Below are 144179 nucleotides of genomic sequence, written 5' to 3' on the forward strand. Positions count from 1 at the left end.
CTAAGTCATCTTGATCATGGACCTGTTGTGGAAGGAATTCCTTTCAAGATTAAACCCCCTTGCTAAAAAGAAAGGCATTCTCATGAGAGTTTTCCCCTCATACTAGAGAGATGGGTATTCCAAGAGACCTTATGTCACCCAGTCATAGTCATCTTCTTGAAGAAGGCCTTGCAATTATCTGCATCCCTCTTACAAAAGAGAGACCTTGCTATCATGATATGCTAGAAAACTTATTGTGGATAGATCCCTATGCCATCATGATGTATAGCTTGACCTTAGGCCTCTTATGGATGATCTAACCAACCTATCATCTATGCCCATATTGTAAAATAGAGGTCTAACCCTCATTTTGTTAAAACATAGCATGTGGCGGTGCTTGTATGTTAGTGGAAGAGACCCTATTGCCTCTCGATCACATGCCTCTTATAGAAGGACTTCCTTGCAAGACGTACCCCTCTTAATAATTTCCCTCTTCCTAGGGAGATTTGTGCAATAAGAGACCTTATGGCCTTCCGGTCATAGGCCGTTCCTATGTTGAAATATACCATGTGGCCCTCTCGGACATAGGCATTGGGGTCTTATTCCAAAGATAATATTCTTATCTGATATGAACTAATCTTTTAAGAATTGAGCATTAAGAATTGAGCAGATCTTTGTTGAAAGAGACCTTATGTGCCCCAGTCATAGGCCTTTGGTGAATGGCTTTTGTAAAAACAAGTCTACACCCCTCTTGCAAAGGAAGGTCTTCCCCTTAACCTAGAGAGATGTGTGTTGAAAGAGACCCTATGGCCCCTCGGTCATATGCCTCTTGTGAAAAAACTTGTTATCATCTATAACTTGATACAAACGAGAGGTCTTATCCTTATGTTATTGAAAAACACCCTATGGCCTTTCACTTGAGAATGGAGAAAATTGGTTTTGAAGGAGACCTTATTCCCCCCGGTCCAGGTCTCTTGTAAAAAGCCTTGCTGTAAAGTTGATATTCCTTTTGCAAAAGAGATGTCTTGCCCTCATTCTATGCTAGATAAATACTTGTTAAAGAATCCTCATATACTCCTAGTGATAGGCCTCTTATTATTAAATGACTTAGCTAAAGGATGCCTTGTTGACTTTCTAGCTTTAAATAATTTTATGAGGGGACCCGATCATAGGCCTAATGCAAAGTCTTTGTTGTTGACTATAAGTTCCTTTTCTTTTAAGAGATATTGACCCCATGTCTTGCTATAAATATCCTTCTACAAGGAGACCCCTATGGCCTCTCGGTCATAGAACTATTACAAAGGCCTATTCCAAGGATGTTTTAAGAAGGAAATATATCAACTGAGGGTTTCCTAGTATTGTCTATATAATTCAAGATAATAAGAGACTATCGAGATTGACTAGTCTCATTCTTAACATACAGTTGTGCAACAAAGGTGATGTTGTGGATCGCATAGAGGTGGAAGCATCCGAAGATGAAAGAGATCAATTTCACTAAAAAGCAAATCTATGGTTAGTGTGTAAGTGATCAAATGATGGGTAGTCAGATAGTGCATTGTCTAGTTAACAAATGAAATGGTGGCAACCCAAACTAAGCTAAAAGAAATTGAGGTGATTGATCTCAACAATACAAATCTCGAAGAAGTTTGAGGTGGAAGCATCCGAAGATGAAAGAGATCAATTTCACTAAAAAGAAAATCTATGGTTAGTGTGTAAGTGATCAAATGATGGGTAGTCAGATAGTCTAGTTAACAAATGAAATGGTGGCAACCCAAACTAAGCTAAAAGAAATTGAGGTGATTGATCTCAACAATACAAATCTCGAAGAAGTTTGAGTAGAAGAAGGTGAGAGAGAAGTCAACCTAGTGATATGCCTCATTTAATAGTAGAGGATGATTTGTCTAGCATGTCCATTATGAGGCTTAACCCGGTTTCCAAAGGGGATGATAACAATGATGTCATCCAACAAATGGATCTTGAAAATAATACAAATCAAGGAAACCTAGTAGATAAAGTGTCTAATGATCATGTGCTAGTCAATTTGCCATTGGAAATCAATGACACAAAGTTGCATGGAAATGAAAGTCAACTGATGGAGAGGATAGGGGATGCCGTGGTCAATATGCGAATGGAAATTTGAAGATGATGGAGTGTCTAGAACGTGTGGAGAGTCAGAAGAGAAACAAGTGATGAAAACACCCTCAGATGATTTGTTGTTGGCAAGCGTAGTGCATGTTGAACCAGACACATGTTCTACTAATAGGCCAATGTTAACAATTATATTTAACTTGTGTGGATTACTTGTGAGGCGTTGTTGGCGAAAATCCAAAAAACTACGGAGCTTGAAGTGCGGTCGTGAGTATCTTGTTCTACGATCAGGATGTTTGGAATTCTTAAAGATATTACTGGATAGCTTTAATGTGGGAATATGGTTAGCTGCTGCAAATGACAATTCTATGGTAGATATCATAAAGGTTTAGGAAAAAAAGGCAGGTGGGAAGCTTCCATTCTTTATGGTTTGGGGACAAGGTCAATGCCAGACATGTGCGACAACAAAAATATGTCATCCAGATAATCCAGGTGCAAAAGCATTTTTTAAACCATTAGCTTATGCATCAAAGATTTTTAGCTCTGATGCAAGAAGAACGCTACTTGATGATGCACCATTAAAGAGATGTGTTAACCTTGCATCTAGTTGTATCTTTCCTCCTTCATTTAATGTGGATGAGGAAGACAATGTTCTCATGGGAGAGCTACTACCATACTTGGTTGCACTTCATCATGTTTTTGATGTTCGTACACATCGATAAGCTCTTCTCTTGGACAAACACCAGTAGTAGTCAAAGGTCATGAACTATACAATAGCATTCAAAAGATTGTGGAAGAGCGGGAGGAGGAAAATAAACGTTGGTCAGATATACAATACAACACAAAAAATCTACCGAAACATGTGCGAGGTCTTAATGGAGCCAAGGGTGCTACTTCTAGCAGTACAAGTGGCTACTCTACTTGAATTCAAGGCCACAAGGAAAAGATAGTATCAGACCATGATAAAGTGAGGTTGTTGAGGAGTGCTCCATCTATATAACAACCATGAAGGGAGTAGAAGCCATAATGCTTGTAGAGAAATTGGGACTCAAAGGCTCAGTGATCAAGCCTCATGAATCCAAGAGCTATCTAAAACAACTTCGGAGGCAATACAATCTCAACTAGAAACTCACTCCAGAGAGGATGCAGGGATATATTACTATATTGCAAGACCCATGAACAACTCTAAAATCCTATGTATAAGGCCAACTACTTGATTAACTCTTTACCCATCAACTCCATCATTTTCTCAAGATTTAATTATTTTCAATTGCTTTTTCTCTATCAACTCGATGGCTCTAGTCTTCTCATGTAATAATTTGATATGATTAAATGGCTTGTATTATGTGATATATATCTTGAATCCTTAATTCCAAAATTGTGGCTATCAATGTTATTAATATTAAATTGGTTTGTAGGATAAGAAAATTTATTTGATTGGTTTGTATTGATATTTTAATGGGAAAGCTTAATTAGTGTCTCAGTTTGCTAATAAAGGATGAGACCCCTATGGCTAGATAGACATAGGCCTCCTTGGCCTCATGCCACAATGACAACTAAAGGACACTTGCATGAGTAGACCGGCCCTATGGACACCTGGTCATAAGCCCTAAGGAAATGGTTGATTATTTTATACATGGTTTAATTTGTTTTGTATGATAGACAAAATTCTTTCCTTGGTTTGTGGGATTGGATGAAACACTTACTTGGACAATAGAGTTGCACCATGGTGATGTAATATGTGTAATCTTTATTTTGATAAATTGAGAACACTGAATTGAAGTACCTTGCTTAAGTGGACACAAGTACCTTGGCTCAAGTGGACACAAGTATCATATATTAAATTATTAGACTTTTAATAAGTGATGTTCATGTTGTTAAGATTAATTTTCTTTGAGACAAATAATTAAAGTAGGTCAAATGGTCACAACGGTTTTACATTAAATTAATAATGATTATAACATGTTGTTGAGATGGAGATTTATTGTTGTTGGTGATTTGAAGTGGTTGTACTAAAGCTTCAAAATGGTGTTTCTAAACACCAAAATCTCTTTGAGATACATATCATCTTTGATAACTTGAAGACATATACTTGAAGCACTTGAGGCCATGTGGTCGCGCAAGAGTTATACACCAAATGAATATGTTGTTGGGTATAATGAACAGTGTTGAACATATATTTTTGATTAATGGAAATTTACTATTGTTGGTGTTCTGAAATGGTTGTCACTGAAGCTTTAAAATGGTGTTTTTGAACACCAAAATCTCTTTAAGATACACATCATCTTTGATAACTTGAAGACACATACTTGAAGCACTTGAGGCCATGCGGTCGCAAGAGTTATACACCAAATGAATATGTTGTTGTGTATATTGAAAAGTGTTGAACATATATTTTTTGATTAATGGAAATTTATTGTTGTTGGTGATTTGAAGTGGTTGTCACTGAAGCTTCAAAATAGTGTTTCTAAACACCAAAATCTCTTTGAGATACACATCATCTTTGATAACTTGAAGACACATACTTAAAGCACTTGAAGCCATGTGGTCACAAGAGTTATACACCAAATGGATATTGTTTAAACGTTTTGTTGAGAGTAATGAACATTGATATCCATATGTTTGCAGAAGATGGAGGTTCATTGTGGTCAATATGTAGTGAACTTGCAAAAATGGTGTTTTTGAACACCCTCTTTCTTTGAGATACCCTCCTTTGTGTGGCATTTTTCTGTAGTTGAACACAAGGGTGCTAACCATCTACTGTGACATGATTTTAGTGGTTCTTAGAGTTATGTAATGTTGAATTTTTAAAGCATGTTCCTAAATGCCACTAGGCACAAGAAATGGTGTTTTTGAACACCCTCTTTCTATTTTGAGATACCCTCCTCTCTATGGAATTTTTCTATAGTTGAACATGAGAGTGCTGACCATCTACTAATGACATACTTTTAGTGGTTCTAAGAGTTTTGTAATGTTGAATTTTTAAAGCTTGTTCTTAAATACCACAATCCTATAGGCACAAGTATGGGATTTTTCTTAAAATGATTTTCACAATCTATAGTCACTCAAGTTTTTTTTTAATACCACTATGCTTGCAAAGATATATTTTATCCATTATACAATATGATTGTGGATATTTTTATACAATTTCATGCAATAGTACTTATGTTGAGGGTTTCCACCTTGTGCTTACATAGTGAAAAGCAACAAGGAAGGTGAAACTAGCTAAAATAAGGGTAATTAATGCCAAAAATAAGGACAATGCATGCCAAAAAACATGCAAATCAACACTTCTTTAAAAGGTCAATTTATCAAATGGGAAACGGGATTTTCCCAAATTATCTAAAATGGTGTTAGATAGAGCTTTCCTTGCTTGGAGGGAGATCAGAAGAATAGCCAACTGCTTATGTGCGGTACTGCCTTGGTGCAAGAATATCGACCTATGCCCATGCCAGGGATGCAATAGTGTGTGTTCTTAGACTTCAATCTATATATTCTTATCCCAGAGAACTAGGCACAATTTCTTAGGGGAAAGAGAGAGTGGGGAACACAAAAGACTAGGGTGGGGAGAGATTCACCCTTTGTGTGCATGCAACTTGTACACATGGTTAAATACATACTACACATGGCAACCCATTATTGAAACTTTTTTACACATGCTTCTTTACGGATGGTGTAAATGGTTGAACAACTTTGACATCCATTGTGCCACCATATATGTTGTGTAGGATTACATTAGTAATACGTTATTGGCCTCCATTGATGTCAATCATTTTGCAATCTAAGTTTAAGTTTTGTGCTAAGATCCTAAATCTTATGAGTATTATGTAGTTTTCACTTCAATTCTTTGTGAATCCATGCAATGCTTTTTCTAGCTTGTTTTACTTTATACTTTATTTCATGGTGTTTTCAAGCTTGACAATTATGTGTATGAATTATACATGATGTCTTCATATGAAGAATGTAAATACTTGATGAAAACAAGAATGTGAATCGAGTTCAGTGGTGCGTAATGTCAAATTTGTTATTTATAAGTGTCTAAAAATGTTGGCTTTTCCATTACATCTCGGATAGTAAGGAATTGGATTTCATGTGAACAATCATGTTTCCCTGATTCCTTCCTCTTAGAAGACTGGCTTTTATTTTTGATAGCTTTTACTAAGGTTCAAAGGTTTTTAATACACCTTATCATGAGAGGTCATCATTAAAAAAAAGGCCTAATCTAATCAATTGGTAGAATGGTTGGGTTCCATGATGGGGACTCGATGCCTAGGGACTACACGACGGTAGCACACTTGTTGAGCCAATGGTATATATCCACCTTCCCACAACAAGAAAAAGGCCTAATCTAATCACAAACATGCGCAAAAGATTTTTCTTCTTCGCAAAACAAGCATAGAGATTTCTTCCCTTTTTTAGCAAAAACTCTACGACAGTACTACTACGTCTATTAGCAGAAGGAAGTAAAATACAAGCGAAAACTTGCAAATGCTTTATTATTTTGGGTAGCCTAGCATCCTTGCAAAAAAGCATGAAAGGAGAAAAAACCATGTGGCATGTAAATAAAATTAAATTATCAAAATAACTCGTAGCTCAAAAATCTCAATCAGCCATGTAAATAAAATTAAATTATCAAAATAACTCTCTAAAAATAGCTCAAAAAGCTCAATCGACCATGCAAGCGAACTCCTTTATATAGCTCCCTCTATGCAGCCCCCTGTGACCAAGGTCATGGAGTCTGACCTTGTTAAGAAGCTTGTGACTGTGTAGGTGGATGTTATTTCTTAGAAGTTCATCCTGCCTGAAGAGCACCTACCTGCTTTTGCCCTCACTAGGTCTAGTGACGAGATTCCTGTTAGACATGGCCGGGTTAAAGGGTGACAAAAGGGCGGGCACTCTTACTCTCATGCACAAGCAAATACACCTCCTTGATCGTCGTCTCCTCACCACTAGTCGGTCTTAGTGCCCACACCTGGTCTCACATAGCCCTGTGCCCAAACCTAATCCTAGTGAGAACTCATCTCTTTGTTGGTGGCTATGGTGGTCACACTCTACTCTGTACTTCTATGATAGCCATTGCAATCTCCTCTCTATTTAGTTACCCTCCTGATCTTAATGATTTTGCTCTTCCCTCACTTTCTCTATAGAGTTTGGGTTAGATCGGAGAAGGAGAAGGAGAAGAATTGGGTTAGATTGGAGTTTGGGTTCGATCGGAGAAGGAGAAGAATTGACAAGGAATCAGAGATATAACTCTTCCTTCAAAGGGATAATAGCGTCAAGGGTTATGTAGTTACTTGGCACAACAGGGTGCTGCTATGGCTCACCCTAACCCTCCTTGAAACACATCCAAAAAGAGATTACCTGGTGAACCGCAATTGTCATGAGGATCTTTCCAATGGCCGAGCTCGTCTCCAAGCTCTACAACTCCTTGAGAAGCAATTCCACCGCGTCTCCCGCGAGCGTTGTCACACTATTGCATTGCACTACGGGTCCTCGTCCCTCCTCTCACCTCACTTCACTCACACACACTCACTAGTATGCATTAGGGAGAGAGATTAGCAAGAGGATTAGCAAGAGCAAGACTCAATTGCACAATGGGAGAGTATCTTGTATTATGAGAGAAATTCACTTATATACATGGCCATAAGTGTTCACACTCACTTAAACTATGGCCGGCTGGAAACTTAAGGCTCATACGAGGCCTAATGATATTACAATGACTACTCTCATAATATATTGATGAAGTACATCACTTAGGACTTCATCCTAACTTGCTACCACATGCTCTTGAAGTGGGAATCGCCATAAATACTCCGTCACACCATTACGGGCGCGCGTCCAAGTTGTAGTAGATTTGGACACTATTGCTTCATATCTTGAATGTATGACCCTTTGGTGTAGATACCGTGACTCCTTGATGTAAGATAATGACACTAGCTCTTGTTAATCCTAGAATTGGATTAGCATCCCCCCTTCCTGATGGCGATCGCGTCTGCGTGATCACGTTGAAGACCTTTATGTGGGGAGAATGAACAAGATTTGTCGATGGTGTTGATGTTGAGTGACGTTCAATGGTCTCTGTTCCTCGGAAAGGAATAAGAAAGGCTAGTTAATGAATGAATAGGTTAGTGGTGTATTGGGAACTCCTAACGGCGGCGGGGGGTGGTTTTTTTGCGAATGATTGCATTTTTATATTTGTGTGAGCTTTTTTTTTTGCTCAATTTGTTTTTGGCAATCATCGATAAGGTTACAAGTGATTTTTGTTAGTGGTGGGGATACTAGGAGATATTAATAATGGGAGAGAAGAGAGAGAAGGATCTGGAGGAACGTAAACTTAATCATCAAAATGACATGGTGATTCTTAGTTCCTCATTTGATTCATTGAAGTGACATTCATCATTTGAAGTAATTGGCTTATGATGATGTCCCTTTGTGTGGCATGATTCTTGTCAAATGTTGTTGAGTAGGACCTGATCCTGTCTTCTTCTACCCATGTGCTTTTTATGTTTTTATGTATATTTAAGTGCTCTTATGAAGCAAATTTACATGAAGTACAAGAATTGAGTCATATAGAATCTTATTGAACTACTGCTCTGTGTTGAAGTAGCCACTTGTTGGTGAGGATTGAAAGAATTATGTCAACTTACGAGGCTAATATAGAGATCTTCACTAGGGATTGAAAATCTTGAGTTGTGAAGATTGTAGCATCGTTTGGAGAGGTTTGCAAATTGAAGGAAAATTCCAGGTGATGGGTTGTACCATTGACTAGGCTTTTACCCACCATGGCCCCCCCATCCAGAGATGTACCTGGAAGTTATCGATGGTGAGGCTTTGGTGCAAATGTTCTCCAATGCATGAGTATGGATATATACTCATGGAGCAGCTGCTACATTAATTTAGCCAAAAGAATAGTAAGCAATAAGCTTAACAAATATATAGTGGCTATTGCGTGATATGGCTTAATCCGTGCTGGGGCTTAAATCGTGAAAGTGCAGGTTCTTAAGCCGTGAGATGGAACTCCATGAATTGTAATTCCGTGAGATGGAATTTCATGAATTTGCAGGTTTTGACCTCGATTGTTTTTTAAATTTTATTTTATGGGTCATTGAAGTCATGATTTTCAAGCAACAGCTTCTTGTGTGCTCATTTCTCACTTCCAGAGGGGTGATAAGAGCATTGTTATTTTGTTCTTGATGTGCTCCTAAGTCTCCGTATTGATTCTTGTTGTGCTGAAATGATGTCGAGGTAGTAGGGAAGACTGCTGATTGTTTACTTGAATAGACAAGCTCTTGTGTTAGTGCTAAATGTACAAGGGTATTTGAGTGGTTTGCTTGTTGTTGCTTGGGCCTCCATTCTTGTCGAACTTTAGGTGAAGTGGTTGGAATTGAAGTCGGTGGTGAGGTTTTCTTCACATTGTTCAATTTTGGTAACCATATGATGGAATTACCATCATAGTATCCTTGTTGTTGAAGTATATGCACAGGCACCTATCTTTGACGAACACTGTAATTTGGTGGCCGATGTGCTTGGTGTTGAGGCTTTTTTCTTTGCGCAAGCTTAGGGGACTTTGTTATGCTCTTGGGGACCCAAGCTTTGGTGTTTCTTTGGTAGTAACCTTGTGCTTGCACACAGTGTTTTTGGTACCCACACTTGTTGCATTGGTGGAGTTCTTTGAGAAACTTGCATAGGCTTTTGTGGACGGTGTTGTGGAGTACTTTTCTTTTTCCTTGGCTTTCGAGTGCTGCATTGAGGAAGAGGTTATAACTGTCGAGACACCCAAATTTGATTGGCACCTTCATAGTAGCCTTGACTCCGCTCACATTTTTATACTATTAAGATATTGTGATTGTGGGAGTCTTGGTGGAGTTTTCTTTAGGGTTGATGTGGAAGGTTTGGGGCCCTCCTTGACTCTAGTTGGCACTGAGGCTGCAGGTTTGAGACTCATGGGCATTGTTGAGATGATGATGAGGTTAGAGTCTCTTGTGGAGTGGCTGTCGATGAGGAGGCCTTTAAGCATGTGGTTGTCCCCTTTGATGAGGTTTGTTGATAAAGATGCATAGGATCTGGGGCCTTTTCTTTGAGTTCCCTGTTAGAGATAGATGGTTGGGCTCTGGGAACTTCTTCAAAAATAGCTACTACTGATTGCGAGGTTTTGGCATCAAACTTTGTAGGTGAGGATGGGGTTGAAGGACTAGAGGCTTTATCGGAGTTAGTTGTTGACATAGATGGTAGGTCATTGTGTAAAGGGGCTTTTGTGAAGAGGCTTGTATCCTTTTGCATTTAGCATCATATATATCCATTAAAGTTGGATCCTCTTCTTGGCAGTATGGTATTATCAACTTTTTGTCGTTGACCATCATGTGATGACTCTATTGCTAGCAAAGCATAATGGTGCTTGGGTAGCAACAGTCCATTTATGCCCCAAGATCAAATCTTCTTCCAACACATACTCAACCACAAAAAACTTGCAAGTGAGAGGGTTAGTTTCAATATACATTGTATGTTCAAAGTACCCCAAACATGGCATGTTCAAGTCTTGTGTAAAGGTAATCCTTTCAGGATGTGCCATGAGTGTTGGTTGACCTAACAAATCCCATAGCTCGAGAGTCATGAGACTGTGTTCTCGTGTTGGATAAAGTTGTGCTTAAGCTGTGAGTTATTGGTCTTGATCACAGCATCAATGCGATGAACCATCGACTAGCTTTTCCCTCTAAGTATAATGCATATACCTTAGTTGGGCAGTTGGGATTTCCAAAGGCTTCACATTCTGTTCAAACTGTTGGAATTAGGGTTGCAGGAAAGCACACAAAGCTTGGAGAAGAAGAAGCAAGAATGCACACAACACAAAGTATTAGATTGTGTCAATGTACAAAAGATAAGTTAGTCCTAGAGTGATGGGCATATATATAAGCCGGGGGAAAAAACCTCCTAAAGAGGGAAAAAGTGCCCCGGCGGTCCTAAGTGTGTTCACACACATCACTGTCTATGTATATGGCAACAAATCCCCCCTGGGAGTGATGGTGTGAACGAGAGCTGGCACTCATGTATAGGGGAGTGCCATGCCCGAAGTAGATCAATCCACAAAGGGGAGCAAGCCCAAAGCTTTGCGGAAAACTTCAAACTTCTCACGAGGAAGCGCCTTTGTGATGAAAAGATCGGCGAGGTTGTCCTGTGTTGGCACATAGGCCAAGCTGATCTCTCCTGCTGAGAGTCTCTCCCTGACATAGTGATAATGCGCCTCAATGTGCTTTGTGCAAGCATGAAAAACTGGGTTTCTCGCAACTGCCAATGCACTCTGACTGTCAATGTAGATAGACGTGGCAGACTCCTGTCCAACACCCAAATCAGCCATAAGCCGTCTGAGCCACACACACTCAACCGTAGCTGTGAAAGCTGCCCTGTACTCAGCTTCACAACTAGAAGTGGCCACAGTAGGTTGCTTCTTGCTCAACCAAGATATGCATGAGCTATCGAGCATGAAACAAAAACCACTTGTGGACACTCTTGTGTCATAGCAACCAGCCCAATCTGAGTCCAAAAAGGCATGTAGATCTGGCAGCAACGATCCCCCCTTGGGATAAAATAACCCAAGATGTATGGTTCCACTCAAGTAGCGAAAGATGTGTTTAACTACCTTCCAATGCTGAGACCCTGGGCTATGCATAACCCTGCTCACCTGTGAGACTGCAAACTGAATGTCCGGCCTCGTAATGCATACATAAATGAGGCAACCAACAGCTGTCTGATAGAGTGTGACATCAAAGTGATCTCCAGCATCATGAAGACTCAACTTCAAACCTGTCTCCATTGGAGTAGCAATAGGCTTACAGTCTTCAAGGCCAAATCTCCGCAACAATGTCTCAATATACTGTCTGACACAAAGCAATACCTCCATCACACTGCTTAAATTGTATCCCCAAATAATGATGCAAATGCCCCAAATCTGACATCTCAAAAGAGGCATTCAAATCAGCCTTAAAATCAGCAATATGACTCTCATTTGGTCCTGTGAGCAGTATGTCATCGACATAGAGAGCAATGATTAGATGTACATCATCCACACGTTTAACATACAAAGTGCTTTCTGTTGGACTATTCTAACCATGTGCAGTCAAATATGCATGTATCTTTTCATACCAAGCTCATGGAGCTTGCTTTAAACCATATAAAGCCTTTTTCAACTTGCACACTTTGTTTTCCTGCCCTCTTTGAACAAAACCACGAGGCTGCGATACATACACCTCCTCATGCAAATCTCCATTCAAGAATGCAGTCTTTATATCCAACTGATGTACATTCCAACCATTATGAGCTGCCAATGCACAAATGCTACGAATGGTAGTCATACGACAAGTGGGAGCAAAGGTCTCATCAAAATCAATGCCCTTTTCTTGAGCATAACCCTTTGCAACAAGCCTAGCCTAATAGCGATCAATACTGCCATCTGGCTTTCGTTTCAACTTAAAAACCCACTTACATCCAATGGCCTTTTTACCAATAGGCAAATCACACAAAGACCATGTATCATTCTTCATTATAGCATCATATTCACTTTGCATTGTAGCCAACCAATTTTTTGATTTTTGTGCCTCATCAAATGAAAGAGGTTCTTCCTCTTCACACATACTAGACACAGCCAAAGCATAACAATCTGATGCATAAGAGGCATGCTGAAAACCTGAACGAGTACGACTAGATATAGGTGCATCAATTTTACTATCACGCAAGGTTTGCACCAGCCATTTAGGCATACCTCTAGCCTGCTCATTTTTAGCCCTATCCTCAGAAATTACATCCTGTAAATCTGCATCAGAAATAGGCTAATCTATGATGTCGTTTAAAATCTGCATAGGCTAAATATTTGCCTCATTAGGACTTACATTTGAATTCCCACCTATAAATAGCGGCAACAATGTATCAAATACATCCCGTGAGCTCACACCTGTCTCTTTGGTACATGATAACAAAGGTTGCACAGCATCTTCCACAAAAACAACATCTCGACTAATCAAGATACTCTTTGACTGTGGATGATACAATCTGTAACCCTTGCTCTCAGCACTGTAGCTAACAAAAATGCATTTGACAGCCTTATCATCCAATTTTCTGCGTTGTTACACAGGCACTAAAGCATAGGCCAAACAACCAAAGACACGCAAGTGACCAATAGAAGGCTTCCTGCCATGCCAAGCTTTGTATGGAGTAATAGACTGCAAGGCCTTAGTGGGACACCTATTGAGTAAATATGCAGCACACATGACAGCCTCAAGCCAAAACGCATGTGGCAAAGCTTGGCTCTTGACCATCCACCGTGCCATCTCCATAAGTGACCTGTTTTTTCTCTCAGCAACACCATTTTGCTGAGGGGCATACGGCACTGTACATTGGTATTTTATCCCACGACTAGCCAGAAATGCATCAAATTCTTTAGACAAGTACTCCCCCCCTCGATCAGAACAGAGGGTGCCCACAGTACAATTGGATACATTTTCAACCATAAGAAAAAACTGTTTGAAGCACAAAAACACTTCGGACTTTGCCTTCAGTGGATATACCCATGCATGCCTTGAGTAATCATCAATGAAAGTCACGAAGTACAAGTGTTTACCAAATGATGGAGTTCGCATAGGCCCACATACATCACTATGTACAAGTTGCAATTTGCGAGTGGCCCGCACAGAACCATCCTTTGGAAACGTAGAACGCTGCATTTTTCCCAAAATACAGCCTTCACAAATATGTTTCAATGGTGTCTCAAGAGGGGGCAATGAAGCAACCATATCAAATTTCTGCAAACGCAGCAAACTAGCAAAGTTCAGATGACCAAAACGAGCATGCCATAGTTTTGCATCTGAAACTGCCTTTTCATCAGAAACTGCATTTGTTGAATCTTCCACACACTTGTCATAAGAATTGAGCCTATACAGCCCACGAAACAAGGTGCCAGATGCAATAATCGTATCACCAGAAGTCAAATCATGAAAGTACATCTGTCATCCACAAATTTGCCTACAAGTCCAAGTCTAGCAAGTGGGGAGACAGACAATAGATTCTTCTTTATCCCTGGCACATACAAAGCATCTGAAAGTGTGAAAGCGCTGCCATTTGTAGCAGTAAGCATAATTTTACCAACGCCCTTTACTGGGTAAGAAGCATTATTGGCACATGTGACAGTATTCCCATTAGAGACAGCCTCAAGACAAGTGAACATATCACGATACGAGGTAATGTGCTTTGTAACACCACTGTCAAAATACCATACATTAGAGTCAACAGAAACTGCCAAACATGCATCATGTACAGATGGGTCATACTGGCAATACACGCTAAACGCCCATTCTGTATCCTGCACAACATTTCCAGAATCTGCATTTGTAGAAGCATCCGCTATTGTGGCTGCATTTGACTCTTTCTTCTTTGCCTCTTTAGCCTTTAGCTTAGGGCAATTCTTAATGACATGATCATTTGCCTTACAATAGTTGCACCTGGTCTTTTTCTTGCCTTTATCAAGAGCCTTCTCAGACTTATTGTTACTACCTGTGGAAGGAGAAGAAGTTGCAGACCTACTAATAGGAGAAGAAACAGTGGAAGGGGCTGCCTTACCACTTCTTCTCTGCTGCTGGGCAGCAATAAATGCTTGATCAACTGCACGCTGCCTGGCCCTATTTTGCCTGGACTGCGCTTCTTGCAAGAGCTTGTTGACTAAAGTATCATACTTGACAGCATCAGGTCTGTCCTCAGTAAGAAGTCTCCACGTGGAAGCAAAAGTTTGATATGTCTCAGGTAAAGCATCAAGAACAGTCTGCACAAGAGAATGATCAAGAATAATCTCACCTGCAGAAATCAACTGTTCTTTGAGATCTTTAATCTCAGCAAGAAAAACATTCATGTCATCATCTTCCTACATAATCTTCAATTCTAGCTCTTTACGCAGGTAAGCGATTTTTGCCTCGTTACGACCTGCATACAAACCAGCTAGAATATCCCAAGCCTGTTTTGTTGTTTTAGCTGAACGAATATGTGGGGTGATGTTACGTTTGACAGAAAGTGCAATCAAGGCATGAGCCTGCGCATCTTTACCATCCCAACGAGCTTGTACAACAGGTATAGCAGGTAAAACAGCAGCAACAGTAGAGCTGCTAGAACCTGCAACATCCTCAACAAATCCTACATCCACAGAACCTGGACGTACATCCATACCCTGCACAATGTTCCACACTCCTTTTGCAACCAAAACATGCTGCATCATGTATGCCCAAAGTGGGTAGTTGCTGTCTCCATCCAATTTGTCATCAGCAGATAACATACGAAATATGTCATTGCTGTTATCAGCCATGGCCACTGACTGAAACTGATGCAAAAGCTACCTGTAATGAAGCAAAGACTGAACAGAGAATAACTCGTGCTATGTAGCACGGTTCACAATAGAATACGTATGCCTGTTTTGCAAAAAACTGCACTGTCGAAATTTCTGCAGAAAATGACGAAAACACCTGTGCAGAACTTGAAATGCAAAAACGGAGCTCGAAACGACCTCAGATGCAATTTCTGAGAACGCAAAGTTCTACGGCCTTATTTATAGAGTATAGGAACCTGCAAGCGCTCGTGAAAGCTCACCTCAATCGGAGAACGTGAGTCGGAGGGTGCTGGCGATGTAGCCCTGGAAGCCGATGCCTGCTCTGATACCAATTGTTGGAATTAGGGTTGCAGGAAAGCACACAAAGCTTGGAGAAGAAGAAGCAAGAATGCACACAACACAAAGTATTAGATTGTGTCAATGTACAAAAGATAAGTTAGCCCTAGAGTGATGGGCGTATGTACAAGCCGGGGGAAAAAACCTCCTAAAGAGGGAAAAAGTGCCTCGGCGGTCCTAAGTGTGTTCACACACATCACTGCCTATGTATATGGCAACACAAACATTTGAATGAATTGAACAGAGTCTGTTGTTCCGTCGTATTTGCCCATAATTTTGAAAATTTGAACGATCGTATTTCTGTATGAGTCGTTGAGGCCGGATGTGAGTGCTCTTGTTGGAAGAGACTCAGTGAGTCCTTGGGCCACCCCCCTTCCTAGACTAGTCAGTATGTCCAAGGTGTGGGCATCCATGAAAGGGTTGGTACTTATAGGATTTGCGGGAATGTTAGGCAAGGAACCAAAGCCCGGTGGGATCAAAGTCATAGGGGATGTAAAACCTGATGACACGCTTGTTATAGGCATAGCCAATGGCATTGGGAGGTGAATTTGTGGCATAGATCTCAATGGCTCGAAGATGTCAACCATTGGGTTCAGTGCTTGTGTAATCCCTGGCAATCCCTCTGTCGTGTTGGCCATGTCAGAGTGCCTAAATGCTCCTTAATAAGCAATCATAGTTTTTTTAAAGTTTTTTATTTATTTATTTTGCTTTTTATACCTTCCCACAGCCCGTTATAGCCTCAAGAGGCTTGGCGTACTCTTTGTTGGATTAAACGGTTGTCCGTTTGCCCTAACTAGCTTAGGCGCTATACGCACGTAAATGACCTCTGAGATATTTTTCCAAAAAAAGCGTATGCTAGGAACTTCCCAAATGGAAGAGGAGGTCCTAAAACCTATTTTCCATCACTGTCTCAAGTACATTTTTTAGGGTGTTCCAAAAGGAATTTTGAAAAACTCTGTATGAGGGAGTTGTAGTACTTTTGGAGTACTACAAATTTGTTTCCCTGAGTCCTCTGTGATTTTGTCGTTTAGACCCTCAAAAAGTAGCCCGAATATGGCTTGTCGTTTTCATGCTAATTTTTACGATTTTTTGTGGTTTTTGGGCTGTTTTTTGCCTTGATTTTTGGGTCAAATTTTGAGGCTACTGGTGGGAGGTCAAAATGGTCGATTTTGAATTCAAACGACTGTCCAAAGTCAAAGAGCTTGATGTCATCTTTCCGATGAGCCCTAGAGTGCCTTCATCGGATATACGGTTTAGGAGATACGGGCCTCCAAACAGGGATGGTTTTCAAAGTTTTTTTTGGGCCGACGGACCCCTTTTCACATCAACGGACTTCACAAGTTTTATAAATTTTGATTTTTTTTTTTTCGCGTGAACTCTAGTTCCGTGAAAGTGCAGAAAATGGTTCACGCCGTGAAGTGGACTCCATGGAATATTAAAATTTGATTTTTTTTCGCGTGAAACCTTAGGCTTTTACTCTGTGAAATGTTGAGTGTTTCACGCCATGAACTGGACTCCTCGGAATATTAAATTTGATATTTTTTTTTCGCGTGAAACCTTAGGCTTTCACACCGTGAAACGTTGAGTGTTTCACGTCGTAAACTAGACTCCACGGAATATTAATCCTTTTTTTTTCGCTCGTGAAACCTTAGGCTTTCATGCCGTGAAATGTTGAGTGTTTCACGCCATGAACCGGACTCCACAGAATATTAAATTTGATTTTTTTTATGCCTGCACTTTCACACCGGACCTTTTCATTGCCTGGTCTTTCACGGCCTGGACTTTCACGACGGACCTTTTCACGGCCTGGTCTTTCACGGCGTGCACTTTCACGTCGAACCTTTTCACGGCCTACACTTTCATCGCCTGGCTTTTCATGGCAGATCTTTTCACGGCCTGCACTTTTCACGATGGACCTTTTCACGGCCTGCACTTTCATGGCCGAACCTTTTCACGGCCTACACTTTCATGGCCGGACCTTTTCAAGTGTGGGAAATATGAATTTCCCTTTTTGGGGGGGGGATATTTTTTGAATTTAAAATGAAAGGAGTATGGGCATTTTTCTTAAAAAGTAAGTGGAAATCAAAAAAGTCAACCTTTTAATGACACCCCTTACATCGTTCATAAATGACCCCCAAAATGGACAATTTTGACAACACATGAGCATCTACTCATTGAATGCTCCTTAATGAGTTATGTAAAAAAGTGATTAAGAATTAATCTAAAATTAATCTTTTCATTAATCTTTTCTTCTTTTATACTAATCAAGGACTCTAATTAACCATTAATTTCTAATTAATTCACACAATTGAGCACATCATTAGATAGAGCAAGGAAATGGTAATCTTTGTGCATCGATAATTGTGTAAATTAATTTAAATTAAGAGATTAATTAGACTCTTAATTATATTCTCCTCTTTTAAGGTAAATTTAAGCAAAGAGAGTCAAATTTCTTCAATTGATGAAAAAATTGATGTGATTAGGTATTTTGATGTATCTAGATGCTCTCAAAACACTCAAAAACACCAATTTCGACTACTCATAAGATCAATTTAGACCCCAATTAATATATTTTTTAAAATTTTGGCCTCTTAAACAAGATTAATCACCCTTAATGACAAAAACCAGTCCATTAAGAGAAATTAGTCAAATTCAAGGATTTTTTGATAGTTTTAAGAAATTTTTTGATAGATTAAGCTACTCCTAATGCTTGCTGACACTCTAATCCAAACAATTTCAACAAAAAACACACAATTAAACTAGAATTAATGATCTTAGATCTATGTTTAAATTAAAGAGAGATAACATTCACTAAGAATTGCATTGTTTGATACAATGGATGCAAACTAAGCCTAATACAAACTATGTGCAAGCCCTAAAAACATGAAAAACCACAAAAACAACAAATTAATCTAAAAACTAAGCAAAAAGCATTCTTTTCAAAAAAAAAAGAGAGCTATTCTACACCAAATCTCACACAAATCACTATCAAATCCACATCTTTTTCATAGAAAACCATTAATCAAGATAATGGGTACTGGGTTATGCGTAGATTAGAGGCAAAACGATGGAAAAAGCCAAGGGATGGCTCCCCGACAGCAGCGGCGCTAAAAATGTTATGGCTCACCCTAATCCTCCTTGAAACACATCCAAAAAGAGATTACCTCTGGTGAACCTCAACTCTCATCGTTCCAATGGCCGAGCTCGTAACCCTTGAGGTCTCCAAGCTCTACAACTCCTTGAGAAGCAATTCCACCGCGTCTCCCCCGAGTGTTGTCACATCGCGTTACACTATGGGTCCTCGTCCCTCCTCGCACCTCACTTCACTCACACACACTCACTTCACTCACACACTCACTAGCATACATTAGGGAGAGAGATTAGCAAGAGCAAGAATCAATTGCACAATGGGAGAGTATCTTGTATTATGAGAGAAATTAACTTATATACATGGCCATAAGTGTTCACACTCACTTAAACTATGACCGACTGGGCACTTTAGGATCATACGAGGCCTAATGCTATTACAATGACTACTCTCATAATATATGCATGAAGTACATCACTTAGGACTTTATTCTAACTTGCTACCACACGCTTTTGAAGCGGGAATCGCCATAAATACTCCGTCACACCATTATGGGTGCCCCGTCCAAGTTGTAGCTTTGGACACTATTACTTCATATCTTGAATGTATGACCCTTTGGTGTATCTACCGTGACTCCTTGATGTAAGATAATGGCAGTAGCTCTTGTTAATCCTAGAATTAGATTAACAGGTGCCACAGTGGAGTAGATTTTCAGTGCCACCAACGGTGACAAGGCTGGTTTAGCAGTAGATATATAGCGTAAGACATTACTGAGCTGCTGCTACAATATTGTTCTGCCTAGAGTGAGGTCACTTCGTTTTTTGAAACAACTTAAAACCTCAAATCCTCTAAAACACCAGGATGGAAGCTTCTATGGACTTCAAAACATTGATCAATCCTCTTTCTAACTTTGACACCTAATTTTCTTTAGCGCTAACCCTGAAAGCTTGAAGCCTCACAATTCTCCTCGCCTTACACGCTATGGCATTTTCCCTTCCAAGACAAACCACATCTTGTCGAGATATAGGCCTATCGCGCCCAAGCACTACAACAGAATGAGGGTGTAGCACGAAAATAGCAACGTTTTTATAATTAGAAGGGTAGGCGGATGTCGGGCTATTTTCGCTCCTAGAAACGCTACTATTTTTAGTACAATGAGTTCGTTGCTTAGCAGCGAAATATCAATGTCTCGCAACGAAATTACACTGAAGAGCAATGATATTCACTGCTATTTACGCTGCTCAGTAGAGTGAAAGCTTTGCTTAGTAGAGCGAAAGCTTTGTGCATTAAAAAAAGAGCTGGGGCAAATTGGGGACTTTGCACAAGACTCTCCAGTGCCCCAGCTCTTTTTTTTATTAAAACAGAGTCACAGTTTCAGTTTTATGATGCAAACACAAACACAAACATAAGAAACACATAGATTGTGAAGAATGCAATTGAGCCAAAAATTCATTTCATTTCATGAAGTGTCAGATCTTTGGCCATATATACATAAAATGTCTATAATGAATAGGTAGCTAATTGGAATCCTCATTGGATTCCGAGTGATCATCATCATCGTCTTCGTCGTCCTCTTCACTTCCTTCCATTGCTTCATGCTCATAATCAGGATCCTCCTCTTCCTCTTCTCCATCATCCTTGATACATGCCATCAAGTGCAAGGAAAGCAAGGGCAATAAAATACAATTAGATGTAGAAAAGAGAAGGGTTTAGGCTCACTTATTGCATATGCTTGAGTTCCCAAACGGACTCATCCAAGTGTACGCCTCGTGTACACATCCACGCCCATAATTGTGGATGGGGGCTCTGTACCCATAATTGTACTCCTCCTTTGTTGGGTCACGCCCAACAACCTCACTCTATAAAAAATAATTAAGAAAATATACAATTAGTTAAAAAACAATATAGTACATAACAAAATGAAAGAGGAGATGAAATGATTACTAAAATAGATACTTACAAAATGAGTAATGAAGGAGGACTTTCCTTCCAAGCTGAAGTGTGAAGCCCCTCGCTTCCATAGTTAGGAAGCACTTGCCGCTGCTTGTTGTTGAAAAGCACGTGGGTGCTTTCTCATACGAAGCTGTGTGCGTCCCTCCACTTCTCGGTCATGCAAACGCTGGGTCCGTTTTTACCCCCCTTATGGTCGAAACTGGACTAAGGCGTGTGATAGCTCAAGAGACAAGCGTATCGTTCAAGGGGTCCTAGCGTGCTTTACAGCACAATGTTCACCTATCCGTTTCTCTCCTATTAGAGAGCAAAAGCTTGATTCGTCTCTTCATCCACTCCTTGAAGAAGCAAAGACCCGCATGTGGAAAAAGGAACTCCAACTTAAGCACATCAATGACGTATTGCTTTGAAAGCTCATTTTGTGCTTTCCACTTCTTGAAGGAGTTCATGAACTCGAGGTTTACAAGTACATACATGCGGTTCATGACGCTTCCCTCATGCATCCATCACAAGGGCACCATCAACATTCACGGTGTATGGTGGGGTTCGTGGATCAAATAGTAAAATGGGTCTCATGGGGGCTAGCTCATAATGTGTAGATTAAGAGCCTCCCTAACGTCTACTAGGCCCCCTAGACTCCCTACTACGTCGTCATCGTAGTGAAGATAGACGTGAGGAAGCGGGGGTGGGTTTAGTCGAGGAAGGTGGTGTGGGGTCATCACAACCATATCGTGTGATGGGCCAACACCACTCGGCCCTGCGCCTATCAAAGGCATGGTCTGTCCCGATTGACCAAGTGGGGTAGATTGCCCCCATGGTGTCGACTGGGCGGATTGTAAGCCCACTTGCATATAAGATTAAAAAATAAGACTTATAGTACGTATAAAAGGTTAAGTTTGTGTATGTGAAAAGGCATGGTCTGCCCGGGGGATCCCTCGATCTTCTCACTATCGTTCTCTTGTAAAAGAGGAGTTACCTTTGGCTTTAATAGTGGGGAGCGTGTAGAAAGTCCTCAAAAGCTATCATCCGAAAGTGGCGCTGTCCACCCTCCTGCTTGTCTAAGTAGTATTGTAGGAGGTCTCAACAATGTTCTAATATCACATGTTGCCTTTTTTGTCTAAGCTTTAAGCATGGTTTTTGTTAGAGCAATCTTGTTTTGTTGCCTCATGCATGTATGTATAGGCAATGTTGATTGACCCCTCACAAAACCCAGATGTGGCAAATCTTCTATCTATTATAAACGAACAATATGGGCAGTAAGCTGTCTTGGTTTACTCAGACACATGTATGGTTCCATCAAACCTTTTCACATACACAAACTTAACCTTTTATACATACTATAAGTCTTATTTTTTAATCTTATATGCAGGTGGGCTTACAATCGGCCCAGTCGACGCCATGGGGGCAATCTACCCCACTTGGTCAATCGTCCACTATAACCACCTACTCGCGGATAACCACTCCTAACTTGACATAAACAGTATTCTAGATGGCCTACAACAATGCCCCATATCTCTATGCATAAGCTTAAACCCTAAACTCGGAACCCAAGGGTGCAATAAACATGAGGTTGAATGAATAAGAGAGCTTACCTTGACAATGTCAAGCCAAACAAGAGAAAACAACAACACAAGCTTAGACAAAAAAGACAACATATGATATTAGAACATTGTTGAGACCTCCTACAATACTGCTTAGATAAGCAGGGTGGATAGTGTCCCTTTTGGATGATAGCTTATGAGGACTTTTCACATGCTCCCCACTATTAAAGCCAAGGGCACCTTATCTTTGACAAGAGAAGGATAGTGAGAAGAGCGAGGGCTCCCTCTCCACTATAACCACCTACTCCTAACCTGACATAAACAATATTCTAGATGGCCGCAAGCTTGTATATGCTTGAGAATCCCCAACTACCTCATGCGGTGCATAAACACAAGCAGATACTCTCTCTCTCTCTCTCTCTCTCTCTGTCTCTCTCTCTCTCTCTCTCTCTCTCTCACACACACACACACACACACACACACACACACACATCATCCTCATCATCATGAAAACCAGGTGCACTCCATGCTCTGAAGCTTGCAAAATAAGATTATTTTTTTAAATTCTTTTACTGTGTTTTATGTGAGTGCTTGGGTAGCATACTTCTTGTAGTGTAGAGCATATTTGAAATGCTTGAATGAACATGAATTTGAAAGCATACTTGGAAGCAATGCTAGATTGACATCCGCAATCGACGAGCTTGAAGTCTATTCTTATGTTCGATGAGGATTCAAAAGTACCTCGCAAATTAGAAAATTACAAATTCATTACCACATTTGAAAATGAGATTTGTATCATGCATGACTAATGGCCACCTTCAACATTGAAGGTGTTTTGGTTCACTTTCGATATCGAAAGTGCTATTTGGGAAAGGGGGGAAGGGCATGTTCTCCTCTGTTTATTAAATTTAGGGGAGGCCACGCCATACTTTATGTATGGTTTTTAAAAAAAAAAAACTTCACTCACACAAACTAACACGAAAATCCTATGACTTGATGAATGATTTATAACTCAAATTCAAATGTGGTAATAAATTTGAAATTATCTATCTTTCTATGTATACTTTTTAAGATAGACAAGGCTACCCAAGCATTCTAGTTATTATGAATAATTAATAATTGTAAAATTACTAGGTTTTTTTATTCGAATTGACAAGTGGAGGAACCACGAGGGAGGCCTGTATAAAAAAATAGCAACTAAACCATTTTCGTAGGAAATAATATATTGGAAGGTTTTTAAATTCGTAGAATTTGAGATTGTTAAATATTTCAAATGCGAAAAGGTGGTGGAAATGAACTTGAACTACGTGAGAAGAGAGAGAGTCTGGGGATAGTTGCATGCTCTCTCTCTCTCTCTCTCTCTCTCTCTCCAGTTCTTGGCTTTCAACGAATTAGCAACGTTTATTTGATTTTGCAGTCTGCGAAGAAGAGTGCTGCTACAACTCCTTTCTTCAACAGGTACCCTCCTACCTACTTAGATCTTTAGCGTCCCTTTTATTTTTCTTCCAATAAATAATTTCTTTTCAAATTTACCTGATCTCTACTGTCTCTCGAACCCTAATTTACACCGAAAAGTACTGTGTTCTGTGCCTGTCACAGAAACCCTAAGTTCTGTAAACCCTAATGTGTATGTCTGTAATTGAAACCCTTGTTTTCCATCATTCTTGAGCAGGTCGACCAGTAGAAGGGTGCAAAATGTGCCCTATAAATAGGCCTCTCCATGTCCCGCATTCCTCATCTTTCCTGGCTTGGGAACAATCCAGCGAATCATCACAGGAGTATCTGAGATGGCATTGAGTCCACTTCAGCGAAGGAGCAATGGCAAGCAAACAATTGTAGAACAAGGTAGTTTACATTACATATTCGGAGCAAAAAGACTGGCTATTGTTCATTCTAGGTACCAAGGTGGGAGTTTCATCAAGGAAAGGAAGGAGATATCCTAAGGTGCAGGACAAGGATCTGTATTGTACTCATCTCAACTTCATAATATAAGCAAATACACCGCAAGGTGGGGGCTCTTCAGGGGTTTTTGGGACAGAGTTGAGTGTTTGGTGTATCTCTCTCCCCTATCTTCTCTGTTTTTGCAATAATCTCATAGTTAACTGTAATATATGATCAAGGCTTCCATATATGATACTATGCAACTCACCTCTCACAATATCGCATGGAGAGCTTGTCGTAGGCGTTCTCTGGGCATTGTAACACGACAACACAAGCCATCACCTTCGAAGGCCACCCCAAAGAAACCAGACAGTTACAAAAAGACTGACTCGACATCCAAGTTGCACCTTGCTTTATTATATATAGATATCAGAAGGTTTATATCATGCACGAAGGTCCTTCCTGTGCATAGCCATACTAATCATGGCTGTGTCACTTGGTGGTGCTAGGTAACAAGTGTCTTTTGCCTCATTAGGTTCTCAAGAACGGCAACGTTCCTTAGCTTAACACTGAATCAGTGGCCTAGTATTGCAGATCATTTATAATGTATGACCCCATTTGCAAGACAATTCAAGTATTGAAATAACCCTGCATATCTTCTTATAATTTTTTTTAGTGTTTTTTAAAGAGGGGAAATTCTGCTTAGATGGCAATAAAACTCACTCATCTTATCAACTAATAATTGTTATTATAATTGCAAAGCCTAATTTAATGTGTCCTCATCTACCTTCTTCTACATGTATAGGTCTGAAAATTTGAGGCTATATTCTTGTCTAGATCAATCATTTTGATCCTTGATTTGAGGTTCTTTTTACCACTAATTAAAGGTAAACAAAAGACAGTATTGAAGGTGATGATCATATTGATTAAAACATCCATCTGCGAACCTAATTGCCTCTTTCAATCTGATGAAGGATTTGTTAGAAAAATGGATGATCAATGGCAAGAGCCCCCTGGAGCTCGCATAGCTAGTTCTAATTCCAGTGAGATGTTGAAACATGAAGATCCTCTTACAGAATGGCAGGTACTCATCAGAATTTTTGCATTCGTAAACTTGGAGAAATTGTGCAAGTGGTTAATTATGAATTTATAGAACAAAATGCAATACATTTATGAAAGATAGTAGATTAGGACTGCCATGCTGGTGGAATGCGAAGCCCAATGAAACTAGGTTTACTGAAATGATCAGAAAATAATTGTGACAATCATGCTTGCAAAGAGTAACAGAAAAAGCTTCTGATTATCAAAACCCAACTCATCATTCCGTCATCCACTCAACGTTCAAAGTCTCCAAGATTGACTGCATCCTGTATGTGGAGAGGGGTCTATAAATCAATGTTTGTCTTGCTGTCCCACAACTGCCACAACTCTCACAACTCCTCTCTCTATGGAGTAGATTGAAGTATCTGCATCCTGATTCTAATGGATTCCAATGGTCTGAAGGTGTGCACTTGTGTGTGAGAAGACACGGGTATCTTCTCTGTTCCTCTAAATGTCAAGAGGATGGTGGAATCAATTTGTGCCATTCTCCTTTCAACACCATGAAGCCCTGCAGTCAAGCTCTCTCTCTGTAACTGTGGGGAGAGGCCGTTGAAGGCCTTCCATGCACCAATAAAAGAGGCTGGCCCTCTATCCTGTTTGGACCAGTGCATATATCCTTTAACCCCCTATGTACCATGCTGTGGGGCAAGGAGCACCTGATTCACCACCACCTCCAATCTAGTTGTCTAATAGAGCTCCAATAACCAAATTCTTCCCAATACTCTTCAAGATTGCTGCAAACGGCTGAGTTGGAGTGATGTCTATACCAACCTGGCAGCCCAAGTACCTTGCAGGATACCAATCTGGCAGCCCAAGTACTGTTAGTTCCCCCTAGAAATCCATGTAAAGTATCTTCAGACTGGCTCCTCAGTTTCTGAGATTGAAAACCCAACAGCTCCAGAGGCTAAACAAAAGTGCCCAATGCAGATGTGAAGATTCCTGTGTCTGATAAATATAGTTTGTGCTTTTCCTTTTTTAAAAACTTGTTTTTACTTTTCCTACTTTTGTAAATCAATTATTTTAAACTTTTGTTTTTTTACTTGACCTCCAGTTTCAAGGATTCAGATGCTTTTCGTTTCTTAACACGCAATGACCCAGACTTCTTGCTTTCCTTTTCTTCAATCTTTTGTGTCCGCTTTGCTTGTTGGATCTATGGGTCTACAGTCATCAGAAGCAAGCGAGATTCAAAATGACATCCTGGGCGAGTTCATTGATTTGACTCCATTATCTCCAATAACTTGTGGGCTCACTGTTTTCTCTTGAGTTGTCTTGTGACATCCCCTCCAGCTTCTAAGCAGCTGTTCACGGGCGCGGCATGTGCTTTACAACCTTTCCTTTCCACACTGATAGGACCTTATGCTTTTTCCTTTAGTGCACATCAATCTTGCTCTCGTGTGAGAGGCAAGGCTTATAACGTTTGCGCTCTTACGTGACACAAGCCAATCTTGCTCTCGTACAAGAAGCAACCCTCGTAACTGCTTGCCCTGTTGTGAGGCCTGAGCCAGTCTTTCTCTTCTATGAGAAGCACGCCTTACAATTTCCTGCCCTGTTACGAGGGACAAGCCAATCTTTCTCTCCTGTGAGAGGCAAGGCTCATAACGTTTGCGCACTTACGTGACACAAGCCAATCTTGCTCTCCTACAAGAAGCAACCCTCATAACTGCTTGCCCTGTTGTGAGGCCTGAGCCAGTCTTGCTCTTCTATTAGAAGCACGCCTTACAATTTCCTGCCCTGTTACGAGGGACAAGCCAATCTTGCTCTCCTATGAGAATCAAGCTTCTTGCCCTTTTGCGAGGCACAAGCCAACCTTTCTTTCCTACTAGAAACAAGCCTCAATTTTGCTCTTTCAGCCTTTATCTTGTCTTGGATCTAACATGAGACCGTGGGCAAGGTCAAAGCTTGTTTCTCTAAATGGAGGGCATGATAAAGGATTGCATCTCTAAATTTAATGCAAGAAAAATGCTTGTATCTCTCAGTTGAGTCAAGATGAAGGCTTGTTTCTCTAGCTTCAGAGGTAGCAATAATGGGAGCTCTAATGGTCCATAATCATATCATGGGACCTCTTTCCCTGTAAGATGGCAAGTAGCTGCTGGTCTTGTTCACTGTGAGACAAATTTTTGAAACAAAACACTCTAGCAAGCGGGACTCCTTTCCTGGCTGAGTGAAGGCCACCATTGTGGGGGTCTAGACTTTCACACCAATTGCTGGTGCAAATCTAGAGGTCTTTCTTATGAGTGTAGGTTCCTTTGGTGTAACGTCATAGCCACTCTAGCCCATAGTAGCAATGGAATACATTTCAAATCCCAACCAGGGCATGAAATGTTTTGTTCGTTTAAAACCTGGATTTTTTCAAACAATTCTTTTAAAATGTCTGGGCCCTAATCTAGTAGCGATCCGTGTATAGCAGAGCAAAAAAAAAAAAGCATCTTTGTAGCCACCTTGCACAGAAACTTCCTTTGTTGCCTGCATGTTTTGTCGATTTCATCATCCAAACGTGCCTCTCTGACCCCGGTGGATCTGCTACGACTTATATTTGAGGTAGGCACAATATGCCTCCGCATGGGAATATATCATTAAGCTGTCAAAATATGATAAGTGTGGGTTTGAGAAATGGAAGTGCAAGTTTTGTGACCTGGCAGCGTCGTGCGCGTGGCATAATAACCTGTGTGAAGTGTCAGGGTATCCCAGGAGGAGCTATGGAGGGTGAAATATCATCATCATGGTGGAGTGTGTAGAAGAGAGATGAAGCAAGGATAGAGAAGAAAGTTTAAGCCATGTCAATGGTCGTACAAGATGAAGAGATAGAAAGTAAGAGGGAGAGAGAGAGGAGATACTCAAGCCAAGAGAGAGCAAGTTTGCACAACTCAAATGATACTCATGTTTATGAATAAACACCTCAAGACATGCTTTTATAGGTATCAAGCCTTATCTTTTAGACCTAAATAAGGGCTGTTCACACCAATGGACACACTGTTAGCAATCATCTCCTGTCTGTACACTATACCAGGGCCTCTGTTGTGGGTGTGCCCGCCCGTTTAACTGTTTTCCCATTTTTCTTCACTCTCCATGTATTTTCCCATTTTTCCCAAAGATATGGAGGGTTGTCGGCTGTCCTTAGAAGCTGGCCGACTGTTGCTCTGGTACTCGACTTGGTCAGGTGTCCTGGCCGACTTCAGGCACGTGGTCATTGCTTATTTGCTGGTCGGGGGCTGCCCATTGGCTGGTCGTGAGCATGGGATGCTATTGGCCTGTATTAGGCTGGCCGACCAGCAGCCTAGGGCCATATAAAATGGCCCCCTTGCCCCACACTTCTCACTTGTCATTCTGGGATTTTCTTTGGTGTATACAGCAAAGTTACACATCTTCTCTCTCTCTCTTTCATTTGCGTTTTGCTCTCTACAGCAGTTGTCTTCACTTCCGCTGTGCATTCTGACATGGTATCAGAGTCCCAGGTGGCTTGAAGCTTGGAGACAGTGGGACATTGAGGGTTTGATGATTTGAGGTGCTGATTGGAGATTGTTTGGGCTGTACGGGACTTGGAGATCGGGTAGAAGGCGGCCATCACCGTTGGACAGCCACCTTGCATATTATTTGCAGCCTCTTCTTCTTCTTCTTTTTTTTTTCCCACCGACCCTCCCTTCACAAGACCTTGTGAACCCTTGAGATGATAGACTTGCTTGAGATGGCTGAGAAGCACGTGAAGATCCCAACACTCCCCACGTTCCCAGTGGATCGACAGTTGGACGGGAACAACTACGGCATATGGAAGGTAATGATGGAGTCCATTTTGGAGTCTTATGACTTGGCTGATTTCATTGTTGTTGGGGTTCCACGGCCGGAGTTGGAAGACAGGGAGTTACCCTCTATACGGATGGAATGGGAGGCTCAAGCACAGTTATGGGATTATGTCAATGCCCGCGTCCGTTCTTTCATCTTCCTAAATTGCACACCACAGGTGATCAATCACATAAAGCATTTGACGCTGGCCAGAGGGATTTGGCAGCATTTGGCTTCTTTGTACAACAGGGTATCACCCATGAAGAGAATCTCCTTGGAAGTTCAGATGCGGATGATGAATCTTGCAAAGTTGTCGACGATGCGGGAGCACATCAACAAGTTGCGGGCTCTTCAGCAAGAGGTTCTCCAGGCAGGGAAAGAGATATTTTCAGAGGATATGGCCATCACATTGTTGTCCCATTTGCCCTCTCAGTACTCAGCATTTTACTCCTCTTTGATCACCAGTGGCAGGCTCAGCACCATCACGTGGGAGGAGCTTGTGCCAATGGTCTTGGACCAGGAAGAGCGATTTTCGAACCCTCCACAGGGCGGAGGTTCTCAGGACTCGACAGGCCAGCGGTCAAAAGGCCGTAACAATAACAACAAGGGAAAAGGGAAGTCTTCATTGGAGAAGTCTTCTGAGAAGAAGCCGGATTCAGACCGTGAGAAATTGAAGGCCGAGCAGACCTGTAACGATTGTGGCGAGAAAGGCCACTATTGGAGGAAGTGTCCCAAGGGGAATAACAAGAAGAGTGCTGATTCTTCAGCTTCAGCTGCAAAGACTCCAGCCTTTGTGCACTAGGAGATTTTGGACACAGATGCTTCATCTTCTTCGAGCGAGGAGACATTTGGCTTCACCGCCAGGCATACTTGGAAATGGATTCTTGATAGTGGTGCTTCTAGGGCCTAGGCACATGACTCCTTCCTGTGATTTCTTATAGGATCTTAAACGGCAATCAGGTCGCATTTTCATTGGCGACAATTCCACCATACCGATTCACAGTGAGGGCACGATGGAGATCATTCCCGATGGCAAAGGGGGGAAGCATTACTCTCGTGTTCTTTATGTCCCCGCACTTGGTTTTCATCTGTTGTCAGTGCATGAGGTTTGCAAGACTGGCTTCCAGGTGGAGTTTGAGGAGCATTCTGTTGCTCTACGGGACAGAGAGACATGCCAGGTTGTTTGGGAAGGCGGAGTGGAGAACGGTACATACAAACTCTCAGCACTCTCCTCTCTTACAGGCTCTCAGATTGGTGACTTGTGGTACTTTCGGTTTGGCCACTTGAATGTGGATGCGCTATGGTGAGCTTTACGGGACCAGATGGTGGTTGGCTTGCCAGATGTTGGTAGCAGGCAAGGACGCTGTAGTTCTTGCATTCGTGGTAAGCAACATAGGGAATCTTTTCCGAAGCAGGCTTCTAGGCGGGCTTCGAAACCTTTGGAGTTGGTACACACTGACTTGTATGGACCTATGCAGACACCATCCTTGGGAGGTTCTTTGTATTTTATGCTGCTTGATGATTGTAGCAGATTCACTTGGGTTTATTTCCTTTCCCAAAAGGACCAAGCTTTTGCGCGGTTCAAGGAGTGGCATGTGATGGTGGAGAAAGAGTCTGGCTTGCAGATAAAGACTCTTAGGGCTGACAAAGGAGGAGAGTTTTCTTCCAATGCATTTGTGCGGTTTTGTGCGGAACATGGCATCAAGCGAGAGTTGGCCAATACTGGTTCGCCTTCAGAGAATGGAGTAGTTGAGCGTAAGAACATGACTATGGTGGAGATGGTGAGGACGATGTTGGAGCATCGTGATGGTGGAGAAAGAGTCTGGCTTGCAGATAAAGACTCTTAGGGCTGACAAAGGAGGAGAGTTTTCTTCCAATGCATTTGTGCGGAACATGGCATCAAGCGGGAGCTGGCCAATACAGGTTCGCCTTCAGAGAATGGAGTAGTTGAGCGTAAGAACATGACTATGGTGGAGATGGCGAGGACGATGTTGGAGCATCGTGATCTTCCTTGTCCACTTTGGGGAGAGATTGTGGCTACGGCTGTCCATATCCTCAATTGTTCTCCGACGACTTTAGTACCGAACATGACTCTCTTTGAGGCGTACTTTGGCATGAAACCAGATGTCTCCCATTTCCCTGTGTTTGGGAGTGATGCATATGTTCACATTCCAAAGAAGCAGAGGGGAAAGCTTGACTCAAAGTCCCAGAAGCTTGTTTTTGTGGAATATAACTCTTTTTCCAAGGGATACAGGCTGTATGATTTGGAGAGGAACAAGGTCGTCGTCAGCAGAGATGTGGTTTTTGATGAGCATGTTCCGGCTTCCACCGTTGATGACATAGTCACAGGGGTCGGAAGGGACGGACTGTTGGAACGGAGGGACGCTGTTCAGCAATGGGGACAGCAGGGGACGGTCGGATGTCCCCCTGGAGGCGTCCCTCACAAGGGACAGTGAAGGGGATGGCTGTGGGGGACGGCAGGGAGCCGTTGCGCGCAGTCAGACTGGTTTTTTCTTGCCCGTTTCTAGCCATTTGGGGAGGCCTTGAGCCTTTGAGGCTTGGGCCTTGAGGCTTGGCCCTTGCCTCTCTCTTGCCTTGAGGCTTGGCCTTGAGCCTTTGAGGCTTGGGCCTTGAGGCTTGGCCCTTGCCTCTCTCTTGCCTTGAGGCTTGGCCTTTAGGCTTGAGCCTTGGGGCCTTCGGCCTTGGCCCTTGCCTCTCTCTTGCCTATCTAATATCTATATAAGAACAAGGCTCCAAGGCTACAAGCACACACACACCCCTTCCAACTTTTCAAAGTTCAAGCAACTCTCTCTCTCTCTCTCTCTCTCTCTCTCAACTTTCAAGCCTCTAAGCCTCAAGCTACACTCTATGAGTGTATCTACTCTCTCTAGTCTCTCTCCCTCAAGCTTCTTCTAAATAGTAACTTTCAACTTCCAAGCCTCTCACACAAGGCCCTACTCTCTACTATCTAGACTCTCTCTCTTTCTCTCACCTCTCCCTCAAGCCTCTTGAGTCTTCCAACTTCCAAGCCTCTAGGCCTCTAGGCTCTCTCTCTCTCTCTCTCTCTCTCTCTCTCTCTCATTGCTCAAGGCTCAAGCCATCTTCAACCATGGCATCCTCCTCACATTCGAGGGCTTCCCGTATAAGGACAACGGGATGGACATGTTGGGAGGAGGTTAACTACACCCCATCCGCTGATGGAGGTGGTTCTCGGCCATGGGCATGCAAGCTTTGCCCGTACCGGTGAACGGGTGGCGCCGACAAAGTGCGAGCCCACCTCTTGCATGAGGGTGGTCATGAGGTGAGGTTTTGCATGAATATCACGCCCGAGAAGAGATGGGAACTTCTTGACAAGCTTGCCGTCTACGAGGCGGTCGAAGCGGCAAGGACACGATGAGTGGCCGTGGATCCCACAACGATGGGGAGAGGAACTCAAGCCTCTACAATGGAGTCATGTGGTGGATCAGGATCATGCACGCCATCATCTTCACCATCAAGTCGGAATGTTTTTCCATCCACGACGCCGGCACCCTCCATCTCCACGGCCTCTCAACCATTACGTGGCCCACGGCGACAATCTACACTTGGGGAGAATTGGAACCCCAAGTTGAAGGAGGAGGTGGATATGGCGGTGGTCCGCTTCTTCTTCCACGATCACATTGCTTTTCAAGCAGCTAGGTAAGTGCAATCGATCATTGCCAATTCATCATTCATATTTTCATCATCCTAGTCCCCTTCTCATTAGTAAATTGCTTTCTTGAATAGGTCGAAATACTTCAAGGTCATGGTTAAGAAGATTGGGGAGTATGGCTCAACCTATACGCTCCCCTCATCCGAGAGCTTGCGCACTACATTGCTCGAGAAGGAGAAGCACATTGTAGAGCAAGCGGCCGACAACACAAAGCGGGTGGGAGAGGAACGGAGTCTCGTTGTGGATGGATGGAGTGACACCCGCAAGAGGAGTATTCATGGCGTGGTTGCATATTCCCGCGGAGAGATGTACTTCATCTCATCTCATGATGCATCTGGCACCGGGAAGAGCGCGGATGTGCTTACGGTGGAGTGGGCCTATCCTCCAAGGTATGTATTGTCACGTGCATCCCGCACTTGGATGCCACGTAGACATTTCTGTACAGAAGGTGCAGGACGACCTGGGATGGTGAACTGGTCCCATGTGAGCCCAGTTTGGGACGAATCAGCCAGGGATCCATCTCAGTTGATAGAGAAGTTGAAAGACTTCGTGCCTGACGAAGACAGATACGAGGAGATCCATGCCTTGTGTCTAGGAAGGTGGAATTCCTAGTACTCTCCATTGCATGCAGTAGCTTATGTGGTGGACCCAAAATTCCAAGGCACAAGTAGGAGAGCGATCGGGAGGTGAGTGCTGGATGGAGGATCATCTTGGACCGTCTTGTGCCTGATGCATCGGTTAGGCGCAAGATCAGGGACCAGCTTTCCTTGTACAGGTCATTTCATGGCTCCTATGGCTGTCATGATGCACATATTGACCGCTCCAAAGTTGGTGCTGCTCTATGGTGGGAGGACTTTGGTTCGGATGGCAGCCATCTGCATACTTAGCCAGGCCATTAGCTCCTCTTGCTTGGAGCAACTTTGGAGTACCTATAGCCACATTGCCTCTAGGAAGAGGAACCGAATCGGTGTAGAGTGTGAAAGAGTGCACAGAGCGGAAGCAATAGAGCACTAGAGTGTGCTGAATAGAGAGTGCAAGAGAGAGAGATATGGAGCAACTATGTTAAATATACTGAAGCAATACAGTCCCAAGCAAGAGACACAAGTAGTCTAAGTGAGGGAGCAAAAGATATACAAGACAAGATACAAAATTGAGAGGCCAGTCCACCTATTTATAGGTGGGGAGTGCTGGCCGACTGGACATCAATAGCTGGCCGATTGGGAAAAAACCATACGGGCTGGGAAAAATCCCAGAAAAATATATAAAATACGGGTGGCAAGCCCACAATCAAGGGCCATGCAAAAGGAACTAAAAGGACACCAAAAATGGGTAGAAACTAGGGATGAATGTGCTAACATCCCCTCTCAGCACCAGATGTTGAACAAACTCCGAGAAGCCGAAGAAGTCGTCCTCTATCAAAGACAAAAGAATGCAGCAACAAAAGGTACCAGGAGAGCTCCACAAGCAATCTCCACAGCAACTCAGCTACAAAAGCAAGAGAACAAGCTGCCAAGTACACTGCTCCTCTAGAAGAAAATAAACAAGTGGGCTGCGTCGTGCTGCTCCAAATATCGGTGCCAAACCCAAATGTAAACACAGTGCCACAAAAATCCCTAAAAGCCTGTAGCTCCAAGAAGATAATACCCTCAAAAGAAAGAGTCCATCCGCTCCAACTCTGAACCAAGAGTAGCCAAATGCTGTACAATAGCATCCTCCCCGAAGGTCGGCATCGCCAGATGTAAGAACTCGGGTGTTAGACATCATCCCCTACTTGCTGGCTTCCTATTTGGTGTCCTATTTTAGCCTCTAGGGCTGACCATGTTAGTCAGAGGGGCTGGTCACCCCTCACATATATTTTACCCATATTTATTCCCCATTTATGGTCTTGGGTATTTTTCCCAGTCGTGGAGGCACTTTATCTCCTGTCGGCTGCCTTCATGTAGGTGTATATATAGCCGGCATGCCTCCCTCACATATTCATTGCTTGCCTAGCTTGTCTAGCTGCAGTCCCTTACATACGAGGTTCTCCCCTCTTGCTTAGGACATGTATTCCTTTTGGTGATGATATTGAGAGCAGGTTCTCACCTGTGTTTCCTCTCCATCTCTCTCTCTCACTCTCTCTCCTGTGTTTCCACTTTCCCTTCTTCCGTTGCACATTCTATCATGGTATCAGAGCGCCGGTGATTGCAGCGTTGGATGCTCCCTCCTCTACCTCTTGATTTCTGCGGTTTTCAGCCTGTGGACAGATCTGTGTTTTTTCATGCGTTGAAGCTTGCGTTTCAGGTCAATCAAGGGCTGACTCATCCCCAATTCAGTGGGCTGCAGTCCCTCTTCATCAAGGCATCAGTTGGCAGCCTCTAGGCGGCCTAACAGGGGCGTTTTTTTCAGGGCAGCATACCTGCTCTTCTGGTGGCACCTTCCAGGGTTCTCAGGCGACTGTTTTTCAGGGGCTGGGCAGCAACATTGCTGTCCCAACACACGGACACACTTGACCACAATCCAGAATCCTCACACAGAGTAAGGGAAATAGGAACATTCATAGTAGTGGTAACTGAAGTAGTAGTAGCCTCCTCAATAGCATCACACAGCATAGAAGTAGGCTCCTCCATAGAAGGCAAAGAGACTAGCAACACATCCTCGTCACTGGTTGACGAAGAAAGAGTCGGAGGCGAAGCAATAGGAGACAAATCCCCCTCAGAAGCTGTGAGCAAAGATAGCCCACTGGGCTGCTGTCCTGAAAAAACAGGCCGCCTAGATCCAAACTCCAAGTAGAAGTAAAACGCTAATGAGAAAATTACCTTCTGGCTGCAAGCGATGAAGCCAAACTGAAGGGAAAGCAATCAGTAGAAGCTGTCCAGAAAACGCAGCAACTAGAGGGCTGCAAATCTGAGAAAAACGCAGAGGTGAAGGGGCTGTAAATAGGGCTGAATCTGGGGCAGCAAAGGGAGTCACTGAACCGGGAGCGATGATACCATGAAAGAGTGCACAGAGTGGAAGCAATAGAGCACTAGAGTGTGCTGAATAGAGAGTGCAAGAGAGAGAGAGATATGGAGCAACTATGCTGAATTTTATTAAGCAATACAGTCCCAAGCAAGAGACACAAGTAGGCTCATAAGTGAGGGAGCAAAAGATATACAAGACAAGATACAAAATAGAGAGGCCAGCCCACGTATTTATAGGTGGGGAGTGCTGGCCGACTGGGAAAAAACCATACGGGCTGGGAAAAATCCCAGAAAAATATGTAAAATATGGGTGGCCAGCCCACAATCAAGGGCCATGCAAAAGGGACCAAAAGGACACCAGAAATGGGCAAAAATTGGGGATGAATGTGCTAAGAGAGTGTGCGAATGACCTTGTCTTCGTTAGCGTGAACTCGCGAATGCTTTGCAAGAGCGTGACCAAGAAGGCAGATGCCTTCACCGAATGGGAGATGAGTCAACAAGAAGAGCAACAAGAGGATGAGGCGCAGGAGCAGCATGCCAGTGAGGATGAGAGTGAGGATGAGCTTGATGCTCCTTTGGCACAAGCTATCCATGACCATGAGGCGACACTTCACGTGGATGATCATTCATCGATCATGATTCATGGGCCTTACTACTTAGCTCTAGCCTCTAGCCTCTAGGCTTTAGCACTTTTTGTCATTGACTCATTTGAGTCCGTCTATGTATTCTGCCTCCCTAAGGCTTAGTCTTGACTCTTGAGTCATAACTCATTTTGTATCTACTTAATTATTAATACAATCAACCGTCAACGCCTTCACTCTTTGATTGGCGTATTTTGTTAATATGACTCAAAAGCTTACCATTTTAGTGCAAATTTGTGCTCATTTTGATGTACTTCCAAAGTAGAATAAGTGTAGAGTAAAAAAACTTAAAAAAAAAGTATTTTTTGAGTGCCGTTCCCTCCCCCGTCCCCGTTCCCTACTTATGGCTGTCCCCTGTCCCGTCCCCATCCCCGTCCCCCATTACCGTCCCCCGTCCCTTGTGACTATGGTTGATGAGCTGCCACTTCTTGGAGGCCCAAACGAGTCTGATGATGATTCCCAGTTGATTGTTCCAGCTGGACAGCCTCAGTCAGTTGAGGAGGTTGAGCCCAAGGCTGGAGATGAGCCGCCATAGCAGCAGGAGGCTCCGCGTTCTGTTCGAGTATCCAGGTGGTTGTTAGACACCCTTCGGGAGTCAGGTGTTATGGAGCTTCCCTCCGAATGGACCACAGAGGACGGACCTCGAAGATCGCATACAAAAGTCATTCAGTGGAGCTCTTATAGGTAAACTATGCTTTGATGTCTCGTATCATGTGGGACAAAGAGCCCACTTCCGTCAAGGAAGCCCTTGCACAGGAATCAGGATACTTGGAGGAAAGCCATGCAGGTGGAACTGGATGCCATAGAGAAGAATAAAAGTTGGGAGTTGGTTCCGAGGCTGTCAAAACGGTCAGTCATTGGTGTCAAGTGGGTCTTTAAGACCAAGTATATGTCAGATGGGTCGATGGACAAACACAAAGCCAGAGTTGTGGCTAAGGGTTATGCTTAGCGGCTTGGCATCGACTATGAGGATACCTTTGCACCGTCAGCAAGGATGACCATAATTCGGACTGTTTTTGTCCTTGCTTCTTCTCAGCAGTGGCCCGTATATCAGATGGATGTGAAATCCGCGTTCCTTAATGGTGACCTGCTGCAGGCAGGAGGTGTATGTTGAGCAGCCTCTAGGATTTGAGGTTCCAGGATTAAAGGGGATGGTTTACAGGTTGCAGAAGGCCTTGTATGGTCTTAAGCAGGCTCCAGGGCTTGGAATCAGAAGATTGATTCCTTCTTTCTACTACAGATAGAATTTAAGAGATTAGTTGCAGATCCTAGCTTGTATCTCTTATGGGAACGCGGCATGGTCACATTGATTATCCTTTATGTTGATGACCTCATTCTCATTGGCGGTCATGTGGCGCACCTTGCAGTGACGAAGGCTACCTTGTCAAAGGAGTTTGAGATGACCGATTTAGGCTTACTCCACTTCTTCTTGGGATTGGAGATCTGGCAGACCCAGAGGGGGTTCTTTGTCTCTCAGCAACGGTATGTCCATGAGTTGCTTGAGGCCTTTGGGATGGAGAAATGCAAGCCTATCACGTCACCGATGGACCCGAACACGAAGCTTACAGTCAATGATCCTTGTGAGCCCATTGATGCCTCTCTGTACCGGAAGCTGGTTGGTTCATTGATCTGGTTGCTGAACACTAGATTGGACTTGACTTTCTTGTGGGGCTGTTGAGCTTGTTTATGCAGATGCCGTTGAAGTCTCATTGGGACGTAGGATTGTGGATCTTGCGGTATCTGCAGGGTACAAAGGATCTTGGACTCTTCTATGACACTTGAGGTGAAACGAAGGACCGAGTTCGACTCCAAGGTTGGAGTGACTTAGATTGGGGAGGAGATCTACATCAGGCTACAGTCTTACCCTCGGCTCAGGAGCTGTTTCATGGAGCAGCAAGAGGCAGCCAACTATTGCCTTGTTGTCTACAGAGGCAGAGTACCGGGCTGCTTGTGGTGCTGCTTGCGAGGTTGTGTGGCTGCAGAGGTTGCTTGGCGAGATTGGGTTTCCATAGGAGGAGCCCACGGTCATCCAGTGCTATAACCAGAGTTGTATCGCTATTGCTCGGAACTCGGGTCCGAAACCAAGCACATAGAGATACAATATCACTTTGTTCGTGAGAAGATCTTGGTTGGTGACATCTTGCTTCTTTTGTTCGACGGAGGACAATGCAACGGACCTCTTCACGAAGTCTCTACCTTAGGCTATGCTCCGGCTCCAACTCATTGGGGTTGGTTCCACATCCAAGAGCTGAGAGGGGGTGTTAGCAGTCACCTCCTGTCTTTACACTATACCAGGGTCTTTGTTGTGGGTGTGCTTGCCCGTTTTAGTGTTTTTCCATTTTTCCTCACTCTCCATGTATTTTTCCATTTTTCCCTGAGATGTGGAGGGCTGTCGGCTGTCCTCAGAAGCTGGTTGACTGCTGCTCTGGTACCCGACCTGGTTAGGTGTCCTGGCCTACTTGCTTATTTGCTGGTTGGGGGCTGCCCATTGGCTGGTCGTGAGCATGGGCTGCTGTCAGCCTGTTTTAGGCTGGTCGACCAGCAGCCTAGGGCCATATAAAATGCCCCCCTTACCCCCACACTTCTCACTTGTCATTCCAGGATTTTCTTTGGTGTATATAGTAGAGTTACACAGCTTCTCTCTCTCTCTCTTTCATCTGCGTTTTGCTCTCTACAGCAATTGTCTTCATTTCCGCTGTGCATTCTGACACACACTACTAGACTCTGAAACTAATCGGGTCCACCCGTCCGTAGGATGGTGCCGTCGAGGCATTCCATCCTCCCACTTTCCACCCTATTCACGCGTCAATTTGTTTTCTAATTAATCCTACCACACTCTTTGACATAAATAAACATGTTCCTTAATTAAGGCCCTTTTTCACAAGGTTTATTAAAACAGCCTTTTTTCACAGTACAATAATGCCAAGACAAGATTTAAAAGAAAAGTTTATACATGAATCAATTCCATACAAGCCAAACCGGCTCTCTTATTCTTATACGCCGATGATCTAGAATTCGGCCTTCCAGCCTCTACATGCTGGGCAAAATCCTACGGGACCATCTTGATATAAAACATCAACTCTTAGCTAAAAAGTTGATGCAAAATATTCACTTTTAGCTAAAACGTTGTTGCTCTACATAAGGTGGTTGCAAATGTTATAGCTAAATGGTTCTTACCATGTTTAGTAGCCAATATGATTTGAACCCAAGCCCCCATGTCATATTTTACAAAAGCACTTTACAAAAGCACATTTTAGAAATGGAGATGGGCCCACAAAACATTCTGCAGATTGTCACTGATAATGGGTCCAATTGTGTCTCTACTTTGGTGGGCAGAGGTTGAGGCTCTAGTGAAGGTAAGTTTGCCCTTATATAGTGTCCTTTGCATCACAGATATGGAGGGCAGTACACATGGGCTCTTATATGAGTTCATGGACAAGATCGGTGAAGGACTTAAGTAATACATTGTCTTGTCGGCTAAGAGGTACAACTAACTATGTTATAATTGGATGTCCTTTGAAGTTAGCGTTGTGCAATCATGGGTCTTGCATTTTGGACCATGGCTGTTTTTTTCAGTTTGTGAATCATACCATGGCTTCCTTTTAGGGTCCAGGACATCCGAGAGGTGTGGAACCGTCGATGGGATTGGTTCCATAGACCAATCCATGCGCTTGTCCACACGCTGTATCCTCTATGGCGCAACGAGGAATATTATAACAATGAAGAGATTGAAGAGGGACATAGTAGAAAGGTTGGAGTTGGTGCTACTCTTTTGGAAGAACGGTCACTTGGCAAAGGATTGTTTGTCCAAGAAGAAGGACAAAGCCAAGGTCAAGGACAAGTCTTCATCAAAGAAGAAAGGCAAGGACAAAGATTAGGAAAGTGACGTCCGATTCTTCTACTACCAGTGCTCTCAGGGCCCTCCTAGCTCAGGAGGACCTGGACGGTGTGCTTGTCTAGCCATAAGGACATGTTTCCCCCCACGCGCAACTAGCCAAAGGAGGCTTGTGGGCGGGAGAGGGGGCTGTTAGCAGCTCCAACTTTTGGTGCATGGAAACCGTGAATCGGAGTTCCAAGCATGAAAAATCTGGCAAGACAAGGTCAGCTTTAGTAGCTTTGATTGAATGCATTCAAATTCATTGCTTGGTGTAGCAGAGACTATGGATTGGATGTGTTTCACGTTCATTGTCCAAGGTTTTGGGACGTGATGTGTTCAAACTTCACAGTCCGCTGTTGGGGGATAATGGGCACGGTGTGTCCACAGGCTCATGATTTTATAGTTGGAATTCACTGGACATTGGTGTGGGAATTTGGAGCCAAACAGATTTCTTTGCTGTTCGTGGTGGCATTGTGTTTCGAGGAAGCAAGTTGGCAGGTGTGCTTTCCAAGGTTGATTCCGTACGTACGTACGGATCTGTACAGTACGGTACAGCCGTACGGCACGGTACAGTACCGTACTGTACGGATCCGCACGATATATATATATATATATATATATATTTTTTTTTTTTTCCCCTGAGGCACATGACGAGGATGCATTGGAGCTTGTTGTTGCTGAGCTAGAGTTCGATGAAGAGGGCAATGGTATCAATGATGGAGGCATGCTCTCTTCAGAAGACTCATCATCTTCATCTGATGATGAGATTTGAGACTCTTGCGTCTAGACTCTAGAGTCTAGACTCTAGAGTCTAGACAACTGTAGTGTTTCATTGTTTTGCTTTTTGCACTTGTGGACCAGGACATGTGCTAGCAGCTGTAGACATGATATTTGTACTCTCTTTTATCATCTATGACTTTCATGGTTCTTACTTATATCACTATGACTGTTAACATGAGGTATTGTGTAATGGGCTTGGTAACTGATAATTGATTTAAACTTTAAGTAATGAGGTTCAGTCTCTTTATTTTAAGTATTTTGGTTGCTATGTCTACAAAATATTCAGGTTTCTAGGACTGTTTACAAATGGTACGTACTGTTTACGTACCTTAAAATTTGTTCCGTACAGAAGTACGTTCCGTACGTACTGATAGCGTACCGTACACTACGTACCTTACCACCTTGGTGCTTTCCGAGGTGATTCCGGTATCTGTAGTACTGGAGGGTCCATGGTTGCATCTTCATCGGCTTTCTTCTTCAGATATTTGCTCACTATGAGCTGCAAAGGGGGTGTTAGAATATGTGCATCTCATGTGTTGAATAGAAACTAGGCCTTATATTCGGTTGGGAATTTATCTCATGCTATATATAGATTTATGCTAGTTGTGGCTGATTTATGCTAGTCGGCCAGGTTCATGATGCCTGTTAGCCATTTCATGGCCTCCTATATATTAGTCCTCCTCTTCTCACTCTTCTATTCATCCCTCCACAAGGCATATGTCCTCACTAATCTGTTGGCTAGGATAGCTCTTGTAAACCTCGTGCTATAATACAAAGGTGATCTTGTCTGATATCTCTCTCTCTCTGCCTCTCCCTCTCTCTTGTGTTTTGCTTCTGCATTGTGCAACTTTATCAATCTATGCCATGCTCTGCAAGTAGATGATGGCACTAGCTCGTGTCACACGATCACATGCAGCAGCAGGTGGTGTTAGTACGAGTGCAGCAGCGGACACCAGCATGGCAGCAGAGGATGATCTACTTGAGGCATCCTCCGAATGTGACCGAGTTAGAGGCATCAGAGGAGCCAGATGATGACATTGGCATGTTTTCAGTTAAAATCTTGTCTTGGTCTGATGATTGATCATTGATGTGACACGTGACATTTCGATGGTTATTGAAAAGAAAGTATGAAATTTGAAGCTTGAATGATGAATGGATGTAATATGTGTCATGTATCAGACTGTAGCCTGCTGACTTGTTGGCCATGTCAGGACTCAGGATGGACACCACATCTATGCATGTTTCTAATTACATTTCATGAAGTTTTTGAATGCTCTATAATTCGTTTAATCTGTACAGCAATATATAATCAATATCCTATTTTTTTTGGACGTTGTACACCCTTTTTGAAACGTTTATGAAACTTCTCGGAAAGGTTGAAACATTTCAGAAATGCATTTCATGAAACACGTGGCTACTATGCTCTAGCTGCTTCTCGTGGCAAAGAAAAGGTCTCTTTTGTGTCTACCTTCTCATCTTCCTCATCAATGTAAATTGTCACGGCCTTTAAATATTTTATTCTCTTAGTTTTCATTTTGATTAGTTTGATTCTCATTGAAGTTTGTATCAAAAGTATCCTCTCTTTTGCTGTCAAGATTGAAAACAATCCATCAAATATATAGTTCTCTCAGTTTTCCATATGGATTGTTTGATTTTTTAGAACTTTGTATTGAAAGTATGCTCTCTTTGCTTCTTATGATTGAAAATTATTCCGACCTTTTCTTTTTGGTTTAAGACCTCTCTCTCCAAAATTAAGTGACACTAATAGTAGACAACACTTTCCCCAAAACTCACTAGTGACTTTGATTTGTATTTAATCTCTTTAGTCATGAAATAAAAACTAAAGGTAATTTTTGTCCTGGATCACATGTTAATGAAAGCAAAATTTTAAAAAAACTATACATTTCTTATTTTTATTTTTGATAATTTGCGTTTCTCCACATTCTAGGTAGAGATGCCCTGCAGTGGAACTAGGCAATTGGAAGCAATGGTGCACATTTCAGGGGGATTCGGCCCTCCAAGTAGATTGTCTTTGTCACCAGGAAAGGCAGTTCCTGGAGCCAATAAATCAGTTGCATTTAGCAGCCCGCTTGCTACAACTATGGTGAATGAAGCACAGCGACCTGGAAGCTCAGACTGCTCTCACTTATCCAGTCGAACCTTGTCAATTGACCGTATCGGCAGTCCAACAGGTCCGGCATTGGGAACCCATCACGCCTTACTTCGAGTAGGAAGTCGTTCTAAAGTTGAAGCTCTGATGACACCCCCAGCATCAGATGCCGCAACTTTGCGTCGACAAGTGGAGTCTCTACAGCTTGACCTCGAAGCACATATCGAAAGTGAACAACGGCTGCAAGCTATAAACCAACAGCTCCGAGATAGGTGTGTTGCTAGCAATAAACCTACTGTATCAAGTGGTTAAGCAGCCTGTGTGTTGAAGTTACGATCCTCATTATACCTGTTTAGGCAGTTTTTCCCTTCTTTTCCAACTGTATTTTTCTGGTGACGTAAAGGCAGATTGGAATTGTACATGAAACAAAATCATGAAAATGTGGAGCGGGCGGAATCTGAGTTCAACACACTCCACGAGGACATGGAGCAAACGCTTGAATTGCAACGCCGCTTGGCACAAAGGTATGCAAGTTTGAGATAGAAAGAACTTTACCACGTATATGCACTCGATCTAAATAATAAAAAACTGAAAGAGTCCCTTCAGCTATGCTGGGTGTTGTGTCAATCTATTTCTTGTGGTTTACTGACTTGGATATATGCAGATCAGCATCACTTGAGAAGGAGAAAAAGGAGTTGGAACAGGCTCTGAAAACAAAAATGCAAGAGTTTGAAGATGAGCGGTTGTTGCTGCAATATCAAATTGCAAAGATGTCGGAAGACCTTCACGTGCGTACAAGTGCACAAGCTCAAGTAGACACTCTCCAGGTACTCTATTTCCAAAAATTGCACTTTACAAACTACATTAATTTGTGGTATGCTTCTGTTGATAGCTCCATAAAATTGAGCGCATGTGTATAAGATATTCAAGAGAGAGAGAGAGAGAGAGAGAGAGAGAGAGAGAGAGAGATATTAACGTCTGCGAAAGGCCAAAGTGGCCTATGAGACCAAAACATAGTACACAGCTGATGGTGTCTCATCAAAAGTAAGACAAAAAGGACTAAAAAGTCCTAAAACAGTCCTAAACAGCTATGAAAAGAAAGAAAAAACTCCTACTGAGGTACAACAAAAGTGTATAATATCTACAACTAGCATAAGACTGGTGTAATCTTCTCATCTCAGTATCTCTCTCATGGGGTGTTGTAAGATAGAGAAACTAAAGTGGCAGGGCAGTTGTCTCCTGTGGCAGGTGATGATGGCTCTAATCCACTGGTGATGAAGCGTCCGTGGACGAGGTCCTGGTAAGCGTGGGCGTCTCGCTCGACAAAGTGCTATGGCTATGTCAAGGGTGACTCCTCTTGAAGGACATCTATGGGACGTCTGGCTCGACTAAGTGCTATGGCTATGTCAAGGGTGACTCCTCTTGAAGGATGTCTGTGGGACGTCTGGCTCGCTGAGGGGGTAGTGGAGGTCCTGGTCGTATCTGCCGGGGTGGTCCTGGCCCTGAAAAAATCTGTCATGGCTCACTGGCGGGGTGGATCCTGGTGTGTTGTCCTGGCTCGTAGGAGAGCCTCTCGATGGCGTCTGAGCTCCAATAAGAAAAGCCCCGAACACCTCTGATCGTCAAACTCCATCACATGTCATTATGGTCCAAAACCCTCTCGGAAGAGACACCAGTATCTCCCTCGTATCTCATAGTACACAGTACATCGGCATATGTAGTGCTCCTCTAACTCCACTTCCTGAGAGAGAGAGAGAGAGAGAGAGAGTTAGAGTTAGAGCCTGTTCAGCCCAGAATTCCGCCCATGCTTAGTTCACAGAGCTTCCAGAAGTACAGAGGCTGCCAAGAGCTTGTCTGAATCTTCTATCAAATTATTGATCCATATCTATTCATCAGCCCCCACACATGTTTTATAGTACGAAAAAACATCAACATTGCTTACACATATGGCAAGTGCACCGGCTTCATACGTACTTTTATTTGGCAAACATGACAATATGATCACTTATATTGCATTCAAAAACAGACAAGTATTCAATTGACTCACATGGTGTATAATAAATGAGGCAAACGTTATCTTACACAGTTTCTTATTATTCATGTCTTAGAATTTGAGCTGTGTGTTGTTTTTAACATGGATGTCAACTTCATGCATGTTGATGTGTAGGCAGAACTCGAAGCTACTCTAGCTGCAAAAGATAAGCTTGATAATGACCTTCAGAATAATATGGATGAGGCTGAGTTCCTTAGGCACAGGGTGGAGGAGCTGAACTCTGATCTTTGTGAACTTATAGCCAAGGTACAAGCATTATTTTTCATTCTTACATAGCTTGGATCTTTGCTAAATTTTGACCAAAGAATCACCAAATGTAGAGTTTGATTCTCCATCGGATGTTGCTAAGAGTCACTGGAACAGGAGAAAAGGGATCAAATTTTGGAAAGAAGTCATAAAAGATGCCTCTCGAGGAGATTTTTCCATGGCCTTTTGGAAGCTGTCAGGGAACAGCAAGTTTTGGATGCGCAAAGGCGCTCAGCCATTTTCTTTGCGAAATCGAGCTGTTGCAGACGTGGGTTGTACTGCTTGCAAATGGCTGCTGTGCGTTCAAAACAGCTGCGCTTAGGGTATAATCGACATGCACAGGTGGGCCTCTTTTGTTGCATTTACGAAACCTTTGTCTCATGCAGAATGCAAATTGTTGATAGGGTTATCTCAGAATGGTTGTGCTAGGAACGTTTGGGTACTTTATTGGAGAGTAATTTGTTATTTTTAATAAAAAAGAGTTCTACAGGCATGCTTGGAAAGGTGTTTTCAAGCTTGGAGACTATACCATCTTGCCAGCAAGAAATACAAGCAAGCTATTTTACGTAGACAGAAGACTCGCATTTGCCGAATGTTTGCTAATTGGCGGTACATGATAGAGGCAGGAAGAATGAGTGAAGGTGAAGAAAATCGTCTCATGATTGTATCAAGGAGATACTGGTCTACAGCTCTAAAAAGACGTGCATGGAAGCATTGGACGAGATGGATTCGATACTGGGCCAAGCCTCTAAAAGGGAAACTCAAGTCAGTAAAGATTCATTTAGAGAGATTGTTGTGTAGGCAGGCCATGGCCTTCTGGAAATGCTTGGTCCGTGTAAGAAGGATGAAGCAGCTGAGAATGGCCCAGGCATGCATGCAAGTAAGGATGTGGTGTCAAAAGCGGGCTTTTCACAGGTTCAAATGCCAGAGCAAATCATATTTCCATGTAACAAGTTTTGGTTGCAAAAGCAATTCTTTATAAAAAAATATGTATGGATAAGTGCTTATATTTTGTTGGTTTTTTATTTTTTCAATGAACTAGGTGGCAAGAGAGTGTATTATTCAAGTTAATGGAAACCTTGTTGATCATGAAAAGTTCACAGTTTCGAACTTCACAATTATGCCATAAGGTCATCAAAGGCTGGTCATGGTATATACAATGGAGACGACGGAGTCACATGTCGAAGGCTGTGGCGTTCAGGCATTACCTCCGTGTTTTGCAATCCAAGGTGCTACAGCTTTCTAGCTTGGTTATTCAATTGATCCTTTGTAGTTTTATATAAAAATTAACAGTAATTGTCATGTTAATCTACTAAATTTGAAATGCATAGCATTTTCAATCTACATTCTGATCAATTCTCAAAAATCTGGCTTGATAAGTTGTGATTAGATGAAGTTGACATTTTTCCCTGTGCTTGCAGGCTATTGCATCATGGAAAAGTGGTGTGAAACAACAGCAAGCTGAATCAAGGGCCTTGCAAGAAGTCAACCGTGCCTTGACAAGAGCAACCATGCTCCTCTGGCGTGACTACCATGCACTAATCTCCAAAAAGTATGACTTGAACTCTGTGAAGTGTTCAACAATTGGAATCTAGCTTTTGCTATGGGCATCTGCTCGCTCAATGCCATGTGATTTTTGGCTCCTAGGGGCTTGTGTCACCAAGGCTACAGCTTCAAGGATCAGCACATGAGTAAGATGATCTGGAGGTCCTCTTGAAGAGGTTGCATTTGAAGTTGTTCTCAATTAAGAAAGAATTGCTGCCATGGGAGTTCTGATAAGAAAGTCCAAAGAGGCCTGAAAACCCAGTGGAGCATTGGTGCTGTGAGATGATGTCCATGTGCTGGATTGTTATTAGTCTGTCAGGCACTCCTGGTGCCAAATGCTATACACATTCGGCACCTGGAGACCATATCATTTGGTCAAATTTGCCTACGATGATGCTGAGCATAGGACTGCTGGCGACAACTCGGTTATGTTTAGTGCAGGTTTCGATAGCCCGGGTTTCCCTAAGACTTTAGAACTTGAAGGTATAACTCTAGGAGCAGTTAACCTTAGAAAAGGCCGAAAGGTTGTAGTCATTGCATGGATTTGCATTGACAGATATTGACTTGCACTAGAGGGTTTTATCGGCGGTGTTTTGGTTTGAACACAATCTCGATGTCTTATATCAGTGGTGTTTTGGATTGAATACGGTTTTGATAGGAGCATTCTCTAAGGTTATTTATGACGTGAGTGCAGAGATACCGGATGGTATATGATTCTCGGATAGAGCACCCTTACATTCTAATAGGAGGCATTCACCGAGGGAAATTTAAGTTTTTATGTTGATATCTTTGGTGATCTTGATTCATCTATGTACATGTAAGCAAAACCTTAAACCAGAGAGCGATAAGGATTTCTCACATCGATCATGCCATGGCACATCTCTTTTCCATGTATGTGGATGGATTCCCGGAAGGTCTCCGGTGTGAGCCCACTGACATGTCAACAGCAGTTTATCTCCCTTACATGTATGTGGATGGATCCCTAGGAAGGACTCTGGTGTGAGCACACTGACATGGCAAGAAAGCATGTGTGTCTTGTGAAAATTGACATGACAAAACATGTATGGTTTGTGAGGCTTGACATGACAGGGCATGTGTGACTTGTGAAACTTGACATGACAGAATATGTATGGTTTTTTAGGCTTGACATGACAGGGCATGTGTGGCTTGTGCAAATTGACATGACAGAACATGTAAGGTTTCTGAGGCGTGACATGACAGGGCATGTGTGGCTTGTGAAACTTGACATAACAGAACATGTGTAGCTTTTGAGGCTTGACATGGTGACATGTATGGATTGTGAGGCTTGACATGACAAAACATGTGTGGCTTGTGAGGCTTGACCTGACAGAACATGTATGGCTTGTGAGGCTTGACATGATAGAACATGTGTGGCTTGTGAAGCTTGACATGACATAACATGTGTGGCTTCTTAGGCTCGACATGACAGAACATGTGTGGCTTGTGAGGCTTGACATGACAGGACATGTGTTTCTTGTGAAGCTTGACATAACAGGACATGTGTGGCTTCTGAGGCTTGACATGACGGAAACATTTATGGCTTATGAAGGTTGACATGACAGAACATGTGTGGCTTATGGAGCCTGACATGACAATACATGTATGGCAGATACAACTTGATATGATGTGCTCTTCTTACAGTACATGTATGGTAGATGTAGCTTGACATGGTGTGATCTTCTTACAGTACATGTATGGTAGATGTAGCTTGACATGGTGTGATCTTTCTTAGGACTAGCAACCCTAGTGCTCACTTCGTACTTATGTTTTGGGAAGGATTTAGCATCCTTGAACATTTAGAAAAACGGCTTATGGATTTATGGATATATGGGACACAGTTGGCTCTTGTGCATGTGTGTGGTTATTATTAGAGTTATTGACTCAAGATATGGATACAGTTTCTTGATACGGTTGGCTCTTGTGTCCGTATTTGACTTCAAATCGTGGAGCTGGAATTATGGCTTTAATGCTGGACTTATGTAATTCTATTGATGGGTAGTGGATCTGCTATTCTTGAAGGATATCTTAGTGGTATCAAGTTTATACAGTTGCGGACAACTGCTTAATAAGACACGTCTCGACTAGTGTTTTATTTACTAGTTGGAACCAAGGTGTGAACGGGGATTTTTCAATGAAAGAAAGCTGGAGCACTTACTAGCAAAGCTTGGCCTGAAAGATGGCTATACAACATGAGTAGCATGAGATTTTATTCAATAAAGTGACTTATAATGTTTATAAGTCGGTGTGTTCACACATCATTAAAGTTTGGTCGGACATATTATTATTTGGGAGTGGATTTATAGACATGCAGGACAGCTTGCAGCCCAAAAAAGTCAATAAAAAGCTAGGTGCCCACCTTTTATGAGATACTTTTATAGTCTGGACACTAAAGATGGCAAGTTTGGTCATTTATAGAGTGATTGGCTATAGAAAGCACAAATTTGGATATTTTTAGCAGGGAAGGCCACTTTTGGCAAAAAGCAAAAGCACACCTAATATGAACTGGTCGATTCTATTAAAGGAGGGCTTGGGGCATAGTCACACGGGACGGAGGGGACGGCTGCTTGGAACGCGGGAATGGCGACTCGGGACGGAACAGCGAGACAAGGACGGACGGGGACGGACGGACGTCCCCCACGGCGCGTTTCTCACAGGGGACGGCGATGGGGGCGCCGTAGGGACGGGGACGCCGGTCGGGGATGACTCTGTTAGGGGACGGCAGAGAGCCATTGCTGGCTGTTTTTTGCTGTTGCGCTCGCCGTTTTTGGTCGTTGCGCTTGCCGTTTCTAGCCGTTTATGGCTGTTGGCTTGGCCTTGGGCCTTGGGCCTTGGCCCTTGAGCCTTGAGCCTTTGAGGCTTGGCCCTCTCTCTCTCTCTTGCCCTTGAGGCTTTCCTCTCTCTCTCTTGCCTATCTATATAAGAACAAGCCTCTACAAGGCTACAAGCACACACAGCTCTCAAGGCTCAAGCTTTCAAGGCTCAAGCTTCTTCTAGCTTCCAACTTCCAAGTTCCAAGCCTCTAGGCTCTCACACAAGGCCCGCGGGCTGCCGCCGTACTATCTAGATTCTAGAATCTAGACTCTCTCTCTCTCTCTCTCTCTCTCTCTCTCTCTCTCTCTCCATGATGATTCACAGTTGTATCCAAACACATGCACACTTTTTCTTTTCTTTCTTTTCTTCCGATGACCGGAAGAACACAGTTGTATTATTTTTTGTCTCATAGGCCGACTTTGGCCTCTCGTAGACGTTAATATATCTTTCTTTCTTTCTTTCTTTCTCTCACCTCTCCCTCAAGCCTCTTGAGTCTTCCAACTTCCAAGGACCAAGCCTCTAGGCTCTAGGCCTCTCTCTCTCTCTCTCTCACCTCTCCCTCAACTTTCAAGCCTCTTGAGTCTTCCAACTTCCAAGCCTCTAGAGTCTAGGCTCTAGCCTCTAGGCCTCTAGGCTCTCTCTCTCTCTCTCTCTCTCTCTCTCTCTCTCTCTCATTCCTCAAGGCTCAAGAGTCAAGCCATCTTCAACCATGGCATCCTCCTCACGTACCGGGGCTTCTCGTAGAAGGACAACGGGATGGACATGGTGGGAGGAGGTTAACTACACCCCATCCGTTCATGGAGGCGGTTCTCGGCCATGGGTATGCAAGCTTTGCCCATACCGGCGAACGGGTGGCGCCGACAAAAGTGCGAGCCCACCTCTTGCATGAGAGTGGGCATGAGGTGAGGTTTTGCACGAATGTCACGCCCGAGAAGAGACGGGAACTTCTTGACAAGCTTAGCGTCTACGAAGCAGTCGAAGCGACAAGAAGGACACCACGAGTGGCCGTGGATCCCACGACGATGGGGAGAGGAACTCAAGCCTCTACAATGGAGTCATGTGGTGGATCAGGATCATGCACACCATCACCTTCACCATAAGTCGGAATGTTACTTCATCCACGACGCCGGCACCCTCCATCTCCACGGCCTCTCAATCATTACGTGGCCCACGGCGACAATCTACACTTGGGGAGAATTGGAACCCCAAGTTGAAGGAGGAGGTGGATATGGCGGTGGTCCGCTTCTTCTTCCACAACCACATTGCCTTTCAAGCGGCTAGGTAAGTGCAATCGATCATTGCCAATTCATCATTCATGTTTTCATCATCCTAGTCCCCTTCTCATTAGTAAATTACTTTCTTGAATAGGTCGGAATACTTCAAGGTCATGGTTAAGAAGATTGGGGAGTATGGCTCAACCTATACGCCCCCCTCATCCGAGAGCTTGCGCACTACATTGCTCGAGAAGGAGAAGCGCATTGTAGAGCAAGCGGCCGACAACACAAAGCGGCAATGGGAGAGGAACGGAGTCTCCCTCATTGTGGATGGATGGAGTGACACCCGCAAGAGGAGTATTCACGGCATGGTTGCATATTCCCGCGGAGAGATGTACTTCATCTCATCTCATGATGCATCCGGCACTGGGAAGAGCGCGGATGTGCTTGCGGCGGAGTGGGCTACCACCATGGAGATCGTTGGCCCCGAGCATGTAGTGGGCTTTGTTGCGGATGGGGAGCCTTCCAATAGGGCGGCGGGAGCTATTCTCCAAGGTATGTCTGGACATGTCACGGTGTCCTTTTGTATGGCTCATTGCCTAAACAACCTCCTCAAGGACATTGGGGCATTACCATGGATCAGCCCGCTCATTGAGGAGGCCAACACCATGGTCTCCTTTGTCCTCAACCACCAAAGACTTCGGCATGAGTTCAACAAGAGGTCCTCTCTCTCTCTCCTCAAATATTCTGACACCCGGTTTGCCTACAACTTTCTCATGTTGGGCCGGTTGAAGGATTGTAGCGGTGCTTTGAGGGGGCTTTTCCTTAGCGACGAGTTTGTCGCCATGCAAGAGTCCCATACAAACACTGGCCAAGAGTGTAGGCTACGGGCGGATGACACCTCTTGGTGGGAGCGTGTGAAGACCACAGATGCTATGGTGAGGCCCATAGTCCACCTATTGAGGATTGTAGACGCTATGCAACCATGCATAGGCAAGGTCTACGAGGCCATGGATCGCATGATAGAGAAGTTGAAAGACTTCGTGCCTGACGAAGACAGACACGAGGAGATCCATGCCTTGTGTCTAGGAAGGTGGAATTCCTACTACTCTCCATTGCATGCAGCAGCTTATGTGGTGGACCCAAAATTCCAAGGCAACAAGCAGGAGAGCGACCGGGAGGTGAGCGCTGGATGGAGGATCATCTTGGATCGTCTTGTGCCTGATGCATCGGTTAGGCGCAAGATCAGGGACCAGCTTTCGATGTACAGGTCATTTCATGGCTCCTATGGCTGTCATGATGCACAGGTTGACCGCTCCAAAGTTGGTGCTGCTCTATGGTGGGAGGACTTTGGTTCAGATGGACCAGAGCTGCAGCAGCTTGCCATCCGCATACTTAGCCAGGCCGTCAGCTCCTCTTGCTTGGAGCAACTTTGGAGTACCTACAGCCACATTGCCTCTAGGAAGAGGAACCGACTCGGGATAGAGCGTGCCAATGACCTTGTCTTCGTCAGCGCGAACTTGCGAATGCTTTGCAAGAGCGTGACCAAGAAGGCAGATTCCTTCACCGAGTGGGAGATGAGTCAACAAGAAGAGCAACAAGAGGATGAGGTGTAGGAGCAGCATGCCAGTGAAGATGAGACTGAGGATGAGCTTGATGCTTCTTTGGCACCATAGTTTCCAGAAACGGCGTTTCTGGAGCACCGAAACGTGGAAACGTTTCGGAAACGTTTCCAGAAACGGAAACGGCGTTTCCAACTTTTATTTTTTCCAGGGTTTAGAAACCCGCGTGCTCTCTTCGCCGGCATTTTTCGCCTTCTTTCCGCCGCCTGTTTGGAGCTGCTCTAGCCATCTACCTTGCCCTCTACTCCTCTACCTCCACATCAGCCCTCTACCACGCCCTCTACCTCTCTACTTGGGGCCTCCACCTTTGCCATCTAAGCTCTACCAAGCAAGAAGGAGTCACACCTTGCTCGCAGCCTGTAGGACCAGAAAAACAGCCTCCACTTCTCGAATCTCTCCGAGTCTTCCGACCTCGAACCGCACAAGTAAGTTAAGTAACATGGCTCGGACTCCGGATCCTTTTTGGCAGCATGTGGAGCAAGTGGGGGCTTATGCAGGATCTGGTGGCTCCAGGAAATGGAGATGTAAATATTGTGGGTTGGTCAAAACGGGGAGTGTCACCCGTGTGAAGGACCATCTTGCTCATGTTCCAAACAAAGATGTAGGGCCATGCCCCTCTGTTCCTCTAGATGTTCGGAAAAGCCTTGAAATGTGGAGGCAAAAGCGTTTTGCCATTCCCGAAGAGGAAGTATCTACAGCAATGGGTGGTCAAGAGCATGAAGCTGGTTCAAGTCAAGCAGCAGCAGCAAAGAGGGCCAGAGGCAGAGACACAGGATCAGATTTCTCCTCTACCTCAGTGTCGGGTGTGCATGCAAGGAGGACTCCTTTGCCAGGTGATGTATCACATTCACAAGACACCCCTCCAATAAATACTGTACAAAGGGCTAGCATCCAAGCAGGATTTCAAAAGCAAGCAATTGCAGAGGCAACTAGGGAGCTCACCCGGATGTTCATACGGTGTGCCATTCCCTTTCATGTGGCCAAGACAAATCAATGGAGGAAGACCATGAGGGCCATCAGCCGCATTGGATGCGAGTGGGATGGCCCTACATCTGAGGCTCTGCGGACACGAGAGCTAAAGCGGGAAAAATCATGCATAGAAGTGCAGCTAGAGCCCTTGAAGGAAACATGGAAAAAGTATGGCTGCACTATATTGTGTGATGGGTGGTCAGATGTACGCAGGAGAAATGTATACAATGTTTTGGTGTCATGCTGCAAAGGCACTATGTTTTTGAAAGCCATTGATGCCTCCCTCCTAGGTCTCACAGTTACAGGTGCATTTATTTGGACACATATAAGGGAGGCTATAGTGCAAGTTGGGCCTGAGAATGTTGTGCAGGTGGTGACAGATAATGGAAGTAATTGTAAGTCTATGGGCTCTATGCTAGAGGATGAATTTCCAGCCATTGTGTGGACCCCTTGTGCATCACATAGCCTCGACTTATTGATTGAGGACATAGGTCAAATACAATGGGTTGAAGCCATCTTTTGCACCGCACGAAGCATGGTGAAGTTTGTGAAGAAGAGGCCAAAAGTCTTGAGCATGTATCGGGCCTACAGCACTCTTGAGCTATTGCAGCCTGTAGCCACCAGATTTGCATACATGTTCATTGTGCTTGAGAGACTCCTGCGAGTCCGCAGAGAGTTGGTACGCACTGTCTACTCAAATGAATGGCTAGAGTGGGATGAGAGAGAGAGCCCCAAGGCAAGAGCTTTTGTGCGTGATGTCATGAGAGAGGAGTGGTGGGTAGAGGTTGAGGGGTTGATCAAAACTCTCAACCCCATCTACACAGTGTTACGCATTACAGACATGGAGGGCAGTACTCTAGGCCTTTTATACGAGTACATGGACAAGATTGGGGAGGCTCTCAACAAGCAAGACTACTTGAGAGCAGAGCAGTAAGTCTCCTCAGTCATGGCTACCCTTGCTTTACTTCTTATCTTTATTTTACTCTTGAGTCTTTACATTGGTCTCGACTCTTGACTCTTGTTTTTTGTCCTTTTTTATCTTATGGTTTGATCTCTAAAGGGTTGATGAAATCAAGGCTGTGTGGAATCGGCGATGGGATTGGTTTCACAGGCCGATTCATGCAGTAGCACATGTATTGCATCCTTTGTGGCGAGATGAGGAGCAATACGAGAACGAGGAGCTAGAAGAAGGCTTCATGACATACATGAGGAACTTGACATCTGGTAATGTGCACATGCTGAAATGTATAGAGGATGATCTCTTGGCCTTTTGCAACCAGACAGGGAGCTTTGGTCGAGAGACTGCAAAGCTTCGAGAGACTCAGCTACAGCCTGTCTCATGGTGGGAGAAGTATGGAAATTGTGCTCCCACGCTGGTAATTCACTACCCTTAACTACAGTTTACATAGTACACTGTACAATGTGCATCTTTCTTGTTTCCACTTAGTTCTAATTTCTAATTGTATGTGCATTTCAATAACAGAAACGCATCGCCATTCGAGTGCTCTCACAGGATTGCAGTTCGGGTCCATGTGAGAGGAATTGGAGCACTTGGGCCCTCTTCCATACAAAGAAGAGGAATAGGCTGAGTACCGCTCAGCTAGAGCGGTTGGTGTTTTGTCATTGCAACCTCCAGCTCCTTGAGAGGAATGCCCGACATCCGGAGCCTTCACAGGTGAATGTGGATAAGATCGACATCATGAGGGAGAGGTTCATCCCAGAGATCCCACAGAATGAGCGTGATATGTACACCTTGCTTTATGAGGAGCTGACAGTGCCGAGCCATAACACCCGCTGCACCACCCATTCTCAGAGGCAGAGGGGGGGATCCATCGCTTCCACTTCAGCAGAGGCAGAGGACCACGATCCTACCATTTCTTCATCTGAGCCTGACTCTCATGAGTCGGAGGATGACTCCTCCATGGATGATCTTGATGAGTGATTTTTGGAGCACTTAGCTCTAGGATTTTGTCATGCTAGCAGCTGCTGCCAGCCTGCCAGCCACATGGATATTTTTTGATCATGTTTTGTATTTACTATAGTCTATACATATGGATTATGGATGATGGATGATGGATGATGGATGATGGATCTTGTTTTGTATTGACTCTTTTGAGGCTTGAGCCTACAGTTGTCATTTCTGAATTTTGATCTATCATTTGAGTCTTTGACATTGAACTTAAGCAAAGATGTATTTTTCAAGCTTTTGTAATGTTTTTATTAATTATATATGTATGTATTAAACCCTAAAACCGAAACTCCGTTTCCCCGTTTCTTCCCGAAGGCCGAAACTCCGAAACTCCGTTTCCCGCCGTGCTCCGCACCCCCGTTTCCGAAACTCGTGGAAACTATGTTTGGCACAAGCTACCCATGACCATGAGGCGAGCACTTCACATGGATGATCATTCATGGATCATGATTCATGGGCCTTACTACTTAGCTCTAGCCTCTAGCCTCTAGTCTTCATCACTTTTTTGTCATTGACTCATTTGAGTCCGTCCATGTATTCTGCCTCCTTAAGGCTTAGTCCTGACTCCTGACTCTTGAGTCATGACTCATTTTGTATCTACTTATTTATTAATATGACTCAAAAGCTTACCATTTTAGTGTAAATTTGTGCTCATTTTGATGTACTTCCAAAGTAGAATAAGTGTAGAGTAGAAAAATTAAAAAAAAAAGTATTCTTTGAGTGCCGTTCCCTCCCCCATCCCCGTTCCCTACTTATGGTCGTCCCCCGTCACCGTCCCCCGTCCCTTGTGACTATGGCTTGGGGGCTGTTTTATCATCATGCGCATCCCTCTTCAGCATACTGGCCGCTTTCTCTCTCTATAGGCCGACCTACTCTGTTTCCCCCTCCTGAGTGACTGGCCGTACAGCAGCAGATCCTCTTCTATGATTTGGCCATACAGCAGGTACAGGTGCGGGCAGCTCCTTCCTCCTCTTGCACTGGTCATACTGTGGACAGCAGGCCAGGCAACTCACTCTTGCGCTGGTCTTACTGTGGACAGCAGGCCAGCCAGCTCACCTTCTCTCTCTTGCGCCGGTACAGGCCGTCTGCACGGCAAGTACAGCAGCGCAGTCCAGCACGGACAGCCACCTTCTCCCTCTTCTCCTCTTTTGGGCGACTGGAACAGAGTGATGAGACAGGACATATGGCAGCACTACATACAGGAGACATGGACAGCACCAGAGAGCCCACTACCACCGAAGATGCTGTATTACAGAGACCACTTTATGAGCATCTCAGGGGATGGGTTTATACATCGACCGTGGTACATGGATGTTGTCACGTAGGCTGTAATGCCTGTGACCGACGGCAGACCGGATGGCCATCTCCGGGGTTCAGTGGGAGAGGACGCCCATGCGGAGTCATGGGCGGCCAGGCTAGTGTGGACGGCAGGCCACACACTATATAGCCTGGGGGATGAGGGGCAATCCTCATTCTTCCTCTACGGCTGGGTGGTGAGCCAGAGGCCGTCCCCTCTCGTGGTAACGCCCGTAGTGGCGTTACGGATATCTAACAGATGTATACATGCCACATAGCTCTCGCGTTGCCATTGGCCAGCTACGAGTCTCATCACATCATCTAGAGATAGAGGCTGGGAGAGCGGCACGGGTTCCCAGAGCTTAGCGGATATGCAGATTGTGCCGCGAGGAGGTGGAGACTGAGGATCACTTTGTATGTAGATGTAGAGCCCACCAGGGGGTCAGAGATAGATATGCAGGATTGTTTGAGGAGCACTCTTCACTACATCAGTTGATGGAGGCCTCGGACCAGCGACAGCTTGGCAGACTACTACTAGAGCTTCATAGTTCTCGAGAGAGACTCCTCCAGACACCTGCTCCCACTAGGGGTGGGAGACAGTCCCAGCTCACAGATTTCTTCCAGAGAGCTATGCCAGTGCCAGTTGATGTACCACGTGGGGTGACCGCACAGAGAGCAGAGGAATTGAGAGCCAGGAGGAGACCTAGACAGACTGGACATAGAGCACCCCGACTCCGTCACCGAGAGATAGCAGCTATCCGAATGAGACACCAGATGGAGACACAGGAGAGGCTAGCTCGCTTTCATTCAGACTCAGGGTACATGCTCACGCCATTCACAGCCTCAGCATCGGCGATGTATGATATCTTATATCCCTCTTATGGCACTGGATGGAGTTAGACATAGATCTGCATAGCATGCTTGTACTACCCCTTCAGCATATAGAGATGCATCTTGCCTTAGCACTCCATCCACATCCCCACCCTCCACCGATCCATGATGATTCATAGTTGTATCCAGACACATGCACACTTTTTCTTTTCTTTCTTTTCTTCCGATGACCGGAAGAACACAGTTGTATTATTTTTTGTCTCATAGGCTGACTTTGGCCTCTCGTAGACGTTAATATATCTTTCTTTCTTTCTTTCTCTCTCTCTCTCTCTCTCGGAGTGGTGTTCTCTGGGCCCACATTTTCCATGAGGGGGGCAGCAGAGGCCAAACTGACTCGAGGATATGCAGCACTAGGAGGTCTAGAGAGGATGTGCTCACAGGTACAGTTTCAGGAGCCACGCACTAAGCTGTGGCTTTTTGAGACGCTGGTCACATCGACGATGCTATATGGAGTACAGATATGGGGGCCTAGCCTAGATCGTCACAGTCGATTAGGACGCACATACGATGGATGGAGATTGATGGAGAGACCACTTGTGTCCATGATCTCCAGGATGATTCGGGCTAAGGCCTTGGCACCCCATGAGATTATTAGAGCCGAGATGGGAGCACCACCGATCGTAGTCGAGGCTCTTGCCAGATCAGTGTCCTTTATTCATAGCACCTGGGAGCTTCCCCGACACTGGTATGCACGACTTGCTTTAGAGTCCTCTCATCAGCTGGCCATGGAGGGAGACGCTTCATGTTGGTATGCGCAGATAGCATCCTGGTTTGAGCTCCATGGGTTCATTTTAGACAGACTTCCACCCTTCCAGTACTCTCTGGAGGCACCCTCTCTCACCTTGACACATTCTGAGATTAGTAGAGTCATCAGGCAGGACCTCATTCAGTTGGACACTAGAAGGACATGGCTAGAGCCCTCACAGGAGTTGGGGACGAAGATGGCTTTCTATAGAGACCATCTTCTCCGCACCACTGAGGATGGCTTTATACTTAGACCGAGCTACATGGATACCTATCTGTCTCATGGATTGAGGTGCGCCATTGGGCAGATCCGCACCTCTTCACATCAGTTAGAGATAGAGACAGGCAGATTTAGAGGCATACCTCCAGGAGACAGGATTTGTCAGATTTGTTGGATAGAGCCAGAGACGGAGGAGCACTACATCTGTCGTTGCATAGCATATTATGAGATTCGAGGGCGCTACCATGGCCTTTTCAGAGAGGAATTTGGACCACTGGCTAGAGTCATGGACTATTGTGATCAGAGATGCTTGGGTTTTTATCTCTTGGAGATCCGCAGGCTCAGAGAGTCCATTATCAGGAGCAGACGCCCGAGTGGCTGGGAGTCCACACAGAGACAGATTACTGACTTCTTTAGAGGGACTACCCGGGAGGGGACACAGTCGATAGCCACCCCGTGGGACTCTAGTTGAGAGAGCTATCCGGTTGGGCAGATCCAGACGCCCGAGGGTTCGCGGATCCTCACATCGGAAGTGTTGTGTTCCCTTTTAGCATTGTTTATGGTTATTTCTGCTGTGTTTTCATATCTTTGCTTGGCATTTGAAGTATATGTATATTGTTCCCGGTTCCCGTTTAGTTTCAGGGGGCGCGTCAAAATGCACAACGAGTTCTACAGTTTACCAACAAAATTTCAAACTTATGTTCGCAATTGGGCATTTCTGACAAAACGTGAAAGGGAAGTTCCTTTGTGGCCTTGACACGCAAATCCAGTGGGAGGTGCGTATGTTTCGGCCAACCACCTTTGAGGACGCACTCTCACTTGCGCAGAGTGTTGAAATGAAGTACAATGGCAGAAAGCCAAGACTTCCCAGTCTTCCACTCGCAAGGCACCCGCCTCAGGGAGACAAGGCCTGAACCAAACGGGGTCTTCCTCGGGACAGAGCACGGGAGCCTCTGGCTCCAAGAATGCGACTAATGCGCCCAATGTTACTCGAGCTTAGAAAGCTCAGGCAGGCAGGAGTGGTGGGAAACTGAGTGTAGAAGAGACGCTTAGTATAAGGAGGGTAAGTGTTTCTTTTGTCACACAAAAGGACACATTGTCCAAAGAAGACTACCACTTCGCAGATTACCATCCTAGTCTCCAAGGCTTTCGTGGTGAACATCGCTTCCACACAGACCCCAGCGGTTGTGCTTAGTTCTTCCGACCCTAGTTCTTCGGTTGGTGCAATCGTTAGCTGGGAGCTCGAATATAAGCAGAAGGGCGTCCAAGACCAGGAGTATGAGCGCAACGAACCGCTCAAGACCTTTGGCTACATGTAGATTTCACATTGTGAATTTTTCGTCCGAGTTGCGGCCAGTTGATATTGTGCTTATTCTTTCCATCTTTAGTGGTGCATTTGTCCTATCAACTACTTATTTGCTGTACTAATTCCTTCTATTTGCCACATCCCTTAGCGCTACGCTTCATTATGGCTGAGTCTGCCCTACATCTCCGGAGGTTTGGTAGAAACTCAGTACGAAGGTCTTTGTGTGAATATATGCTCGTGTGTGTGTGTGTGTATGGAGTGCGTGTGTGAGAGCATATCTTGATACAGAGTTCTACACCCTCTATTGGGCATTGATGACGTTAGTGGGGATGTTGTAGTATCTAGTCCATACTATGCATAATGGAGTTGATAGTTATATAGTCTTATGCGTTGACTACCATTAGTATATAACATGCACGTTCCTAAAAGGTGAATTTGGGCATGTTCTTGGATTCATCTAGGTATATATATATATATCTATATACCTTGGCACTGTGAGCCTCAAACTTGATGCTCGTCGTCATGCATGTGCTAAAACCCTCAACCTTCTTGTCTGCCGAAGTCAATAGGAACTAGGCTCGCCGATCGACCTGTTCCATGACCACATCCTCCGTGTTGCCACTGTCAAACAAGACGACGACTCTCTGGTCACCTATGTATATATAGTGATTCACGGCATATAGTTTGTGCGAGACTTTATGGTTGCCTCTCTTGTAGGAACAGAGTAGAGTCCAGACATAATTATGGGAATTCAGTGGTTTCACAAGTTCCAGCTAGACATTGATTGAGACAGGCACACTTTTCGGATTACTCGGGATGTGTCTGGGAGACTTTCTTGTTTCTTGCACATAGTTCTTCTTTGGATCACTGTGAGGATGGTACAAAGAGGATCAGATATCTTTGGGTATATGCCCACTAAGGATAAGCTAGATGGGTCTAATTACTTTTTATTGAAGAACAACGTAGGTGGGATTCCGGGGATGCCAAGCCATGTCCAAGATCGCTCTTTCTGTGAAGCGATCTATCATCCCTCACATTTGATCTTGCAGCTCTGCTAGGGCTACATGGAAGGTCCCTGAAGCCATGTTCCAAATGTATTGATGCCAGAGTCATGTATTTGATGTGGGAGCTAGATAACCTTGATATGCAAGAAGGAGATTCTATGGCAAAGCATCTAACCAAGGTAAAGGACCGGAAAGAACGGCTGCTAAAGATCAATGAGATAGTAGGAGACAAAAAGTTGGTCACCGCTATGCTTAATTCCTTACCTCCTTCCTATTAAAGCTTTCACACTTCTTTAGATCTTTCCACGAGAGGTTGAGGCAACCCTATTTCTTTTGAAGAGCTGCTTGGATCACTCCTTTGGGAAGGGGAGACAAGGAAGAACAAATTGCAAGGAGATGCTAGTAGAGAAGACCAAGCCTACTTTTCCAAGGGCTAAGGTAAAATGGACTCATTGCAAGGTGACACCAAGAAGTAGGAAAATGTCATTACTGTTACAAGCTTGGGCACTACATAAACAAGTGTCGTAAAAGACTTGCCAAGCTGAAGACTGAAGATGAATCGATAAACTCTGTTACCTCTACCTCCGACGAGAAGTAGCAGCAAACCTAGTCCACGATGTATGGGCTTTCTAGCCACATTATCACTATTGGGGGAAACACTAAATGTTAATATTGATGAATATGGGAATAAACAAGTGCTAAGTGGTTGTGTAAATTGATACCTAATAACTTAGTATTCTAGGTTTAAATAAAGCAGTTCTAGTGTGTGATCAACTACTAGAGTGTGGGTTTTTTTTGTGTGGGAACAACCTCTTAAGAGGATCTTATGTAAGCAACGATGTATGTAGGTGACACCTCTTAGAGAGACACTTGGCATCATGGTTTGACATGTGGCATATGTGGTGGTAGCATATGTATACACCATGTAAAGGGGGGTCTCTCCTATAAAAGGACCATTAGTATAATGTTATGGGTATGCTTAATCTTCTTGTGCCCTCTTGTTTAATCACTTGTAAACTTTTGTGATTATCTCCTAACTTGAACATGTCTGGTTGTGGCCATGTGGACATGGTGTTATATATAACCAACTCATGCATAGCTCCCATCTCTACCATATGCTCTTGCATTCCGCATATCGTGATTAGCCTTCTGTAGGCCCATCTCAACCAAGGTAATCTGAGAGAGAGAAACAAAGAAAGAAAGTTATATTAAACGTCTCCAAAAGACCCAATGGGTCTATGAGACCAAAAGTGACACAACAGTGTTCATGTAATCTCATCATGGTACAAAAGAAAACAAAGGTGAGAGCTATGAGCTGGGAATGCCAAATCTGAGCCTATGGAGCTAACCCCCCAGTACTGGGGGTGGAGAGAGAGAGAGAGAGAGAGAGAGAGAGAGAGAGAGAGAGATTTCTTTCCATTGACTCTAGTTGGACTTTTTCTATTTATAGGAAACGGAAGCTGAAAATGGCGGATGTATTTAAAGAAAGGCAATTGCGTAAGGTAAGCTCTTTGAACTTTTTATCATAATGGTTTTACCAAGCTGTTACACAACTTTATCATGATGGGTATTGCTTTCAAACAATATTGGGCCTCAACTCCACAAGCCAGTCTGCAGGCAACTAAACCTGAAGTAAAATTTATTATTATGTCTTTTTCAACCTAGATATCAATGGAGTAGTAACTTCTTAGCAATCTGAATGCAGTGTAAGAACTGTACCGTATGAACCGTACGGTATGAATAGGTTCGTACCGGTACGAGAAAAAACCATGATTGCCGTGATGCTCAACAGTGATCATTGCCATTCAGTGTGGCAGAAACAAAAGGATAAGATTATCAAATAGGAGAGAGCAGTCAAATATAGATTGGCTGCCCTGCAAGGAGGCGCACCCATCTGATCCTTGATTCATGGAAGAGTTGATGATGGTAGAACAACGATATGATCGTTCAGCACAGTTTCGACTGCTTGCAAAAGTGTCGTTTCTGCTTGTTTTCTACCTGTTTTAGTATGTTTTTCTTATTGTTTTTCGACCGTTTTTTTTTTTTGGCTTGTCTTGGCTATAGGCTTGAGCTCTTGAACAATTGCTTTAAAGTGCGCCCCCCCCCCCCCCCCCCCCCCCCCCCCCCCCCCCCACAAAACCTTCCCTTACATTCAAGTTTGGAGATCCATAGTTTGTAAGTGAAAAAAAACCGTTTTTGATTGTACGGTATCCCAAAAGTTCATACCGTACCGAAAATTCCCGTACGGCATCGTATTTTGGTACAGTGACATCTCATAGGCCCATTGGGTCTTTAGTAGACGCTTAATATATCTTTCTTTCTTTCTTTTTTTTTTTTCTCTCGCTTGCTCGCTCGTCTTGTGTGTGCAGTAGCAAACGCAACCAGTAGAGGCACCAGGGCCATAGCATGTATATCGAACCTTCTTGAAGCTATTAGTTGTGTGCACAGTAGATAGCAAGCGCAACAAGCACAAGCTAGCCAAGAAGGCCACCCGACTTCGAGCTGAGGGAGCTGTGTGATAGCCTTTGACACAGCAAGTTAGCAGAGCGCAAGAGGCCCTCACACGGGCCCACGCAGAAGGCGCAGCACACCGTCCGTCACATAAGTGACGCAGGTCACAGCAGGCGAGGCCTACACTCTGAGGCTTCGGCTCAAAAATCACAATACAATTCAAAGAGAACAGAATTTGCACAAATTTTCAAGGCAAAAAGAGCACAACTCTATATATAATCAAGAAAGTTCTTACAACAATTTGATATGAAGCACTCTTGGAAGCAAGAGCTCGAACCACCCGACCACCCCCAAGCTATCTCACTCGCACTCATTCTCATGAAAAACTTGCACTCACACTCACACACGCACTCTCACTTGCACTCACAATCTTCTTCTTCTTCCGTTTTTCTCTAAGTTCCTCTTCTTTTCACGAAAAGCCAAAGCTAGTCCTTTTCTGGGCTTTCTCGAACTACGTGCCATATTTTTGGCAATGTAGTTCTTTTTTGGAAAAGCGTGTTCGGGAAACCTTCTTCACACGTGGTCATCATTCATTCCCATGAGATTACGGTTTTTTTTTTCAAAACACTAGGAAACCGGTCCTTTCTCATGATGCGCATGTAGGAAAAATGGAGGAAAGACAAAGCTAAAACTGAAACTGAAATGAGAGCAAGACTAAAAGGAAACACAAAGCTTAGACATACCTTGAGATGAGTGTAGACAAGACACAAGATTGATACTTTCATTGATGTGACACCTACAATTTATAGGTGAGAAGTACAAGATTGAGTAGACTCACTTATGGGATAAATGTAGAGGTGCCACATGGCACTAGACTCAAGACACAAAGACTGAACTGAAACTAGACTAGAGAAATAGTACACCTAGTGTGCACTTATTTCCAACACCCTCCTTAAGTGGACACTAGGAGGAAGATAAAAGACAAGACTATGACATGACAAAAGATAAGACCAAGACAGAGAGACTAGACAAGGATTGAGAGACAAGCTAGAAGACAAGATGGACAAGACTAGAAGACAGACATAAAGACTGATAGACTGAGAGACAAGACATGAGAGACAAAAGATCCTGAGACACCCCTCCTCAAGTGATATCCTCATATGGGTCCACAAGGGTAGGGACAAGAGTGGATCATAGACAGAGAGAGAGAGAGAGACAATCAGATAGACATGAGAGAGACTGACAAATAGAAGATAAATGGGGACATAGACAAAATGCCAAAGAGAATGTGGGTAGCTAATCCACAAAAGAGAGGCATATAGACTGATAGACAGAGTGTCAGAGACATATGACAGGATAGACACACAGGATAGACACATAGACAGAGAGACTGACTGATTGTAGATAGATAGAGAGATGGACCTTGAAAGATAATCCCTCCTCAAGGGCAATCCTCCTGCTAGAGTGGGTAATGCAAGGGTGCCTCTTGGATAGGAACAAGAGAAGTCCATGTAGACAAATAAACATGATATTACCCCATGATCTACATCATTGGTGATCAATGGTGGTAGATAGCATGAAAAACATAGATAATTATGAGAGAGATGGGAAGGTCTTACCAGATTTGGCAGTGTCTAATCCCGTACAAGATAGAGAAGTAAATGAAATTCAGTATTGAGATTTTTAAATTTTTTTTATTTTTAATTTTTCAAGAGATAGAGAGTAGACAGACACTTAATTTCTGCTTTAAATTTGCTGCTGTAGGTCTGGCTGGTCCAATGGACAGCTAACCCACATGTTGATGAAGAAGAGAGTGGCATGGATGCAGATGATTGCAAACCCTAACATGGCAGCAGAGATGAGAACAGATCCGACATTGACTTACCATGTAGGTTCTGATGAGGTAGGCGAAGACCCAAGCTGCAAGGAAGCCACAGAGCTTCTGTATATCGTGCAATCTGATGACATCGTGGTATACGTAGCGGCGGATCTGCAGAAGGCGGTGTGGAGGCGGCGGGTGGTTTGGAAGGCAGTGTTGGCAGATGTCCACGCTGCAATCCACGCAGAAGATATTCCTCTTATTTTTCTTCAGATGAAGGTGATCGTTAGCGCAAGCTGCAAAGAACTTCTCGGAAAGCAAAGCTTCTAGCCACTCTGGCTTCTGCGGCAAGGCGGCTGTCGTGAGCGTGTATCCCACCATGGCAACGAGGAGAGGACTGAATTGGGAAGAGTAGATTCCGCACGGTCCCAAATGAGGCGAAGGCCAGGCGAAGATGAGCTGGTTGAAGAGCGATTGATGAGGGGGAGGCCGGTGCGCAGTGCATAAGAAAGAGAATGTTCGAAACTGAGACATAAAGAGAGGGAGAGAGAGAGAGAGAGGGTTAAACAGGGCCATGGCTGAAACGACGCGCAGAGAAAGAAGAAGCAGAATATGGCGTCTGTGTAGAAACAGGGTAGGTTTTCAAGCCTGCGAAGCGAGGCAGAGAGACAGAAGAAGAACGAGACATGGGAGGTGAAGGAGATGAAGAGGAGAGAGACGGCGCAGAAGCGAGCTTCGCTGTGGCATGCATTTGGACGGCCAACAGCAAAGGCGGCGGCCTGTTCTAAACTAAGCGACTGTGGAAAGCAAGAGCAGCCAGGATAAACCTGCTCTGATACCATGTAGGAAAAATGGGGGAAAGACAAAGCTAAAACTGAAACTGAAATGAGAGCAAGACTAAAAGGAAACACAAAGCTTAGACATACCTTGAGATGAGTGTAGACAAGACACAAGATTGATACTTTCATTGATGTGACACCTACAATTTATAGGTGAGAAGTACAAGATTGAGTAGACTCACTTATGGGATAAATGTAGAGGTGCCACATGGCACTAGACTCAAGACACAAAGACTGAACTGAAACTAGACTAGAGAAATAGTACACCTAGTGTGCACTTATTTCCAACAGCGCACTCACGTCTCGGTGACCCGATGAGGATTCTCAATAGCTCATCTCGAACATTCCATCCTCTTCTTCGACTTTGTATTTGTTCGTCTGAGGCTAAATCTTTGTCCTTGACCTCCGTTTACGACTTGCAATGTCTTGACACGAAAACCTAGGCACATTTTTAGCACAAAGCCACTCAAAAACCACTTTGGAGTCACCAAATGTCGGAATACGCAGCGGATATGAGACAAACAACTGAGAGCGCACACAACAAGGCTCCACGATGAAGATGAGCAAATGCAAGAGAGCAAAAAACGTAGAACTGAGTGTGGAAGAGCAAATGCAGAAGAGAGAGAGAGAAACTGTATAAACTCTGCTATATACAATAGATCCGGTACAACAATACTGAAGTGGGGGTAGGGGTGGTATTTATACCACCCCCCTATGTTGGTTGATCAGCCATAAGACAGTCGACTGGCTACTGGGGATCTCCACGACTGCATACAGGCAGTCGGCCAGGTACAAAACAGGTGGCCAGAACTGACATCCCCCCCACGACTAGTAAAATAGGAAAAAATATATGGAAAAAATGGGAAAAACTGAGCAAAGCTCCTGGGTGGGCATACCCACAACAAAGGCCCTCTATGAGCACTATGGTACAAACAAGAGATGACTGCTAACACCCCCTCTCAGCTCTTGGATGTGGAACCAACCCTAGTGAGCTGGAGTGCTGCCGGAGCATAGCCTGAGGTAGAGACTTCGTAAAGAGGTCTGCCGCATTGTCCTCCGTTGAACAAAACTCTAGCAAGATGTCATTAGCAAAAATCTTCTCACGAACAAAGTGATTCTGGATGACCGTGGGTTCCGCCAGTGGAAACCCAATCTCGCCAAGTAACCTCCGTAGCAGCTAGCTACACAACCTCGCAAGCAGCACCACAAGTAGCCCGGTACTCTGCCTCTGTAGACGACAAGGCAATAGTTGGCTGCCTCTTGCTGCTCCATGAAAGAGCTCCTGAGCCAAGGGTAAAACTGTAGCCTGATGTAGATCTCCTCATGTCTGGATCTCCTCCCCAATCTGAGTCACTCCAACCTTGGAGTCTGACTCTATCCATCGTTCCCCCTCTAGTATCATAGAAGAGTCCAAGATCCTTCATACTCTGTAGATACCGCAAGATCCGCAATCTTGGGTCCCAATGAGTCTTCAAAGGCGTTTGCATAAATGAGCTCAACAGCCCCACCGGGAAGCTCAAGTCCAACCTAGTGTTCAACAACCAAATCAATGAACCAAACGACTTCCGAAACAAAGAGGCATCAACCTGCTCACAAGGATCATCAACTATAACTTTGGTATGCTAAGTCCCGGGAACTTGTTGAAGACCATACAAGGCCTTCCGGAACTAGACCACCCCCTCTGAACCCGGAACCTCAAAGCTTGAAGGCTGCTCAACTGACACCTCCTCCTACAAGTCACCATCTGCCACTTGCTTGGCTTTCCTACAAGTCCCCTGGGAAAGATCTTCCTCAACTGTAGGAGGCTCTTTGTCCCGGATGATACGAGACATCAAAGCATAGTTCACCTGTAAAGGCTTCTCTGACTGACGAAGGCAAGAATTGGAATGTTCCTGCCTGCTGCTATCATCTGGCAAGCCATCCATCATCTGGTCCCGGAAAGCCTGCTACAGCGTATCCACACACAAGTGGTCATGACGAAACTGCCACACATCACCTAACCGAGAACCTGTAAGAGTGCTGAGAGTTTGTAAATCCCATTCTCCACTCCACCTTCCCATACAACCTGGCTTGTCGCTTTGTCCCGGAGAGCAACAAAATGCTCCTCAAATGCCACCCGTACACCAGTCTTGCAAATCTCATGCACTGACAACAGATGAAAACCAAGAGATGGGACAAAAAGAACCTGGGAGGAATGCTTCCCTCCTCTGCCATCAAGAACGAACTTTGACTTGCCCTTACTGTGAATAGGTATAGTGGACTTGTCACCAATCAGGATGTGACCTGCGTGCCTTCGAAGATACTGTAATAACTCCCGAGAAGGAGTCATGTGCCTGGAAGCACCACTATCAAGAATCCACTCCTGAGTGTCCCCAAACGGTGAGTCCAACCGCCTCCCTGCTCGAAGAAGATGAAATGCCAGTGTCCATAATCTCCAAGTGCACAAAAGCTGGAGTCTTCACGGTTGCTACTGAGGAATCTGCACCACCCTGCTCGGTGCTCCACTTAGGACATTTTCTCCAATAATAGCTTTCTCGCCACAATTGTTACAGGTCCTCTTTGCCTTCAAGGCGTCACGATCCAAGTCGGGATCTTGCTCGGAAGACTTCTCCTGTGAAGACTTCCCTTTGCCCTTACTGCGGCCTTGCGATCACTGGTCACTCAAGGCCTCAGAACCTCTGCCCTGTGGAGGGTTCATAAAACGCTCTTCCTGGTCTTAGACCATAGGCACAAGCTCCTCCCATGTGATGGTGCTGAGCCTGCCACTAGTGATCAAAGAGGAGTAGAAAGCTGAGTATTGAGAGGTCAGATGAGACAGCAAAGTGATGGCCATGTCCTCTGAAGATATCTCCTTCCCAGCCTGAAGAACCTCCTGCTGAAGAGCTTGCAACTTGTTGATGTGCTCCTGCATCGTCGAAGACAGGATCCATCACCCACATCTGCACTTCCAAGGAAATCCACTTCATGGGTGATACCCTGTTATACAGAGAAGCCAAATGCTGCCAAATCCCTCTGGCCAACGTCATATGTTTGATATGATTAATCACCTGTGGTGTGCAATTAAGGAAGATGAAAGAACACACACGGGTATTGACACGATCCCACGACTGTGCCCAAGCCTCCCGTTCTTTCCGAGTAGAGGGTAACAGCTCCCCGTCCTCCAACTCTAGCCGTGGAACACCAACAATAATGAAATCAACCAAGTCATAAGACTCCAATACAGACTCCATCATAACCTTCCAAATGCCATAGTTGGTCCCGTCTAACTGTCGATCCACCGGGAACGTGGGGAGAGTAGGGATCTTCACGTGCTTCTCAGCCATCTCAAGCAAGTTTTCCATCTCGGGGGGGTTACTTTGGTCTTGTGAAGGGAGGGTGCGTGGGGAAAAAATGAAGAAGAGGCTGCAACCAATATGCAAGGTGGCTGTCCAACAGTGATGGCTGCCTTCTACCCAATCTCCAAGTCCCGAACAGCCCAAGAGATCTCCAATCAGCACCAAAAAACCAGCAGTCCCGCAAGCTCTTCAAATCTCCCGCAAGCTCTCCAAGGTCTGCAAGAAACAATCCCGCAAGCTCTCCAATGTCTCCAACCTTCAAGCCACTTGGGGCTCTGATACCATGTCGGAATACGCATTGGATATGAGACAAACAATTGAGAGCACACGCAACAAAATTCCACGATGAAGATGAGCAAACGCAAGAGAGAACCACCAGCCTGAAAACGCAGAACTGAGTGTGGAAGAGCAAACGCAGAAGAGAGAGAGAATCTGTATAAACTCTGCTATATACAATAGATCCGGTACAACAATACTGAAGTGGGGGTAGGGGTGGTATTTATACCACTCCTCTATGTAGGTCGGTCAACCATAAGACAGCTGATTGGCTGCTGGGGATCTCCACGACTGCATACCGGTAGTTGGCTAGGTACAAAACAGATTGAGGATATCCACACGACTGCATACAGGCAGTCAGCCAAGCACAAAACAGGCGGCCAGAACTCACAGCCCCCCCCACGACTAGTAAAATAGGAAAAAATATATGCGAAAAATGGGAAAAGCTTAGCAAAGCTCGTAGGTGGGCACACCCACAACAAAGGCCCTCTGTGAGCACTATGGTACAGACAGGAGATGACTACTAACACCAAACGGATGTGAAATAATGCGAATCACAAAATTTTCACTCCAGCAAAGTTGTTCCATGTACAAAATAGAAAACTTCTCTCATACAAAACTTCTCCTAATTCAACCTCTAACCTAATCAGAACCCACCCATGAAAATGGCATGGCAACTACCTGAAAATGACCAAAACCAAAAAAATTCTTGCAACACGAAATTTTGTCAAAACACGTTAGATGTCCTAACAAAGCATTCTATACACTTTCTACAACATGAATTTCCAAAAAATATTAATAAGAAATTATGAAGCGTCACATACACGGCCTTGCTCAAGCGCGCATGCTCGCCTGCCCACCCAAATGTTTCATTGCAGGGAAAGCATCGCACCAGGCGCGGCTGCCGCGTTCGAGAAGCAACGCCATCATCAAGCTCTATTCCCTAGACTGTAGAGAAGGTGCACAGTGTAGCAGCAAGAGCGTTTCGGCAAATAGGCAAATAGCAAACAAAGTCACCCTCTTTCAACGTGTACGCAACAGTAAGGAAGGAGAGACTTTCACCTTCACGCTTTTTGTCCCATCGTGTAGGTAGGTCACAGCCGTCAGCTATTTGGAGGAGAAGGTAGACCAGGGAAGAGAGCTTGAGGACCATTGCATCTCTCTCTCTCTCTCTCTAAAATTGCCGTAGAGCGCTAGAAATTGTCGTTGGCGCCGCAGAGCCTCCACCACTGACACATCGATTTCGACGAGACCGCGTCTCCAGCGGTCGGCACACTCTAGGACTCGGGTCGCTAGTTCCAATTTCCCTCCTGTGATTTATTTATTTATCACATTTTTGTTATTTTGTTGTTTAATAAAATAAAAAGAACAAGACTTAGAAATCCAATTCCAGCATGCCTAGGGGTAGTTCGCCGCTGGCAGGTGGTTTAGGGGGGTTATCTCGTATGTTATCCTCTGTGTCGGGCCTGTCTCATGCCAAGCTTGATCGTATACGTCAAGTAGTGACCACTCACCAGGCTGAGATGGTACGATCTTCCTCGGGCTCGCGAGAGGCTTGGGACGTTTCCATTGACGCAACTCATGATATTTCCTTGTTCGTAGATGACCCCGTAGGTCCGTCAGCAGCGATGGACAATATGGAGTTAGTGGACGAGCAGTCTCTGTAGGCTGATGACACTAGCTATGACTACTCCCTTCACAACCATTTGACATTAGTTCACTTAGGGGTGATAAAGTTCGTCGAGGGAAAACGTATAGACACTATTCCATAGACGATCAATACTTGCTCTACAAGGGTAGAGTTTGCGTACCAACTATTGGTGATTTTCGGGCCCAAATTCTTATAGAAAGTCACAATAGTCCGAGTGCTGGTCATCCTGGGATACAGAAGACCCATGCACTAGTCAAAAGACAATTTTATTGGCCTAGTTTGTTTAAGGACGTCCAAGACTTCGTATAAACATGAGCGCCTCAAGGTTGGAGGTTTGCTGCATCCATTTGATATTCCAAAAGGAAATTGGAAAAGTATTTTCATGCATTTCATCACTGGTTTACCTAGAACAAATCGAGGGAATGATTCGTTTTGGGTAGTGGTTGACCGATTGACCAAGATGGTAAATACCTACTAAAAAATCGGTGAAAACACTTGAGTTAGCTTAGTTGTTCATCAAACATCTCTACAAGCTATATGGTATGCCCGCAAATATAGTCTCTGATAGAGATAGAAAGTTCGATAGTCACTCTTGGAGGGAAGTCTTCAAAAAGTTGGGCAGTCTGATAGTTAGACCGAGAGAATCAACCAAGTATTCGAGGACATGTTTCAAGCGTATGTCAATAAAAAGCAATCCAATTGAGAGGAGTACCTACCACATTTGGAGTTTGATTGTAATAGTTTGAAACATTCCATGACTTGATTCAACCCTTTCACGTTGATGTATGGCTTCCATGCAATCTCCTATTTTGTAACGAGCGTGGGCATCCAGATAAACACTCCAATCCTAGTTTGAATACACTTACAAAGCAATGAGAAACTTTACACTAAATGAAAGCTTTCCTCACTCCACATCATTGGGTCGGGAATGGGCCGCCGCCCCCCCCCCCCCCCCCCCCCCCCCCAGGAACAACTTCATTCCAAGGACTGTTTTTTAATAGTACAAGCATGTGGGTGCTTTGCACCAGATTTCCCAAGATGTGCATAAAACCAAATCAAATGAAAGAGATAAACCTCCACCCAAGTCCAAGGCAAAGGGATCTTCTAGCTTCTCAATCCCCTTGGTGGAGCTCACAAGATCTAGGCCCTATCTCTCACAAGCCCCGCAAGTGAGGATCTCACAGGCACTAGAACCCCAGTCTCACCAAGTAGTACAAGTTTGTCTTATCTTCTATAGTTCTTTTGGAAAAGAAATGGAGGAAAACTTTCCTCTATAATCCCTGGTATAACAACTTATATGATCGGGAAAGTCTTTGTACAACCAAGATAACTCCCCATAACAGACTGTCAAGGTTTTAGGGTTCCCACACGGTGTATCAGAATCAACATAGCTTAAGTAGGGCTTCGTACAACTTATCAGAATCAGCACAGCATCACTTAAGCTTTAGTACAGTTAGCCAGATGCAACACAGCATGTACATCAGGTACAGGTACAACAGAATATAGTAAGTATGGGTACATGTACAGTAGGTACAGGTACGTGTACAACAGATATGGGTACAGTGGATACGGGTACAACTGGTGCAGGTACGGCAGATACAAGTGCCGCAAATACGGGTTGAACAAGTACGTTTATAGTACAGTACCTGGCTTGTACAGTCGATGCAGTTTCGCAGCCCTTTATACATGACGGTTGGTACAGTCGATGCACTTTCGCAAGTGAGGATCTCACAGGCACTAGAATCCCCAGTCTCACCAAGTAGTACAAGTTTGTCTGATCTTCTATAGTTCTTTTGCCAAGGGTCCTGTCTCCTAAGAATCAATATCATCTCCTCCCATGCAGAGTCATCCGCTCTTGACACTGTGGCCATGCCACCTCCAAGTTTGTGCCCTGCTGCCTCTAGCATATTGAAGTCACCGCCCATGCACCAAAAATTAGCTTGGGGCAAGTCTTGTGGGACAGTGCTCCAAAAGATAGCTCTACCTGCTGCAGCAGCATTCGGGGCAGAAATGTTGAGGAAGCGAACGCTATCCTCCCCAATCAGAAGGGTAACCCACTGAGCACGTCATGGAACTATGACTCCCGATCCTGTCACAGACAGCAGAAGTTGCTCACTGATAGAGAGAGACACTCCTCCCTGCGTCCCTGAAGGGCCGAAGGATGGAGACCAAAAAGTACTCCTGCTTGGTAGAAACTTCCCGTAGGCGGGTACGCCCCTTAGTAAGATGGTGCTCCTGGAGGAAAACAATGTCGATAGGTCCCCCCACCATAGCTCGCTGCAGCTCTCCTCTAAGGATGCCTCATCCTTGAAAGCACTGAGGCCCCCCTAAGCCTTGAATGTTCATTGAGACAATCCTCATATCAATCTCTATGTGAGGCGGAACTATCGGAACCGCCCTCCACCCGAAGAGTCTTGGGCGCGGGCTTAGACAAGGTTTAGTCACAATCTGTCCTGGTGCGAAGTCGCACCAAGTGGGCGTGGATCCTGCCCTCCATGTACTGCCACTTTTCCCGAGCGCGAGAGTCTGCATACTCCGTGCTCCATAAATCACAATGGGGATATCTGTAAGAAGGCGGGAGAGGTATTGTGATAGAGGTATGCATGAACACAAAAAGCAGCACCTCCAGGCTGGAGGTCACCATCTCCCCTCCATGGTCTCTCTGGGCTGATCCACCAACCTCCATCCTGGCTAGAGGCCATAGATGAGTAAGAACGTCGGTGATGCGAAGATCTTGTAGATGCTGCTATAGTTGAATTGCCTGATCGTGAATGCTAGCGGCCACCGACTCTGGATCCCACTTTGTCCCGGGGGCTGTGCTCAAGGGAAAAGAGAAGATCATCGTGCCATTCTTTGGTGTAGAGGGGCTGGAGTGGTGGAAGACCACACATTCCCGAATAGGGGCTACAGTCTTCTCAAACCTGTCTGTCCCTTCTGTCGGAAGACACCGGAAGAAACTATAATCCACAGGCTGCGCAAAGATCCTAAAGACTCAAGTGGGAGAGCCCTCACTGGTGAGGCTGCAATGGTCATCTCCATCAACTTTGAGAAACGATGAATTAGGCAACGAACGGAACTCGCCGGCTGTCTCATCTCTGGATCAGAGGCTACAGGGGGACGACAGGAATTCTCTACAGAGGCAGAGGGGGGAGGGGGGGGTTTTGTAGGCACGGAGGAAGAGGAAGGGGAAAATGCAACGACTGCGGGTGGGGGAGGCGGGGGGGGGGGCGGGAAGGCGGAGAGGTTGGAGAGGGACGCTGTTGAGAGGTATCCATCAGAGAGGAAGGTTGCTACTAGGGAAGGCTCGACGAAGAGAGGGTGGGGTCAACCTGCCCCACTGGGCACTGAGGGCCAGAGGAGAATTCGCGAGACGAGGAATCGGCCGCCACATCGAGCCCGGAAGGGGCGGGGGGGGGGGGGGTTGGGGGGGTCTCTTCGTGACTGGTGGGGGCCTGCCGTCAGCAGGCGGGTGCTATGATAAGTGCTCGAAATAGTTCTCTGACAGAACCGAATCCTCCTGCATGCTACCAGCCTGGCGCGGTCGGTTCTAGTGCTCAGCCGGCGACCCGGGCCGGCTGCTGGGTCATCCATGGTTGGAATCTGGTGCTCCGTGGCCTGGGAACCTGCTCCTCCCTCAGGCCCCTGGTGAGGATCTGAGCGGGAAGTAGGAGGGGGAACCACCAGGGGTGGTCTCCTAGTCTAATGTCGAGGGAAAGCTCTGGCCATATGGCCCATCTGCCTGCAAATGAAACATTGGCCTGGAAGGCCAGAATACTCCACTCTTTGTAAAATGGGGTCGCCACAAAGGCTGGGAATCGATATCGTGTGAGGCATGGAATCTGGCGAGGCAACACATGCGGAGAGATGGAATCCCGGCTGCTCGTGTGAGGGCCGAGGCAGCCGTTGGGGGGGAGGGGGTTCCATCACTCTCCCGATGGCACCACCTATCACAGGGAGAAGTGGAAGGTATTCCTTCCTGAGTGACGGCACCAATATTGAGCAGTGGACTCCAATGAGCCGTTCGTTTTGGAGACAGACGCTAGTGGGGAGGCCATTGGGGCGGTTTTATTGCAAAGCGGACGCCTTGTTGCATTTGAAAGCAAAAAGCTTGACTGTGCCCAATGTAGCTACTGGGCTTACGAGCGAGAGTTACTTGCGATTGTTCATGCTCTTAAAAAGTGGCGACATTACTTGTATGGCGCTACTTTGAGGTCCAGACAGACCATGAAAGTCTGAAATGGATTTCTAGTTAGGGTGAGTTGAAAGGTAGAAAAGCTCGGTGGACAGAGCTCCTACAAGAGTAGGACCTTAAAACTCCATTACCAGAGAGGTAAATTTAACGCAGTATCGGATACGCTGAGTTGCATGCCAATGGTGAACGAGTTAAGTTTCACCACCTTCAAGAGTGATCTTTTGGAATCTCTACGTGGTTTATGTGAGGATGATTCATCATTTTCAGAGGTATGGCGCGTTGTATGTTACCGCACTTAAAGACATCAACAACCACCTCCCTCGTCAGAAAGAAGTACAAGTCAGGAGAGATTAGTTGAGGTTTTTACGGTAAGAGGAGCAAATGCTAGTCTGGAGCAACGAGAAGAGTCTCTTGGGCTACGTACCAAGATGGAGAGCATGGGGGTGGACCCTTCACAACCATTTGACACTAGTTCACTTGGGGGTGATAAAGTTTGTCGATGGGGAAAAGTATAGATACTATTCCATAGATGATCAATACTTGCTCTACAAGGGTAGAGTTTGCGTACCAACTATTGGTGATTTTCGGGCCCAAATTCTTATAGAAAGTCACAATAGTCCGAGTGCTGGTCATCCTGGGATACAGAAGACCCATGCACTAGTCAAAAGACAATTTTATTGGCCTAGTTTGTTTAAGGACGTCCAAGACTTCGTGCTGAAATGCAAGAAGTGTCAGGTCAATAAACATGAGCGCCTCAAGGTTGGAGGTTTGCTGCATCCATTTGATATTCCAAAAGGAAATTGGGAAAGTAATTTTCATGTATTTCATCACTGGTTTACCTAGAACAAATCGAGGGAATGATTCGGTTTGGGGAGTGGTTGACCGATTGACCAAGATGGTCAAGTATATATCTACTAAAAAATCGATAAAAACTATTGAGTTAGGTTAGTTGTTCATCGAACATCTCTACAAGCTATATGGTATGTCCGCCAATATAGTCTCCAATAGAGATAGAAAGTTCGATAGTCACTCTTGGAGGGAAGTCTTTAAAAAGTTGGACACTATACTGAGTATGAGTACGGCTGATCATACGCAGTCTGATAGTTAGACCGAGAGAATCAACCAAGTATTCGAGGACATGCTTCGCGCGTATGTCAATAAAAAGGAATCCAATTGAGAGGAGTACCTACCACATTTGGAGTTTGATCGTAATAGTTTGAAACATTCCACGACTTGATTCGGCCCATTCACGTTGATGTATGGCTCCCATCCAAGATCTCCTATTGTAATGAGCGTGGGCATCCAGATAAACACTCCAATCCTAGTTTGAATACACTTACAAAGCAATGAGAAACTTTACACTAAATGAAAGCTATCCTCACTCCACATCATTGAGGCGGGAATGGCCCCCCCGCCCCCCCGCCCCCCCCCCCCACCCCCCCCCCCCCCCCTAGGAACAACTTCATTCCAAGGAGTATTTTTTAATAGTACAAGCATGTGGGTGCTTTGCACCAGATTTCCCAAGATGTGCATAAAACCAAATCAAATGAAAGAGATAAACCTCCACCCAAGCCCAAAGCAAAGGGATCTTCTAGCTTCTCAATCCCCTTGGTGGAGGGCACAAGGTCTAGGCCCTGTCTCTCACAAGCCCCGCAAGTGAGGATCTCACAGGCACTAGAATCCCCAGTCTCACCAAGTAGTACAAGTTTGTCTTATCTTCTATAGTTCTTTTGGAAAAGAAATGGAGGAAAACTTTCCTCTATAATCCCTGGTATAACAACTTATATGATCGGGAAACTACAACCAAGATAACTCCCCATAACAGACTGTCTAGGTTTTAGGGTTCCCACACGGTGTATCAGAATCAACATAGCTTAAGTAGGGCTTCGTACAACTTATCAGAATCAGCACAGCATCACTTAGCTTTAGTACAGTTAGCCAGATGCAACACAGCATGCACATCAGGTACGGGTACAACAGAGTATAGTAAGTATGGGTACATGTACAGTAGGTACAGGTACGTGTACAACAGATATGGGTACAGTGGATACGGGTACAACTGGTGCAGGTACGGCAGATACAAGTGCCGCAAATACGGGTTGAACAAGTACGTTTATAGTACAGTACCTGGCTTGTACAGTCAATGCAGTTTCGCAGCCCTTTATACCTGACGGTTGGTACGATCCATTAACCACAGCAGAATAGGCAAGTTCGGCTTGCACATCGGGTACTGGTTCAACACCAGGAAGCAGGTATGGAAGCAACCGTACGTCCACAAGTGGCAACTCAGTAGGTGTAACTTGGGCAGGCGCTACATATACGACACCCGTTGCTTGGCGATGGCAAGCGAAGCATTAACAATGATGGATTAAAGGTGACCAGGTCGACTTTCTTAAATAGTTCAAGGTGGTCGATTATTAGAAACCCACGTAAAGATGGAAAGTTTTCTCTTGAGATTACATTTGGGAGTTGCTCTTTTTATTACTCCTCTCCACAAGCCAAAAAGAATACGTAAGATGCCCAACCTTAATAAGAGTGCCCAATATTAAAAATATCGCCTGTTCACATTTAAATGAGTGTGAACCCAAAAGCTTATAAATGGGCCTGGATAAAAATATCTCCTTTATAGCCTCTTTTCACACGTTATAACCCTTGTAAAATATCACAAATATATCAGCAAACAAGAGTATTCACTAGGGATAAGTAACATGCAGTCGTCCTCGGCACTACCTATCCCTTTATACATCCAAGCAAGCTGGACGTAAAAAACACGTCATTCTCTAGCAAAAATCCTCTAATGCATTCACATGCATCATGATTTATGCACATGCATATGTATTGGTAATCTCTCGTTCCTAATACTTATACTACTTTTGGGCACTTTGGAATTCCCAGAGTCCTTACACATAGGAACATACCCAGTTTGGTGACATCTTCTCGGCCTTTTAAACATTTGACCGCAAATGTGATAGCTCCCTTGCGGAAAAGCAAGGTTGTTCTCATCCAACAGAATGAGCCGGGATCTAGTCATACTAGAGTCCTCAAATGAAGGCCATCCATCCATAAACAATGACATATACTATTTAACTCCCAAGTGGACATCTATCACACTTTGCAGAGAAAGAGCTGGGCTCAAGTCACATGCCATAGTTATTGATCATATCAGTACTCACACTGATCACATTAGTTAAGAATAACGTTGGTTATGGAGCCTCTCGGAGTATTACCCATGCTCACGCAAGCCTTGCTTGAGTGGAACTGTCAGGTCAATATCCTGTGTCATAACCATACACCCAAGGCACTTCGCAAGGGAACAAATATTGTAGATATAGCCAAGATATGAGAAAGATAACTGATTGAAAATAAATCTACTACATAAAACAGCTTCATTTGGCCATATAGAGAATCCTTGATAATAAAAATACATTTGGATACACCATTCTTCCCATAAAACGATGGATAGCATCTTGAATAATACTATAATACTTGGCTTTACGCCTTGGTGATAACATTAATCAATATCTTGGGTTTTATATAAACCCGTGTAGAGAAGTCCTTTCAAGAGCTACCAAGCTCTTCTTGAGGAAAATATGGGGGTCCTTTATAGTCTCTTCACCGCCAGCGTGGAATGGTTGCAAGGAAGGAGAAAGTCGAGCAATCATCTTCTCTTGCATAGCCTTTTGAAAAGCTGACTTGTTCCCTGTTCTCTTTGCTTTTCCTTTGGATGCTCATGTGCCTTCAAAATCATCTACTTATTGAGAGTCAGCAGTACTCATTAAAGTCTACTTCTTCTTCTTTGAAACATTTGCTAGTTGATTCACCTCAATGTGCACCTGGTAGCTTGCAGGAGCTTGTAATTTGATGAGTTGGCTCTTCAATAAATACTCCTGATAAAGTACGCGATAGCTGATAACCCTCTTCTAACAAGAAAACAATGGCCACTTCTCTTGCATTTAGCCCTTCTTGCCTGACCCAATCTCGCAACTTGTCATGAAGGTTTGTGACCGAATAATCCTTTCCTTGGTTTTCCTGAAGCTCTTCAATCTCGTAACTTTTCATGAAGGTTTGTGACCGAACAATTCTTTCCTTGGTTTTCCTGAAGCTCTTCAATTAAGCTATCTTTTTGGAATAACTCCTCCTTCAGCTCCTCAATCTGTTGGAGATAGAAATCCTCTTGGCTCTTGATCTCCTTTTGAAATTTCTCTTCTATAGCTTCCACCTTTTGTGGAGAGTTCCCCATGGGTTACAAGTAGTACAAGAGGGATGGGGGATGCCTTTACTTCGAATTTGTTGTTGAGAACCTTGGTTCTGATACCACTCTAACGAGCGCGGGCATCTAGATAAACACTCCAATCCTAGTTTGAATACACTTACAAAGCAATGAGAAACTTTACACTAAATGAAAGCTATCCTCACTCAACACATCGTTGGGGCAGGAATGGGCTGCCCCTCCCTTAGGAACAACTTCATTCCAAGGAATATGTTTTTATAGTAAAAGTATGTGGGTGCTTTGCACCAGATTTCCCAAGATGTGCATAAAACCAAAACAACTGAAAGAGATAAACCTTCGCCCAAGCCCAAGGCAAGGGGAGCTTCCAGCTTCTCAATCCCCTTGGATGAGCTCACAAGCTCTATTCCCTGTCTCTCACAAGTCCCGCAAGTGAGGATCTCGCAGGCACAAGAATCCCCAGTCTCATTAAGCAGTAAAAGTTTGTGTGATCTTTTATAGTTCTTTTTGAAAAGAAATGGAGAAAGCTTTCCTCTATAATCCCTGGTATAACAACTCATACGATGGGAGAAGTCTCTGTACAACCAAGATAACTCCCCTACAGCTTATCAGAATCAGCACAACATCACTAGAGCTTATGTACAGTTAGCCAGATGCAACACAGCATGTGTATCACAGTACAAGAACTACGGGTACGTGTACAACAGGGTACAGCAGGTACATGTACGTGTACAACAGATATGGGTACTGTGGATACGGGTACAGCTGGTGTAGGTATGGCAGATACAAGTGCAGCAAATACGGGTTGAAGAGGTACGTTTATAGTACAGTACCTGGCTTGTATAGTCAATGCAGTTTCGCAGCACTTTATACCTGACGGTTGGTACAACTTCTGGTGACTGGGATAACTCTAGCAAGTACATGTACAACAGGTACAAGTACTGTTCATTAACCACAGCAGAATAGGCAGGTTCGGCTTGCACAGTAGGTATTGGTTCAACACCAGGCAGCAGGTATGAAAGTAAACGTACGTCCACCAGCGGCAACTCAGTAGGTGTAACTCGGGCAGGGGCTGCATATACGGCATCCGTTGCTTGGCGATGGGAAGCGAAGTATTAACAATGATGGATTAAAGGTGACCAGGTCGACTTTCTTAAAGGGTTCAAGGTGGTCAATTATTAGAAACCCACGTAAAGGTGGAAAGTTTTCTCTTGAGATTACATCTGGGAGTTGCTCTTTTTATTACTCCTCTCCACGAGTCTAGATTGCCAAAAAGAATACCTAAGATGCCCAAGCTTAATAAGAGTACCCAATATTATAAATCATGTCCGTCCTTATTCAAATGAGTGTGAACCCAGAAGCTTATAAACGGGCCTTTATAAAAATATCTCCTCTATGGCCTCTTTTCACGTGTTATAAGCCCTATAAAATATCACAAATATATGAGCAAACGAGAGTATTCACTCGGGATAAGTAGCATGCAGTACTAGGCGTCCCCGGCACTACCTATCCCTTTACACATCCAAGCAGGCCGGACATAAAAAACACATCATTCTCTACCAAAAATCCTCTAATGCATTCACATCCATCATGATTTATGCACATGCTATTGGACATCTCCCGTTCTCAATACTTATACTACTCTTGGTCACTCTGGAATTCCCAAAGTCTTTACACATAGGAACATGCCCAGTTTGGTGACACCTATATCTGTAGGGCTAGAGAAGGAGAAGTTGCAGTCTGTCAAGGAGTTCTTTAAAGACATGCAAGATATGCTGCAAGCAGCAAAAGATAGCGTACATAGTGCACAAGGTTGTGCGAAGACGTAAGTAGACAAGGGCCCCAGAGAAGTAGCCTTCAAAAGCTTTTACCTAGATACTACGGTCCCTTTACAATCCTTCAGAAGGTTGGTGGATTAGCGTACAAACTTGAGTTGCTAGAGAGCTCTCGAGTTCATCCTGTTTATTATGTCAGTAGATTGCGAAAAACCGTTGATCATAAGGAGAATGTAGTTTCTCGAAGCATTTTGGTGGGGTTGATAGAACCACCATCTCTTCCACATGAACTTGAGAGGATTCTCGGATTTAGAGATCGGAACACGAGTCACACTGTGTACCGAGAGGCACTTGTTAAGTGGAAGGATCACGAGGATGAGGCGTCCACGTGGGAATGCTTGAGTACACTAACCGCGATCTTTTCGGAGTTTGTTTTCGCGGATGAAAACTCTTCTTAAGGGGGGAGTAATGTTACGTAGCCCGTAGAGGCTATGAGGATGAAACCGGCCTTCAAAAACTTGACGGGCGGTGAAACAAATACTCGCACACAAAACACTTCATCAACCATGGGGACCTGCAAAAGGAAACAAACAAGGGGAGCTAGAGTGCTACTGCAAACAATACACGGACACCAATTGGTCCCAAAACGCAGTGGCGCCCCTTGCGGTATTTCTTTATATTTGATCACATTTGAGTACAAAGTACCACTTATAGAATCCTCCACCAATAGGATCCCTTATAGTTTGACCCAGGACTTCCAAAAGAGAACTCTCGTTATTACAGCACAGCATACCATAGAGAAGGCACACCTGTACAACCTCTCCCTGCTGGAAAAAGTCTCCTCCATCTCTACCATGGATCCCTCAAACCCTTTCCCAAACGGCAGTAGGGCTGTACCAAACCATGTGTCCTTCCTTGTAGCCACAGCTTGCATGTAACCTCGAGAATCTACAACCTGTTCACATGAATCCAAAGACATGCTTTCCACATGAAACCAAAGACCTGTATCCCATAAACCATAGGCATGTTTCCTCGATACCAAAGTCCTGTTTCATCTCGAAAACAAACGTCCTGTTTCCATGAGAAACCCACAAATACACCATCCAATTACGGTGCCAAAAACCTAGAGAGAGAAAGATAGAGGACGTGTCAAGCAATCCTTGAATACACATAAGTCCAAGACGAAGAGTAACAACACATCTCTTCCAAGAACATCATCCTGTGTATCCCAATCTCTAAAACAAGGCCTGCAAACCACGATGAGAGAGAGAAAGAGAAAAGCCTATCTCTATTCTCCTTCAACCAGCCCACATGCATCCCATAGAGAGAGAGAGAGAGAGAGAAATCGGTGGCTGCCGTCTGTCCCCACATGTATGCTTCTGTTCAGTCCTGTGGCAGTTTGCCCCTTTTTAAGAGAGAAAGCAAAACTCCCTGTATCCCTGGGCGCCACCTGAACGCTTCTACTTCTCCCATAGTCCGCCTGTTTGCACAAGAGAGAGGGAGACATTCCACAGGCTGTCTGCCCGTATGTGCCGCCTAGTGGCTGCTTGCCATGAGAAAAACCAGCCCCTCTGTGTGCCACGTAGGCTGCAATCCCTGGCTATACAGCCCACGTACCTCCACATGCGCCGCCTCCTATCCTTTAGCCGCCAGCCTATCCCTGCAGACCAGCGTAGCCACACATTCCAGCCTGCCGGTATGCAAGAGAAAGAGAGAGAGAAAGCGAGCGCAGTCCAGCCTTACGCTTTCCTGCAGCCCATCAGTCCCCTTCCAAGGGAGAGGTAGAGGGTAGTGTATTCAGCCCGGTGCTTTTTCCCTGTAGCCCACCAGTTGCCAAAGGAACGCCATGTCCAAGGAGAAGAAGCCATGCCCAAGGAGAAGCGCCACACGACTCCACACCATCCAAATCCGCCACCCTTCCCTTTATAACCATGCGATTTGCTTTTCTCCAAGAAAAAAAACTAAAAGCAAATAGTAAAGTGCATGCTTCCATAAAAATAATATTTTTAATCATCAAAGGTTTAAAAACCTTATAAACCTTAAAATCCTCTTTTGTCCCTTTCACACTTGGGCTGGCCACACATATGGGTTTCCTTTTCATATCCAAACTGATGCCGTTCACACTGTCCATCCCGTGCCCATGCCCACCTGCTTATTGTCCAGAGAAAAACACAGGGTCGTAACAGAGGAGCTCAACCAAGCATGGTGATACACGTGTTTAAAGTTTATTATTAATAAATCCATGTATACTAGTGTCTATTTATGACCGGATGGTTACTTATAGCAGTAGTGGTCACTATATAAGTGAGGTATGTGTTATTATCATTATGATTGACCAAGAGTAGACGTGACAGATCATAGATAGTCTTGCCGAAGGCCTTAGTAGGCAGGTCCTAGTGGCATGGCATGCCATGACTGATTGGTATGGATATGTAGGAGTGAGCCTTAGCCAGCATACCTTTCTTCAGCTCTACGTAACGCAGGTTGCTACTTGGACATACCCAGAGAGTTCCCACTCTTAGGCATCATTGGGAGGTGCATGACATTACACTCCTCATTGAGAGGAGATTTCGGTAGAGACTCTAGCACTTGTACAGGACGAGCCAGGTGTCCTACTTCTTCTATGGCTGTTTCTACATGGTGGCTTGCCCACCAACCAATGGAGATATATTTTTGACATGGAACCCTCTTGTCCTAGGTGCCCAGCTGCATCCCAAATAGTGTATCATTGCTTATGGGAGTGCAGCAGGGAGCACAGAGGATCTGGGTATCTATAGTCCAGCTTTTTGGCAGATTGAGTAATCCTATTTATATTACTTGGGGTGCTATTGCATGGATGACTCAGTCTGGCCCACAGCTTCTTTTTGAGGGCAAGGGAGCAGATCTTGTTTTAGTTGTCCGTAGGGGCATAGCTCTGAGATGTTTACTTCAAAATATCCCCCCAGTCACGATACACACCACCTTCACTGAATATGGACACCACGTTGGAGATTATTGCTAGCATAGCTCAGAGATGTTTGCTTCAAGATATCCCCCCAGTCACGATATACACCACCTTTGCTAACCACCTTGCAGATTTTTGCAAGTATTACGGCGTCGCATATCTGGAAGCAAATGCTCAGAGGCCTTCGAGGTTATTCAGGTTTGACACCCAATGTATTTGTAGTACGGGGAGTGACATCGTTCACACTCTTTTGGTGGTCACCTGGATCCTCATACAGGGATCTTCTAGAGCTGCATAGACAAAGCGCATCAGATTTATGAGAGTGGAACCATGGAACCATGGTATTTTCTTCTCCTCCATTCCTACGGGAATTTTATGGCAGCATAGTGCCCCCGATTGGTTCTCCCTTTGTATGATTTTATTTTACTTTTTTTTTCCCGGGAAAAAGATCCTTCTATTAGTTACTGAAAAAACATCCTTGAAGGGCTCAAAACAGCTACGAAAGGCTAGATACAAACTCACCTCATCTAAATGGCACGAATCAAGTAATCAAAGGAGGGGAAAGAGACGCTTCTCCTTGGGCTGGCCACTCTCTGAGGAGAAGGCTATCTCAAGAGGAGGGGGGGAAACAACCACACAGGTGGTCTGTAAAACCAAGTGGGGTCACCACCTCTATTAGTAATGCCAAGGGCCAGGCCGCCAGAGCCTCAAGAAAGCTTTCCGCTGCTTCCACCCTGTAACTTCCCCCACTGACTGCGGAGGGTATGTATGATATCAAGCCAAATTTCTTCTCATAGACTCTGCTGGCGGAGTGTGGATACCCTCAATGGCTTCATTGCATCTAGCTCGCCATATGTGCCAGGTTGCAATGCTATTACAAATCTCCCATGTTTGGCAAGAGCCTAGTCACGAGAGGGTATGCTGTCGCCTGTAGGAGCAGAGGCAGCACGCTGTAGTTAGGAACAGCCGCCTCTGTGCTGCTGTAGTGGCCTGACTGCAGTGTACAGCTGCCTGGTTATGACCTGAAGAGGAGATGGCCTAGCAGCCGGTTGTAGCAGAGCAGAAACGTAGGTGGCAGCCGCCTCTGTGCAAGAAGCGTAGCCTGAAACGTGTGCAGCCGTCAGCAACGTTGGAGGAGATGGCCCCTCTTGAGAGCATGCGCCTGTTGTATGCAGTAGCACAGCTCCCTTTGAACAAGGTTCAGCCGTCAACAACAAAACGATGCAAGCGTAGGGTGATGGAGGCGCACGAATTCCCCTTCCTCTTAAAGGTGATCGTGAAGCTTTTCTTATTAAGGATGGAGAGGGAGTAATCAATAAGTGCTGGCTGGCTCCCCACGCTTGCATGTGGGCGGCCAGCTCTAAGGGGGTGTGGGTAGGTGACCATGCCCACCCCCACTCTCACTTAAAGTGGGGCTCCCCACCTTGGCCCCTAAGTGGGTGCCCAAAGGGGGTGCCCACTTTTAAATAAATGTGAACACCTAACCTTATAAAATAAAAGGTTAGAAATAAAATAATAAAAACAACATGTGCAACATACTTACCACCTGTTCACATGCACTAAAGCTCGTCAGAATACAAAGCAGACTTCACGACTCACTGGCAGGCGTCCCCGCTCAGTAAGTAACACGTCAAACAGGCAAACACAAAAATACAAGTCATGCGAAAACAGTTTCAAGCATGCAAAATATGTGTGCATGTGCAAATAGTAACATGGACATATCTCCCGTTCATGGAACAAGTACAAAATATCTGTCGGCACAAAACTGGCACGACATAAAACATAAAAACCTGGTCTTCCTATGGAGTGACAGTCCCATAGGTAAGACACAGTTCCAGGCACGAGTCTCCCTATGGTGTGACAGTCCCATAGGCAAAACATGGCACGAATACTGGCTCTTCCATGGCGTGACAATCCCATGGGTCGAACACAGTCCAGGTCATACACGGGTGGCACTGGTCTGGCTCCCGTCCATACGACACCATCCTGCTAACACACGAATTGCACCAGTCTGGCTCCCGTCCTTTTCAGCAAAATACTGGCCTCTTCACACGAGACACCGGCCTGGCCTCAAGTGAACGAGACGCAAAAACTGAAGATGGACCAAATGGTCGGCCAATTGGTGACATCCCCTTGGGCTTCTAAAGAGTTGACCTCAACTGAAAAGCCTCAAGATATGCCTGCAACAATTGTGGATAATCTGCAAAATAATCCTCATTTACCCACTTGGCATCAATAGGTAAATAATTCTTAAACTTCACAAGGTATCTCCTAGAAAGCTTTCCTGCAGGTAGCTTTCTCTCCTTGTGAAAAACAATTTGTTCTGGCTGGAGGATCTCCTCAAGCTCTTCAATCTCTGGTGGATCTTCTGTGACAGGCTCATCAGGATCTGGCCCCACATATTTCCGAAATAGACTCACATGAAAAGCATTGTGAACCTTCCAATGACTAGGTAAAGCAAGCCTGTAGGACACTTCATTGATCTTGTGAATCACCTTGAAGGGTCCATAATAGTGAGGAGAAAGCTTAGGATATGATCCTTCTCGTCCTGGCCTCTTCCGAAGCCTAGCCTTCTCAAATTTCAGCAATACCCAATCACCCTCTTTGACTTCCATGTCCCTTCTATGCTTGTCAGCAGCCATTTTAAGCTTATCCTGAGATCTTGCAATGGCTGTCCGCACCTGACCAAAGGCAACATCCAAGTCACGAACATATAAATTAGCTGCAAAAATCTCATCCTTTGTACGAAGGATGGGTGGCAAGACCACTCTGCCATAAATAATCTCAAACGGAGCCTTGCCCGTGGAAGCATGGATCGTATTGTTGTAGGCAAACTCAACAAGTGGAAGATATTTCTCCCATGCGGTCTTTTGATTTGCCACATAACACTTCAACAAATCCAACACGGCTGAATTTGCAGCTTCACTTTGGCCATCTGTTTGGGGATGATAAGCTGATGAAAACTCAAGCTTAGTACCCATATTATCAAACAAAGCCCTCCAAAATAGGCTTGTAGTCCTGGGATCTCTATCCCCAACAATGGATTTAGGCATACCATGATGCTTGAAAATATTAGCAAGAAAAAGCTTTACCATATGATCAGCTTTGATGGTTTTCTTGACGGGCAAGAAGTGAGCTTGCTTGCTAAACCTGTCCATAATAGTCCAAATAGCATCATTCCCATGCTGGGATCTAGGCAAATCCATAATAAAATCCATCGTGATACTTTCCCAAGGTTGCGAGGGAATAGGCAATGGCTGAAGCAAACCTGGAGGTTTTTGCCTGTCAAATTTCACCTTTTGGCAAGTAATACATGCACGCACATAAGCCTCAATGTCTTTACGCATGCTCGGCCAAAAGAAATACCTCTGAATCATGCGTGTAGTAGGCATAATACCTCTATGACCAGCATAAGGTGGAGCGTGACATTCGTCCATAACCTTTGGACGCAAATCCTCCACCACACAGAGGCAATTATCCTTCATGAGATAACCCTCGTTGATAACATAAGAGGCATGTGAATGACCAGCCATCAAATCAGTCCATATATGGCAAAAATCAGCATCCAAATGATACAAATCTCTCATAGTAGATAGGTCTCCATGAGAGGCCACTGAGACTGCAGCAACATAAGGCCTCCTAGATAGTGCATCGGCCACTACATTTTTCTTTCCTGGAGTATGCACAATCTGAAAATGAAACATGGAAAGAAAATTTGCCATTCTCATCTGCTTCTCTGAAAGCTTGGTTTGAGATAGAAAGTATCTCAAGCTTTGATGATCTGTCTTGACTACAAATTCAGCCCCAAGAAGGTAATGTTTCCAAATCTTTAAGGCGTGAATTACAGCCAAGAGCTCTTTCTCATAGATATCCATATGAAGCTCAGCATCATGCAAACGACGGCTCTCGTATGCAACTGCATGCCCTTCTTGATTTAGGACAGCTCCTATGCAATCACCACAAGCATCAGATTCAACCACGAATGACTTGTGTAAGTCAGGAACAATCAATACTGGACCACATATGATCGCATGCTTGAGCTGCAAGAAAGCATCCTGTTCCTTTGAAGTCCATTTGAAAGCAGTTTTCTTCTTCGTGAGATCATGTAGAGGAGTGGCAATCATAGCAAAATGCCTTATGAAACGCCTGTAGTACGAACATAATCCCATGATCAGAGGCTCACGGCAATGATGCAGGTGCACAGGGAGGCGCAGAGATGAGTGACGCAGCTCTCAAGTCGGCACAACAGGGCAGAAGCTGCGCAAGCAAAAGCGGCGATTGTATGTAGAGAGACTCGGGCGGCTAGCACTGGTAGTTGGGTGGCGCTACTCTCACGAATGCGCAAGCACACAAGAGGTGTAGAAGAAGCAAGGTAGCGCTGTTGTGCAAAGGAGCGTTGTAGATGGTGGCTGGCGAAGCAGCGGTGGTAGTCGGCGCTGCAAAGGTGGCGCAACCAAATAGTAGGAGGTGCAAGCGCAATTCAAGACGGTGCAATTAGAGTTGCATTGGCGGCAGATTGGAACTGCAGTGGTGGGTGGGCGTTGCAGAGCCGTAGAGGTGGAGGAATTGGTAGTTGTTTGGGGTAGAGAAGGTGGATGAAGATAATGATGCTCTCCATAAGTTCTTTAATAAATCTCCTCGAGTACTTCTATGAATCTCCAAGAGGATGCATGCTTCTTTATATACTTAAAGGGTACCTGCTTTTGCCACGCTTTGGTTTTGTTTTTACCACTTGGCTTTTGTTTTATTTTCTTGCTTTTGTTTTAATAATAGTCAAAGTTCTTGATTTGAATCTTCAGGGCTTTGCTTTTTGGCCCTGGAGCAGCTTTTTGCAAAAGTGGCTTTTAGCTTTTTGATCCAGTTCGATGTCGTCTTTCCAATGGTGCCCTCAGCTTTTTGGTCAACAAAGTTTGACTTTTGCTTTTTTCTTGCTTTTTAACCAAGATAGGTGCTTTTTCCAATTCCAACTTTAGGAACCCTATTTCCTTGTGTCCATCATCTTGTCCTTGTGTCCGGGCATGAGTTCTATCATGTGAAAAGAGCATGGAGGACCAAATAGTTACATTCTCTCCCTCTTACATCACAGTTGTCTTCAACTTTGGTATGCATATGATCGTGGTACTAGTCCCATGTGGTGCTCTTGTGCATCTGATCTTTCCTCATGTATGTGGTGTCTTCTGCTCCTCTGGGAACCTCTTTATGCCTTTCTTTCACCGATGTCCTTGTTCTTGATGGTACATGTTCTTTCATAGCCTGTCAGGGGTTAGATATAATAAATGTATACTCACCTTCTGCAAAAACTAGACACAAGCTAGTCAACAAACAAGTATGCATTATTCGTGTCTACTGGGTATCCCAGGTACTGGCCAAGTAGTCTGGAGCCGAGTGGACTATCACATGCCATAAATCCAAGCAGTGTCTACGCATCAAAAACAGCACACAAAGTCAAAGAAATTCAAACATACATCAGTATGCAATGCACAAGTAATGATCCTCTTGTTCATGGATTGTCCTGTCCGGTTTTATCAAAACCGTGCTGAGACATCTGGTCACTAGGATCGCTTAGTCTTCCGTCGAGGCCATCTGGTCACAATGACCGCTCGAGAGTTCATCAATAGTTCTTAAACTTCAAGAGGAATTTCCTAACCACTGTCCTTCCTCTTTTTCTCACGGAATGGAATACAATCTGTTCCAGCTGGAAGATTTCTTCTTGTTCTTCCACTTTTGGTGGATCATCCAATACATGCTCTTCTGGGGGTAGTCTTGTATATGGCTTCAATAAACTGACATGGAAGGCATTATGTATCCTTGAATGATTTAGAAGGTCCAAACGATAACATACATCGTTGATCTTCTTGGTAACCTCAAAAGGTCCATAATATCTGGGGACAAGCTTGGGTTCTTTGAGCTCCTTAGCTTTTGACTTTCTAAGTCTTGCTTTTTCAAATTGCAATAGCACCCAATCCCCTTCTTCAAAAGTGACCTTCCTTCTATGCTTGTCTGCAGCTTTTTTTTGCTTGGCTCGAGATGTCTCAATAGCCTTCCGAACCTGTGCAAAGGCCGTATCCAAATCTCGAGCAAACTCGTCCGCATGGAAGATCTCTTCCTTGGTCTTCAAAATAGGCAACAACAATGGATTGCCATAAATAATCTCAAAAGGAGCTTTGAGATTATTGAATGAACAGTGTTGTTAATATGGAATAATCAATACCGGTCCTTTGCTAGCATAAAATTTTAGTGCTTCAAAGGATTCTTTTTCAGCTTTGGCCCACCGAAATCCCACAGCTTTGTTTGTCAAATCATGTAGTGGACTTGCTACCACAGCAAACCACTTGATGAACTTCCTATAATAAGAGCATAAGCCAAGGAAACTTCGAACTACATGCACACTAGTCAACTCTGGCCATTCCACAATAGACGTGACCTTTTTTGGGTCCATCTTGACTCCTTTCCTGGACACTATATGGCCCAAGTAGTGAATCTCTGACAAAAAGAACTCACTCTTCTTGCCATTCACATACAACTTGTGCTTCCGCAATTCCTGGAATACCATATCCAAGTGTTTCCGATGCTCTTCTTCGCTCTTTGAATGCACACAAAAATGTCATCAAAGAAAGTAGCTGCAAACTTTCTCTATGCTTGAAATATTCTTTCCATCATTCGATTGAAGGTAGCTGGGGCATTGGTAAGACCAAAAGGCATCACCAAATACTCATAGAGTCCAAAGGTAGTCCCGAATGCGGTCTTTTGAATTTCCTCTGGAACAATCCTGACTTGATGGTATCCACTCTTCAAGTCAATCCTGTTGAAAATAGTGGCTCCATCCAATCTATCCAAGGATCATGGCATAAAAGTAAATGATTAGAACCCTCTCAAAATAGGGACATATGGGTGAGATATTAGACAAGATATCATCAATCCTAGGAATAGGAAACCTGTTCTTTACAGTGATCTTGTTAAGAGCTCTGTAATCAATACACATACGCCAAGAACCATCCTTTTTCTGAACCAATAAGATTGGGGAGCAAATTCTGAACCAATAAGACTGGGGAGCAAAAAGGTGATGAGCTAGGTCGAATCAAACCCTTTTTCAAAAGGTCGATCACTTGCTTGGTAATCTCCTCTTATTGAGCCTGACTCACTCTATAAGGTCTATTAGGAGGTGAGCTTCATGGCATGATGTCAATCTTATAATCTTCCGGTCTCTTTGGAGGTGGCTCTCCTGGAAGAGTATCTGTAAAAAAATCCTCATGCGTCTTTAGGAAATCTTTCCTTTCATGATCAAGAGTTGAGAGTGACTTATCACCCTCAGATTCCTTTGGATCTCTTACATATATCAAGTACGAAAAAATAGATTGCTTTATTGCTTTAGGAACTTGTATATGACTAATGAGTGGAATGGAATTCCCCTCAACTTCTACATCAAAAGTTATATTCTTGCCTTTAAAAGGAAACCTAATCTTATGTCCAGCCCAATCAATGGCTGGACCTATCTTCTTATGCAAAGGCATACCCAAAATCACATCACAATGTCCAACTTTGCCAACCACAAAGTTCTCATGATCTACATGGTCTCTGATCTGTGTTGAAATTAGGGCATTGTGATGAGCTATGGTGGATCAAACACTAGAATCAACATCATTAACAAAGTGATTAGCAAATAATTAAGATGTAATTAGTGGGTAATTAACAAACAGATTAATGTAGGCATGGATACTCAAAAACCAGCAAATTCTCATCAGGGCAATGCCTCAATTTATAGAGTTTACATCAAGCATCAAATCCCATTGATTTCTCCATAATTCACTCCACCTCTTTTTCCTGATTCTCTCCACCTCTTCACTTTTCCCAGAATATCTCCCAGAATATCTCCACACTTTCGAGAATATCTTCACACTTCCTAAATCTTCTCATGCTACCCTTTATTCTCTCCCAGTAGATTCTTCTCACCTTTTCACAGGTTCTTTCACATTTACTCATTCTCTTTTACACCCTCTAACCAAGGGCTTGTTCCCGCACACACCCTATTCACTTGTATTTTTCAACACCTCCCCTCAAGTGAATACTCCTAGTACACCTAGACTCTATACCAAGTTTGCCTCCCCTTACTTGATAGTCCGCGACTAGTGCCTACACCTCTCCTCAAGTTATCTTAGCACACCTGGACCCTATATCAAGTTTCTCTCTTACTTGATAGCCTGCGACCAATGCCTCGAGTTAAACTCATAGTCCTTGATACTCTCTCTCTCTATGTGTCCAAGGCTTACTATAAGTGCCCGCGACCTTGACTAAAGTGCTTACACATACATCTATCTACCATGTGGCCTACATCATCGGTGGCTCAGAGGTGGTTTTACTTTGTTGGGGCAGGTTACATTGGGTTGTGGGGTCTCTCTCTCTCTCTCTCTCTCTCTCTCTCTCAGAGATTTTCACATGGCTCCTCACTCTTTGGAGCCTCACATCTTCTCTTCTCTTCTCTTCAGTCTTCTTATCATGGCAGCTTCTCTCCACGCGTCCATCTCTTCTTTCAGTCTTCTTGGGGCAGCTTCTCTTCTTGTGGCAGCTTCTCTTCTCGTTTCCATGTCTTCCTTCAATTCTTCCTTTAGATCTTCTTCTCGGTGTGGATCCTCTTCTTGGAAAGAGATATTCTTCTTCTTCCATGGCTGGGGCCATGAGCCTGTCCGTCAGGTCTTTTTGCTCCATGTGAGCAACATGTTTAAATGTTTTGCTGACAGTTCCTTTGGGTTTTTGATGTTTATCTTGTATCATTATGCAATGCAAACCCAAATTTATGCGGGAGGTCTTATCTCTTGCCTTATTCTGGACAAGGGTAGTATCTGATCCCATATTTACACTGATGTAATGTGTCCAATACATAATGCGTATAGCATTCATTCTTATGCACATTCCAAATGTAACTCTGGTTGTGAATAATCTTGATTTTGAGTGAGATTTATAGGCATTAACCAAGGGTTAAATGCAAAATGATGATTATCACAATTTTATCAACACAATACCAAAAATTACATTAAATTAAGGTAACCAATTTTGTACGGAATGGTTGGAGTATCAAACCAACTCCGAATTGCAATCTGAAGTTATAGGGATCTGTATCAAATACCTAATGGTTAATTTGAACCCTCAATTGCACCAAAATGCAGTGATTAGCACTGATTAATCATCGATTAGCAAATTAATCCACTGTTTTGTGTGCAGAAAACAGAGTATGCGGGGAGTCCAGATCTGGTGCCTTAGACTTCAAATGAGCTCAAATGCTTTCAAAGGCATCAATAGCAATGAGTCTAGTAGAGGATTAAGCTAATAAACACAAGATTTGACCAAATATTGAAAGCTTAATCTCTGTTTTACCAAAGTCACTTGCAGATTTGATGAAGAGCTTGGATCTCACTGTAGACTTGATGAAACTCAATTTTGTCTTCACCAGCTTGTAAAGCATGCTTGAAAACACCTTGGGCTAAGAGGAATTGAAGCAATTTGATTTGATGAGCACAAGATCTGCAATTTCATCAGAAAAGTCTGCGCTGGTCAATTTCGTAATTTCTCCCTCATGCGCCGGCGGTTTGCTGCGTGGATTCAACTGGCTGAAGCTCCTTTGGGTTAGCTACCTTGGGCTAGAAGGGTTTGGCCAATGATTGAGTATGCAAGGAGCTAGAGCTCCTTCACCAGCTGGGGGTACAGAGATGAGTTGAAAAAAGAGGGAAAAATTATAATTTTTTACTAATCCTAATTAGCAAAATAATTAGCAAGATAATGGGCTCACAAATTAGCATGGCTCTAAGACCATGTTGAAATTAGGGCATTGTGATGAGCTATGGTGGATCACACACTAGAATCAACATCATTAACAAAGTGATTAGCAAATAATTAAGATGTAATTAATGGATAATTAACAAATAGATTAATGTAGGTATGGATACTAAAAAACCAGCAAATTCTCATTAGGGCAATGCCTCAATTTATAGAGTTATTTCTCCATGATTCACTCCACCTCTTTTCCCTGATTCTCTCCACCTCTTCACTTTTCCCAGAATATCTCCCAGAATATCTCCGCACTTCCTAAATCTTCTCATGCTACCCTTTATTCTCTCCTAGTAGATTCTTCTCACCTTTTCACAGGTTCTTTCACATTTACTCATTCTCTTTTACAGCCTCTAACCAAGGGCTTGTTCCCGCACACACCCTATTCACTTGTATTTTTCAACAATCTGTAAGCGAAGCTGTCCCAAAATAGGAGTCACCTCGGCTGACATTCCTTCAAAAAGTGGCACTTGCTGTAATAGGAGTTTCGAATCTATCCAAAGGGAGGTTCATGGCTTCGACCACTCGTGGATGGATGTAGTGGTGGGTAGTACCACTATCGAACTGAATAAGTACTGGTTGGTTTGCCACTTTGCCCCAAGCTTTGAAGAGTTGCCTCTTCTCTGTTGGAGTATCATCTTGATGTTGAAGTTCTTTAGGTAATGCATTACTTTGGGGCGGCCTGGCTTCTTGGTTTGGTTTATCAGGACATTTTGCAGCCATAGGCCCTTTCTTTGCACATTGGAAACATTTACCTTCTTTGACATAATCCTCGAGTTGTTTGCGGGATAGCTTCTTTTGGTACAATGAGGGTTTATTCTCATTTTTGTTCTTCCTTTCTTGTGGCTCGTTCCTTGTTTGAGATCCCCCTTTGAACTTTTGCTTTTGGGACGAGTCTCGATTCTCATTCTTTGATTTTCCCACCATCCAAGACATATATAGAGCTTCGGCTTGCAAGGCTTTGTCTTGGGCTTCTTCCAAGGTTTTAGGTCCCATCATATAGACTGCTTGCAATCCATTGACAAACTTTCACATTTCCATCAATGGTGGGATAGGAGTGTATGAGGTAAACTTCAATGAGACAGCTGAAAAGTTATTAAGATATGTTGCCACACTTTCTCCCTCCTTTCATCTCATTCCTTCTGTACATTTGCCTCGAAGGTTGCGGGAAGAAACTTCTTGTTGAACATGGTTTTGAAATCAGACCATGAGGTAGGCTTGGTCCCTTCTTGGACCACCTTTAGCCACCAATTCAAGGTGGCATCTTTCAATTCAAGGTGGCATCTTTCAAGTGCATACGGGCCGTGCGTAGTTTGAACTTTTCAGAGAAGTCCTCTCCTCCAAAGGTGGCGTCAAACAGTTTGATGAAGGATAGAGCTTTCTGAGTGTCCCGCTTTCCATAAAAGGTATAAAATTTTACGCTTCTCTCTCTTGGCTTGAAGTCCGCTTTGCCGGTTGAAGGCTCTTTTGCCTTCTTCTCTTTTGCTAAGCCAGAAGAGGCTGCATCTGATAGAGCGAGTCTGGGGGTAGCTTCTCTCTGTCCTCCATGCGTTATGGATCGGGTGGCTTTGGGTTCTTCTCTAAAGGTAACCCCTTTACCTCATAAGTATGCTTTAGCGGCTTCCACACCTTCCGCTTTGGTGGTTTGGTCTTTGATAAAGTCTTCGAACATCCGAGCTCTTCTGTAGTCTTGTTTCTTCTTGGCTCTCCAAGCTAGGAACTCTTCTTCTTGAAGATACTTTTGGAACTTTTGAAAGTCTCGATATTCAGCTGATGTCATGACTGCGGTCTCATGAGAGACAGATTGGCGGCCTTGGATCTCTTCTGGATGCTTGGGGTTGTCTTCATAGTTGTTCCCTTCTTGAGGCCCTTGGTCTCCCTCAACTCTTGACATGGTTCTGTCACCCTAGAAAAGCTTTCTTCAAGAGAAAACCTGTTGTGATACCACTGTAAGCCCAACGCAGCGTGCAGTAATAGATGAAATCACGTGTACGAGAGATAAAGATAGAGAGAGAGAAGGGGGAGATATAAATGGGAATAGGGGTTTCACACAGTGCACGCTGAGTGGGAAAGAGGCCCCACCCCCTCTTCAGGAATTTATTTCAGGAACAATCCACAGGCTTTTCCAAGCCAGGACCAATACACAAATGAATACAATATCAAACAAAAGTGTCCATGTCGGGATCAAGCCGAGCCGAGTCGATGTTGAGGCACAAGATAACTGATGTCGAGCTCACCACGAGGATGACCCACAATAGACTTACACCCGGTTAGTAGCAATATCCAAGTTTGATGTTCCCAAATACCCTCAAGGCTCTTTGCACTCAATCCAAACAAAAGTAATTTTAGGAGTGCTAACACAAAGTAACTTCCTTCTTAAGGATCTAGATAGGTCAGCGATGCTGAGGCAAAACACAAGGTGGAGTCGAGTACTGAAAACAAAGGCGGTGTAGGGTGGCAATGTTCACTAGGCAGGCAAAGGCACTGCTGATGGAGGCGCTGTTGTTAGTGTGGCGATTGGCTCTGTTTGATTGTGCAGGCAGCGTCCGGTGGCAGCTGTAGTAGCTGAGGCGCTGGTGGCTATTGATCGGAGGCTCATGGCAATGATGTAGGCGCACAGGGAGGCGTAGAGATGAGTGATGCAGCTCTCAAGGCGGCACAACAGGGTAGAAGCTGCACAAGCAAAAGCGGCGATTGTATGCAGAGAGACTCGAGCGGCTAGCGCTGGCAGTTTGGTGGCGCTACTCCCAAGAAGGCGCAGGCACACAAGAGGTGTAGAAGCAGGGCAATGCTGATGTGCAAAGGAGCGCTCCAGTTTGCTGCCGGTGGCTAGCGAAGCAACGGTGGTAGGAGGTGCAGGCGGTGGCGCAACCAAGAAGTAGGAGGTGCAGGCGGCGGCGCAAACAATTCAAGACGGTGCAAGTAGAGTTGCATTGGCGGCAGACCGGCGCTGCACTGGTGGGTGGGCACTGTAGAGGTGGCTGCCGCCGGTAGAGGTGGAGGAACTGGGAGGTGCTTGGGGTAGAGAAGGTGGATGAAGATAATGATGCTCTCCACAAGTTCTTTAATAAATCTCCATGAGTACTTCTATGAATCTCCAAGAGGATGCATGCTTCTTTATATACTTGAAGGGGTGCCTGCTTTTGCCACGCTTTGCTTTTGCTTTTACCACTTGGCTTTTGCTTTGCCTCCTTGCTTTTGTTTTAATAATAGTCAAAGTTCTTGATTTGAATCTTCACGGCCTTGCTTTTTGGCCCTGGATCAGCTTTTTGCAAAAGCGGCTTTTAGCTTTTTGATCTAGTTCGATGCCCTCTTTCCAAAGGTGCCCTTAGCTTTTGGTCAACAAAATTTGACTTTTGCTTTTTTCTTGCTTTTTGACCAAGATGGGTGCTTTTTCCAATTCCAACTTTAGGAACCTGTTTCCACGTTTCCATCATCCTTTCCATGTGTCTAGGCATGAGTTCTATCATGTGAAAAGAGCATGGAGGACCAAATAGTTACATATGGACTGTTTTTGGGGCTGATTTGGCACAGAATTTGGGGCTGTTTTGGGCTCCATATCGGGCTGTTTTATGGATTGATTATGAGCTGAATTCATTGGACTGTTTTGAGGCAGTTTTTGGACGGCTTTTGGTGCTGTGTTTATAGCTTGGCTATAGATTGTGATATGGGCAAGAGTTGTGCTGATGCTTTGTGGAAACTCCGGTGCTGATTGCACTTGCACCTTGGTATCTTGTAAAAGCTTGTGTGTGAATAAAGAAGTGTGGGGGCTGGCCGTTTTGGCTCAATGCGGTGTTATTGTATTATTTACGGTTCTTCCGCTGTGTTATCATGCTCTGTTTGGTATTTGAAGTGTTGGTCTATTATTGTTCTGAGCCAGGGTGGGAGGGGGGGGGGGACTAAAGGAGGCGGTCCGTTGGACTGACGCTGAGGGCAAACTCTGGCTAGATGTCCCATCTGCTTGCGAATGAAGCATTGGCCTGGAAGGCGTGAATACTCCACTTGTTGAATGATGGGGTCGCCTAGAAGGCATGGAATAAATATAACACAAGGCACTGAATCCAGCGAGGCAACACAGATGCGAAGGGATGGAATGTCGACTGCCTGTGGAAGGGCTGAGATGGCAGTGGGGGGGATTCCATCACTCTCCCCATGGAACCACCAATCACCAAGAGAAGAGGAAGGTATTTCTTCGTAAGGCTTGTGAAGCAAACTGTCACTGTGGGAAGCCCGACACACCAGCCAAAGGGTCGGACGCAGGGTAAAGCCGTGCTACCACCGCGCAAAGAAGGCTTGGGTCGTACGCAATGCAAGGGGGCTCAACTGCATGACTCGGTCTGACAGCGCTGGCGAGTCGAACTCCACCTGGTAGTAGCCATGCCCGAGAGGGTGAATGTGTGTGATCTTTGCAGGCTCACCTGTAAAAGATCCCTAAGTTGTCTGCGCGTAGGGTAGCTACCAACAATTTTGCAAACTAGGGTTGAGGCCTCTAATGCTGCAACAGTCGTAGCAAGGATTTGAAGGTCCACTTTGTAAAAAGATAAGCAAGCAACCGCGGCCTCGGTCGGGGGTGACGGAACGGCTGCCGTGGAGTCCTGCTGAGGTGAAGACTAGAAAGTGCCGAGACTTGCCGAGATGGAAACGCCCCGAAGAACCTGAAATATCTACCTGCTGCGGGAAGAGGGAAAGGAAGGAGAAAAGGGGAGAAAGAGCTGCGGAGGAGGGAAATCGGCCCTTGGGGATTTGGGAAGAAGGGGAGGGGGGGGGCGCGTGCAGGAGAAAGAAAGATAGATATATTAACGTCTCCTAAAGGCCAAAATGGCCCATGAGACCAAAACAAGGTACAACTGATGATGATGATGTCTCATCATAACAAATCTGAAAGAAAGAATGAAAATAGTAACATCCTAAGAGAGCTAAGAGCTGAAAGCTGAACCGCTGAATTTTCGCGGTAAACTCCTCTGGTGGCGGGCAATGATGGCTCGAATCTGCCGATGGTGAGGGAGTTGTGGACGCGATCCTCGTGGGCGTCTCGCTCTACAGATGGCAATGGCTCTGTGCAAGGTGACTCCTCTGGAGGGTGGTCTGCCAGGTAGGCCTATAGATGGGGGAGTAGATGTTGGTGAGGTTACAATGCTGGCTCTGAAAAAATTTGTGAGGGCTCTCTGTCTAGGCGGCTCTGGTCCCACTGTGTGTCCTCCCGGGTAGTCCCTCTAAAGAGGCGCAAAAAAGGGAAGAGGGGGGGAAATGGGGGGCAGAAAGCGGAAAGGGGAGGGGGCGGGGCAGGCACAGAGGAAGGGTGGTGAAGCAGGGCAGGGCGGCGCAGAGAGAGGGGGAAAGGCGGCACACACAGAAGCAAAGGGGGGGGGGGGGGAGGGGGGACCGGCACGAAGGGGGGAGAGTGCAGGACCAGGCAAAACGGGGGGGAGCTCAGAGAGCGCAAACAACTAATTTTCTTTTGGTGAGCAGGCGAATTTTATTTTACTTTATAGAGGTCTTCTTTAAAACCCCAGGTCCAGGTGGTCAACTAAGCATTCTTGTCTCCATCCTGACAGAATAGAATAGTAAAATGCTGGCTGTATCTTGGCTCCAAACTGTACTAACCACCTTCTGCTTCAGCTCACCCACTTTTGAATCACTGCCATCATGGCCATGGTGACACTTGCGATGCCCGAGACCCACGCTGACTTGCGGTGGGAGCCTACCAGTAGCATTGTAGCCTGGTATATTTGGCAGGAGAGGTGGAGTGGCTATCGATGGCACAGACACCTCGCCAGTGGAGACCTTCCACTTTATATGGATGTATCTCATCCATACCCTCCAGGGTGTTTGGAGCACCTGATAGGCGAGTCAAAGAGCATGCAGCAGTGCCGAGCAATCTTCTTCGACACTTGGAGCCCGGGTCCCTCCCTCACCCTAGGGGACATTGACGTCCGAATGTGGCCTTTCTCCCCTTCCCCCTCGATGTGGCCTCTCTCTGAGAGCTGTCAGCCATCGCAGGAGAGAGCACCCCTCCCCCCACTCCCCCCCCCCTCTCTTTCCCTCTTCTTTTGCCCACTTTGTTTATTTCACCTCCTTCAAGGGTTGTGGTCCACCAGCAAGGATCTTTTGAAAACCTTCCAGGATCTAACTGAGGAGGTATGACATTTTTCCCATCCTGACCATGGCATGCACCCAAAGGCTGGCCCATGTCATCTCTGATCAAATCATTCCACATAATAGGCTGCTTGTCTACCTCTCCTTCTGAACTTGGTGATTGCTGTCTCAGAAAAAGTCTCATGCTACTTTACTCCCTGACAATGGTTGATAAAAGAGGAAATTATGATCTGCCTCTGCAAAGATCCAACGTGTCTTGTGCATCCAACCTCTCCCATGTGGGGTGTACATTTGGCGATATGATATATGAAGACATTCTTCCATGGCTGTCCTTAGAAGAAATCCTTCGATGGCAAGCTCACAAAGCAATGCCTTGCACTGAATATCTGGGTCAATAATTTTCAGTCTTTGCTCCTGCCTAGGTGGATGACTGTATCCCATGCAACTCTAGCCAAAGTCTCTGTTGTGCCATCCAAGCCTTTCCACAAGAAATTTCCTTGATTGGCAATGAAGGCACAGGAAGAACACCAGCAAGACACAATAAATCAGGCTGTTGCAAGCAAGACCTGGTTTGCAAAAAATTATTCTAGAAGCTAGGTGCAGTCTCACAGAGTTCCACTTTAGAAGGTACACGATATCTAGTGGCGGGTTCCCCTCTCAATCCATGTAAAAAAGCCAACACCCCAAGACTCAAGTGGGTCTGTCCGAGTCACTGATCCAAAATCCAATTGATTTGTGCCAATTAATGTGTGCACCAGTAAAGGAGACATCATCATTAGGATATGGTCTTCAACTGCAGAAACCTTATAACGAAGCTATTAACTTTTTAAGCATTCATGGCAGTTGATCATCTAATGCAAAGATGAACGTGGTACATAAGCAGGTGGCAAGGAAGATGCTGTTGTTTTGGTGGGAAGAGATGGCGTGGAAAAGAACCTGTGCTCATTTTGTGGGCTTCTTGGCATCTCGACAGAAGCACACTCTTCTCAACAATGCTTTACACTGCTGGATGCATTTCACGTTTGACAATTTGCTCGTTGCAAATGCAAAATTTCAAAGTGATCTTCTTGATGCCAAGGTATACAATAATACTCACTCGTCATTCAAAATTTTCAAAAAGCTGTGAGCCATTTTATCTGTTGTCATGTTAAAGTAGCAATATTCAGTGGCTGGGTTCTTGCCACAGAATGGGGCATGACGTCAAATCCCAACACCTATAATGTAGTATATAACCTATAATGTAGTATATTCTATTTGATATTCTTTCAACATGGTCTCGGTTTTGCATCTCAAGCTCAAAAATCTCACTGTTTTTGCAGGCACAATATGAAGCACAAAAAAATCAAACAACTGCCGTTGACGTGGAGAACCTTCAACTTATCGATCGCTTGCATGCAATGTCATCCGAAATAGCACATCTGAAAATTGCTATTTGCGAGAAGGAAAAACAAGAGGAAGATTTGCATAGGTCTCTAGAAGATACTGCTGTTATCGAAAGCTCAATGCGGGCAGAGCTCGAGCAGGAACATCTGCATATAGAAGAACTTGAGCTTGAATCTATCAGGTTGCAGGTATTATACTAGATTCCGGTACTTAAAACAATTTATATTCTGCTGGTAGCTATATACTGCTTGAACTTAAGAAACCTTTGAACCTGATTTGTGATCTTTGTGCAGAAAAAACTCCAATTGCAAAGCGCAGAGGATACTGTTGGTGAAGTCCAACATGCTATGGAGATAGATGGTCTAGAAAACACTATGAAGGACCTGCATATCCAAATTGAAGAAAAGTCGAGTCAAATAGAATCATATGCAAAGGTATCCTCTTGAGCTTCCATACCTTTTTTATTGCTTGAGCTCTGCTTATTCATGCAATTTTTTATCTTGCGGTGTGATTGTGTGTGTGCATGTGTTCTTGGTTTTCCGAAAAGCATATGAAGCTAATATGTTAGAGAACCTGCGCATGTAGGCTCTGAAAGATACAGCAGAAAAGCTGGAGGGCTCTTCAGATGAATCACAAGAACAATTAAGCAATGCCTTTGAGATTGCTGGATCTTTACGGAAAATCCTGGAAGATCGTGAAAATCAATTCGCGACGCTAGAAGGAAACTGCCGAGTACGATCCATGAAAACTTCTAAAATTTTTCCATAGGTACATGAGAATTATGTAACATTTCATCACACTTTTATTTATCAGAGGAGGGAGTTGGAACTAGGAGAGGTTCAATGCAAGCTTGCCGTTGCCAACAACGCATTCTCTGAAACTATAGAAACCCGTGATGCCAGAATACGTGAGCTTGAGAGCAGGCTTACTCAAAAGCAGAATGAGGTGGGTTTGTTAACGTTTTTCCCTGTTTTAATGCACAACTACATCTGCAAAATTACATCAAAATCTCTCTCATGTGCAGGTGCAAGATGCACAGCAAGAAATGCAAGATTTGCAGATAGCACTTGATGCTAAAGAGAGTCTTGTACGAAGACTCGAATATGATATGAAACTAAAATCAGGTGTGTAAGTGATTAACCTTTAAATTATAAAATCTGATGTGTAAGTGATTAACCTTTAAATTATAAAATCTGATGTGTGATGCTTAAATCACTGCATGTTTCTATGATATTGTCGCTGATTCTTTGTTTTTGCTTGTGTGCGCAGATAGGGATTCATCCAGGACAAAGACTTTTGTCTCCAGCTTGAGTTCATGGTCATCATCAGCAGGTCAACTTGATGCCCTGTCTGGTTTTAAGAGTAACACGCACTCCATACAGATGGAGTCTATGAAGCATGTGTACATGCAAACAAAAGCAGCGTTGCAGCAGGGGATCAGTCCGGACCATTGCGTCTCAGGCTACAGATTGTCAGCATTCAAAGTGCAAACAAAACCATCTTGGAAGATCCATGGTGCATCATCTCAAGAAGACAGAAAGTGCACTTTACTCTCTTTGCACCACTTGGGCAAGGATCATGAAAATCAGTCAGAAGAGATGCCGCCTCAGCAAAATACTGGCAAGGGCAGACAGAATGGGCTGCAATGCAATGTGACTGATGCAACTTTGCAAGACCAAGTTACCATCACTCATCAAGGGCATGAGAGCATGAATTCCTCTAATCAGATAGAGTCTGGAATCATGCCTGCAGAATGCACTAGTATGGGTTCGGCTAACCATGGCCAGCGAACAGTGTCCTTGGTTACAAGGCCCTTGTTGAGAGAGGGGAGTACTGCTATTGTCCCATCTCTCTCCTCCACCATTTCGAAAACAGAGGATGACGCGATTTTTTTCTCTTTGCATGGTGAGCCCAAGAAGCAATCAAAATCAGAGTTTACAAGGTCTTCCAACTTGAAGCTCTTCTTGGAGCCTGTTGACAGTTTGCATGTGGAGATTCAGCAATTACAAGCTCGGATTCTGGAACGGATAAAAGCCTCTGCAAGCTTGAATGTGGTAGGGCAAAGCCCTTCATGATAGATTCTAAACAAGTTGAACCTTAGCCTTTAATGACAAAGTGCCAAAGCAAAAAAATAATAATCTAATTTGGGGTTTCAACATTTCTGGTTGATATCAGGAGAAAGGAAGCTGAAGTTGTGCTTTGCTATCCAGCGCGGTAGCTAACAGGTAGAATTTCTTTTTTGCTAAGATAAATTATATTATATAGGTGCCAGGGATCAATCCCATTAGCATTCTACCCAAAGGCCTATCTCAGAAAATGCCATAAACCAGTGAACTAGGACAAGAGCTTCATTTGTACTTAAGAGATGCATGTCTTGTAGCATAATTTTACATGATTTCGTGTTTCAATGGATTATCTAATGAAATCATTGTTGATGATTAAGCGTTTACATGCTATTTAATTATCTGAATATATGCTCATCCCTTTTGCAGGCTGACATATTTCTCACAGGAGAGCCAAAAAGCTTCTCAATCTTCTCTCTTTGTACGTTTTTGGCTGAGAACAAATTTGAATAAAACTCCAGTAGTAATTGAGATTCATTGAGTTGTGCCCCTTTCTGTAGCAAAAGAGCATTTCCAGATGCACCGAGTTGTAAAAAAAATAGTGCATTTAGAGAGAGAATGGCAGTTCCAAGCTAGTGGTTTTACATTCAAGGCTTCTTGCATGGCTCGTTGAGAAGTTTGATGTTCCTTGTCTCCTTTTTATGCATTTCAATTGTCAGGCACATAATGGAACTAATTTCATACAAGACAAGACCATGAAGCTGCCAAGCACATGGTGCAAGACTAAATTATAGACGTGTTTATAAGGTTGGAAGGGTGGTGGGCAAAAGTGAGGAGAGCTGGGTCTTTTTATTATCAAGCTAATTTCTCAAATTTGAAAACTGAGGGGTTTACCCTTAAAGGGAAGGGAGAATTAAAATTTTATTTATCCAAATAAGGGCTAGGACCAGGAAAAATCAGTTGTCATGTGGCTAGTATCATGGGAGGGTGGATGAGGAACAATCATATCAACCGAGATTGCACCAACCACAATGATTGCGGTAGGTTGCTTAGACAAAAGATAGTTCACAATCAATAAGCCCTCGTTGCCCCCAAACATGGGCTTGTTTGGGTTTATAGATGGGTTGACAGACATGCACCCACTCGTGATTCACTTGATTATCATGTGGCAAGTTGCGGATGTTGATATATCACCTTCATAGCAGGATGTATTACATAGGGATTTATTGCATGAGGGTGTCTTGCATGATAACATACAACAAAGTGTGCATGTAGATGAATTACATGTACACGCCTTGAGCATCTTGTTGATGATGTCCATGTTGACAATGGTGTCTTATGTTGCAATTGCCATCACACTTGATAACTTTCCACCCCTTATAGGAGCAATGCAGACCTATGAGGTGCCAATCTAGATTTATGTTTTTTGCCTCTTTACCATGAGAGTTGTCTCATGGAATGTGCAGGGCCTACATGGCGTCTTTCCTTGCCATTGGAAGTTGTTTCACCTTGCAGCTATGGATGGTTCCAATGTAGCCATATTTGGTAGTGATGTGCCATATTTAGTAGTGATGTGTGTGATCACCCTAGGACCAGGCATGGCACTCTTTTTTCTCTTGAGGAGGTTTTTATCCTGTGCTAATACACCCATCTTGGGATATACTTATCATCTTTGTACATCATACATTCATTATCTATCTATCATATAATTATGTGCTTCCTAGAGCTTTCCATTGTGCGCGCATTCTTGGAATCTTCTTTCCAATATTTTATATGAGAGCATATGCTCCTCACCCTTGTGTTATTATCTATCCTTTATTCCGAGTCATCTTTCTTGAATCGAATCAAGGAGCCCTACTAGGAGAAGAAAGAGGACCGTCAAGTGTGTAGTACTTTGTACTGCAGCTTTTCGGTCAGGTTTTCGTTCCGGGCGTGTTTTGGAAGCCATTCACGTGGTTTTCGGTTTTTTGCAAACATCTTTGGGACTGGATTCACACTATTTTTCATTGGTAGTTCTGTTATGTCTACTATAGACGGGTGTGTAGATACATGAGAAAGCATCAATAGACACTCACATTGGATCTTGTCTACGGGTTGCACTTCAACGTCATAGATCTCTATATCTTAAGAGTAAAATTTCTACTCACTTTACTCTACATTTCTTTCATACACCTTGTAGGTCTCCATTGTTAGTCGGTCTTATTAGCAACCACCTTGGTTGCATCAAAGGAGCACTTAGCACTTTGTAGGTTACGTGATTACTTGCTTGGGTATTATCAGAAATGGTAGACAGTGATGTATTTCAGATGTTATCCGTTGTAGATAAGCTTGACAGGATCAAATACTCGTTATGATTCTATATGATATGGCATGCATTGGTGGCCAAAGAGTTATGGAATGTTGTGGTTGGTATTGAGAAACGTCTTAATTTCTTTGATGAACATGATGCGGAAGGCACATCCACAGACACGGACTCAGTTTCACATGGTACATTATCATGGGATAGCATATCTCTTTATACATGAACAAATAAAGTGGGATGGAAGAGATACATAGGCACATGCGTTGCAAGCAAAACACAACATCAATTTTAGGTTTAAAACTTCTTCTTCAAAATGAACAATGCCTCCATTATGGTTGTAGATTCCAATTTCTTCGATGCTTCTTTTGAAATATCAGGCCTCCATCTCTTGTTTTGTTTACTTTTGACACTTGGGAGCAGCCTACCTCAATGCCAAAACATTATCCCACTATAGGTGTTGAGTGACGATAGTCTAGGCTTGAATACAAACCCTAGTTCTTTCAAGCTTGACATTTCTTCTTTGGTAAGAAGTGTTCTTTTGTCCACTCCCCAAATAAATGGGGTCTCTCGCGGATTCCTCACATGTATAGCAACAACCCTTGTATGCTCCACATCACGGTTGTAGAACCAAATCCACTGATATTGTGGGTTACCTTTATATACTACTTCAGCCCAAAAACAAGGAGGTACTAGCCCTGGTAACCTGCCTTGTCAGTTAAGAGGAGTATCATTTCTCACATTCGGTCATGCAGGATTGTTAAACATGCTTGAGATGCACTTGCGTCATTCTACCAAGTACGTAATGAAGCATATGTTGCTTATCTACGCAAGCAATTAAAGTGAGCATATGAATGACGGAGATTCCATGGACAGTTTCCTTAGAACAAGGATTTTAAGGATCAGTTGGTCAGTGTTGATGAAGTATATCATGACAATTCATTGGTGTCTACTGTCTTGAATGCGTTGCCAGACTCGCGTCAAGGTTTTTCTTATACCATGTGAAAGATAATCCAAATGTCTTAAAGTTTGAGGAGTTGGTTTCTCTCCTCTTGTAAGAAGAGCAATCCAGGCAAAACAGATTTATCATGTGTACATGAGATTAGGCTTTTACTGCCAATTAACAAAGACGCAAAGGTAAATCCTTTTCGCAGGGCAGTTACAAGCCGAAATCAGAGTCGTTGGGCAAGCTTGCAGACAAGGAAGGTGACAAGCCAAAGAAAAAGGATAAATGCAACTATTGTAGAGAACCTAGTCACTACATTAATGAGTGTAGGAAGCGGCTAGAGAAGGAGAAAAAGAAAGACTCGGGTATGGTTGTAGCTGATGCGTTAGCATCTACTGTAGAAAACAAAGAATCTGCAAACTATGCACATGATGATTGGGCTTTCATTATGCAAGGCAGTTATGACCCTTCGCATAAAGATGTATGCATGACCGTTAGATGTACATGTCTGGTATTTTGACAGTGATGCTAGGAAGTACGTTACTTCTCTTTGGAATTTTTTCTCATCACTTGAATCTGCTCCACAGGAAAACAGTGTTACATGTGTAAACAACTCCTTATATCATGTAAAAGGAGTTGGTAAATTTGTTCTCTCTTTTGTAAATGGTGAAACAATCACACTCTTAGATGTATCATATATACCAGGGATCAAGAAGAACTTGTTATCTGTCTTGTCATTACTAAGGTTGGCTCAATGGTTCTGTTTATGGATGCCAGATGTATTGTTCATGGTCGCAGGATGATAATACAATTATTGTTTCTAGTACCTTGTCTCATGGCCTTTACATGCTAGTTGCATATGAAAGACAAAAGCATGTTGTCTATACAGTTTTTGTCACAAAGACAATGGGTGATGCTAAGTTGTGGCATGTACACTTTTGTCACTTGAACTTTGGCAGTTTGCTTGCGTTTGCTGTTGGAATTAGGGTTGCAGGAATGCACACACAACTTCAAGAAGATGAGGAAGCTTGAGCACAACACAGTAGTGTATTATGAGTGCCAAAAATGAAAGATAACAAGCCCTAGAAGATAATGGGCGTATATACAATGCACGGGGGAAAAAACCTCCTAGTGAGGGAAAAAGTGCCCCGGCGGTCCTAAGTGTGTTCACACACATCACAATTATAATATGGTAACAAATCCCCCCTGGAGTGATGCGGTGAACAAGAGCTAGCACTCATGTATAGGGAAGTGTCTAGCTATGTGGACGAATCCACAAAAGGGAGTAAGCCCAAAGCTTTGCGAAAAGCTTCGAACTTCTCACGAGGCAGAGCCTTTGTGAAAAGGTCTGCAAGGTTATCCTGTGTTGGCACATAAGCCAAACTGATCTCTCCTGCAGAGAGTCTCTCCCTGACATAATGGTAGTGCACCTCAATGTGCTTCGTACGAGCATGGAACACTGGGTTCCGCGCAACTGCCAATGCGCTCTGACTGTCAGTGAAGATGGTGGTGGCAGATGGCTGCCCAACACCCAAATCAGCCATAAGGCGTCTGAGCCACACACACTCAACCGTAGCTGTGAAAGCTGCCCTGTACTCAGCTTCACAACTAGAAGTGGCCACAGTAGGCTGCTTCTTGCTCAACCATGATATGCATGAGCTTCCAAGCATGAAGCAAAAACCACTCGTGGACACGCGTGTGTCATAACAACCAGCCCAGTCAGAATCTGAAAAAACATGTAAATCTGGCGGCAATGATCCCCCCTTGGGATAAAACAACCCAAGATGCCGAGTACCACTCAAATAGCGAAAGATACGCTTCACTGCCTGCCAATGCTTAATGCCTGGGCTATGCATAAATCTGCTCACCTGTGAGACTGCAAACTGAATGTCTGGCCTCGTAATGCATACATAAATGAGGCAACCAACAGCTGTCTGATAGAGTGTGACATCAAAGTGATCTCCAGCATCATGAAGACTCAACTTCAAACCTGTCTCCATTGGAGTAGCAATAGGCTTGCAGTCTTCAAGGCCAAATCTCCGCAACAATGTTTCAATATACTTTGTCTGACACAAAGCAATACCTCCATCACACTGCTTAAATTGTATCCCCAAATAATGATGCAAATGCCCCAAATCTGACATCTCAAAAGAGGCATTCAAATCAGCCTTAAAATCAGCAATATGACTCTCATTTGGTCCTGTGAGCAGCATGTCATCGACATAGAGAGCAATGATTAGATGTACACCATCCACACGTTTAACATACAAAGTGCTTTCTGTTGGACTATTCTGAAACCCATGTGCAGTCAAATATGCATGTATTTTTTCATACCAAGCTCGTGGAGCTTGCTTTAAACCATATAAAGCCTTTTTTAACCTGCACACTTTGTTTTCCTGCCCTCTTTGAACAAAACCACGAGGCTGCGATACATACACCTCCTCATGCAAATCTCCATTTAAGAACGCAGTCTTTATGTCCAGCTGATGTACATTCCAACCATTATGAGCTGCTAATGCACAGATGCTACAAACAGTGGTCATACGACATGTGGGAGCAAAAGTCTCATCAAAATCAATGCCCTTCTCTTGAGCATAACCTTTTGCAACAAGCCTTACGCTTCAATTTGTATACCCACTTAGTGCCAATGGCCTTCTTGCCAGGGGGCAAGTCACATAAAGACCATGTACTATTCTTCATAATAGCATCGTATTCTGCTTGCATAGCAGCCATCCAATTTTCTGAACTTTGTGCCTCATCAAATGAAACAGGCTCACTTTCATCGCACATACTAGAAACAGCCAATGCATAACAATCTGACGCATAAGAGGCACCATGAGAGCCAGAACGAGTGCGACTAGACAAAGGGGCATCCAACTTGCTGTCACGCAAAGTCTGCACCAGCCATCTAGGCATGTTCCTAGAGCCCTCAATCTCTTGTCTCTCATCCTCAAGTGCATCATGCACATCTGCATCAGATATAGGCTGATCTGTGCCATCATTTAAAACCTGCATAGGCTGAAAAACTGCCTCATGAGGTATTGCACTTGACTGTGCACCACTGAAAAGAGGCAACAATGTATCATAGACATCACGTGAGCTGATATCTGTCTCCTTAGTACATGAAACCAAGGGCTGAACTGCATCTTCCACAAATACAACATCACGGCTAACCAAAATGCGCTTTGTCTGTGGATGATACAAACGATAGCCTTTGCTCTCAGCACTATATCCAACAAAAATACATTTGACAGCTTTGTCATCCAATTTTCTGCGATGTTGCACAGGCACTAATGCATATGCCAGGCAACCAAAAACACGTAAATGGCCAACAGATGGCTTGCGGCTATGCCAAGCCTCATATGGAGTGACAACCTGTAATGCTTTGGTGGGACACCTGTTTAGTACATAAGTGGCACACATGACAGCCTCAAGCCAAAAACCATGTGGTAGACTTTGACTCTTAACCATACATCTTGCCATTTCCATGAGAGACCTGTTTTTTCTCTCAGCCACACCATTTTGCTGTGGTGTATACGGCACTGTACATTGGTGTTTTATCCCACGCTCAGCCAGAAATGCATTAAATTCTGAAGACATATACTCCCCCCCTCGATCTGAACGGAGGGTGCCCATCTTACTTTCTGACACATTTTCAGCCATAACCAAAAACTGTTTGAAGCACAAAAACACTTCGGACTTTGCCTTCAAAGGATATACCCATGCATGCCTGGTAAAATCATCAATGAAAGTCACGAAGTAAAGGTAGTTTCCAAATGATGGAGTTTGCATGGGACCACAAACATCACTGTGAACAAGCTGCAATCTGCGTTCAGCTCTCACTGATCCATCTTTGGGAAAGGAAGCACGCTGCATTTTACCCAATATGCAGCCCTCACAAACATGCTTGACAGGTGCCTCAAGCTTAGGCAAAGAAGACACCATTTCAGATTTCTGCAGGCGCAGCAAACTTGCAAAATTCAGATGACCAAAACGTGCATGCCACAGTTTTGCATTTGAAATAGCCTGCGTATCCATAATAGCACATGCTGAATCCTCTACACATTTGCCATCCATATTGAGCTTATACAGCCCTCGACATAGTGAACCAGATGCTACAATGATGTCACCACAAGAGAGATCATGAACAGTACATCTGTCATCCACAAATTTTACAACCAAACCTGTTTTGGCAAATGCGGAGACTGACAGCAGATTCTTTTTGATCCCTGGCACATACAATGCATCAAAAAGTGTAAAGGTGTTGCAATTTGCAACATTCAGCACAATCTGTCCAACTCCTTTAACGGGATAAGAGGAGTTATTGGCACAAGTGACAGTATTCCCTGTGGGAGCAGACTCAAGGAAAGTGAATAAACTGCGCTGCGAGGTGATATGCTTAGTGGCACCACTGTCAAAGTACCATACATCTGAATCTACTGCAGACATACATGTGTCATGCAAAGATGGGTCATAACTGCACTGCGCATTGAATGCCCATTCTGTATCTTGAACAACATTAGCAGATTCATTGTTAGAAGGAGAGGCATCTGCAACAGCCATACCAGCCTCTTTCTTCTTAGCCTCTTTCGCAGCCAGCTTAGGACACGCTTTGATGACATGATCATTTCCCTTACAGTACTTGCAAAATGTCTTCTGTTTGTCACCCTTCTTCTCATCTTTGTCTTCCTTCTTTGGTTGCGCAGCATTTGCAGATTTCTGCTTACTAGAAGAAAAGCCAGCTTTACCTTTCCCGCTTCTCTGACTAGCAACGAAAGCTTGATCTGCGACATGCATAATATTCCTGTTTTGCCTTGACTGGTCTTCTTGCAGTAAAACAGAAACTAACTCCTCAAATGATAAGGCATTGGGATTGCCTTTCATCATCAAGCGAAGAGTGGAAGCAAAACCCTGATAAGAATCTGGTAGACCATTCAAAACAGTCTGCACAAGTGAACTGTCTGACAGGATTTCATCTGCAGAAATGAGCTGCTCTTTGAAATCCTTGATCTTTGTCAAAAAGCTATCCATAGAATCACCTTCGTTCATATGCTCACTCTCCAACTGTTTTCGGAGGTAAGCAACACGAGCCTCATTTCTTGCCTGATACAATGTGGCAAGTACATCCCAAGCATCCTTAGAAGTCCTGCAGGAGCGAATATGTGGGATAATGGTACGTTTGACAGACAGCGCAATCAAGGCATGAGCCTGCGCATCTCTACCATCCCAACGAATCTGCTCTGCTGAAAGTGGTGGTTCTCGAACAGCTGCTACAGCACTTGTGCCTGCACCATCATCAACAGTACCTGTTTCTGATGTGTTTGCAGCATTCCCAGCCACAATAGGACGTGCATCAATACCCTGCACAATGTTCCATAACCCCTTTGCTACCAATACATGTCGCATCATATATGCCCACAATGGATAGTTGGTGCCATCCAACTTATCCTCAGCAGCCAACATGCGGAATACATCATTGTTGTCAGCCATGGCCAATGACTGTACTACTAGATGTAAATGCTGTCTGTAAGAGGTAAACCTGTATAAAATCGACCTGTGCTATATAGCACAGCCCAAAACAGACGAATGGGCACCTGTCCTGCAGATTTTAATCTTGACAGAAAATCTGCACAGTAGAACGATTTTGCCTGCGCAGTACTTGGAATGCAAAAACGGAGGGCGAAATGACTTCAGATCAAAATTCTGAAACGAACAAGCCCTACGGGCCCTCCCACGACATATACTAACCTGCAAACGCTCGTGAAACCTCGTCGCAATCGGAGGAGATGAAGCGGCAGGTGCCGGTGATGCTGCCCGGGAGGAGGAAGCCTGCTCTGATACCAATTGTTGGAATTAGGGTTGCAGGAATGCACACACAACTTCAAGAAGATGAGGAAGCTTGAGCACAACACAGTAGTGTATTATGAGTGCCAAAAATGAAAGATAACAAGCCCTAGAAGATAATGGGCGTATATACAATGCACGGGGGAAAAAACCTCCTAGTGAGGGAAAAAGTGCCCCGGCGGTCCTAAGTGTGTTCACACACATCACTACTATAATATGGTAACATTTGCATATGCATGACTTGAGCTTATCAAACATGTTTGTGAGGGTTTTATTCTTGGAAAAATGCTGCAGGTATGATTTCCCAAAGATGGTTTAGCTGGAGCTGTCCAAAAATTAGAGCTTATACACAGTGATATATGTGGTTATACGAGGATACCATCTATTGGAGGCTACCTCTATTTTGTCACATTCATTGATGATTATTCTAAACATACTTAGGTATATCCATTGAAATAAAAAATCAGAGGTTTTTATGTGCTTTAAGCACTTTGTTGCTATGGTTGAAAATTTTTCTACATGTAAGATTGTGTTAAGCCCATTTTGGATTAACAATTATGCTCCTCCAATTGAGGACATTAATAAGTATCATGAAACGACATTATAAAAGTTGTACATTATGAGATATTGGCTACCCAAGGCCTAGTTACGTTTTGGGCGCCCAAGTGTGAATAAAGATCAAATGTATATAAGGACATAATGCCTTATGCGACGGTGTGAGCGACTCTACAGTGACAGCATGGAGTGGAGCTTGGAGGTTTGAAGCTTAACAAGTGAGCTTAGAGGCCGCAACAAGGGACTCATTTTCGAAACATTGGTAAGTGCCAACGTGGTAGCCCATAACATTTTTGGTGCCGTTGTCGAGGAAACACCATTGTTTCTTCCTTCCTCTTGGAGTTTCAGCTTCCATTGCATAATATTCATGATTGCCTTTGCATTCTGGTAGTGCATTGTGTAGGAAATGAATGGATAAGATTTGTGTAGAAGTAAAAAATCATATAAAATTGGTTGTATTTGTTGTGTATATATGTGGTGGAGTGGTCCAAGAATAGAGCTTCATTGTTTTTTCTAGTTAATTTTGATATTTGCATCATTGGAAGCATCAACGTGAATGAGCAGGTTGGTGTTTTATTTTTTTCTTTTTTAAAAATTCACAAAAATCTAAAAAATAAGGAGTCATTGACTGTGTCTTGAACTTATATTCCATTTCTTAGATGTGACACAATCATTTTGGGAACGTTGGATAAGTATTTTGCATCCAAAATCATAATAGTTGACGCGAGAAGTTTCCATGTGAAACTGCAGGAAAATGTTCACGTCGTGAACCATTTTCTGCAACTTCACATCACGAACCACTCCCGGCATTAGCGTCCGATTAACGTCGCAAATCACTAGATTATCTTGCCAAAAATAAGTAACTTTATCCTGACATCTCTGACACCACGAGGTCTGACAAAATCAAGAATCGTGAAAGTGCAGAAAATCGTTCACGACGTGAATATTTCAAAACTCTTCACGGCGTGAACCATTTTCTGTTCACGACGTGAACCATTTTAGAAAACTTTCACGACATGTACCCATTATATTTTCATGACGTGAAACCTTATATTTTCACGACTTGAATGTTTTTCTACAATCTCATTCCTTAATCAAATCCAACTCACGAGCTTGGTATAGTCAGGATAAGGCTAAAGAAGTCTTGAAAAGGTTGACACCTATAACAAGGTAACGAGGAGTTCTGACCCCAAGAGAGCAAAAAATTTTAAACACGTGAAAGCGCAAAAATTTGTAGGACATGAACTGTTTTCTGACACTTCATGCCGTGAATTGTTCTCTACAATCTCACGGCCTCAGAAACAGATCGACAGAATCGGATCAAAACTTAATTGGGTCATCAAAGTAGCTTATCAAATCATACATACACGCACTTAAGATCTGGAAAGCTCATCAAAGACGATCTTACAACTCACAATAGTGCATCGAATCACCCAGGATCTTCCTATCTAAAAAGTGGGTTCACGCCACTCAGTAAGTACTCTCTTAAGTGTCTTAAAGAACCTAACCACCATTGAAACTAGTAGTGAAGAGTTCATGGAAGAAGGGTTGAGGTACTCTGGGTTTGGGGAAGAGGAGGAACCACCCTCCCGAACCAGATCCAGTGTGGTATCATTGATATCGCCCAAGGATTTTTTGACCTCCAAACCAGTCAATGACAAAGAAGCGCAATCTGTGGGCATGGGTCCGTCAACCAATGCTGGACTTGGTCCAAGGCAAGAAGTGTCCATCCAAAATTCAAATTCAAGGTTGTTGAACACCGGCACCCCTTGAATGAGACAGGACATGGAAAGTGCAACCAAGACGGGTCAAATATTCTTCCTCACCTCAGAAGAAGTAGACTTAGATCTAAAAAGGATCGAGGTGGAACGACAGCTATGAGAGTTGAGCTTAAGGAAACAAGAGCTCGATACTCGAAGGGTGAGAGCGGAACAAAAGAAGATGGGAGGTGCTAACCTCCTCCAAACAAGGGGTAAGGAGCCGGAGATAGTCATGGAAAGAAGTGAGGGAGAAAATCCAAACTTAGAATCCATAAATGAAGAGCCTAGAGCTATGAACTCGAACATGAGGAGAGGACTGCTACAATGTTTTGGTTGTTGAGGGGTATGCATCACTTCCTCCTCCGAACTTCAGTGAAAATTGAATGCATGTGCTAGCTACCATAGATGTGATGCAACCTAGGGGGACCCAATATGTGGAATTTGGAATTGTCCTCACGACCTCTGTCTGTATGGTTAATTGGCAAACATGATGAAACATCAGAAGAGGAGACCTCTAGCATAGAAGGGACCGTAACACAAGGCCATACCAACGCTCAAAAGATGGCGAAAATAGAACGATATATTGCCCGATGAAATGCCATGTTTATGAAGAAAACCTACGAATGCCCAGTGGTTGAGATACCTTGAAGCCATTAAGGTACACGATGAGCTTTCCAAGGATTGGGGTGAGGAATTAAGTAAGATATCACTGGAAGGAAAACACAAGGAGACAGTCACCCTTCAAGAGCCAGAAACACCTAAGCTTACAAAAGCTAGATGTCAAAAACGGATTAAATCTTTGGCAAAAGCTGGATGTGAGGCTAGAAAAGTCATGACTAAAACAAAAAGTGAGAATGAGGATAAACCATACTTGCTCTCAATACCAGACTACTTCAAAACCTACACTATTGAGACGAGCGAAAAGTAGTCCGACTGACGGCAACAACAAGGGTTAAGGAGGATGGGCTATCCACATCATACGACGATGGCCCGACGGAGGTCAAGGAAGTTGATATTGTGGGACTAGGAGAGGAAGCTAGATCGGTATTCATTGCTAAGGACTTGACTTCGGCTGAAGAAGATGAGCTCGTTGCCCTCCTTAAGGAATTTAAGGACTGCTTTCCCTGGAATTACAAGGAGATGAAGGGTGTACCACCTGAGGTAGTGCAGCATACAATTCCAATCACATGGAAGGATCAAGACCAACCGGGTGTAGCAGAAGCCATACCAAATGAATCCGAAGTATGCGGCAATTATAAAGAAGGAAATAGACAAGCTCATTACTGTGGATTTCATCTATGAGATAGAACACACGGATTGGTTGTCACACCAATCGTAATAGTGCCAAAAAATAATGAAAAACCTAGGGTATGTGTTGATCTTAAAAAGCTCTGGCTTGCTTAAGGAAGGTGTTTGAGCGATGTCGATTATATCGTATATCCTTGAACTCTTTAAAGTGCCAATTTTGAGTCAAACATGGTGTGATATTGGGACACATTGTCTCAAAGAACGGTATATCCACGGATGATAGCAAGGTCAAGTTGATATTGGAGCTGCCACCATCCACTAATTACAAAGGTGTGCAACGATTTATGGGCCACATTGGGTATTACCGTCGCTTCATCATTTTCTATGCTGAAATGGTCAGGCCATTGTACATGCTACTCATTATCTTTGAATGGATTGAGAAATGCCAGGAAGCATATGATCGACTGAAGTAGGCATTGTCTAGTGCACCAATTCTACGACTCCCCAATTGGGACCTCATATTTCATGTCAATATTGATGCATCAAACTTTGCTATTGGATGCGTTCTAGCCCACCAGCCCGATGAGTTCAAATTGGACTATCCAGTCTGCTTTGCTAGTCGTCAATTAAATGATGCAAAGGTGAACTACACCACCATAGAGAGAGAAGGATTGACCATGGTTTATGCCGTCAAGAAATATCGACACTACTTATTGGCCCAACAAATTCATATTTTTCGTGGACCATCAAGCCTTATTGTACCTAGTGAATAAGCCTTGCACCACGGTAGAATCACATGATGGTTGCTATTACTATTGGAATTCAACTTTACAGTTATGGTAAGAAAAGAGGCATAGCATGTGTTAGCCGATCATATGTCAAGAATCACCCCTATTATTGTAAGACAACCCTTCAAGAAATGGGGAGTAGATTTTGTTGGACCTACTATTAGCCCTGCGGTACATCCATCTCACAAGCCCAATATGTGATTGTGGCCACATACTATTTCACCAAATAATGGGCATAAACCAGAGCCTCGAAGCGAGTTGATGCACGAACAATAGCAGAATTCTTATATGAGCAAATTATCTCGAGGTTCGGTTGCCCACCATTAGAATTAGTTAGTGATTGTGTTGCGACTCACATTTTATTAATGAGGGATTGATCATTTACTTGCTGGATTCTTAGTGGTCCATCAAAAGTCATCACCTTATTATCCACAGGCTAATGGTCAAGCAGAGAGTATAAACAAAATTTTGTGTACTATCTTGACAAAAACCTTGGAAGCAAGTCGAACGGCGGACTGGGAACATAAGCTGACAGCAGCCCTATGGGCATATCGAACGTCATATAAGGTAGTGACGGGATACACTCCCTTCCATCTATCTTATGGTGTTGAGGAAGTAATGCCTATGGAATACCTAGTTCCGAGCTTAAGGATTGCAGTGCAAGAACATCTGACAGAGAATGCATTAGCTGAAAGGCCTAATCAACTTAGAGAAGCTTGATGAGACCAGGCTAATAACATCGCATGGACTCATGGTCAAGAAACTACGCGTAGGAAGCATTGGTTCGACAAAAAATTGAAACAAAAAGAACTAGAAACGGGGGAGCTTGTCCTCATGTATGGTGTAGGAAGTACCAAAAAAAAGAAACTCAAATACAGAGGCCTGGGACCCTTCCGGGGGTGTCTGAGATTACACCTCAGGGATCGGTTATAATTGAGGCAATTGACAACATACAGATGGAGGGTTACGTCAATGGAAGAAAACTCAAAAAATATTTTGGACCACTGACCCAAGAGATGCTCTTGCAAGAACATCTCTTAAAACAACAAAAACAGCTCACAAGGAAAAAAATCCAGCAAGCTCAAGAAGAGGCTAAGGCAAAGGAGGCCAAAGCTAAACAATTACTCCAAATAAGAATGTTACATGTTAACATGGCTTTCTTGACTCTCTCAGACAAAGAGGAACTGAACATTGAGCCAGCATGACTCAGGGTGGAACTCTCTACAGCTAAAGGCCATGCAACGAGCATTGCATTAATAGATACGGAATCAAGTCATAACTTAATCTCATATGAGACATGGGAAGCCTTAGATAGACCACACCTTGAATCCACTGATACATAAGTACGCAGTGTACACTTGATAACTACAAAAGTTGAGGGATTTTTAAGTGTTAACATTTTCATCAAAAATAATTCCTTGGTTGGGAAAGTGTTTGTCATGCCTGCAGGTTCCATGGAAGAGGAATTGATTCTAGGATGATCCTGGATTTGCGCTAGCAAATGCAATATCCAATGGGAGAAGAGGATAGCACTGTTGAACGAGGGCGACAATGTCATGTACATACCCATATTGAGCCTGACAAACATAGGGAAAAATATTATGATTGATAAAAAAATGACACCGAGCATAGTAACATCAACTCATAAAACAGAACAAGCATAAGTCCCACAAAACCTACACAAACAATCTCCAAAGTCACAGGGTACACAGAAGTGGGTGCCCAAGGTTCAACTCAAAAACCAACCCCACAAGAAGGAGAAGAAGGCATGCCATGAATTGGTTCAAAAAAAAGGTTCACAACGTGAAATAGTCACTTCTCATCACATGCCAATGGCAAGACACCACATGGCTTTCTTCATTAAGGAAGCCACCCTGTCCGACGGCTGCATTATAAATTCAAAAATTCTTTCCTTTTTTTGTCATTTCGCATTCATTGCTATGCGCTTTGAGCTCCCTTTTTCAATCAGCGTGCATCGTCTTCCCTGGTTTTTCTAACCATAATCGACAATCAGCGTGCATCGTCTTCCTCGGTTTTTCAATCAGCGTGCATCCTCTTCCCTGGTTTTTCTAACCATAATCGACAATCATCGATAAGGTGGGAGCTTGGACCATTTCTCGTTTCCTTTTCGTATTCTTTTTTCCTTTTTATTTTGATTTTGATTTTATGTTCAAATCAATATCTTCTCATTAACAATCATGTACATTAGTATCATCCAAATTCGGTGTTTGTTCTAAATAATCCCTTGCGGTATCATCACTTGCACGCATTACATCTTTTGATCACAAAAACATAAAAAATGATAACATAACCAAAACCTGCAAATTCATGCTTCATTGAAGTTTCACAAAACTTATAGTTCTCACGAAACTTCAAAAACTTGCAACTTCATGCTTCGCTAAAGTTTCACGAAACTTATAGTTCTCACAAAACAACCAAAACTTGCAACTTCATGCTTCATTATAGTTTCATGGAGCTTATAGTTCTCACACAATTAACATCTCACAGGATTCCGTTTCACGGAACTCCCTTTCACGTAACCACATTTCACATGACCAACTCTCACAGAACCTCATTTTATGAAACTAATATCTCACGGGATTCCATCTCACGGAACTCCCTTTCACGTAACCACCTCTCACAGGATTCCGTTTCATGTAACCACATTTCACGTAACCAACTCTCATGGAACCTTATTTCACGAAACTAACATCTCACGAGATTCCGTCTGACGGAACTCCCTTTCACGTAACCACCTTTCACATAACTTCTCACGACCTGCAGGTTCACGGGACTACCAAGACCCTGCACCTTCACGCCACAACATTCACCTGTCAATTAACACACCTCTCAATTAACACACCTTGTTTATTGCTCCTACACTAACACTTCTCATCTCAACTTACCGGTTTACCAATTATTTTTTTTTAAAAGAAAAGGAATGGTACCCACCCCACCAGTCTGGAGACTGATGTTCTTTTCATGTACAGATATCGACCTCAAAAACAAAAGCCGTAGAGACCCCCACAGTCACCTAAGCCAGCGCTACAGGCTCCCCAACAAGTCGGAAGAAGAAACTAGTGTGGGTACCAAAACTAAACCATTTGGACCCATATTCCCAAGCCTTACATGGGACCATCATCAGCAAGGAGATCCTTACGGCCCATGGAAAGGTCGCAATGCATTACCACAACCTAGAGTGCCTCCAAATCCTAGAAGAGGCAAAGGTCAAGGAAAAGTTGGCCTAGGGAGAATGGCACAAATACTTCCAAGGAACATCAATACGGAGCATTATGCCGAATATATCAAGACTTATGACAAAGGCACCAAGCGTGGCACCATCACAAAGGTCGACGACACAACAGAGTAGCTCCTGATCATAGAAGAACTCATCCGTGACACTCTGCAGAAGCAGCAGGTCAAAGTCCATGCCCATGCATTCGACAAAATGCCTCTGGATGCTATGCTGAAGAAGAGTTCGTATAACGCCAATGGGTCAAAGTACGAGAATATCTGGCGCACAAGGTTACAGAGAGCTTGCAGAGCTGTCACACTAATAATTCAAGTGAAGCCAGTGGATCGTTACAACAGGGTCCCGTTGAAGAGGATCACTAAAGTGCATGAAGAAATGGAGGAGGACTGGGCGTATTACATTCACAGGAGATGGAGAACTATCTAAAGGCCCACTAGTCCAAAATATGCAACCCGTACCTACTGAACCAAGTCCTCAATCATGTGGCAAAAAGGCCTCTCCCCCCAGAGCCCAAACTAGCAAAGTAACTGCAACTGGCACTGCTGCCCCAGAGCAACCAACACTAACTGAAGAAATGCAAAAGCGCCAAGCTATCTTAGTGGAGACCTAGGCCATTATGAAGGAGATAAAGAAAGGGAGGAAGAAGAAGACAGAAAGAAAAATGAGGGGCGTCATCCCAGACGTAGAGCTAAAGAATCATAAAGACTAGACTGAGCTGGCATAGGAAATCAGATCATACCAGGAAGCATTGACAATGCAAGAAGCCATAGCCAGCCAGGCCACTCAAGAGAAAACATAGCAAGTTACTCCCCCAACAAGCCCAGCACAGCTGATCTTCACAAACTTATCCGCACTTAAGGATTCATCCTTGGCAGGCACACCTGCAAGATAGAACCAAAACCAACAACATCAACGGCTGAGTAATCGCAAGGCATTGAGACACCAACGGCCCCAGTGTAGGATCCAGCAGCCCATACAGATATAGGAAAATGACCAAGAAGTGTAGAGCCATCAAGCCCGAGCAAAAGACGGTGTCTGGAGGATGAATAAAGACTACCCCAGCTTTCCTTCCTGCAGAATGTCGATTATGTATAGTTCATGCAAGACACTATGGAAGGGTTAGATAAGTTGTTGAACCTAGCACATGCTGGACTCAAAGAAGGTGCAAGCACAAGTGCACCATGGGAGCAAGAACAAAAAGTATGGCATTGCCACCTCCTCACAGCATACATGCTGCATGATTGTAACGCTGCCCTTTGGAAGCAGGTTAACAATTCAAACACACAAGTGTGGACCTTAAAGGACCACTTGGTAGCAGCAGAGTTTGAAGGCCACGAAGGAGCTAGATACAAGGCACTGGAGAGCAATAATGTGGTCCTTAGCCAAACCATTGTTCAGAGAATCAAAGAAAATATAGACTTTAAGGTAAAGTTGGAATAAGCTAAAGAGAAAATCCAAAAGGAGGTCACCCACACCAACGAGCTCACAGCCCTTCATGCCCAGCAACAAGTACAAGAACTTTAGCACAATTCCATGGCCAAAGAAGAGGAGCTACAACGACAAATCCAATAGTTATCCTCCAATCTAAAAGCAGCAGAAGACAAAGCCACTCACTTACAACAAGAGAGAGAACAATCAAACAAGGCACATGCAGAGAAAGTGAGAGCACTTAACAATGCCATCAGTGCTCCAGTTAAGTCGAGATGCAAAGGATGGTATTAGCACACCAAGAAGCAATGGCACAAATCACGCAGCAGTTATAAGACAGTCAGAGGCTGGCTATCGGAAAGGCTCTAGAGAATCACAGAAGCTCAAGAAAGCGAAGAAATAGCCAGGCGTGCCTTAGAGGAAGCAACCCGGAGATTCAAGGAGTTGGATGCTACAAGGATGGTCCGTGAAATTGCAATTCCAAACCTCCTCAACAACAATGACTCTCGCCTACAAGAGTTGGAAAGCTAGTTGGCGATACAAGACCGAAGTCAACTGCTGGAGTCTACAAATGACATGCGCCTATGCCTTGAGCATGCCTCGAAGTTGGGTCAGTTTGCTAGTAACTCCTCAGGCCCCTTCTCAAACCTTTACTCTATTTTTGTCTACACTAACCCTCTCCTTACTTTAATACGATATAAATCTATCTGAGGACCTAGGCCTAGGTGAACTAACCCTCATTAAGGAGAATATTGAATGCGATGCTGACCCCACGATTATAATGGAAATTTTACGGGGGGACATAGTCTTAAGCAATCCACAAGATATCTTCTTTTATCCATTACATCCTATTGTGTTAAACCTTCTTAGTTGGTGTCGAGTACTCTAAAATTCTAAAATTTTGGACAACAGTGTCGAAAAATTAGACCTGTTTGTTCCAAATGACATTTTTGAGACATCGGCCAACTACGAGGTGGTAGCACACAGCTATCAGTGGATTATAAGCCATGGGTGGCTCAAAGTTTACAATACTCACCAACATCTCAACTTATGTGAGTCTACCTTATATCACCCTTTTGGAATTCTAAAACTATACAAACACTTAGAATCCATGTTAACCAATGTACTCTACAATTTTGATGCCACCCATATTGAATATCCTACCATACATCCTAAGGATATCCCTGACGACCTACAAGAGTTTATGAAATCTCACAAGCCTAACTGCCCACCCCCTAGCACAGGTCGTGGTAAGGAAGAATCCTCGTCTTCATCTTCAATTTCCACTTACCCCGTACATTCTAATGTCGCTAATAAACTCCTTAATCCCTATCCTAATGCCCCACCTACTACTAGCACATCTCAGGCTGACTGCATATTCTCATGATTTCACTCCTCAAGAGATAGATTTTCCCACTAACACTCTCACCCCCGAAGAGATACTGGCACCTCACCCGTCTCCCCAACGGCAACCTCAGGATGTACGCTATGCTATTCCCCAGGACAATATTGAAGCTTTCACTGATGATAATTTTGGAATCATTGTCTAGTGCAGAATATGAGGGCTTCATTCGCGCTGGCAATCCTCTGTTAAAGCCCAAGTTGATGTTCAAAGTGCTAATGTAAGTAACACCCTTTGAACCAACTCAAAGGATTATACCAAAAGTCTACTCCGAGGTTAAACCAACACAACAACCTTTAAGTATACCACTTCCAATGTCAATAGTTCCACCCTAGCTTGTATAAGCATACTACCTCCAATATCAATAGTTCCAAATGAACCATCAAAGTTCTCTTCACATAAGCACATGAGTCACTAGGACTCACACCACCAATCTATTGTATCACATCAATAATATTGTAATGTTCTCTATCTATGTTATTTTGAAATTGGACTTTAGTTTTGTGTTGTGAAAGATCCTTCATCTTATGAGTGTTTCTTGTGTACATTGCATGCATGTTTACTTTGCTAATTATTATATAGAAGAACATTAGGAGAGAGTTTTCATCTCATGAATCTAGTCACTACCATTTTGTTATGATAAAGGAATCCTACCAATTACGTCCAGTGAAAATTTGGCTAAGTGCACATCTACTTTACTAATTATTATATAGAAGAACATTAGAAGAGAAAGTTTTTTTCATGGATCTATTCACTACCATTTTGTTATGTAAAGGAATCTGACCAATTACATTCAGTGATTCAAGATAAAGACTATTTAATCCTTCTACGAGCTTTAAAAATTGTTATCAGCATTGATGTCCAATCTCCACTAATGGTACTTGTCACTTGTGCAAAGAACCTTGCATTTATTGCCTAAATCTTACATTTTCTTGGAAATGAAGGGATGCATATTGTGAGATCCCTGCCCTCTACGGTCCATCGGAATGCTAGCGGCAGAATAGCAACTACTTAGGGCAAATCATCTCACTCGGGGCCTCGCCCATGAATGTCTGGGTAGGAGACTAGTCCGGCGGCTCATCCTAAAATCGTACCCAAAAAAATTTTCTCGCCGGAAGACAGGCGATTCCTCCAAGAATTTTCAACATCTTAAGGTCTATCTAGCCAATGGTGTCTCAAATCATCTAAAACTTTATCGGTATACGACTCCTTCTAGGAATATCTCTTTCATACTTCTCACGACGAGGAAAAGATATATCGGTGGCTTCTTCGCGCTCATGCGCCGACAGCTTACCCCTCGAGTATAAAGACCATAAATTAAGAGTTTCCTTTTGAAATTCTCTAAGGTCTAACTTATTACATCTATCTTTATCTAGCTTAACAATTTCTAGTCTTAATGTTGGAAAGCACCCGTAATTGCTCAGGTCCACCCTGCCACCCTCTTTCCAGTTTAAATTATAATCCAAAGTATTCAATTGGGTTTGTGTCTGGGTACTTAGAGAGAGGTCTTCCCTCTGAGCCCCATCATCAACACAATGTAAGGACCCTCACATGCATAGAAAACAGTCATACCTTAAAATTCAAACAGTATTTATTCAAATAATCTATCCAAACATAACTGAACCGTTATCTTCTCTATTGCCTTGATCATCAGTGAACCTTCAATTCTGAGTTGATGATAAATTCTTTTCTTCGTTCTTGACTCTTATGTTGCTTATCCCTTCAAGTAGCTCTCTTAACGATCCGTCAGGGGGGGGAAGCTATCCTTCAATCGTCATTTCTCTTTGGATGCTCTCTTAATGATCCGCCCGAGTGAGTCATCCCATATTCTTGATTTCATACCAATTTTTACTCTTCGGGTACTCTCTTGACAATCCGCTAGGGGGAGTTACCTCTTATTCAATGATCCCTATTTTGGATACTGTCAGGCGTTTTTCTGTAAAGGTGTTTTGAGTCCGTGTACATATGGGATGCATGGTGTGCAATAAAACTTTGCCCTAAATGCCCTGGCGAGTGTACAGACCGGGTGGTTTTGCAGTGAGTTGGTTTATGCACGTGTTTTTTTTGGGAGCAGATGCTGGAGTCTGGAAGTTTTATGGCAACAATATGGTGTGCGGGTTATTACTAAAAGCAGGGCACCGACTGAATTGGTCATGTTTGGTAAGTTGAGATGCTGATGATGGTGGCCGTGGGTAGCATTGTATTGGAAAGTATGGGCGCCGCACGTGAATCAGATAAAACAAGGAGATGCGAGGGCATTGGTGGCCATCATATTGAGGCTTTGAAGCTTTTAAAAAAAATAATAAATAACATGTTATGTGGCCACCCTATAAAGGACCACATGGAGATTTTACATGGCTGCCAGCGCACCATCGAGAAGAAGCTGGCGAAGCTGCGGAAGGTGTAAAGTAGGCCGCCTTGTAGTAAAAAGAAGGAGGAGGCGCTGCAGATAACCAGACAGAGAAAGACCCTTGCTGGAACGCTGCAAGTGAGGCTACAGAGTTTGCTGCTGAGCATAAGGTAGCTGGCAAAGACAGCCGACGTGAAGAGATAGCCGCCTAGTGTGCTGGGGAGATTGCTTGCGGAGGTGTTCAAGAGATGGCAGGCGCAAGGTGAGGCCCCGGGTTCTGCAGAAAGGCGAAGGAGCTGTGACGTCGGGCTGTAGGAGCAGGCCGAGCTGGGGAGCAGCATAAAGTAGCTGGCGAAGGCGTGAAGTGGAAAGAGAAGCCGCCTTGTAGGTGAGGGCTGCCTGAAAGAAGAGGACGCTTGCTGCGGAGACCAGAGGGGAGGCAAAAAGGCGTAAGAGCAGGCCAGGCTGGTGAGTTGCAGGCGAGAAAGGTTGGGTGGTCGCTGGTGAGAGGAGTCACCGGGAAAAAAAGCTACGCGATGGTCGCTCTCTGAGGATTCGGCAAGAAGAGCTGACTAGGGAGGTCGAAGAGAAGGAGGCCGGTGTTGGCGCTAGCTGAAGGCGCCCAGGTCATCGAGGAAACTTAGGGAGAGAAGAGCAAACGTGGCAGCTGCTGGTGTGCGCAAAAGGTCCGCCAAAGAGACGTGTGGGCTGGAGAATTTGGTGAGGGCGGTGAGGGCGCTGACAGGTTGGCGCAGCTGCTATCGGCGCTGCTTCTTGGTGGATAGGTGATGCTGTGTGAGCTATGAGAGGGAGTGTGTGATGTGTTAATAACGGAAGTGGTGGCAGTTGTGAACTTGTCTTTGTGTGATTGCTCGCCTGCTGATGTGATCAGGATGGAGCTCGACAAGCTTCTGTCATTATTTTCTGTGTTTGTGTTTGGACAATTGTAAATTCCCCTCTGTACTCCGCCGAGATTGAGTTGCAGATTAAGCAATAGAGGTGTCTTGCTTTTCTGATTTGAGCCTGTGGTGTGTGATGGTGGTGGATGGATGAGGGTAAAGGAGTAGGGATATGAGGAAAGGTGTGGTCTTGCTGATTTTCTTTCCAGCTAGAGAAGCTGGTGGTGCCCCTTGTGCTTGTGAGTGTTCCGAAGGTGGTGAGTCGGCGAGCTATAGCGGCCTTCCTGTGTTCCTGAGCTGCCTCACAGATACTCTCTTAACGATCTGCCAGGGTGAGTCATCCCATTCCTCATATTGTTGTTTCTCATTTCCAACTCTCTTCAGCCCTTTGTTATCTCAACATCACTTCCTCCACCTTCGAAACATAACCAAATGCCCACTGGCGATCTTGGTGTTGTAAAACAGAATTCTAAGCAAACAAGTCAAGTATACGCTTATCTAACCATGACGTTTCTCTTCTAATAAGGTCAGTCCTTTTTTAGGTTATTCATCGATCCATTTCTTGCAATCATCTTTCCTTTCTATCCATTGAATAATTTCTTAAATTTGAACCTCATCATTCTAAGCTTGATCACAACCTTGGGATAGCTCCCACAGTCATTTCCTTTGATTCCGACAACTTAATCCTTTCCAAACTGATCTTGAGAATTAAATAACTTTCTTACATTCCCATTCATTCTAAGGTCAACGGTCAGACTCGACGGCGGAACAAGACTCGCACTTGGTTCACAGAATCAACGCTTTTTTTAACATCGAAAGGCCAGGCACAACCGTTGAATCCTTCCCCTAAAACGAGGACTTATTCAGGTCCTGTAATACAGAAAGAAAATCTAAATATAATCCCACAACTTTCCTTTATCCACATAACATCATAAAAATCTATTCTTCTCTTGATCCTTCAGTGAGGATAACAACACGACCATTATCCCACTACGTTTCTCGGCCATTCTGAGGATGACCACCTCGTTGTTTCATTGATCCTTGATCCTTTCTTGAAGACCAACATTTATAGGATGGTTCTCTATATGACTTCATTTATAGTCACAGATGTTGGGTGAATTCACTTCTTATTAAGGATCTTTCCCATCAAGGAAGCCTTTTTGCTCGAGGATCTAACCTTTGAGTTTGATTATAATCACTAGGATCATTTCTTTCCCCTTTTCTTCAAAACAAGGAAAGGTTCTTATGCATCACAGGTCTTCACCTTGCGACTAAGTGGTCTTTATCCATTATTTCTACTCGTCTCTTAACGCAGGACCATTGAACTAGGTCGTCAACCATCTTATTTTAAAGATAATTACATCTAGGAAAATTTTGCCATAACTTGGCTGCTTTTTGAACCGTCTCATAAATTTTAATCTAATATTTAAGAATCTTGAAAAATGAAACATTAATGTCCATCCTAAGAGTTTCTTTCATTTCCTTTTCCAAAGAAATGAATAAATATCATTTAAACATATCATAAAATATCATGAGACTTTCTCTTTTAATATCTAAATTATTTATGCATATACTTGCATAAAAGTAAGCATAAAATATGATAAAACTTCCTCTTTTAACATCTATAAATATGCATGCATAAACATAAACATGAAAATGTAACTAAAGATAATTCTTTTTGCATATAATGACTCGTGCATACACATACCATAAATATGTATATGGAAATGTAAGTAAACATCCATTTTAGCATCTATATGATTCATGTATACATACCATGAATGTAAACATGCAAATGTGACCATTCATCCTCTTTTAACATCTATGTGATTCATGCATACACATACATGAATGTAAACATACAAATGTGTCCAAACATCCTCTTTTAGCATCTAATTACTTATGCATAAGCATGCATAGATATAAACATAAAAATATACTCATGAGTCCACTTTTGGACATAAAAATATATACCTCTATTCATAGTTAAGAAGCTAACTTAAATGATTTGATTCTACCAATGAGTCTACATGGATATCCTCATGCATGGGTTAGACACTATCTTCATGGCTATTCTAAGTTTAGAAAAGGGGATAGCTTAGTTAAAGCTCATCCACATAAAGCCCATGTTCATAATCTAGACATCATTATAAACCCTAAACCAAGTATTAAGCAAGAGGGTTAACATCTTCATCATTAATCATCTACTTATTTTGAAAGCATGGTTTAAAGAGATAACCATGAGAGTAGCATACTTCCAAAGCATGTGGAAGAGAAGAGAAGAAGGAGGGTTATCCTTCATGCATACATAATCAAAAAGAAAGATTATCTTTACTTTAAACATGAGTATTAATCATAAATCATGACCATAAACATGAAAGATTAGAATATAAGCCAACTCCACATGGTTTAGGAGGAGAACCATGGAGTAGAGGACTTCCAAGTCATATGGAAGAGAAAAGAAGAATCCCTAATGCTTAAAGAAGAGATTTAACATCTACTTAATTCTTAAAACAAGATTTAGAGAAGAGAATCATGCATCTCCATGCTTCCAAAGCATGTGGAGGAGAAGAAGATAGTATAAACATCATTGTTTAGGATTACCCTTGGTATGAGCTTGATTCTTTATCTTGCAAGGAGGTGTGTAGCCCTCAAGGAAGAGGCTTGGCCACCAAGAGAAGAGGGTAATCTTCAAGAGAAAGGTAGCCTTCAAGAGAGGAAGCTTGCTTTAAGGGAAGAGAATAGCCTTCACCTCAAGAGAGGGTTCACCATCAAGAGAAGAGGCTGTTGAAATATACAAGTGAATAGGGTGTGTGCGGGAACAAGCCCTTAGCAAGAGGCTGTAAGAGAGAATCTATAAATGAGTGAGAACCTGTGAAAAGGTGAGAAGTATCTACTGGGAGAGAATAAAGGGTAGCATGAGGAGATTTAGGAGGTGTGGAGATATTTTGGGAAGAGGTGGAGAGAATCAAGCAAAAGAGGTGGAGTGAATCAAGGAGAGATCAGTGGGATTGGATGCTTGGATGTAAACTCTATAAATTGAGGCATTGGCCTAATGAGAATTTGCTAGTTTTTTATTATCCATGCCTTCAACAATAGCCTTAAGGGGATTAAGTTCCTTGGGGATGGATATGGGTCATCATTTTCCATTGGAGTCTGTATTGTGGATGCCAACACACCACTTGATTGCAGATGGTAGATGTGCCTAGCGTCACGTTTCAGCCTGTCCAATTTGTTTTAGTTGCATTTTTTATGTCTCAGCCATATTGCACCTTTGAAGAAAGCATATTACAACCAAGGCAGGGTGGCATGACATAATGATAGTACCTTTGGACTCCTTGGTTATAGTAGATGCAAGATGCTTAACCTCTCTTGAGGATCATTGTTTTGGTGTAGTTAGCCATGTATAACCAGGCTGAAGAATATAGTGATGACTCTTGCATCAAAGAGGTACTATCCTTGCCTATTAATTGTTTATGCAGCATTGAAGATGAGGATCATGATTATATTGATATGGCAAAGGCATATTTGGCAAGGCATGTCATCAAGGATTATGCATCAAAGAAGATGACCATGTTGTGGATGTTCTCACTTTGGGATATGATACTAGGGAAGCTCTATAATTGCAAAGGAAGGTTATTTTGGTTGTATGCACAAATGAGCAGCAGGTGAACATGGAGGTTTCATGCATGGTAGCAATTGAGATGGATGAAGAACTCATGAAGTGGGTAGGGATGGAGCAGCAAGAGATGGCAAAGACAGTGGAGGAGGGAGAGAGTAATGGCTATGAAGATGTAGGGGGGGGATCCCAAACACCAAGTGAGATTTTTCGAGCGAACCCAAAAACTGAGTGAAACATTCCAAAATATACCAAAAAGGAGAACTTAGCCCTACAAATTGCCCACAATGTCTTTTCCTTAGTTCTATGAATCGCCCACAATGTCTTTGCCACCTTGGTCTCGTGCCAAAAGCTCTCTTGCCCATCCCTTGCATATTTTTCCTCTCTCCTTTGGACACTGAAATTGTCATTCCCCTTTCTAACTTTAACTCTTGACACTACCAAGTCTACACCCCTATATGCGTAAGGTGACTAGGCACCTTCAGATTATGTAAGCTTAACACATATGAACGTGTGATCATATTTGTTTGTTTTGTTCCTTTTGTTTTGGGAGGGGAGGCTAATGGGGTTAACATTGTCATAATTTTTGGGAGGGGAGGCTAATGGGGTTAACATTGTCATAATTTTTGCTTGACAACCTTGTGCTCCACATCTGCTCCCCATCACTACAAAAATGATTTAGGTTGAAGTATCATCTTAGTAATTCATTTAATACATCAACACATTGTGTTACAATTAAATTTACATCCCTTTTGTACTCATTGATATTTCTATATGCAAAACATCATCGACAACCTTTGTGGTGGGTAGTAATTTTTCATAAAATGGAGGAGATCGCAAAATTTCTGATAGTAAATGTAGAGGAAGGGGTAAATAGCACAATAATCTTAGCTCATAGGACATGTAAAAATTCTCAACTTGATTGATTACACTATTTCTCTCATGAAACCATGCAAACATATTGAAAATCAATATGATCTGGTTTCTAGAATCACATTGAGCTTTTCTATATGGTTTCCTTGTAAGACCTCAATCGCTACTATGGAAATTGTCAATGTGATGGGACAAGGAAAAAGAGAGAGCAAGAGAAGGGCATACACATGAAAGAGAAACACTTGATGGTGTGCTTATAAAATAATGCTTCACTAAACCTCACTCTATTTATAAATAGCAAGTCGTGTGTGCATGTGTGTTGTATAGCTTGAGAGTGAGAGAGAGAGCCGTGCACTAAGAGAATCAACACTCTCTAGAAGGTGATGACTCTCTCTCTCTCTCTCTCTCTCTCTCTCACACACACACAAACAGTTATCATAGAGACACAGAGAGTGAGTGTTTGCATCCTAAAAAAACAACAGCTCTAAACAGGCCGTGTTGGGGCGGCCTATTTAGGACAAATTGTTTTCTTAAATATTTATGGGGAAGAGAGGTATTTTTAGGCAATTTTTTTTCATGATCATAGGAAAAAAAGACTGCCTAGAGGGGAGGCCGTCGGCGCGGCCTCCCAACCACAGGCTTTTTTTTTCTCCATCACCTCAGCCCACCACTCGTCGTTGTTGCTGAGATCCACCAGCGGGATTGAAGATACCACCACTGAGCTGCCCAAGAGCATTGCCAATGGTGTCTGCCTTAGATCCTCGTTGCACGAGAGCCATCATGAATGCCCAAAAACAACCCTCTACACATGGTGTGCCTAGGCTTGTTCCTCTAAAAAATGGCCTATGTGCCCCATCTCGCATCATGCTTGCATCATAGGAAAAACAAACTACTTGCGGGAAGCCGTGTCGATGCAACCTCCCCCCGGTAGTTTTTTTTCCTACCCTTAACCTGTGACTATGATCATGAAGGTTATCGTGATTTTTTCTTACTTGGGATGATGATGTGGTTATGGTCATGATGATGATTATGATAATTATTATGATGATGTGATGATGGTGAAGATGGTGATGTGATGATCATCATCATCATTAAGAAAATTTCTTGTAATAGGCCGCGCTGACGCGGCCTCCCGCATGCAATTTTTTTATGATGATAATGTGCTTATGGTGATGTGATCATGATTATGGTGCTTATATTTCTTATGGTGATGTAATGGTGCTTATGATGATGTGATGTGACAATGACCATATATAAAAAAAATTCCTGTACGGGCGAGGCCGCGAAGCACAGCGTCCCACATGGAAATTTTATTTTGCCTGCATTGGAAGGAGATGAAATCTGAGGGTCTCACTCCCTTCTATTTCAAGGTTACCACAACTGGTTAGCAGAAGTTAAATCAGTATTAAAGTGCCTAAAAAGGCGTGAAATCTATGAAATGAATCTGATTTGACCTACAAAAAGCTAAAGACTTCTCTAAGAGAGGGACGGTTCTAAAATCACAATGCCACTACTTTGATCATAAGTTTTGTCTTTTCACAAGCATATCTTTTCATTCACACTAGTCACCTATGGGTTGATCAATTCTAAGGGCTGAATCACTGGCTAGAGTGCCCATGCGACTAGACCCTAAGTATGATCTTTTCTCCCAGTATGGGAATAATGTGGCATTGATAGTAGGGGAATTTGATTTAGCTTTTGAGGAGATTCATGAGCTCTCGCATGAGCTTTAGTGAGAATGCAACACTTTTGTGGGTGTATTTTTGAATTACTCTTTTCTTCTACTTATAATATGAATGTCGGTTGATGGTGCAAGTGTTGGATACAAGATGTATGCGATCTAGTTTATGGCTTTGAGTTGTCACAATGTCATAAGAAAGCTTATGGTAAAATAGTTCCAAATGCATGGTTCCCATTTTTCTTTGGCTAAGGATTATATGCTATTTATCATGGAAAATCCATGCTCAAGTGGTTATTTGACATATAATTGTCCTTTAATGGGGTAAGAATTCTAGCAAGAATGTATGATTAGGAGTTGAAAAGAATGGTAGAGCAAAGGTCTTAGAAGGCAAGAGGGTGGACAAGACAAGAAGAGAGTTGTCCATGGGTAGAACCATGTAGACTTCCATAGGGCTCTCACCTATGGAGGGCATATATACTTCATGGGGAAACCTCTCTTAGAAAAGGAACTCTATAGGTAGTTCCAAGAGGTGTATAGGGCCAAGGCCAGCAGACTAGCTAAATTCCACTTTGCTGGAAAGGGTTTCTTTCAATGGTTGACAACAATGAGCAATAGAGATAACTTACCCTCAATACATTTGCAACCTTTAAAGGAAATGTTGTTTATGCTATCCAATGGTCACCTACCTTTGAACCAAAGGAGGTCTTTTAATATCATTGCCCAGCTTGGGTGGAATTCCCAGGGCTTCCTTATGTATTTTGGGAGCAGGTCATAGATATTGCTAGTGCACTAGGAAGGGTTCTCCATGTTCCTAGGCATGGGATTCATGAGGGGAGGGCCACTAGAAAAGCCTGCATTCTATGGGACAGGAGACAAGAGACACTTGATTTCTAGGAGTTTGAGATGTTGGGATGCTTAGTTGATGTGGAGGTTCAAATGCAGGCATTTTGCCAAAGGATTGCAAAAGGGTAATCAACACAAAGAGAGATCTCAAATAGGTTGCTTAGATAGAGGGTCAAGTACAAGACCAAGCATACTCATCTTAGTTTTTCATATTAGCCTTTATATTTGTGTTTCAAATTTTTTATGTGGTGATCAATGATCTTGGTAGCTTAGTTGATTGTTAGTACTTTGGGAATCAACACATAAGGTTTTTTATGTACAGTGCATTTATGGACAAAGAGACTAATTAGTATATTTTTTAATGGGTTTTGCTCGATTTTTGGGTTTGCTCGAAAAATCTCGCTCGGTGTTTGGTAGAACTCAGATGTAGATGAAAATGAGATGTATGCGAATGTCGATGTGTTTCTTAAGGATTTTCAAAGGCTAAGTTAAATTTATGTCACTAATCTCACTTGCATATGTTATGCTTATTATTTATGATTTCATTTATTTGGGATATATGGTTTGTATTTTATTTGTGGTACCATTTATAAGAGACATATGCTATGCTTTCCATTTGTGATTTCATTCATGTTATTTAATCTAATACTAAGAGTATTCAACTTGCATTCATCAAACTTGGATTTATTACCAGTTGTATCCAAATGATCATAGTTCTTAGCCAATGTCCATGTCTTGAGGAGACCCTCATGGTGGCCAAATGGTCATAGGCTTCACTCACCAGTGATCCTCATAGACTCTATGGCTTGATGAGACCCTTATGGAAACTATGGTCATAGGCATCAGTCACTCCATTGTGAATCCTATGAATCCATGGTTTAGGAGTTCCCTTTGGTTAAGTAAGGCTTTTGACTACGTTAGGGAAAAGCTATCCTGGTGGAATCACCCGTGCTTTCCGAGCAAGAGAAGTTTTTCCAAGTTCGGTTTGGAAGAATCGAGGAATTAGCCACCTGTCCGGATATCCGTGGGCGAGGCCCCGAGTGTGAGACCCTGCCCCACGCAAGATGTGCTACTTCCGCTGCTAGCACCTCGAATCTGTTGCGCGGTGGGGACAGGGATCTTACAGTATCCCATAAGACTCCATGGCTTGATGTGACCCTAAGATTCCATGGCTTAAGGAGACCCCTATGGAACAAACAGTCATAGACCTAATACAATAGTGATCCTCCATTATGTATGGCCTTTTGAGACCCGTATGGCCAAATGTTCATTGGCCTCACTCCATAGAGTGACCTGTGTGACTCCATGGCCAAATGCTCTTAGGCCTCACTCCATAGTGACCCCTATGACTCCATGGCTTGAGGATACCCCTATGGTTAATTTCTCATAAACTATCACCGACTTGTGATCTCATGACTCCTTGGATTGAGGAGATGCCCAAGAATCCACCACTTGAGGAGATGCTCAAGACTCCATCAATTGAGGAGATGCCTAAGACTTTATGACTCCATGTATTGGGGAGATTCCCAAGACTCCATGGATTGAGGAGATTCCCAAGACTCTAGGACTTAATTGGACCCTTATGGCCAAAAACTCATGTGTCTCCTCCCATAGTGACCTTTATGTCCAAATACTCATATGCCTCATCCCATAGCTCTCACAAGCAAGTGAAGTATAACTTAGTCAAATTGAAAGTGAAATTGAAGGAGAACAATGAATTTGTTTGATTGTCTTCTATGCAACCCCACAATTATTTCCTAAATCAAGTGAGATCCACTTTTCTTATTAAAAGTGGAAATAATGTAAGCAATAAATTTTGGGGGTGGGACATTGACACTCAAAAGGGAGGTTTATTGTGTTGATTTTATTCTAGAACCAAAGTATCACAAGTATTTTTGTTATGGTTGATATCTTTTTAGTATGTGGTACTAATTTATTTCATTGTAGGTCAAGACACTTTCAAAGACATGAATCATTTTCACTGTTGAAGTGGTGTTCGTATGTTGACCACATATAAGTCACTTTCAAATACACAAACATAAGCAAAATTTTTAATGGTGTGACATATATGGAACAAAATGATTTTAAGATATTTGAATTGTGTGACATGTAGGTCCACTTAAAATCAAGTAATATCATATGTATAAATAAACTACAAATAAAGAAGCCATCATTCAGATAACCCCATTCAAGCAAATTACCCAAAATTTTAAGAGAAGGCCGATATTTTTCATGTAAGTGGAATGAATTTTCTTTCACATGTCAAGAAACTTTGACCCCAACAAGCAATGAATGGTATAGTACGGTTCCATAGCCTAAGTAGACCCTATGGCCACACAAAACTCCTTGAACCTTGACCCTTATGTCCAAACTTAATGGCTAAAAAAAAATCCTACGACCAAGCAGTCATAGGCCTAAGTCCCTAGTGACCCACAAGGCTCCATTTCTTGAGGAGGAGAAACCAATACTCCATGGATTAAGGAGACCTCTATGGACAATTAGTCTAATAAGCCTTTCTCACTGGTGATCCTCCTGGTCACACTATCATTGGCCTTACTCATTAATGATCCCATTGGCCTTACTCGTTAATGATCACATGGCTTGAGGAGACCGCTTTGGCCAAATAATCATAGGCATATATCTCTTGTGATCCCCAAAACTCCATGGCATGAGGAGACCTTAAGCCTCCATGACTTGAGGATAGCCCTATGGCCAAATGGCCATAGGGCCTATAGGCTTCATTTCCTAGCGGCCCTAACACTACATGGAAAGATGAGACTCCTTTGAGCAAATGGTGTTAGGCCTCACTAATGACCCTATAGCTTGACCCCTATGGCCAAACAGTCATAGGCATCACTCCTTTTGGTGACCCAAAGACTCCATGGATTGAAAATAAATGAGAGTGTAATACGGCATGGTACTTTGGGTTAAGCCTTGATCTAGTGATACAAGTGATTTTTCTATGCAATTATCCTTTTGTGCTGTGTACATCTATTTGATGCAAGTACCTTCTTGTTAAGATATGCCTTGTCATTGAGATTTGCACTCATAGTCATTCCTATTTGGATGTGACTCCTATCTAGAAATAGGATCACGATTCACATCAGGGACCCTAATAGATGCAGGAACCAACCTCTATGCTGGCATGACAAACTCTCTTAGCCTAGGTAGATCAGTGGCGCAATGCACTAGCATTAGCTTATCTTATTGTGCGTAGTTGCATTCCGGAGCCACACAAGCACCGGAGACTCCTTTGTGCAAAAAATGTTAGGCTTAAATGGTCCACAAATCTATCAAAACACATTATGCTTCAACTTTTGAATCTCATGCCACCACAAAGCATATGGGGATTCCCCTTGTTTATAGTGCTGCACCAAGGCCACTTTAACATCCTCATAAGCATGACCCTGATTCAAGTATGCTCTCCATGTCTGTAGCCACCTTTTGGCATCTCCCTTTAATAGCATTGACAACAAGGTTAACTTATCTTCATCTCTATTCTTGTAAGGTTTCCCCCTCTAAAATAGGAGAAACACTTAAGATAGTCCACTAAGTCTTAACTTGGGAAAAATTTCCTATTTATTGACACCTTGACCATGTAGAGATTCAAGGATACGATTCATAGGTAAGACCTAGTCCTATCCCGCAGGGGAAGCGTGATCTTCTAAAAGTCAAATCACCCATAAGGTAATTTATCATAAATTGGGCAACTACTAGACTTGATTTCTAGAGGCAACGCTTTTTTCCTCATCCATGCAAGGCACAGCCCGCTGACCTAGTCTTCTAGAATAGAGTTGCCCAAGAACCTAATTATCTAGCGTAGGGCTTTCACTTAATCTGTTAGAAAGTTACCCGACTAATCGGGTCCACCCGCCATCCGTAGGATGGTGCCATCGGGGCATTCCATCCTCCCACTTTCCACCCTACTCACGCGTCAATTTATTTTCTAATTAATCCTACCACACTATTTGACATAAATAAACATGTTCCTTAATTAAGGCCCTTTTCACAAGGTTTGTTAAAACAATCTTTTTACACAATACAATCATGCCAAATACAAGATATATATATAAAAAGTTTATACATGAATCAATTCCATAAAAGCCAAACCGGCTCTCTTATGCTTTTCCTTTATTCTGCCGATGATCTAGAATTCGGCCTTCCAGCCTCTACATGCTAGGCAAAACCCTACGGGACCATACATCTCATCGTCGGCCGCTGGCGAGGACTTAAGCCAGCCTGTCACCCTCTTAGGCTCCATCGCTCGATCCTCCCGCCCCTCAGAGGGATGTCTGCACACTAGGGTGGGCTTATTTACCACACTAGCCTGGGCCCTCAGAACTAGGCAGCATCATAACCTCTCGCCTTAATCGGCGAACCTTATTCTCCCAATGGTATAAGGGATACCTTGGGCCATTCTCGGGCTTTGCTAACGACGCCGCCCGGCTACACAAGCATGGAACGAAGTTAGCGTTGAAGCCAGGAAAAAACTTGCACTCTTTAAAGATAACAATTTCAATGCAATTTATTGAATACAGCATCACACAATTCGTAACTTCATACAATTTTATGTCATTATTTTTAAAAGGAAAAGATACACATTTATTAGCACTAATATAAAAAAAACTCTTCTTTAAAATATAACCAAGCTAACCTGGCCACCATTTCCTTGAGGAGCTTAAAAAGGGAGGATTGGAGCCGCATCGGGAGCATCTTCCCTAATCTTATTGTTGCGCGCTCCTCTCGAGACAATATTCTGACATTTTTGGGATAGGGCCATCTTGGACGTCGACTTGTAGGGCTCGCTGTTGCGGTCAAAACGCTTCAGTCGAATCTCAATTTTGAGATCGTTTGCTCACTGTATGAGTAAAAGACTATAGCGCATGAATCCTTTCTTAAGGCAAAAACCTCTTATTAAAGTCTACTCAAATATGGGGGGGGGAGGGGGGGGGATTTGTGAGATGTTCTCAAGACAAAAATGTTTTGCAAAAGGGGAGAAGGGCTGAGGGCTGCTGTAAGTCTCTTCACACGAGGGGGAGAAGAGTTAAGGACACTGTCTCCTAGCAAGAGGGGGATGGAGGGAAATTGCCTTATCTGAAAAGAGGCAAATGAGGGGGTGTGAGAGGGGTGGCTGTACTACAGCAAGTACACTGCACAGGGACGAACGGCAATACAACAGGGCATACGCTGCGCAGAAATGCGTGTTGCCTGTGGAGCACCCCCCGGGGGTTTATATAGCTATGGGGTATGGGTACGAATGCTGCGCAAAGTAAGGACGAAAGGACGGTGTACCATCAAAGGCTATGGATCAGTGGCCTACATGGGTCTAGGGGAAAGGTACGGTGTCCGTTATCAGGGAAAGGAGTGGTATGCATGTACCTTATCTGGTCTAGGTGGGTGTCCACGTAGCTGTACATGTGGACCACAGAGTGGGTGGCCGTCCTTTGGTTCTTGTGCGGCCATCGTATGGGCACCCTAGTAAGTGTGTACAATCCAAATTTTGAGGCAGGGTCCCCAAATTTGGGACGCTCGTCTCGATTCACGTGTCGGACCACCGCCCTGGGGGGCGATTTTTTTTTTTTGTCCGGGAGGTTCTCTTGGTCGTTGGGGTTCAGACCGTTCGGACGCTCGGTCGTGCATTTATTAAGGTTTAAAGGTCGTCGCTTTTTAACTAAAATGACTGAAATTTACGTATAAGCTTGATCCGATGTCCGTTTTGGATGCTGTAAAATCCTATGTTAGGGTAAAATCACGCACAAATTCCAAATTTAGGCTCAGAATTTAAAGATTCTAAGTAGAAATGACTCAAATAATAAAATCATTGATTTTTATACCATAAAAACTCATAAATTTATCTATTACATGAACATTTCTATATTAGTGAAGATGGGTATGTTACAATCCTTTCCAAAAGGAAATGCTGCCAACTCCATCCCTACTAAAAATTCCTCTAGATTCTCTCCAGCATGCCCATAGAAAACTAGATATGAAAGCATGGCTACCATCTACTCTTTTGAAAACTCTCAAACCTGAATAGACTAGAAGGGTACTTTAAAGCTCTCCTCAATGGGGGAACCAAAACAATGATGGCTCCGAGATAACCTTCCTCTATAGCCCCATCCACGAAGCACACCACCATGAGGAGGAACTATTACCAACATCACAACACCAATAGACAACACTAAAAGAAGGCACTAGAACACCCAACTAATGTACTCTGATCTTGAGTTGACTCAATAGGACACCTTAACAATCCTCAACCTCCTTATTTGGACACCAGCTGCTTACTTCAGCTATTCTCTTAGGTCAGCACAAACCTCTAACACCTCTGATCTTCTAACTTTAAGCCTCTCTTGACCACAACTAACAAACCAGCTGATCAAAATCTCCTCTAGCTATCACATAACTAGCTATAAATTACCTCCAAATTACTTCACTATGTCCCTAGTCAGAAATCTATCTGCTTGACCCATAAATTGTCCTCCAATGCCTAGCCAACCTCAAATCCTCTCCTCCAAAGATCTACCGCACTCTGTCCCCAGTCAGAAATCTGCCTGCCTGACCCGAAGATTTTCCTCCACTGTCCATCCAACCTTAAATCCTTGCTTAAAATCTCTACTACACTTGAAGCTCTTCCACGTTAACTCCTTGTTGATCTTTTGACCTAGATACTTGCTATCTGACTCACTTTTATTCAAATTCTAACGTCGTACAGAATGCTGACCTTGATCCCCCCATAACTATAATAGCACATTGTAGTCCACCAACATACATTATTGCAGAGGATTGTTGATGAATACCTTGAGCTGTCCAAGTTCTAATAGAATTCCAACCACAAAGGTCTTACAGAACCCACCTCCTACAAGACCCACTCACCTTTTGCAACTTCTTCTCTGGGCAAACTCAAATCAACTCAAACAAAGCTTGCTTTGTCTTTTGCTCACATTAAACAATCGCATCAACAAACATCTCTATAATTACTTAAAAGTTAAGAAAGGCATTCAATTATGGGTGGGTGAGTACTTGTCTGGTTCTACTATTCCAGTGGTTGGGCGGTGGCTAACCCATGGGCCGGATGGGGTTAGGCTGGAATCAGTAGAGTTTTAAAACAATAAAATTGATTAATAGGAATATGCTTAGAACTCGAGTAGTTAATTAGAATCCTGAAGACTTCTCTAAAGAATAAATCAATGGCTGTGCCTGATTCAATCAAGAAAAAAGCATTGATTCTTTCAAGTTAAGTCTGTAATAGTTTCCCTTCTATCTGGTTTATTCAGAGGAAGGTTAGTTCAGTATCTTGACCTCGTTAGAAAAATCCGTTTAAGAAAATAAAAATGGTGGAATCGTCCCCGCTTTCCGGGCATGGGAAATTTTCTCGGTTTTGGTCCTTAAAAAAACATACTCTTTTGCTCCTCATGATTCTTTTTCTCTCTACGCCCCTTCGACCTTCTTCTTAATTTCTCTTCTCTACTCCCTTCTCAACATACACCTCACATGAAATCCAATTTTCACTGTCTCTACAGACTTCTTCCAAGTGTCTCCTATTCCAAGCTTCTCTCCAAAGCCTCCCGCAACTTTTGCCTTTCTTTCACATAGTCTCCCCTCTCTACTACGTACAAGTGTACTTTTTCACTATTGGCTAAGGCAACATCAACTAATTTCAATTTTTTTGGAAAATGGCCATGCAAAAATTACCCTTTCTAAGGTTTCTAACCATACATCCATGATTTATTTTATTTTTTCTTAGGGTGGGATGGACATTTCATTTGGGAATTTTATTTGAGCTCAAAAAACCTATCATATTTTACCCAATCCCAATGGTTAGATCATTCATGCTCAACCATATTCTACTGGCTCACTAAGACCGTCCTCAAAGAAAAATACATCCAAATTCCAACAAACATCTGTTGCAGTAAAACTAAGAGATCTGCATTAGTAAGCTAGTTTACAACATCTCTGCATCCTTATAAATTGTCATTATTCTGCACCAATATGGCTTCAACTTGTATCCATTGACTCTCTTGGCATGCAGATGGTCATCCAAGTCAGCAGACTGATAAGTGCCATTTTCATATATATGTGTACAACCTTCAAAGGACCTTCCCATTTAATATGGAACTTGGTCTGGAAGGTGTTGTCCAGTTTGTTGTTGTATCTGAGCACCAGGTCTCCTTATTTGATACCTTTATCCTTGATTATCTCATTGAAATGTTCAACTCTTTTATTGCTTAACTGGATATAATGATCCAAGGCTTCTTCTCTTTGGCTAATTGTAACTCTTGTAGGTCCAACAATCTCTCTTTATACACATCCAAGCCACTATCATGATGCTTCAGAAGAAATTATAAACTGGTAATTTTAAATTCAATGGGCATCATAGCCTCTTTCCCAAAACAAGATGATATGGTGAAAACTCAGTAGCTAAATTCATAGTTGTCGTGTAAAAAGTGTTGAGGAAACATGCAAGCCCACTACTTGGGATGTTTCTCTAGACATTTAGTCAGCATAGTACACAAATCTCCATTGAATTTTTCTACCAATCCATTGCATTGTGTGGATAGTAAGGAGTAGAAAACCTATGTGTGATATGTAACTTTTGCATGAGTTTTTGTACGACCTCTCCTCTGAATCTAGGTCCCTGTTCTGTCAACAGCTCCAATGGCATGCCAAATCTAGTACAAATATCTTCAAACACAAATTTGGCTACCTCTTTAGCAGTTACATTCTTCACACATCTAGCTTCAACCCATGTGGTTAAGGACCAATTGCATCCAAACCCCATTTCTTAAAAGCCCCATATGATACAATGATTTTTCTCAATTCAAACTACAAAACCTTTTCGCCTTGTTTCTGACAAGGTTCATAGCTTCTACAAAAATGATACACATCCCTTCTCAAACTAGGCCATACATACCCAGCTGTCAAGACTTTTCTTAATGTTCACTTGAGAGCAAAATTCCCTCCACAGACCCCTTCATGGTAGGAGGCCATAGTGGCAAAGATCTCCTCCCTGTTTGGAACTCTCCTTAGAATCAAGTCCTTATCTTTCATATACAATTGATCCTTAGAATCAAGTCCTTATCTTTCATATACAATTGATCATTCAAAAGGGTTCACTATAAATCCTTTCTTATAAAACCATATTTTTGCTTCTTGGACACATCTACATGTACAAGACCTATATATGTAGAAACTCTTCAATCTTCTGTAAATTCTCTCTTCCAATATTAGTGGGATGGACAACAGTGATGGCATATACATCCAGGTTCTTGCCCAACCCCCCCTTTGCTAATGCATCTGCAGCTTGATTCTGGACTCTCTTCACATGCTCTGCACTTCTTGAAACTTGGGTAACATCCTATTTATTTGAAAATTACATTCCTTCAATTTAGGGTTCTTTTGATTTCCAAACAGTTTACAATTGTCTAATAACCAACAAGCTATCTCCCTTGATGATAAGCCTTCTAATTCCTCTTTTGATACATTGTCTTCAGCCCATACTCTAAGGTAGCATACTCAGCTTCATTACTGGTCTGCACCTGTAATTTAATTCTTTCTTTAAAGAATTCCTAAACTTCTGGGTTTCAACAAAACTATACCTCCACTGGCCACACTTGAGCTTCTCTTAAAAGCCCCATCAAAAAATAGAGGGAAAGCATATGACAACCCTGTTTCAGGGTCCTTCCATCCGAGCACTTTCTTCTTTGCTACTATCTCTTCCTTCGACACTACTGAATTTGGCTTGTATGTCATAATGTCAGCTAGTGTAGCCCTAGTGTTGTCCTCCACCATCATGCAAGTAGGCTAGAACTCTTATAACTCAATCAACCACTTAGATAGCCTCTTTGAAGGGATGTCAGACTAGATAAAATGAGGTTGCAAAGAATAGTGAGTAAGAATAGTGAAGGGTTTTGGGAGTAAGTAGAATCTAAACTTCCTCTCAGAGCAAACACTACAACCACCATCACTTGTTCTACTTTAGAATAATCCCTCTCCCCTTGAGTCTTTGTTTTTCTAACAAAGTATACAGGCCTCATATAGGAGTGTTCTTTCCCCTACTACAATAGTACTGCTCCCATAGCATCCTCACCAATACTAGGATTCACAAAACATTCCCTGCTCTAGTGAGGAGGCATGACTATTGGCAAAGTGCTAAGGATCTCCTTCACCTACATAAAGGCTTCTTCCTCTTTGTCTTGCTAATTAAAAGGATTCTTTTGAGCTATCTATTGTAATGGATATAATGCTTGAGATAAAAGAAATATAAACTTGGCTAGATATCTTACTTTATGGGTAAAGGTCAGCAACCAACAACAACTTAACATTCTAAGGGGCTTCCAATAAGAGCAAAGCTTTCACTCTTTCAGCATCTGCTTCAATCCCATTCTCTGAAACCACAAGACTAAGTAGACATACTTTGTCTTGAGCCAAGTGGCATTTATCTAGGTTCAATTGACCATCTAGATCATC

The 144179-nt window shown here is 43.5% G+C and overlaps 2 protein-coding genes across 2 annotated transcripts; both read left to right on the plus strand.

Annotated features, from left to right (window-relative positions):
• Positions 1–25023: 25023 nt before the first annotated feature.
• Positions 25024–104612, plus strand: LOC147637542 (uncharacterized). Its single transcript, XM_086798906.1, has 20 exons — positions 25024–25107; positions 25195–25304; positions 42978–43411; positions 43547–43663; positions 43804–43966; positions 45307–45438; positions 45556–45780; positions 45929–46353; positions 46481–46667; positions 46860–46990; positions 62501–62552; positions 101359–101553; positions 101795–102046; positions 102152–102292; positions 102444–102590; positions 102672–102803; positions 102883–102982; positions 103128–103912; positions 104034–104083; positions 104351–104612. Exons 2-19 carry the CDS (start codon positions 25209–25211, stop codon positions 104046–104048), a joined length of 3729 nt encoding a protein of 1242 aa, XP_086655032.1. The 5' UTR covers positions 25024–25107; positions 25195–25208; the 3' UTR covers positions 104049–104083; positions 104351–104612.
• Positions 52700–55976, plus strand: LOC147637543 (uncharacterized). The gene is made up of 3 exons (XM_086799322.1): positions 52700–54550; positions 54681–54996; positions 55104–55976. Exons 1-3 carry the CDS (start codon positions 53091–53093, stop codon positions 55560–55562), a joined length of 2235 nt encoding a protein of 744 aa, XP_086655448.1. The 5' UTR covers positions 52700–53090; the 3' UTR covers positions 55563–55976.
• Positions 104613–144179: the final 39567 nt, after the last annotated feature.

The sequence above is a fragment of the Cibotium barometz genome, chromosome 6, assembly GCF_041138505.1.
Source record: "Cibotium barometz isolate CiBa-2024 chromosome 6, ASM4113850v1, whole genome shotgun sequence".
Lineage (NCBI taxonomy): Eukaryota > Viridiplantae > Streptophyta > Polypodiopsida > Cyatheales > Cibotiaceae > Cibotium > Cibotium barometz.

What these genes read in the sequence shown, in the direction of transcription:
- LOC147637543 (XM_086799322.1), top strand. Translation starts at nt 53,091, where the DNA reads ATGGCTCGGACTCCGGATCCTTTTTGGCAGCATGTGGAGCAAGTGGGG. An exon ending in GACTACTTGAGAGCAGAGCA is followed by an intron (nt 54,551 to 54,680) that starts GTAAGTCTCCTC and finishes TGATCTCTAAAG; the next exon opens with GGTTGATGAAATCAAGGCTG. An exon ending in GAAATTGTGCTCCCACGCTG is followed by an intron (nt 54,997 to 55,103) that starts GTAATTCACTAC and finishes TTTCAATAACAG; the next exon opens with AAACGCATCGCCATTCGAGT.
- LOC147637542 (XM_086798906.1), top strand. Translation starts at nt 25,209, where the DNA reads ATGGATGATCAATGGCAAGAGCCCCCTGGAGCTCGCATAGCTAGTTCT. An exon ending in CGCTAGAAGGAAACTGCCGA is followed by an intron (nt 102,591 to 102,671) that starts GTACGATCCATG and finishes TTTATTTATCAG; the next exon opens with AGGAGGGAGTTGGAACTAGG. An exon ending in TGATATGAAACTAAAATCAG is followed by an intron (nt 102,983 to 103,127) that starts GTGTGTAAGTGA and finishes TTGTGTGCGCAG; the next exon opens with ATAGGGATTCATCCAGGACA.